At 41.8% G+C, this 144,179-nt stretch overlaps 4 protein-coding genes, 1 long non-coding RNA gene and 1 other non-coding gene across 9 annotated transcripts in view; 3 read left to right on the top strand and 3 right to left on the bottom strand.

Annotated features, from left to right (window-relative positions):
* The window catches only part of LOC125885033 (uncharacterized), a 3,509-nt gene extending 354 nt beyond the window's left edge, over positions 1 to 3,155 (top strand). Inside the window, exons 2-3 of the long non-coding RNA XR_007448784.1 lie at positions 270 to 384; positions 3,096 to 3,155. This is a non-coding gene — a long non-coding RNA (uncharacterized LOC125885033). The remainder of the gene's footprint in view (positions 1 to 269; positions 385 to 3,095) is intronic.
* A 24,148-nt stretch (positions 3,156 to 27,303) lies between these two features.
* On the top strand, positions 27,304 to 31,432 carry wbp4 (WW domain binding protein 4). Its single transcript, XM_049570346.1, has 10 exons — positions 27,304 to 27,417; positions 27,592 to 27,664; positions 27,752 to 27,814; positions 28,287 to 28,413; positions 28,516 to 28,704; positions 28,808 to 28,872; positions 28,968 to 29,043; positions 29,140 to 29,354; positions 29,445 to 29,680; positions 29,792 to 31,432. Coding segments are annotated over exons 1-10 (1,248 nt in total). The 5' UTR covers positions 27,304 to 27,415; the 3' UTR covers positions 29,994 to 31,432.
* Positions 31,433 to 31,897: 465 nt separating this feature from the next.
* Positions 31,898 to 38,280, bottom strand: mtrf1 (mitochondrial translational release factor 1). Of its 2 annotated transcripts, none has more exons than XM_049570341.1 (9): positions 37,767 to 38,278; positions 36,524 to 36,621; positions 36,359 to 36,440; positions 35,609 to 35,716; positions 34,997 to 35,169; positions 34,703 to 34,820; positions 34,468 to 34,604; positions 32,888 to 32,986; positions 31,898 to 32,773 (listed from the first exon to the last, which is right to left on the bottom strand). In XM_049570341.1, exons 1-9 carry the CDS (start codon positions 38,149 to 38,151, stop codon positions 32,636 to 32,638), a joined length of 1,338 nt encoding a protein of 445 aa, XP_049426298.1. In that variant the 5' UTR covers positions 38,152 to 38,278; the 3' UTR covers positions 31,898 to 32,635. The 2 variants fall into 2 exon arrangements, with proteins under 2 accessions (XP_049426298.1, XP_049426299.1); XM_049570342.1 differs by having other exon boundaries at positions 32,664 to 32,773; positions 32,880 to 32,986; positions 37,767 to 38,280.
* A 1,691-nt stretch (positions 38,281 to 39,971) lies between these two features.
* On the top strand, positions 39,972 to 92,233 carry LOC125885007 (coiled-coil domain-containing protein 122). 2 transcript variants are annotated; one of them, XM_049570365.1, is made up of 6 exons: positions 39,972 to 40,120; positions 40,975 to 41,090; positions 43,832 to 44,230; positions 44,313 to 44,429; positions 45,842 to 45,915; positions 91,699 to 92,233. In XM_049570365.1, exons 1-6 carry the CDS (start codon positions 40,093 to 40,095, stop codon positions 91,928 to 91,930), a joined length of 966 nt encoding a protein of 321 aa, XP_049426322.1. In that variant the 5' UTR covers positions 39,972 to 40,092; the 3' UTR covers positions 91,931 to 92,233. The 2 variants fall into 2 exon arrangements, with proteins under 2 accessions (XP_049426322.1, XP_049426323.1); XM_049570366.1 differs by lacking the exon at positions 91,699 to 92,233 and adding an exon at positions 48,211 to 48,750.
* On the bottom strand, positions 80,855 to 121,440 carry zgc:65895 (uncharacterized protein LOC393546 homolog). Of its 2 annotated transcripts, none has more exons than XM_049570310.1 (3): positions 118,612 to 121,440; positions 85,811 to 85,862; positions 80,855 to 82,648 (listed from the first exon to the last, which is right to left on the bottom strand). In XM_049570310.1, the coding sequence occupies exons 1-3, from the start codon at positions 120,675 to 120,677 to the stop codon at positions 82,379 to 82,381; spliced, it is 2,388 nt and encodes a 795-aa protein (XP_049426267.1). In that variant the 5' UTR covers positions 120,678 to 121,440; the 3' UTR covers positions 80,855 to 82,378. The 2 variants fall into 2 exon arrangements, with proteins under 2 accessions (XP_049426267.1, XP_049426269.1); XM_049570312.1 differs by lacking the exon at positions 118,612 to 121,440 and adding an exon at positions 86,192 to 86,519.
* Positions 121,441 to 129,710: 8,270 nt separating this feature from the next.
* trnag-ccc (transfer RNA glycine (anticodon CCC)) lies at positions 129,711 to 129,781 on the bottom strand. Its single transcript has one exon. It is a non-coding gene; the product is annotated as a tRNA-Gly (tRNA).
* Between the last annotated feature and the right edge of the window lie 14,398 nt (positions 129,782 to 144,179).

Here is a 144,179-nt window from a genome sequence, read left to right as displayed (position 1 = left end):
CCATTGATTTATACTAAAGATCATCAGTTACTAGTGTCTGAATTATCAATTTACAGTTAGATTTTATTTGATATATTTCAGATTTTTATAAAAGTAATTGAAGAGAGGGCTGGTTGCTTCAAGTTGTGTTAACTACCTCATGACAGGTATTGGTTAAAGTATTAATATTTAGGCAATTTTTATTTAAATATCAAGTAAATGTTTGACTGGCTTACAGTGCAAAAACAGTGCATCACAGATGACATATTTCATTTTGTGTGTTGGTGCAGATAGCAAGGGCAGTGATGGAAGCCTTCCCTGCGTTACCAGGTATGTCCTTTGGGACATCCAAATAGGAGATGGCTTGTGAGAGGACACTTGCACTTTCAATACTCAGTGGTTCAGGTTTGTTTTTTCCCCTATTCTTTATATTTTCACTATTCTTTAAGTAAAGGTAGTTGGTTGTTATGGAAATTATGAATGTGTATTGAAGTTATACAATCAAACACATCATAATTGCCTAAAGCATGTAAAATTGCCCCATTCAAAGCTCCCATACATATCTAAGACGAACCCATAACCACCACAGATCAATTTATATTTCAAGGCAAACACACAAATCAATCAGGCATAGGAGTCGATCTGGAGAGCAGGGGAACACTGAATTGAGCACAGGAGAAGTGGGTGTGGGAAGCAGGAGGAGAGACTGAGGCCATCTAGAATACAATAGAATAGATGTTTATTGTCATTGTTTCAAAAACAACGAAACATAGATAGCAGCTCTTATTTTGACAAATAAATATCAAATATAAACAAATATCAAATATATTGCAGAGATAAAACTCCGCAACAGTTAGCATATGGGCTCTGCTGTACTATACATGAGCAGCCGCTAATGGACGAGCAAAAGTACACAAAAAGAACACAATACAAATCAAATAATTTATGCCGATGCAATGTAATTGTCATAATAACCACCAAATCACACACAATGGATCCATCCTTAAAACTCATTCAACTTTTGTTGATGCCATGTCTGATCCATTCGGAGATCACAAGTTGTAATTTCTAGTATTTCTGGTATTTGACTGCACTGCTGCTGCCGGAAAACTGAAAAATGTATACATGTACAGTATGTGTTAATAAAATATTATTTTCTTGGCAGTGTTTGACATGGAGAACAACTGTGCAATGTGCTCCTTTTCAAAGCCCCCAGGATCTGGGCTTCCCACTACTGATGGCTGAGTGTTTCTCATTGTAGTTATAATTTGGTTTTATCATAATATTATAATGTAAGTAAATGGTATGGTATGACATCGATTGTATTAACTGTAGCATCACTGGGTCTATCAGCAACACCACATGCATATAACATGTGTATGAAATACTAATCATGAGCCAATTTATTACACCTGTACAATGTAATAGAAGTCCAACACAACATCTCTGTCATGATTTATAGTCTAAGGAAGCTCATCAAAGAAAGATTTACGCTTAATGTTTATTATCGAGCTCACAGTGGGTGGTGATGTTGTACTGGAGTGAATTATATTGAAGGTGTTCCTAATTTTCTGTCCCTCTCATGTATTCAAGTGGGGGGGGGGGGGACAAAATATTAGAAACACTTGTAATGCAGTCCTGTCCAGCAACACTGCAAACTACAACCTCAGTAAATAACATGTACTTTAATTAATAACTCTCTGACAGTGTCAATGAAAATATAACATTATCTAAAGGACAATACATGATTATGTAAAAGGTCTAAGTCACAGCACTAAATTGCTCCTCTAGTTTTTGGGAAGTGACACCGACACTTATATTTACAATCGGAACAGTCAGGATATGTGGCTTTAGTATAATCAACATACCAAAGCAGTCCATCATATGACATTCTGCTATTCTCAGCTGAAATAGGTTGTGCTTACTTTTTATGGCATGCCTTGAATCCAAGAAATGCATTGAAGCACCTCTCATAATGGAGAAGGTGTGGTGGCAGCGAGGTTATGGACCCAAAATGCAGACAGACCGAGGGAAAAGGTTTAACAGTTTTATTGTGCCAGAATGATGCAGAGAACAAAGGAGATCCGGAGTCCAGGTGCAGAGTGAGATAACCAGGTGAGAGTGCTGGGCTGTGGGCTGCTGTGAGGCACGGAGGGAGACACTGGAAAAAAAGAGGTAGGAGAACGACGGTTAAACACTCGAAGAACAAAAACACAATCAAACTTGCAAGATTACTCAAATCACTGGAGGAACAGAGGAACAGAGGAGCCGAGATACCACTGCATGCAGTCGCATGAGGCTAGAGCCGGTGGCAGTCTTAAAGCCCGTTGATTGCAGATGACTTTCAGGTGTGCACACTCAGCCTCAGTGCAGGGCGGGGAAGAGGAGAAGCCTCTGGAGACAGGTAAACACAGCAGCACACAACCCACACAGGAAATAGACTCCGGAAATGTTCAGAAAATAAAAGCCAAAAGTCCGTGCTCACCACAGAAGGGATCACTGAAAAAGATGCTTGTGTGTGTTTTCAGTTGTTGTCCTCCTCTGTGTCACACCAACATCCTGTGGCTCACTCTTAAAATATGGGAAGCAAGGATAAGCAGGTCACATGCACTGCATAACTTACCAATTAATAGTACCAAAAAGTAAAAACATTATAGTGACCATAGACTTCCAATGGCAGTGATAAAATGGACAGTTTGTCCCATAAACTTAAGTAATACTAAGAACTGTTTCTTAATTTGAAAAAAGGCCTGGTTTTTAAAATTAGACCTTATATAATTCGTTGCAATAATGAACTTAAATTGTAAAGCATAACACTGTTTCATAAAATATTGATAGTTCTAAAATGAGGGATCCTCACAGAAAGATCTACGTCAATGACAGAGGCTTAATATATTTTGATATACATCACCAGTCTTTGAGGCAGTATGCTAAAGACTATTTGCTACATGTAATAAAGTGGACATAATACACCACATAGAAATCTAAAGAGAAAATTACCATAAAGAATGATTACCTCGCCCATAACGAGAAATTATCCTCTGTTGTACATCTACTCCATTATTTCTGATAAAAAAGATCAATTACATTTTGTAATCACTTGTTTCATTTTACAGATACAGTGTGATAGCTGTGATAGATGGTTCCATGTGCAGTGCCTGGGGATGAGTAAGGACCAACTCCGAGACACCAGGGCAAGCAACTGGAATTGCCTTGTCTGCACATAGGACTTAAGATATTAAGCAGATTTGACTATATTTTTGTCTGTTGTGGTATGAGACCAATTTTAGTCAGACATAGTCTTAGAATGACAGTGTGTTTCATGTTGGAAGAAACTGTGTGATTTAAAATTTCAATAACTCGATAGATGTATATAATTAAAGGTGTTCATAGTGTTTAATTTAAAAAGACAAACTTTATAGTTTTGTATTTTTTTATTTATTTGTTTTAAAAATGTGAAAAAATGTAAATAGTATTTTGTATGTGAAATAGATCCTTCTAATTTAAGAGATGCTTGTATGTGTGTGTTTTTTGTAACATCAGAGCAACCTTAGGTAAGTTGAACATCAAAAGCCAGAAACAACAGTTGTTGTTGTTGACCCGAAAAGATGCAGAAAAATTGGTCCACGCTTTTTTTACCTCAAGGCTGGATTACTGTAACTCTCTATTATCAGGTAGCTCTAGTAAGTCCTTAAAAACTCTCCAGCTAATTCAGAATGCAGCAGCACGTGTACTAACAGGAACTAAGAAACGCAATCATATCTCTCCTGTTTTAGCTTCTCTGCACTGGCTCCCTGTAAAATCCAGAATTGAATTTAAAACCCTACTGTTAACTTATAAAGCTCTAAATGGTCAAGCTCCGTCATATCTTAGAGAGCTCACAGTGCCTTATTATCCCACCAGAACACTGCACTCTGAGAACGCAGGGTTACTCGTGGTCCCTAAAGTCTCCAAAAGTAGATCAGGAGCCAGAGCCTTTAGCTATCAGGCTCCTCTCCTGTGGAATCATCTTCCTGTTACGGTCCGGGAGGCAGACACCGTCTCCACATTTAAGACTAGACTTAAGACTTTCCTCTTTGATAAAGCCTATAGTTAGGCCGGCTCAGGCTTGTCCTGTACCAGCCCCTAGTTAGGCTGACTTAGGCCTAGTCTGCCGGAGGACCCCCCTATAATACACCGGGCCCCTTCTCTCCTTCTCTCTCTCTCTCTCTCTCTCTCTCTCTCTCTCGTATCCTATTACTGCATCTTGCTAACTCGGCCATTCTGGATGTCACTAACTGGGCTTCTTCTCCGGAGCCTTTGTGCTCCACTGTCTCTCAGATTAACTCATATCGCAGCGGTGCCTGGACAGCGTGACGTGTGTGGTTGTGCTGCTGCTGTGGTCCTGCCAGATGCCTCCTGCTGCTGCTGCCATCATTAGTCATTAGTCATACTTCTTCTGTTATTATACACATATGACTATTGTCACACATGTATACTGCCAGGTATTAATACATACTTTCAACATATTGTACCGCAGTAGCCAGAACTATAACTATAATATTATTACTTTCATTAATGTTGTTGTAAGCTACTGTCATTACCTGCATCTCTCTGTCTCATTGTGTCATGTGGATTACTGTTAATTTATTATGCTGATCTGTTCTGTACGACATCTATTGCACGTCTGTCCGTCCTGGAAGAGGGATCCCTCCTCAGTTGCTCTTCCTGAGGTTTCTACCGTTTTTTCCCCGTTAAAGGGTTTTTTGGGGAGTTTTTCCTGATCAGCTGTGAGGGTCATAAGGACAGAGGGATGTCGTATGCTGTAAAGCCCTGTGAGGCAAATTGTGATTTGTGATATTGGGCTTTATAAATAAAATTGAATTGAATTGAATTGTTTGAATTCTTTGGTACGCCACAGGTACCAGCTTGCTCTCAACTAGTCGACACTGACACTGTCTTTCCCTCATCCTGCTTGCCAGCTACACCAGCTTATCGCTTTCTTGCCACAAATCCAGCCCAATATGAAGGTGATAAACTACTACTTCAGCAGTATATGAATCATGGACTATTGATGGAAAATAAGTTTTTTATTCCACGTCAAAGTTGGGTGAAATATCCTTGATCTTGTGATCTGTTAAGGACTTTGACACAGGATTACTGAAAAACTACACAGTAAAAATACTTCATATTATGCATGCACGTAGTCTAGGGAGTACTTAGTTCAGCGGTATATGAATCATGGACTACTTATGGAAAATAAGTTTTGTATTCTACGTCAAAGTTCGGCAAAATATCCTTGAACTTGTCCTCTGCAGTCTGACCCACAGTGACTACCAGCAGCTCTTCAGAGCCGTTTCATTACGGTTACCGTAAGTGTTAGTAGATTCGTGCACTAGAAAAAAACTTGCGGCTGATTTGACCAAGCAAAAGCGAACCACGGCTGGCTTGACTGCAGTTTTCCACGGACGCTGTTGTAGCTGGTACAGTGAGCACCAGTTGGAGTAACTTTGTCGCCTCAGGAACAGTCTGTAGCAGATCCTTCTGGGCCAAAAAGCTGAGAAGCTGTCCAGGAGATCTACATTCATTCCTCACCGTTTGTGAGCTGTACAGTCCGATGAGATTAGCCTTTAGTCTAACAAAGTCAAAAAACTTTGCATATTTTGACAGGCTCTGCAGTTTGGTGTCATCAAAATGTTGTGACATCTCATTAAATTTTGTACAGTCGACCAACAGGAAAGCTAGCTTACCAAAATGATCAAACCTAGCTTTGATTTGAACACTGATGTTGTCCAGAATGTTATGGAACATTCGTTTTCTCTCATCTCTGACCGACTGATTTCTTCCACTATCGTTTAGGCCAAGTGTGCTGCATTTCTGCTCAAATCGCTCATACAGTGCGTTAAACTCCTGTCTCATGCGTTCAACAACGCCGATGGTGTTGTGGCTTCGCGCACAACAATATCCAATGTTCATGACTTTGTTTTGGAGCACGCTAAAAAGTGCATCGGTTTCACTGAAAATGCCCTCATATGCCATAATTAAAAAGCATGTTGATGCTTTTGACAGCCATCGATCATGTCCAGCGGCCATCATTTGAGTGCCATTATCCCAACTGTCAGGATTTTCAATCATGATACGGAATACAGCACGCAGATCAGGTTGGTACATGCTTGTTGTCTGCAGCAGCCGAGAATTTGAACTCCATCTTGTGAGCGCTGCTCTTGGTAAGCGCCATTTCACAACATCGTCCAGTAAGTGGGTGCGCTTTATGGATTTGCTAAAAAATGACCCTAGTCCCTCAAGTGTTTTAATAAACGTTGTACTCTCAGGCATACATTTTGCTGAATGCAACAGCACAAGGTTCAGTTTGTGTGCAGAACAGTGTGTAAACATGGCCTCGGGCACCTTCTCTTTAATTTTGGCCTGCACCCCATTAATCTCTGACGCCATCACAGCAGCTCCGTCATATGTTTGAGCTACTAGCTTTTCAACACAGCTGTAGTTACATACATACGTAGCTCCAGCAGGGGCTCGTCTATCATCACTCACGTCATCAGCTCCCAAAAACACCTCCTTCACTTCACTTTTAGCTACGTAGCGCAAAATAACAGAGATCTGTGCTTTGTTTGTGACATCCGCTGTCTCGTCTACCTCTACAGCAACAAATGGGGCAGCATTAATCTCCCTTTTAATATCATTTCTAATCACATCACTGACTGCTTTAATTAGATCGTTCTGTATTCTATTTGACAAGCCAGAAAACACAGTGGATGTCTCCAAATGTCTAGCTAACCTTTCATCTTTCTCAGCAAAAGCATGTAATAGTTCTACATAGTTGCCACGATTAGAAGAGCTTGCCCTGTCATCGTTACCACGACATGCCAACTCCTGTTTAGCTAAGAAGCAGGTTGCATTAATGAGGTCTTTCAAAATCTCCCGGTTTTCCTTCACCTTAGCGTTGTGGATGCTAATACCGAGTGTCCGCTGTTCGTTCAAAGCCAAATCGATCCTTGAGCTTCCAAAAGTTTTTAAAGCAATCTGGCTTTGAATGTGAGTGGTCGATCTCTCATGTTTGCTGAGGCTTCGTGGTAAATTTTTCATGTCACAATATCCCGTGTTCGTCCAGACATTGTCACAAGTTGAGAACAAAAGGTAGGGAAAGCAGTAAAGGCAGTTTTTCGGAGTACAGCCACACAGCCAGTCTTTTCAGGTGTACCACTCCGTTTGAAAAGAGCGAGTTATCTTCTGTCCCGTAGTTTGAAGCAAACCTTTTAGCTCCGGCGTTGGTCTTCCATTGTTAATCACTTCCCTTTTTGACTGAAAGTCCAGTTTTGAGAAATTTTTAGGCTTAGATATATAATCCTCTTCCATTTTGGCAGTCCGAAGGAGCAAAACACAAAAATACACGGCTCACAGCAGTGCACTTGACTCACCTGGCGCCTCTGCGTAGAAGGAAAGCAGCAACAAGCACCCTTTGGCTCACGTACGCCCCCTTCAGTGCGGCAGAGTACTCTCTAACTCACCCTGTGGTTTTTCACTGTGGTTTTATGTCCCATCAGCAAAACTAAATATGTCACTTACAAACATTAAACTTAAATGGTTAAAGACATTAGCCAGACTGTGGAAAATCAGGGTATATAAACGTATCTGCAAACATTACATTGGCGACATGCAGAGATACGGCAACAGGCACGCGCCAATTGCTGTATCAACCCAGTTTGTGATAAATTGTGCATTCAGAGGCTCGGCTCGGCTCGTTGCTACCGCACCTCGCGTTTCACCCCTGTATTTGAACAGGAAATATGCAAATTCAGCGATTTTGACTATAAAAATGTTCGAAATTAGTCATACATAAAGATCAGTGGACAAATATTAATATTCATTTTATGTTATCATTATTATTTTTTATACTTGTCATGATGACAGATGAGGCCCCTGACTGCACGTCCCTGCTGTGAGATGCAGCCAATCAGAGACTGAGCAAACAGAGGGCAATAAGTCAATCATGTCAAGTTGCACACAACTAGCAACCACAAGGACCTCCCACAACAAAAATGGTGGAAAATGATAGAATAATACAAAAGATACATAATAATTTAAAGACAATAATCACAAAAACCCTCTTAAGACCCTCTTAGATGGCAATAGCATTCAATAAGACTGAGAGACTGTATATATTTTACGACAGAAAAATGCATTCAATAGTGAAGGTCAATATATGTTTCTCTGTAGGAAAACAAACAACACAAAAAATATCCATACACAATGATAGAGAACACATCCATACACAATAAAAAATTAGTTATAGAAAAATATCATAGAAAATGCTATAGAGAAATTCTGTACATAAAAATCTGGAGAGGAGCACAGAAAATCCATCTAAGCCCTCAATACCTGACAACAGAAACATAATAATTAGTGGATTAAAACACAAATCCTTAATAATATGAGAATATCTTTCTATCACAAAAAACACCTCACAGCATCACATTCAGTGAGAATTCATCATTAAGTCCTTTGGGAGATCATGTATGTAAGGTAAAGATCCAGTAAGCTTCACGTCTCTTCAAAATAAGGTCATGGTCACCACCATGAGATGGTAACTTGTTCAATACCATAAAATCGCAGTGCAGAGGTGTCATGTTTGGCCTCATTAAAGTGTAAGGCAACAGGTGAATCCTGGTCATGTCTGCGAGTGGCACTCTTGTGTTCACTGATTGTTACTTTAAGTTTTCTAGTGGTTTTGCCCACATAACATAAACCACAGGGACATTTTAACAAATAGACAACATGAGCGGAGGCGCAGGTGATCACACTTGTTATAGGAAAACACCTGCCTGTGTGTGGATGACAAAAATGTGTAACTTTAGAAGTGTTACTGCACTGTGCACAATGACCGCAGCGGTAATTCCCACTGGGGAGAGGGCTCAAAAATGACTGGGTAGGCTGAGGAGATCTATCATGCATGAAATTTGTATGCACCAAACAATCTCTCAGATTATGATCCCGTTTGAAAACAAAAAGAGGGGGATCTTTAAAAAGAGGAGACAATTCTGGATCAGAGTTTATGGTGTGCCAATGTTTTTTGAAAACTGATTTAATCATGTATGAACTCAGGGAGTAAGTACATAATACTTTGGCCTTGACATGCTTCAGATAAGCCTACCTCTACGTGTCCCCTTGAAAGTCTGAAATGACTTTTGAAGTCTGCCACACTGTACAAGGGTACAACCTCCTCGACAAAATGTGGCACTTTGGGAACAAATCTAGGAGAAACATAATGCATATTATTCTAAACAGAGCTCAAAAGAACTCATTGGGCTTGCAGATAGCAGTTATTAAATGAATATCATTGCTGACCAAAGCAAACCATGTAGGCCTGTCTCCGCAATGGCACCGTTACATGATATAATAAAGATACAACCTTGTTTTCAACTTTGGACAATAAAGTTGCCAGATTATTTGAATTTTTATTAAGTGTTTTAATTTGCCTAAAAAGTAGGAGGATTTCTAAACCCATTAGCTGATAACTTGACAAAATGTGGTTCTCAACACGTGCCGACTATTAAAAAAAATGCAAAGCACTAGACTAAATGAACTGTAACTGTAAGTGGCCATAAACTCCGGTTTGTTTTAAATATTATGAAAGAACAAATCACCTTCTCTGTCCAAGTTGATCTTCGTGGGAAAGTACCTCTTCTGCTTCAGTCTCATCCGCTATGATGAACGCGTAAGCGATATCTTCAGCCATACTGAAAAGTATCCGATCGTTGCCTGAAGACTACAAGTAGCCTACAGATCTGTTCAACAGGATGTACGTATTTCTGTAACTTCCTGTATACACTCTCGAGGCTGCTGGAAACTGTCTGACTTGATTGCAGCCTTTTGTCACCGCCCCCTGCTGCGGCTGCCTGCTCTCGTCTACTTTCAAGGTGAGGCATCTCGAACGAACCTACTGTCTCTGGCTGTTGTGCAAAGGAGATGCTGTGCCCCTTGAGAGTGCACTCTGCAAACTGAAGACATTGTGCTATTGTATAAATGTAAACCATCTAAGGTTTTGTACAATTGTATAGTTTGACGGACATGGTCTCTGAATTGTCAGACAAACTAAAAGACATGCAATAACATTAAAAGTGTACAACTCATAGTGATGTTCAGAAAAATAAATAGTGGTATTTTAACAAAAAATGTATGTGCCGACCTTCAATGCAAACACTCCACATGATGTTGTGTCTTGTTGCTGAGGGTGAGGGAGAGTAGTGCAGCGCCATTTCCGGATATTGAGCCCCCTACGTTTCATGAAGGCTCTAAATAATAGATATGAAGTACTTCAGGTTATGTAAATGATTAAGAATAATTTTAAAAACTTGTGTAAATTTACTTTGTCATTACTTGACAACGCTTCATTTTTGTTGCACTTTCCCCAAGAGGGTCAAGGGACAGGCAGGTCTTCTCTGATGGTTCCATAACCTATTTGTCAATAAGGGAAAAAGCCTGCATGTTAATCTCAGGCACACTCATTAATCAAGGTCACATTCATGTGGTTTTTATCCTTTTTCTCTTTACGTTAGCAACATTTGCTAACACACTGAGGCATAGAAAGGCTAGAGTTACAAATTAAATGCCAAATAGACAATTTAGAATAACCATCACCATATTTAACTCACCACCAACATCCAGTGACCGCCTTGGTTTACAATCCCATTTGTGTATTTGTACGTCATTGGATCAAGCTAAAATAAACAAAAAGACACCACTAAGTGAATGACAGGGCTGTTTTAAATAATCTGTAACATTATAATCTTGAAAGAGCAACAAAAGCAACACCACAGAGAGTGAAAGGAGATATGGGAATACATTCACATGGAAAAGTGATCTGTAAGTTATGGAACATAGTCCAAGATTCAAAACCTACATACAGTCACACAAATTGTAAAGTCTTTGCCAGGTTTACAACAATACTGACATTTATTCATTCGATTTGTCCATGAGTTACAACTCACTGATAGGAAAAAATACTGAGTACACCTACTTTATGCAGTGTGTCTTTACCCTTCCATATGTCGGTAAGGGCAAAGGTGTTGATAACAATAGCCTTATCTTTGGATTGCTCATTGTGTTGTCTCACCAGCAGCTCCAAGTAAGCACTGATTATCTGCGATGACATGACGTACCAGAATATGACCAGGTTTTAGGATGCAATATCCACCACCCTGCACACAGTACTTACCCACCTGGAACAGAGAAAGACCTACGCCTGGATCCTCCACAATCATCCCTCAGAGACTGATGGAGAAACTTCTCCTTCTAGGCCTAAGCCACACCATCTGTCACTGGATTCTGGATTTCCTGACTGAGAGGCCCCAGTCAGTGCGTGTTGGGAGAAACACCTCCAGCTCCATCACACTGAGCACTGGGTCAGGATGTGTGCTCAGTCCTTTGCTGTTCACACTATTGACACACAACTGTGCGCCCAGGCACACAGACAATCTGATCGTGAAGTTTGCCAATGACACAACAGTTGTGGGTCTCATCAGTAAGAATGATGAAGCCAGGTACAGGGAGGAGGTTGAGCTGTTGGAATGCTGGTGCAACCACAACAACTTGGTGCTAAATGTGGACAAAACCAAGGAGATGATAATCGACTTCAGAAGGTCACGACCTGAGCACACATCTCTCTGCATCAGCAACCAGGCAGTAGAGGGTGGAAAACATCAAGTTCCTGGGAGACCAGATTACCAGCGAGCTTTCTTGGTCTGAAAACACCAGCTCACTGGCATAAAGAGACCAAAAGAGACTCTATTTTCTGAGGAAACTCAAACAGGCCTCACTCACCACCAACATCCTCACCTCATTTTACAGAGGTGCAGTAGAGAGCGTGCTGAACTATGGCATCTCCACATGGTTTTCAGGCTGCAGTGAGGCGGACAAAAAAGCCCAGCAGAGGGTGGTAAGATCTGCAGAGAGGGTGATTGGAGCCTAACTCCCCTCAGCACAGGAGATATTCTTGAAGCACTGCAGGAACAGGGCCCTCAACATTGTTAGAGACTCCTCCCACCCTCTAAACACCCTCTTCCAGCTGCTGCCCTCCCTGAAACGCGACTGCAGCATAAAGTGCTCCACCAGCAGGCTGCTGAACAGCTTCCTGCCCAGGCTGTCCGGCTGCTGAACTCCCCTGTGTCCTAATTGAACTGCTGAACTATGGCTGAACATGATTGCACACCAATTCACACTTAATATTACATATTTATTCTGTCTTATTTATTGATTGTGTATTTATTCAAATAGTTTTTTACCTCTACCCAGACATCACTGATTTTATTCAGATTTTATCCAGTTTTATCTCTACTCAGACCCTGCTGATTTGATCTAGTGTGTTGAAGTGAGTTGCTGTATGTATGTACTGTATGTATGATCCTGGAGAAACGCCCTTTTCTTTTCTGTACTCTGGTACAAGCAAAATGACAATAAAGATTGATTTGGTTTGATTTGATTGATTGGTTTTTGTAATTAAGATAAAACAACTGCCTTTGTGAAAATTCACATCTTATTTGATCAAGTATACAGAAGTATACAGTAAAACATTTCTTGTGCATTTAGATTCTTCCCACCTTTACTGTCCTGTAGGCTTCGTCATTTTCTTACTTCAAACTTACATTTATTAGTGGCAGCTGATGCAGACGAGGATGAGGAGGCAGAGGTCGCAGCAGTGGTGGAGACTGGCGCAGAGGTCGCAGCAGTGGTGGAGACCGGCGCAGAGGTCGCAGCAGTGGTGGAGACCGGCGCAGAGGTCGCAGCAGTAGTGGAGACCGGTGCAGAGGTCGCAGCAGTGGTGGGAATTGGCACAGAGGTCACAGCAGTGGTGGAGACTGGTGCAGAGGTCGCAGCAGTGGTGGGAATTAGCACAGAGGTTGCAACAGGGGTGGAGACCGGTGCAGAGGTTGCAGCAGTGGTGGGAATTAGCACAGAGGTTGCAACAGGGGTGGAGACCGGCGCAGAGGTCGCAGCAGTAGTAGAGACCGGCGCAGAGGTCGCAGCAGTGGTGGAGACCGGCGCAGAGGTCGCAGCAGTGGTGGAGACCGGCGCAGAGGTCGCAGCAGTAGTAGAGACCGGCGCAGAGGTCGCAGCAGTGGTGGGAATTGGCACAGAGGTCGCAGCAGTGGTGGGAATTGGCACAGAGGTCGCAGCAGGGGTGGAGACCGGTGCAGAGGTCGCAGCAGTGGTGGAGACTGGTGCAGAGGTCGCAGCAGTGGTGGAGACCGGTGCAGAGGTCGCAGCAGTGGTGGGAATTGGCACAGAGGTCGCAGCAGTGGTGGAGACCGGTGCAGAGGTCGCAGCAGTGGTGGGAATTGGCACAGAGGTCGCAGCAGGGGTGGAGACCGGTGCAGAGGTCGCAGCAGTGGTGGAGACTGGCGCAGAGGTCGCAGCAGTGGTGGAGACCGGTGCAGAGGTCGCAGCAGTGGTGGGAATTGGCACAGAGGTCGCAGCAGGGGTGGAGACCGGCGCAGAGGTCGCAGCAGTGGTGGAGACCGGCGCAGAGGTCGCAGCAGTGGTGGAGACCGGCGCAGAGGTCGCAGCAGTAGTGGAGACCGGTGCAGAGGTCGCAGCAGTGGTGGGAATTGGCACAGAGGTCACAGCAGTGGTGGAGACCGGCGCAGAGGTCGCAGCAGTGGTGGAGACTGGTGCAGAGGTCGCAGCAGTGGTGGAGACCGGCGCAGAGGTCGCAGCAGTGGTGGGAATTGGCACAGAGGTTGCAACAGGGGTGGAGACTGGTGCAGAGATCGCAGCAGTGGTGGGAATTGGCACAGAGGTTGCAACAGGGGTGGAGACCGGTGCAGAGGTTGCAGCAGTGGTGGGAATTAGCACAGAGGTTGCAACAGTGGTGGAGACCGGCGCAGAGGTCGCAGCAGTGGTGGAGACTGGTGCAGAGGTCGCAGCAGTGGTGGAGACTGGTGCAGAGGTCGCAGCAGTGGTGGGAATTGGCACAGAGGTCGCAGCAGGGGTGGAGACCGGTGCAGAGGTCGCAGCAGTGGTGGAGACCGGTGCAGAGGTCGCAGCAGTGGTGGGAATTGGCACAGAGGTCACAGCAGGGGTGGAGACCGGCGCAGAGGTCGCAGCAGTGGTGGAGACCGGCGCAGAGGTCGCAGCAGTGGTGGAGACCGGCGCAGAGGTCGCAGCAGTGGTGGAGACCGGCGCAGAGGTCGCAGCAGTAGTGGGAATTGGCACAGAGGTCGCAGCTGTGGTGGAGACCTGTGCAGAGGTCGCAGCAGTGGTGGAGACCGGCGCAGAGGTCGCAGCAGTAGTAGAGACCGGTGCAGAGGTCGCAGCAGTGGTGGGAATTGGCACAGAGGTCACAGCAGTGGTGGAGACTGGTGCAGAGGTCGCAGCAGTGGTGGAGACCGGCGCAGAGGTCGCAGCAGTGGTGGGAATTGGCACAGAGGTTGCAACAGGGGTGGAGACCGGTGCAGAGGTCGCAGCAGTGGTGGGAATTAGCACAGAGGTTGCAACAGGGGTGGAGACCGGCGCAGAGGTCGCAGCAGTAGTAGAGACCGGTGCAGAGGTCGCAGCAGTGGTGGAGACCGGTGCAGAGGTCGCAGCAGTAGTAGAGACCGGCGCAGAGGTCGCAGCAGTGGTGGGAATTAGCACAGAGGTTGCAACAGGGGTGGAGACCGGCACAGAGGTCGCAGCTGTGGTGGAGACCGGTGCAGAGGTCGCAGCAGTGGTGGAGACCGGCACAGAGGTTGCAGCTGATGCAGATGAGGATGTGGAGGCAGAAGTGGTAGACACTGGTGCAGAGGTGGCACCAGGGATGGACATGGATGCAGAGTTGGCTGCAGGGGTGGAATTTTTCACTGTGGTGTAAGCTGAGGAAACGGAGGAGTTGAGTATTTTGTGTGGGATTGGTGGCTTTTGCTCCACATGTTTTTTGAGGTGGTCACTGTTGATTTTGGGGAAAACACGTCCTTCCTCATTCTGCAGATCAGCACTCTTGTCCTGTCGTGATGTAATCGTGAAAGGCCCCAAGTAGTCAGGCTCTAGCTTTCCTCCTTTTCGCTGCTGGCTTCTCACATTAAGCCTCCACACTTTGTCACCCACTTTTAGATCGGAAGGGCTTAATTTGCTCTTCCTGTTCTTTTGGTTTCCCTTGGAAATGTTATCCCAAGCAGCCTGCAGAGCATCACTGAGTTGAAGGACATCATCGGTAGGGCTGTCATTCTCCACAATAGCTTCCAACCTTTTCAAACAAAAGAGTTTTATAAACATTACACCATACTACAAATTCTGAAACATCTATAAGTTAAAGCCACTGTAACAGCAGAAGATAGCATAAACTCCTCAGGGACCTGGGACGGGTGGCGGGCTTCCCTGCCAAACATCAGATAAAATGGAGAGAATTTGGTGGTTTCTCAGTTTCTCAGTACTCTGAAATGCGATAGGAAAAGGAATTGTAATTTTACAAGTGCTTAAAAATATTAACAAAACTATTGCAATGAGGGTGTCTGTACATGTATGTATTTCTTGAATGTCACTTTGTGATGACCGTCAAATGATTGTTAACAAAATACTCACAGATTAATATGAGGAGATGTGTCAATAGATAGAAAAACATTGAATGCAAGTCCTATACAAAAAATACACCAAATATGCAACTGCATTTTACTCACCTCTGTATGGTGCCGTTCATTTTTTCAACCAGACCATTTGTCTGGGGATGATAAGGGGCACACAGACTTCTCTTTATCCCAAGGATTTTGCAGGTGTTGGTGTTAATCTGTAACTGTGAAAGAGATAGTCAAGAAATTGAATACATTGAATTTTCATTTCAGTCTGCTTCACAAAATATAGCTTTTGGCTACATAATGAGTAATTTCATCGTACCGCATTCACAAATTCCTTCCCCTGGTCAGTGAGGATCTTTGGAGCCGCAAACTGGTAGAAGAAATTGAGGATGCAGTCAGCCACCTCTTCAGCCCTTTTGCTCTTTAGTGGATAGGCTTGTGGCCATTTGGTCAGATAGTCAATCATGACACAAATGTAGCTGTTTCTCTCTTTCATTTTTGTCAGTTTCCCTATCAAATCCATGCCTATGAGCGTGAAAGGGTGAGTAACCTAGAAGACAAATAGTTTTTACTTTACTATCGGCAGAAAAGAGTAAGAAGGAATTTAATTAGAGGTATGTCATGATTTTCACTGTCAGATATTACAGACAAGGCAGGTGTAGCAAAAATACTTTTACAGAAATTAATTAATACATAGATGAGGGAACATCTGCTGGGACAAGTAAGAAAGACATAGAGGTACAAGCAAGCAAGAGGGACAACACAGAGAAAAAACCAATACAGGCACAAGTTGAATAAATTCAATATATAATATGGATGTTTTACGATGATTGGAGTGTATGATTTCTCCTCCTTGATTTGAACAATGAGAGAGTTTCTTGTCTTTACAATTTGTGTAAACTGTGAGCACTATTAAAGGCAGATTATTATTATGTTATTATTATAGATTGAAAATGAAAGAACATGTACATTAGGCACAGAGACAACAGATGGAAATTAGCCTTGGCTATAATCTGGTGTGTTTACCTTCCTATACAAAGTACTGAAATGTTCATTAACATGCACTGTCCATCCCAAATAAATAAATACATTCAATTAAAATATTGACAGAATTGAAGTACATTTATTTAAGATACAATTAAGGGCTTCATGGGCCACCTTAGATACTTACCCATGTGTCAATATCTTCTGACATGCCAGGCCAGTAAAAGCGTTTGCTGATGGCATCACACGTTTTCTTTTGGCCACAGTGCGCTCCAGTGCTGCTTGCATGGAAATCTTTAAAGATTTCTGCAGCCTTCTCTGACCCACACACCACCTCAAAATAGTTTTCCATCTTTGGGGAAAAACAGGCTATATTAGTACAGATTATTAAATAAAAGCATCAGCAGAGAAACACAACAAAGACATGGCCTCTAACCAATGCGCAAACAGTGCAAACGCCTTTTAATGCACAACATGGGTCCAAAAAGATCTGCATTCATTTCATGCATGGTGGAGTGTTTCTTTGCTATAACTTTTGAAATCTATGTATTTCATCACTTAATATTCCAAATATTAATTAAATGTCTTGTTTTTTGATTACCACAAACCATTATTTTCATTATTCATGTCTTACTTTATGAACAAAAATAGTTTTTGTCTTACTACATCAAGTTTACACATATTGCACACGTTTATAGCCTACACAAGGTTTCTTTTTCTTCCAAAAAGAAAGGTAAACTGAAAACAAGGATTTGTTATGATTAAAAACAAGTTAATTGAGGAATTCCTGAAATACCGAATGATGAAATTAATTTATTCCAAAGGGGTTATGAAACTGCTATTTCATGTTGTCTGCAAAAGAGAAAGACCTGCTAGGTCACAAAAGGTCACACACATTTACTGCTTTTCATTTTAGCCCATCATTATTTTTTTCTGGAAATATTTGTGTTTTTAATAGTATTTACAAATTTACTTGATTGTCTGGTTGTCTTGGCTAGGCCTACTAACAATAAGACTGATGGTCTAATATTGCCAAAGCAATGACTAGGCTAATGGAGGAGAAGTGAAGTGCACTATGCGTGCGTCTTAATGCATGTCTTAACGTAGTTTTACCTTGCACATCAAAAGTGTTGGCCTTTCAACGAAAATTTGTTTTGTCATTTCTGGAATATCCACCTGGATATGTCGCATTTGTTTTATAATCAAGAATCTCGCTGTAAATGCGTGGGTCCATGATGAATAACTTCGGATCAATGGTGTATTGATTACGACCAGTTGGCCTATGACCCGCTATGACCACATGACCTCAAAACTTTCTGAGTGCATTTCCTTATCCTCATCTCTTCCTATCAGTACTGGACAGCTGTTTTTATCTATTGTTTTAAAATTATTTTCTAGGTGATCGACAAATGATGGGCAACAGTTTAAGTAAAATAAATATGAAAAATAGAAAAAAAGAGAAAACAATTGGATGAGTATTGAAATATGAAACTTTATTTATACTACAACAACAACAACAATAATAATTACAGTGGCAAGGGAAAACACCTACCCTCATCTCATAATTGTGTATTCAGAGAGAAGTTGTAGCTATGACAGATGGACAGACGTGACTACTAGACTATGAAAACAACAGGTTTTGACACCTGTGCTGATGGTATAACAGAAAGGTGGACAGAATGCACGGATGGTTGCTCTCAAAGAATGTTAGACCTGCTTTAAAATATAATTATACATATTCCATAGCCTAAATACTGTGGGGAGACCTTCACCTACAGAGCCTAAACAGACCAACACTGCCCCCTAGCAAACCTAATAAGTATTGATGCGCGCTCCCGAAGGTGGCAGTCAATTTTCGGCACAACACCTGCCACAGCCAGTCAGTGTCACAGCAGGCAGCAACAGTGTACATGGAGCGACAGCGGCCCCAGCACTCTCTAACCCCGGGCCCTATCTAACTACAGGAGGCAGCAGATCTCCCCTCCTAATGCCGGAACAGCTAACCCCACTTGCTACCTGTCTTCACCGCCGGCAGTTCTAAATCGCTGCTCCTGACAGAGTGCTCCAACACGAACTGCAGCATGTCAGTGTCTTTTGTTTTCTCCTCTTCTCTCGTGCTCACCAATCAGTCACACCTGAACCAGTTTGAGTCATTAGGGAGTCCCGGCTGCTGACATCACTAGCCAGTGCGTCCACAGCTCATTCTCACCACAATGCAAATTTAAAATAACTGCTATAAGCAGCTATTTAATAAAAACTGCAAACAAAGCAGCTATTCTAAGAAACCCCTGCAATAAAATCAGCTATTTTAAGAGAAACCCTGCTATAAAAGCAGCTATTTTAACTACTTATGTTTGAACTATGTGCTCTAAAAAAGAAAAGATGGTCCGTACTTGGACTATACAGAATGCCTTGCAGTCAGTCCCCTCTTTGTTAGCACGAAATGATACGTGTCCCCTGTTAGATGGTACAGAGTGACGTTCACATTCCTGCATCCTGGATGTATGCTTGAGGTCAACAAAAGACATTATAACTGTCAGTAGATATGTGGCAAAGTTTGACAGAAAAGAAGAGACTTAATGTTTGGACATGTTTTTCTCTTTTGTAAATGTTCCCTGGTCTGTCTCTGCAGAGGAAAGTACATTTGTCAGAGAGCCTTTAGTTGGTCTTCCACTATTTGCAAATAGAAAGCAGAGAAATGTACAAAGAAATTTTCAGTCCTCAGAAAAATACTTGTAATAATTCTTTCATGCATATTTTCCTGATGGCTGCAATCTATCACATAAGTTAAACTGATGGAACATATCTGATGTCTGTCTAATTGTGCAGCATTACAACAGTGAAATAGAGTTTGCATTAAATGTAAAGGACACTACAAATGTTGCATTCATTTCTCAATGACTAAAGATGAAACAAACAGCCCACTTAATAGGTCCTTTAAACCTTTAAAAATCTTTTTTTTTTTTTTTTACTGGTTCTGGGATAGAATTCAACAAACAATCACTAGAATGCCAGTTTGTTGAGGAATACTTTCTGACAACAATTAAGGGAGCTCCAGATCAATAGATTTTCTTTTCTACTATTTTTTTCTATTCTTTGTGAATTAATGTAATTTACTGCCTCAGCATAAAAAAAACAGCAACCCAAACAAACAACACACTTATTCTTTTCTCCTGTCTCACTTCTCTTTTTTCCTTCAGGGCGTGACTCAGAGCATGAGTTTTTATTTTTTTCATCCCAAATATACAGCTCATCTGGGGTGTTTTTAGCCACAAGTGTGGAGTAAGCCACTGTAATTACAATGTACGTTAATCTGGGTAAACGATGCATCAGAACTCATCAGACATGATGAGCTTTAAGCTATTGTTGTGGAGTGGGCAGTCATTTTGAGTCGTGTTGAGCCAAGGTGACTCTGTCTTTGCACATGATAATCACCTGTAGCCTCTCTCAGAAGCAGCACAACAAGAAGCACACCTATAACGAGGGCTTCATGTGTAGAATTTTGTTTTGACCTTTGTGCTGTAAAAGAGAAAAGATGGTCCTCACTTGGATTGTACGGAATGATTTGCAGTAAGTCCCCTCTTTGTTAGCATAAAACGACACATGTCCCCTGTTAGATGGATTTTTCTGACATTTGGTCAGAAAAAGACATACTTGTTTGCAGCTGTGTGTCAGTGTTTGATCTTTTCAGTTTTGTGAAAGAGCATATATGCCAATAACATGAACATCTCATATCCATTAATCTGTGCGTCCTATATTTGGTAAATCTAAAATGTGATGTTGTTAAACTTGCCTTTTAAAAAATTACGCGTTTCTTTTCTTATATATTTGAATGTGAGTTATGTAATTCTCAGTCTCAGCATAAAAAAACAGCAACCCCAACAAACAATAATATACTTATTATTTTCTTGGTGTAAAACTAGATAAAAATACTAGATTTTACGGAGACGAGCTGGCGGAGAGTCACAGACGCCACGCAAGTGAACTCATAGGTCGCTAAATAAGTCATGTGATAGTGATCATAAGGCTATGTTTGCTCCAAGTATGTTGAAGTTATTCGCCTGAGGCTCATGGCCCACCGTGCCTGATGTTCTTGTAAGCTCCACACACTTAAGCCTTCAAATAAGAAAACATTTCCAAACATTTTAACTTTTCACTGTGGAGGTGGAAAATGAAATGAAACATGAACTAAATAAATTCATATTAAACACTTTGCTACAAAAATACTTAACTATAAGCTTATAATCTTTATTTTTCCTGTAAAGTTTAAAAACTGTAACATGAAAAGGGTGCTATTCCACCGGGTTTCTATTTCAATTTGTAATTTGTGTTTGGGCCTGCCCATTGAGTCTTGCATATGGCTTAAACGCTCTATTGCTGTGGTGCTGCTACGTTAGTATGTCATGATCTTTCTTGATTTTGCCCGTATGTTGGAAAGGATGGGGACCTGGTCAAATGACTTTCACACTATTAAATTCAGAGAGTGGGCAACACAGATGCTGTGCCTGAACTGCAGTGCCCTTGCACAGGCTATCATGTTTGATGCAACATCTGTGACCAAGCACCTCACCTTACCCCTGATCCCCCACTCTTCCATTATGTTATTCTCCACCACAGCCAAGCTGTCAGCTGTGTGGCTGTGGGGAAATGTTCCACACCTAGCAAAATCGTGTTTAGGGTGTCTTCCTCTGAGATGAAGTGGCATGCTACGCAAAGGTATGCCTCCATGTTCATAGACGTCCACATGTCTGCTGTCAGACTCACAGCTGCAGCCTTCTGAATCTCTCCCTTTGCCTTCTCCTTTGCGGTTTTATACTTACCCTCCACCATAGCATATATATAATATATTACTATAATACTAAATTACTTTAATGGTAACACCAACACTAGCATCATAGATTTTTAACACAAACCTGTCTCGTTGGGAGGGTGTAAGCTGGATCAAGGACATGGATGAGGTTCCTGAATCCCTCATCTTCCACCACTGTGAAAGGTTGTGAATCTTTCACTATCATATTGACCAGAGCTTCATCCACATCATGTTTCCTGCTACCTACACAGAAGCAACATTATGTCAGCATAGTAAAGGCTGTTGTGTTTCAGCCACAATGAGGGGTAGTGCGTTTAAAGAGGGGTATATATACAGTACAGTGTCCAAAAGTTTGGACACACCTTCTCATTCAATGCGTTTTCTTTATTTTCATGACTATTTACATTGTAGATTCTCACTGAAGGCATCAAAACTATGAATGAACACATGTGGAGTTATGTACTTAACAAAAAAAGGTGAAATAACTGAAAACATGTTTTATATTCTAGTTTCTTCAAAATAGCCACCCTTTGCTCTGATTACTGCTTTGCACACTCTTGGCATTCTCTCCATGAGCTTCAAGAGGTAGTCACCTGAAATGGTTTTCCAACAGTCTTGAAGGAGTTCCCAGAGGTGTTTAGCACTTGTTGGCCCCTTTGCCTTCACTCTGCGGTCCAGCTCACCCCAAACCATCTCGATTGGGTTCAGGTCCGGTGACTGTGGAGGCCAGGTCATCTGCCGCAGCACTCCATCACTCTCCTTCTTGGTCAAATAGCCCTTACACAGCCTGGAGGTGTGTTTGGGGTCATTGTCCTGTTGAAAAATAAATGATCGTCCAACTAAACACAAACCGGATGGGATGGCATGTCGCTGCAGGATGCTGTGGTAGCCATGCTGGTTCAGTGTGCCTTCAATTTTGAATAAATCCCCAACAGTGTCACCAGCAAAACACCCCCACACCATCACACCTCCTCCTCCATGCTTCACAGTGGGAACCAGGCATGTGGAATCCATCCGTTCACCTTTTCTGCGTCTCACAAAGACACGGCGGTTGGAACAAAAGATCTCAAATTTGGACTCATCAGACCAAAGCACAGATTTCCACTGGTCTAATGTCCATTCCTTGTGTTTCTTGGCCCAAACAAATCTCTTCTGCTTGTTGCCTCTCCTTAGCAGTGGTTTCCTAGCAGCTATTTGACCATGAAGGCCTGATTCGCGCAGTCTCCTCTTAACAGTTGTTCTAGAGATGGGTCTGCTGCTAGAACTCTGTGTGGCATTCATCTGGTCTCTGATCTGAGCTGCTGTTAACTTGCGATTTCTGAGGCTGGTGACTCGGATGAACTTATCCTCAGAAGCAGAGGTGACTCTTGGTCTTCCTTTCCTGGGTCGGTCCTCATGTGTGCCAGTTTCGTTGTAGCGCTTGATGGTTTTTGCGACTCCACTTGGGGACACATTTAAAGTTTTGCAATTTTCCGGACTGACTGACCTTCATTTCTTAAAGTAATGATGGCCACTCGTTTTTCTTTAGTTAGATGATTGGTTCTTGCCATAATATGAATTTTAACAGTTGTCCAATAGGGCTGTCGGCTGTGTATTAACCTGACTTCTGCACAACACAACTGATGGTCCCAACCCCATTGATAAAGCAAGAAATTCCACTAATTAACCCTGATAAGGCACACCTGTGAAGTGGAAACCATTTCAGGTGACTACCTCTTGAAGCTCATGGAGAGAATGCCAAGAGTGTGCAAAGCAGTAATCAGAGCAAAGGGTGGCTATTTTGAAGAAACTAGAATATAAAACATGTTTTCAGTTATTTCACCTTTTTTTGTTAAGTACATAACTCCACATGTGTTCATTCATAGTTTTGATGCCTTCAGTGAGAATCTACAATGTAAATAGTCATGAAAATAAAGAAAACGCATTGAATGAGAAGGTGTGTCCAAACTTTTGGCCTGTACTGTATGTGTATATGTGGCAACTGTCTCCAGAGGAGGAGAGATTTTTAAAAAAAAAAAAAAAAAAAAAAATGTTAAGGTGATGAGCATAAAATAAATTGGCACCAAATTCGTGACTCAGCCACAACATCCAACAGGAAACAGAAACCCTGCAAAAGTTCAAGACTGCCATTTTTGACTTTTCTTGTTTCTGTTTTATGGTGCTGTCTAATGGGAAGACATATTCAGATTACAGCTGTGCGCCATCACCTCCTCCATAATTAGCAGGCAAACACTCAAATAAAGACTTAATAACTGGATGCAATTTTTCCCAAGTCAAACCACAGATTGATTCAACTATTTAGCCCCTGGGCCCTTTCATCAAGTCAAATAAGAATGTATTTGTCATACACACAATCAGTACAGCTTGCAGGGAAATTCTCTTTCTACTAGCTATTCAGAAAGAGACAGAGAAATTATAAAAGAATAAAAAAACATGGAATAAAACAGGATCAGTATCAGGATAAACTTTATTGTCCCCTGTGGGAAATTTGTTGCAGACAGTATTGCTACATACAGCTGCGAACACAGTTAAAACACCAACAGATAATTCACACAGTAATACAACAGAGGACGGCCTACATTCACAGTGTTTTGTTATAGGGCTACACAGTATTGCACTTTTCCCAGGGTATTGCACCTATTTACTGCGGAGCAGCAAGTACCTTAGCACCCAAAAGAGGTCAACAAGGTAAGTGCTAAAGTGCAAAGAAGATAAAACAAAAAAGATCCTGACAGCAAATAAATAGCATCCTTAAGACAATTAGTTTAAAAATAGACAATATAATAGATAAATAAAAGCAGAGTAACCCGATTAAAAACTAAATAAAATCAAGATAAGAACAAATAAAATAAAAAGATACTAACCAAACTGCATTGCCTAAAATCACCAGTGATCTCCTCCTGGCAGCTGATTCTGGTCTATTATCCATCCTCATTCTGCTTGATCTGAGTGCGGCCTTTGACACCATCTCACACACCATCCATCGTCCTGGACAGACTTCATGCTATTGGCATCACACATACACCCCTTGACTGGTTTAAATCTTACCTCTCTGGCTGCACTCAGTTCATTCAGCTGAAATCATTTACCTTGCACCCCCTCCCAGTCTCCACAGGTGTGTCCCAGGGCTCTGTCCTGGGGCCCCTGCTATTCATCATCTACTTAATCCCCCTTGGTCACATTTTCCATAAAAAACACATTAATTTCCATTGCTACGCGGATGACACCCAGCTCTACATCTCCTCCAAACCTGATTCCACCCTCCCTCCCTCCCTCATTCCTTACTGACTGCCTTCATGAAATAAAGTCCTGGTTCATGTGCAATTTCCTCAAATTAAAAAGTGATAAAACAGAAATGTTACTAATCGGCACTAAATCCACTCTAGCCAAAGCCCACAGTTTCACCATAGCAATCAACAATTCTTCCATCCTCCCCTCCCCTCAGGTAGAGAGTCTGGGTGTCATCCTCGACAGCACGCTTTCCTTCTCATCCCACATTAGCACCATAACCTGGTCAGCCTACTTTCATCTCCACAACATCAACCGCCTGCGCCCCTCCCTCACACCTCACACCGCTGCCATACTGGTTCACAGTCTCTATGTTTTACTCTGTAAGGCGACCTTGAGTGTCATGAAAGGCGCCCAGAAATAAAATGTATTATCATTATTGTTATCATTATTATTATTATTATTAACCAGATAAAACCAAGGGATAAAGGCACAGGAGAATTTTTAAGGCCAATTTAAATTTTAATTTAATTTGTTTGAAGAGTGATGGATGCTGGGAGGAAGGAGAGCTTATAACGATTTTTTTATGTTTACTAGCTCTGTAACGTCTCCCGGAAGGTAATAACTCATATTCAGAGTAAAGGATATGACCTGATTTACAGTGACTCTCTCAAAAACAGTCTGAAGAGATGAGTAGTTTATGTATATATGCAACCGGTGGACTCTAGTGTTGTCTGCGTTGTGTTTATTTGAAGAGGTCCAGATCGTTGCCTGTTCAACCTCGTCACGCCTGGTGCCAGTGTCTATCACCCCCCCACCTATCACCTCGCCACCAGCTCCTCCCCTGATAATCCACTCTTTCCAGGTCAGGAGGGAACTGGACAGACGAAAGCAGGGGAATACAGGGGCACAGTTGTGGACTTTTTGGACTGGTGTAACCAAAACCACCTAATGCTGAACATCTCAAAGACCAAAGAAATGCTCATTGACTTTAGGAGGAATAGGCCCAAACCAGTCCCCGTCTCCATACAGGGAACAGAGGTGAAGCTTGTGTCTAACTACAAGTATTTAGGAGTACAGCCAGATAACAAACTGGACTGGTCCAGCCCCATGGAGGCAGCATATAAAAAGGGTCAAAGCAGGCTGTATTTCCTTAGAAGGCTTCAGTCTTTTAATATCTGGTGGTGGTGTGCTGGGGGGTGGGTGCTCGTGCATCAGACAGGAACAGACTCCATAAACTGATTAAAAAGACAAGCACCACCATCGGCACTACTCAGGACTGGGTTGAGCAGGTGGCTGAAGTGAGGATGCTGAGAAGAATGAACGCTGTAAGGAACAATGACATGCACCCACTGCATGCCCTGGAGGTGTTTCGGCAGAGATGTAAGACTGAACGGTATCGAAGGTCTTTCCTGCCAGCTTCCATCAAGCTCTTTAATGTGCAATAATGTGTTTAATGTGTAATTAGTGTGCAATAACTTCTCGATCCCTCTATGTGCAATAACTCCAGCACTCTATCAGTACATTTTTTTTAATTATTTGTTTTTATTTATACTTTTAGAAGTAATTAGTTTTTTTAGGCATCGTCTTTTTTAGCTTGATTTTATATTATACTAAACCTGTTATGTAGATAGATCTGTGTTTTTATTCTTCTGTGTGCAATGAATGAGTGAATGTATGATGCTGCTGTAATATTGCAATTTTCTCTATCTATCTATCTATCTATCTATCTATCTATCTATCTATCTTGGATACCTTTAGAGGCAATCTCTGTTTATTCCTGACAGCAAGAGGTAAAAACAAAATCCTCCGTCAAACACAAACATACAAACTCGAGCCCCCCTCCCACAGAGCACAAAGGTACAAATTAGGGGCCTAGGAATATGTTGGTATAATGTACAATGAGTTTAGGTGATGATGCATACATGATGCAATCTTATAAAAAAAGTTCCTAAAAATATAATCAATCAATCAATCAATCAATCAATCAATTTTATTTATAAAGCCCAATATCACAAATCACAATTTGCCTCACAGGGCTTTACAGCATACGACATCCCTCTGTCCTTAAGACCCTCACAGCTGATCAGGAAAAACTCCCCCAAAAAACCCCTTTAACGGGGAAAAACAACGGTAGAAACCTCAGGAAGAGCAACTGAGGAGGGATCCCTCTTCCAGGACGGACAGACGTGCAATAGATGTCGTACAGAACAGATCAACATGATAAATTAACAGTAATCCATATGACACAGGGAGAGAGAGAGAGAGAGAGAGGGAGAGAGAGAGAGAGAGCGAGAGAGAGATATGCAGGTAATGACAGTATCTTACAACAACATTAATGGAAGTAATAATATTATAGTTATAGTTCTGGTTACTGCGGTACAATATGTTGAAAGTATGTATTAATACCTGGCAGTATACATGTGAGTACATGTGTACATATAAGGAAACGCATCTCTGAACATTCACAGTTAAGCTCTTGTTTACACCTGAATGTCAAACTGTATGTATGCCTGTATTTGCCACCAGTCATGCCTGTATTCTTCCACTAGGGGGCGATAAATATGATCAAAACAAGCCGGGGGAGCTTTTGCTTGACGTCCGGAGGAACTTAGCCAAATTTAAACGTTTATTTTTATGTATGAATCCATTTTATAATTTTCTAACATATATATTATATTTCATAATATTTTAATATATAATTTACTGTGGTTTTAACATCTTATATCAGCTTGAGGGCTCATCTCGACGTCGTCTGGCGATGACGTCATCACAAAGGGACGCTGTTGTCATTCTTGAAATGTGGGAAGCTGTTGTCTTCGTATTTGGTTCGTTTTGAGTTCTTTCGTCGTGTTTTACCCACTAAGACGTAATGTAAGTAATGAGATACACTCAGCGGTTTGTTTTGTATGTTGAGTGATTGTTATTATTATCATTTAGAGTTAAATTCTTTTAAACACCGGGCAGGATGTCAGCCAGTTAGCCGCGTTAGCTGCCCAGGCTACAGGTTATGTTTTGCTAGCTGATGATGGTTTTGTGCATTTTCAGGGCGGACTACTGGAAGTCACAACCAAGGAAATTCTGTCAGTACTGCAAATGCTGGATTGCGGACAATAAGCCTGTGAGTAGGCCGAAAGATGCAGTTAATCTTGCTGAGGACAGCTTTCACATATGCTAATGATTTTCTCATGTTTGTTTTCCTCTGCAGAGCATTGAGTTCCATGAAAGAGGGAAGAATCACAAAGAAAATGTGGCTGCAAAAATCTCTGAGGTATTACATTTTATGATACATTTCATTTTGTGTTTAAGATCGAACAGAATAAAGGAGCAAATGCTTCCTGCTTCTACTGTAGTACATGTAGGATCTTCACAAAGGGAATGCTTTACCTTTTAGTGTCAAATTAAAATGACTTAAGTCAAAAATTCAATGTTAAGTCATGTGAGGCAAATTTCATACTCTGTACGAACCCTGCCTATGTTATTCTTGGTCTTCCTGCTGATTCACTAACACACAGATGCACATATATTTGCACGGCAATAAAACACAGATTACACATAATCTATAAGTATCAGCGAGGGCGCTCAAGGACACACACACAGCCAAGAAAAACTTGCCCATCTTGGCACCGCTCTCAGGACTGGCAGAAGAGATAAGGTCCACATATAACATTCTGACTCTGAAGCTCTCTTCTTATTGGCTGCTGGTTGCTGCCGCTCACCTCATTTTATCTTTCTTTCTGCAGATTAAAAAGAAGAGCATCGACAAGGCGAAGCAGGAGGAACGCACATCTAAAGAGTTTGCAGCAATGGAGGAGGCAGCGCTGAAGGCATATCAGGAAGATCTGAAAAGGATGGAAAGGGAAGAAGCAGGTAATTTTTTTGTATATTTTACTGAACTAATATGCAGCATGTGGGCTACACAAGAGGAGCTTTTGCTCTTTGATATATTAAAGTTCTGTGTTTTTGTTTAAGGGTTACCAGTCCAAACCACAACAGCAAAGCCACAACCACAGCCACAACCACAGCCACAACCACAGGCCAAAAAACAGCAAAAGAAAGAGAAAGCAAGCAAGAAGCCCAGAGACCAAACAGAAGCACAGGTTTGGGTTGAAGGACAAACAGATGATGGACACATATACTACTACAACACAGTAACTGGAGGTGGGGAGAACCTAAAAACACAAACATGTTTTTAGACTTTATGGTCAGACCGACTCTTCTCAATGTGGTTTGGTGTTATGTTGTCTTTGTGTTTTAACTACAGAATCTACATGGGAAAAACCAGAGGGTTTCCAAGGACAATGCTCAGCACAGCCTGGACAGATGGAGGTTAACATTTTTTTAGTTTCTGTGCATTTTTAAGTACAGATTTTGTTTCAAATTCTGTGGGTTGCTGATGACATGCATTTATATGTTGTCTTCAGAGCTCTTCAGGCTGTCCTTGGATGGAAGCCGTCAGTCCTGATGGTTATACATATTACTACAACTCTGAGACTGGAGGTGAAATTTTTTATGCATCTAAAATTAGTTTTCATATCACTGTTATTCCCGGATTCACTGTCTTATTCTTAATGGATTATCTGTCTCACCTCAAAGAGACCACCTGGGAGAAGCCAGCAGACTTTCCTTCGAATGAAGCGTCTGGATCTGGGTCCAACAGAGAGGAGGAGAGTCAGGAGGAGCCCTCAACCCCTCAGGCGGAGCCACTGTCAGGAGGAGAGGAGGGCTCCAGTGAAGCCCCGGCACCTCAGGAGGCTGAAGTCCCCGAACAAGCCAGCCAGCAGCCCAAAGTCCCAAAGATCAGCTTCAGGGTGAGAGGAGTCCTGGCAGTGAATAAGAATAAGTACATTTTGGCTTGTCAAATTGCAGACCTCACATCCTAATCCTCATTATGTTTTCAGAAAAGGAAAGCAGAAGCTGAGTCGTCAGAAAAGGAGGAGGAAGACAAAGTGAGTGATGATGCTCTCGAAGAGGAGGCTGACGAGGTGAAAAAAGAGGAAGATGTCCAAAGTACAACAGTTGAACCTGAAGAGAAGAAAGAGGAAGAGGCAGCACCAGTGACAACACAAGCCAAAAGGCCCAAAACTGCAAATCCATATGGGGTGTGGGAAGCAATCCAGGAAGAGGAGGATCCATAGTAAGTGTTGTTTAAATGGTTGATGAGGATACTGATAGACCATGAAGTGACCCATAGATTGATATGCAGCCAACACGTCCTGATAAAGCTTCCTTTTTATTTCCTCTCCAGTGCCAAGGTTGACTTACAGCTACCCCAAGTGGAGGGAAGCACCGCCAGCGCACCAACCGACCTGCCGCCAGAGCCAAAACCAAAGTTCAAGGAACGCATCATCACATCCCTTGGAGAGGAAGGCGGGCCTGCTTCGTTCAGGAAAAACAAGACACAGAACGGCAAATCCAGAAGCCTGCGACAGAGAGACAACGACGACTGACCCAGTCACATCAAAACTACACGCAGCAGAGAACTCTTTCTATGAACTTTTTTGACATTTCGATGCGCCATTTTGATTTTTGAAGCATATTAAATGTATTAGGAGTGTGTTATTCTCTTTACATAACATGCACAAATATCTTTTTTACAGTGAAATTTTTTAGGGCAAATTGGCCTGAGAAACTTGAAGACAAGGTAAAAAAAAAAATACTGTTTATTTAAAAATGTCACAATCCATGTTCTTCTGTTTGTTCTATGATCTGTCATAATTAAAGGGTAACTTTTTTATTTTTCTACCTGGATCCTATTTTCCTATGTTTTGTGTCTAAGTGACAAATGGAGACAATTTTGGAAATTGGTCCAGTATTAATGAGAGTGCTGCAGCTGGCAGCAGCTTAACAGGCTACAATGGAACCTCTTGAGGCTTTTGTAAATTACAATGTACGTCCACTAAAAGTGTTTGTTTTTGCCACTGACAGGCTCAGATTGTTATTATGAGTGTCAATTTTATGGAGAGGATCCCTACAGAGATAGAAATTTTTTAGACCTCTCTGCAAAAGTGTTTAAAACCAGAAATAGCACTTAAAATCTATTACAACACCCACCAGACTCCATTGAACCATTTGAAACCAGACCAAATTGGCTTTATTTCTTTTAAGAACATGGAAAGAAAACAGTGAGCAATGAAAGGAGAAATTACCCAAGAAAACTAGCAAGAAATTAGTCAAAAGAAAATTAAAAACAAGAAAATCAGTAAAATAAAAAGAGAGGAAATTACCGAAAAACAGTGCTTAAAAAGTATTACAATACTGTAACATAATTTTGAATAGTTATAATAATAATTCTAGCTTTTTCCTTTTTTCTCTAGTTTTTAGAAATATTTTTTTTTCTTTTTTGCAATTTGTAGGACATTTACTACCAAGTTGTTCATTGCCCTTTTTCCATGTTTTTGAAAAATTTGCTCCAGTGGTTAAAAAAATCTTGCGAAAGGCGTCTGAAAGCAGCACAAGAAAAGTGATGTCGTTCCAGGATTTGAAGGATTTAATAAACTAATTTTAGCGTGTCTCTAGCCAGCATGTTTTTATATCTTCCTGGGTGAATTAGGGGTTTATTTCAAGCTAATTAGAGTTTCTGATTATTGGAACAGTTAAAAGACGAACCCAGATTGTTTTGTGAGTTTGATTTTCTTTCTGTCAGCTTTGAATGAAGTAAGTTTTCCAATAATAAAATTAGTGTTTATTCAAATAGTCTGCTGGGTGTGGAGGTAGCGATTTCAGGGCTGTTTCTGGTTAAACAAAACAACCTCACTCTTTAACAAAAGGTCTATCTCTGTAGGGATCCTTTCCATAATGTCAGACACTTACAATAACAATCTGAGCCTGTCAGTGGCAAAAGCAAACACTTTTAGTGACGTAAATCGACAGCACACATCCCCTGAGTAGTTACATTGCAGCCTGTTTCGCTGTTCGCTTAGTACTGGACCAATTTCAAAACTTGTTGTCAACATCAGTCACTTGGACTCAAAAACATGGGAAATGGTATCCAGGTTGAACAATACTAAACCAACCATTTAAGGTGTGCGACACTTTGATAGTCTTCAAGATCTGATGTAAACATTACTGTCATTGCATCCTGTTGCCTGTTAAGAGCAGATTTACCTACAGAGCAATTCAAAAAATGTGTTTATCTTCCATAGTTGTATTTTTTTAACCATTGTAAGTAATGAAAAGCCGGTAAGGCGTCCTTGTGGAAACATCATTGCAATATTTGACCGTGACACTTTCATAAAGCAGTACGGATAGGCTTGATTAAAGATGGAACAATGTGATCTCAGTGACTTATGACTGAAAATGTGAGCTTGTGTGAAAATTCAACTGACTTGAGGTAAACAGTGAATTATAATAAGATGTCAAACAGGTACAGAAAAAAACTGGAGGCTGCAGGTCAGCTGGCAAACACACGCAGGGTGTGACGTGGTTTTGCTGGGAGTGTGTGTATAAAGCTGATAGGTGGTTTCACCGCACCCTGATTGGCAAAGAACCATTCAGGATATTTGCGGATAATAAACACGACTGATGTGTGTTTACATTCAATGTAAGAAGTCAGTTTTTTCCCAGGGTGTAGTAGAAGTTCCAGCCTCATGCTCATTAAGAAAAACGTTAGATTAGAATTTGGACAACCAAATCTCACTTGTTGCACATATGCCATAAGTATATTGAGAAAAATTGACATTTAAATATCTTTGGCTTCAGCAATATGCAATTATATGTATATTATATCAACATTTTTCAGTAAATTTGTGCAGCTTTTACTTTACAATAGTGTGTAATAGCTCAATTTTTTAAAAAATGCAATGAGTTTATCCTGAAACAGTTTCAAGTGTTGCTTATTTATACTATTTACTACTCATTTATAAGGCTGTTGCATTTAGGGAATTGCCATGACACAAAATACATAATTTAATATTTTATTACAAAAATAAAAACCTCTTAAATATGAGTGAGTTTTCAATCTGACTGCTGCACAAGCATACATTCATACTGAAATAATATATATCTGAGCCCTGGTTTGCAGTCACAGAGCTGCAATGAGTGTTGGAGAAATGCATCCACTGAATCACTTGGCAGGAAGCTGTGGTGGGTGTCAGTCTGCAGACTGTCCAGACTCCGGTGGTTTCAGACTACAGCTGCTCTCCACCAGCTCCAGGAGAGCCTCCCTCTCTGCGTGTTCAAGTACGTCCGAGATCAGATCCTGGAGAGCCTCCCCTCCTCTCATGAACTCCTACACATGGAGCACAACACATGAGACATTGATTTTCACTCATCACTCAAGAAAATAAAAGGCAATAACAGAGACGACACACTGAAAAAGAGACACGCTGGCGTACTATTTGACCTTTATGTCTCTAGTAGTATATCCAGTCCTGTGGTCTGTGACGCGATCCTGGCTGAAGTTGTAGGTACGAATCCTCTCTGACTGAGAACGTGTGCCCACCTGTGGTTAGGGACACGGGAGTGAACAGGAAGGAATGATGTGGTTAAAAGGACAAACGTTTGTTGATATAATCTGTGTATCATTTGTTCTTTTCATAATAAATAGGAAGGCCAAAATCAGAAAATTATAAAACAATCCGTTAATACATTATTCATTTATGAACCATACACACAAAAATAAAAATAGCGGCTTGCCCTTTTTAATTCTTTCGATTTTATGCTCTCGAAATCCTGAAGATATGATTTTCAGTATCAAAAATACAGACGCTCCTCTTTTTTATTAAACTGATACAGCGATGCTGTATTTAGGCAACGCAGCGCACAGCACGCAACACTAGAGGTCAGTCTCTACACACAGCTGAGCTGAGAGAGGCGGCAACCTCGAGTGGTGGTAATAATGTAACAGGACTAGTAAATAAGAAAAATGCCTCTGCCAGTGTTTGGGAGTATTACCACATAAACGTTATGTTGAGATGACTTCTTCCAACTACAAAAGCAGGATATTAGCTCCATGATTTTATTCAACACATCTCTGTTGTACTGGTATCTGCTAAAGCAACAAGTGTCATCTGTTCCTCCAGCAGGAAGGGTGCTTATTGCCTGTCTGTTGATTATTCTAGGGGTTATGTTCAATGGTCTTCACTGCAGGAAGGTCAGTCTAGTACCTGAACTCTTTTTCTATGAAGCCACAGACGAGCAGAATGTGTCTCATTAGTCGTGTTTCCATTAGAGTTTTGCGCAAAATAAATGCAATATTTCTGAAGTTTCGACAAAGTACAACTGCGACTCGCAGGTGTTTCCATTAAAAGGTGTTTTGCATATGAGCTGTAATTCTCGTAAAATCTCGTCCCGCAAAGACTCCACTTTGTTAGCAGAAGTAACATGGACAAATCTCTTGCGAGCTGGAACAATCATCTCGGTTGCTGCTGCTGCTGTTGCAGTAGTCTACAACCGAAGACGAAGAGAGTGAGTGGTATTGCAAAGGCAAAGTCCTTATGTGTGGCAGCGACCACGGACAGAGGATTTCTGGGAGAGGATCGTGAACGAGGAATTCACCAATGTCATGTCCGGTGATGTATATTTGTGAAAAAAGAGTTTCCATTACACGTCTGAAAAACCACCTCATGAGAGTGTAAAAACTTTTTCTCAATATTTGAGAGTTTTTTTTTCTGAAATGTAGGTGTTTCCATTACCAGATTTTTATTGCGATATTTAGGTTTTGCGCATTTCTGGGGTTAATGGAAACGCTCTTACAGTCTTGCTAGAATAAGCAGGAATGTCCCTGAAACAGATGCTGTCTGGATGGCAGCATATGTTGCTCCAAAATCTGTTTGTACCTTTCAGCATTCATGGAGCTAGAAACCTAAAAACCAGTGAGAGTTGTCAGTGGTACACAGAAAAAAATGAACTGTTAATAGTTCAGCTAAATTCAATTTCCAAAATGTAATGAAATATAAAACAGAGGTCATGCTGCTCACTCACCTGCTGCTTCCTTGCTGTGTGCCTCTGCTCAGTCTCTCTACCCATCATGCTCTGGTAGAGCCGGGCCCTCAGCACACGCATGGCGGTGTCTCTGTTCTGCAGCTGAGAGCGAGTCTGCTGACACTCGGCTGTTATACCTGTTGGGAGGGTGAGATAAGACATTAGGACAGACAAAGATAAAAGCAGAACTGTCTTGACTCTGCAGCAGCTTCAGAACCGTTATGGCATGTTTTACCTGTGGGAAGATGAACAATGCGCACTGCGCTGTCTGTTGTGTTGACACTTTGGCCCCCAGGACCTCGAGACCTGAATGTGTCGATGCGGAGGTCCTTTGGATCGATGCTGACTTCAAACTGTCAACACAAAACACAGGACAGACACAGTGACTTACATTTTAATCACGCTAATAACACGGCTCCCACACATTTTTTACCAATGAAAACATTTCCATAATATTTTACCCCATTTCCATGATTGAATGTAAGTAGTTAAAAAAGGTAGCATTGACTGCTGTAGAGTGAACGTGTACCTCCACTGGCTGAGGCAGGATGATGACAGTCATAGTTCCCGTGTGGATACGCTGCATCCTGGAGGAGAGGCCCACCTCAGGGATCCTTTGCACCCGGTGTGTTCCTCCATCATGCTTCAGATGTCTGTACACATTCTCCCCGGCTATTCTCACTGCTGCATGATGCAGACCACCTGAGAGGAAGAAGCAGTCCATTCATGCAGTTGTTCCCAAACCTCTTCTGTCATGTCCATCTTTGACATCCTGGCTTTTCAGGCACAGGTGAAACTAATATGGCTCTGTTTCAGGTTTTCAAGTATTGCAATGCAATGCAGCAATTAATATATTCAGTTTCTGCCACTGTATGTGCAGGTTTGTCACAATAAATATCACAGTTCTTATTTTATTTCACTGTTGTTTCCTTTCTTTTTATTTTGCATTTAACCTTTTTTCTTGTTACTAAATATGCTAATCATTATTATAAGTATACATTTATGTCTTTCTTCCTTTGCAATTTCTGTCAGTGTAGCTTTTGTCTAGTAGGACACCAGTATATTATGTGACCTGTCTCACATTTTGGTAAACTAATTTTTCCAGGACAAATTACACAACACAGACAAAACAGTAACTTACCATACTCAGCAGGTGTGTAGTTCAAAACCTCAAAGTCCCAATTCTTGTAATACGCAAAACCCTGGTACATGTCAAACATTTCTCTGGTGAACTGCTGACAGATGTCACCTGAAACAACACAACAGCATAGTAAGACATCATACTGTGTGCTGCTATCTGACATGTACTGGTTAAATGAGGCTGTAAAGCAGGGTTGTGTTTTTTGAGATGAAGTGAAAAAACCTGGGGGTTAGTGTGGCTGCTTCTCACATTACACGGGCTACTTAAAAAACACATACCTTTTCTGACAATACACAGTGAGTGGGGTAAACTCTTTATACCTCTTTATAGAAGAAATACAAATGGGACATTGAGACAAGACAATAGCTACATAGCTAATAACAATTTGATTTCTCAGAGCTCATGTTGGAGAAATTGTGGGGCATGTACTCTTAATCACACCCACATATTTTGGCAAAGTTATACCCCAAAGTCTGAATGTGAGGGATAAGAAACACCTCTTACATATATGACTAACAGCAGCCTTAAGTGTATAACCATCAGATGGCTGAAACCAGACCTTCCCACATACAATACATGGGACCTCTACCAAACGATGGAGCCCTGTCATGGCTTTTTTAATACAGTGAGGTTTATCATCTAGTATCAGCTGGCCCCCAGGGTGGACTTTGGACATGCCTGCTGTAAAGGCTGCAAAGCTGTCTTATATTACCCACATGGTGAAGAGAACTTTTTTGAATCCTTTCATACCTCCTGTTGTTCGTCCTGAAACAACCTCCAGCAGAATGTTACTGGAGTCCAGAGGGTCGGCAGGCACAAGGGCTTTGATCAGCTGAGGAGAGAGAAGATTTACATGAACACAGAATAATCTGTAACACATGTTTACACATATTTGATCATGGCTTTGTGTCTTACATCTTTTCTTAAGGCCAAAATCTCAGAGGAGATCTGAGCTTCCTCTTCTTTTAACAGCTGGGTCAATTGTTCATCTTCATCTTTGGTACCGGCTGAACCTGCAGTCAGGAGGGAAGCAGATCAGGATATTTACATTGTTTGGTGTCTTAATGTTAACTGCAATTTCAGAGCAACAGAGCAGCAACTAATGATAACATCATTGTCCATTAATCTGTTGATTGTTTTCTTCATTAATGGATTAGTTGTTTGGTTTATAACATGTCAGAAAATGGTGAAAAATGTTGATCAGTGTTTCCCGAAGCCTGAGATGACGTCCTAAAATGTCTTGTTTTGTTCACAACACAAAGATAATGCATTTACTGTCACAGAGAAGACCAAGTATTGATTAGATAACTATTAAAATTACAAATACAAATTCAACCTCAGGTAGCCCGTTGAATGATAAAAATCAATTCCTTTTTCATTCCACAAATAAAATGACTTAAGTGAGATAAACAGAGTAAAGACTTATTAGATAATACGACACTGACATTGTTTTCCTTCGTAATACACTCACTCAACCACTTTATTAGGTACACCTTGCCAGTACACAGTTGGACCGCTTTTGGCCTTTAGAACTGCCTTAATTCTTGGTGGCACAGATTCACCAAGGTGCTGGAAACGTTCCTCAGAGATTTTAGTCCATATTGTCATGATAGCGTCACACAGTTGCTGCACATCCATGATGTGAATCTCCCGTTCCAGCACATCCCAAAGGTGCTCTGTTGGACTGAGATCTGGTGACTGTGGAGGCCACTGGAGTACAGTGAGCTCATCGTCATGTTCAAGAAACCAGTTTGAGATGATGTGAGCTTTGTCACATCCTCTGTAAACCAGTCTGTAAGCAGTTGAACAGGTGTACCTAATAAAGTGGCTGGTGTGTAAATCACAAAAGTCAGCATATCAACACATTTAAAATCACAATAAGATTGTATCGTAACTTGAGCATTATGATAATATCGTATCATGGAGCCTCAGGTAACACCCAGAGTGCTTAGTGATACAGTTAGAATAATGCAATACCTTCATTCATGTAAAAGACATTCTCTAATAAGACTTTTAATTTATAATTTCAGACTCTGACTTCTCCTAGGGAACCTGAGAAACACATTTCTACTCTTTGTGGCACTGAAAAGTGATTATTACATGTCATGAAAACATACCACTTTAGATAATTGTTAGTGACAGAAATAAATAAACTCACTATGCAGGAGTGAACGGACTTCCTCCAGGTCTTTCATGGCTTGTTCAGCCCTCTCAAACACATTTGCCAGGGGCAGCAGCTCTGTCTGTTTCTTCATCAGCACTTTCCTGTCTGACTCGCTGAGGTAAGCATGCTGTAACTTCTTGCTGAGGTCTCTGTACTCCTCCATTAACTGCTCAACATACCTCTGAACTGACTCAGTCTGGTACAGGTCCCCAAAACCCCTGTGACAGAGGCGTCTGGGTGCTGCCGTACCCCAGCAGTGTTGCACCTGTGTGATGTTAGCATGTCCTGTTCGTGTCCCCCATGCTGCTCCTCTTCCTCTGCTGCTGTAAAGCACGCGGCTACACAGAGAGCACAGTCGCAACCAGCGGCTGGCGAGCATTGGGCTACATTTAGGGAGCAATGAGTGCAGTAAAACTGTTAACACGCGTGTTGCTCAAGTGCTTACAACTGCTGTCATTGCCACTGTGCTAGCCGGAAGTGAGACCGGATGTAGTTTGAGTCGACGAGAAGTAGAGGACTCTGGGAATTGTAGTTCCATTCTATTGACCGTTAGACCCATAACTGTTGTTGTATTATAAAAAACAAAAATCTTTCTATCGATCGGTAAATAAAGTTGAAATTAACGTTGATGTTAATTGTATGTCACAGGCTTTAACTATTTTTGCCAGTTAACAGTAAGGGACTGTATTTTTTCATGAAATTACAACAATAAAGTCATAAATCTACGAGAATGAAGTCATAATGTTATATATACATGTTTTTGTATATATACATAAATAACATTTTTTATATTAATGATATTAATATCATATGAAGGTTTAGACAATGCCACAAGCAAACAGCACAGGGGTGAGAGTAATTTTAAGTTGTTGTTTTTTTTGTTTTGTTTTGTTTTTTTGTTTTTTTTTTGCACAAAACAAAACAAAAGAAATACAACAACAAAAGGGAAAAAAAAAAACAAGTTCCAGAAGGATTAAAAAATTCTCACCTCAGTAAACATAATAAGCAAATACAAGTCATATCATCAAAAAAAGTAAACAAGCAAGCAAACAAAGGGTCAATAAGCAAAAACAAAATAAAGTAAATAAAGACAAACAGTTGATTTATTCAGCAAAATGCAAATCCTCCTTAAAAATTGCATTATTATGCAAGTTTGTGTGCTCTTCAGCAGAATATGGGTGCATGACAGCCAGCTGTCATTGGTCCAAACACACGAAAACAACAAACTTTCTTAAGCTTTCACATCACATGCACATACACACATTACAGCACGCACGAAGCTGGCATTGGCAACACGTGCATATAATGATCACTTTCCCAAATAAACTGTACACAGCTCTGGGAGATCAGTAACTTGTTACAGCGGACGTCATTAGATTTCTTGTGTTATTGTTTATTCTAAAGTTAAAAGTTGACTATGAAATCCCAGAGTTAAAAAAAATCCTTGTTTTTTCACTACTGTCATGTATGCAGGACGCAGGTTTTTATGTTTTTACAGGATCTGGTTAGTGTAAAACATTTATTTTTGGAGACATTTTAAATGAGACGTGTCAAATAAAGCCCCTGTTGTGTTACATGTGTTCAGTGACCATCTGAAATTTGAAAATACAATGATATTTTCTGTTTTCACCCTTTCTGGCTGTGATAAATACTGTGATTTTGGCGATTTTTAACGATAACATGCTTTCAAACTCACCAGCAGAATTGAGGGATCAGAGAATAATTAAAATAATTACAAAACACAACCAGTTAAAGTTGTATGTGAAAATACAAAACACAAGTCCCTCACCGGTGCTTAAAAATATTTGGCATGCCTCCCACCTCCTCTCTCCTGACAAGTAATGAACAGTCCCTGACCTCGACACTGGACAGCAGGGAGCAGCAGGGAGCGAGCAGCAGCGAGCAGCAGGGAGCAGCAGCAGGGAGCAGCAGGGAGCAGCAGCAGGGAGCAGCAGGGAGCAGCAGCGAGCGAGCAGCAGCGAGCAGCAGGGAGCAGCAGCAGCGAGCAGCAGGGAGCAGCAGCAGGGAGCGAGCAGCAGCGAGCAGCAGGGAGCGAGCAGCAGCGAGCAGCAGCGAGCGAGCAGGGAGCGAGCAGGGAGCGAGCAGCAGGGAGCGAGCAGGGAGCAGCAGGGAGCAGCAGGGAGCGAGCAGCAGGGAGCAGCAGGGAGCGAGCAGCAGGGAGCAGCAGGGAGCAGCAGCGAGCAGCAGGGAGCGAGCAGCAGGGAGCAGCAGGGAGCGAGCAGCAGGGAGCAGCAGCGAGCAGCAGGGAGCAGCAGGGAGCAGGTCCAACCATAACCTCAGGTAGCTAATTGATGACAAAATGGCGACCGCTGGAGTGGATGAAGACGGTAAGATATAAACTAATTATTGTCAAACATGCTAATTGACAAAATAAATTAATAGAATTACAAGAGTGTTTAATTAACTTGAGCCCAATAAAGGCTATTTAACCATGAAAACTATAATGCTAACGTTAACTTTAACTTCGTTGGCCAGTTACTAGCTAACATTAGCATAATTGTAGCTCACTTTAGAGCCTTTTTCAAGCATAGACTGTATTAAATTAGTAACTTGTGTTATGTTATACAGTGGTGGAATGTCACTAAATACATTTACTCAAGTATTGTAGTTAAGCTAAGTTACCTTATAATTTTGAGGTACTGAGTATTTCCATTTTCTGCTATGTTATAACGTTACTTCTACTCCCCTACATCTCAGAGGGAATTACTGTACTTTAGTTACTCGTTACTTTGCATAGTCAATGTATTAATACAAAATATAAATGAGCAAATAAACTTTGATGTGTTACTACAGATTAAACTACCCAGGAGTAAAAATGTAAAATGTAACATACATTATTCTGAAATGGGCCATTACTGCTACTTTTACTTAAGTAGAATATCCGAGTGCTTCATCAACCACTGATATTATATTAGACAATCTATGTTTTGAGTTTTTGAAATCGCCATTAACTTGCATGTGCTAATTTAATTGTAGCTATAGCCCCATTAACTATGGGTTAGCTACATGTTTAAAGCACCAGCATTTAGTGTGTTCAGGGCGTCCAAAATTAAAAGATGACATTTGGAAAAACTGCCAGCAAAACCTAGGCTGACTACCTGGCAGCTAGTTTGTGTTGACTAGGTTAACAGTCAGCTCGTTAAACAGAAACTTTAATACGCTTTTATTAACTGTCCCTCAGGAACATCGGAGAATTCTGAGTTTCCCTTAACCAAGGCAGTGGAGGATGTCAGCCAACACGGCTGTACCCTGACTGAGGCCCTGAAGGAGAAAGAGCAGATACTCAGTAAGCTGCAGGTATGTCTTTATCCCGAATAGAGCTCTGTTCACTAAAGGCTCAAGCTAACACTGCTTTTATAATTTAAATTATTCTCTCTGTTTTGCAATTTAGACACATTCTGACATTATAAATAAGTGTTTACATTGTCTAACAGTAGAGGGTGTACCAGTTAGGTATAAGTCATGGTGCTACAGTGGGGATGGTGCCCCTAAGAGGTACATGATAAATGGGAATTCAGTTCTACAAAGATTATGATTAAATTATATTTAACATATAGCCATTATTTGTGATGGCACTGTGTTCACAGGCCCTCATTTTTAGAATGAATACATATAAAAAATGCAGAAGTGGTTAGAAAAAAGAAAGAAAGAGACAAAACTGTGCAGAGTTTACAGTGCCAAAAGTGCATGTGGTTCATTTGGTTATATTTGCTACTAATGTTTAGTTTTTGCTAATAAAAATAGTTTATTTTAAGGAACATGCATGAAAATTCACTTCACTAATAAACTAGTCATAAATATGTGCACTGAAGTTACAGGAAGGTTGTTTTTTTTATTGTAAATGTGTGAATCAGACATGCATAATAGACTGCTTATCTCTCAATAGCTCAGTTATTTTATTACTGCTTTAACAAATTCAATGTATCTATACTAACCAAAAATTCAAATGCAGCCCTGTCATTTTTGCTACCATTTTCCACAGGTTTAAGTTAAATATCTCAGACTTTTTTATGCACTGAATAGACTTATTTCTCTCAAATTTTGGTCACAAATTTGTCAAAATCCATGTTGGTAAGCACTTCTTCTTTTCCAAGATATTTCATCCCCGTGACATGTGTGGCATATCAAGTTTGATTACACAGTACAATGCTACAGATGTTGCAAGTCTTAAGCAGTGTTTCCCACAGGACAGGAATCTATTCGTGGTGGTGTGGTCCTGGGGGGGGGGTTATTTAAAAATATTTTTCAATACTCATCTGTGTGAAGAAGTGAATATCCAACGTCAGAGTTAATTACTAACGAGCAGAACCACACGGCCGGGCTCCACCGGCTGCAAACCTACGTCACGTCAGCGTAGCGTCACGGCGTATTCATTTGGGCTCCACTGACTGCGTACGGAAGCGACACGTAGAGAAGCCAGCGGGGTTGTTTACTGTTTGCCGAGCCGAGAGGCTGCATGTAGGCTGCATGAAATGTTAAAGCATTTTCCACCTAAGTTATTACATATATTTGAGTAATCTACAAGTTTACTGTGCTGTTTGTCATCTACTCGCTTTCAAATGTCCGCCACGGACATTTACACAATGTCACGGATAAACATGGGTAAATGCATGAAAAAAATCATCACATATCACCTCTGATAATGGTTTATTCATTTAAAAACACATTGTGCTCGTTTAGCACACTATTTCATGTAGTTTTTATCTGCTGGAGGGTCGCGTAGGGGAGCAAAGCGCGACAAAAATAGAAGAGCCGCGTAAAATAGAGAGTTGTCGCGCGACAGACGGGGGTTGTCGCACCGCTCCCGTTGCCAGTGGAGCCGCTGTAATTGATTAACAGGGTGGCGAGCTGCTACGGGACTCACGCTGCAGTTAACACTACTAACAGCGTGAGTTAATGTGTCTGCACATGTTGAGCTTCCAGCTATGTTAATACAGACACAGGCTAATAAAACAGCTAATATAACATGATGAGTTAGAGTTGTTCGGACCACTTTTGGACTTGTTTGCCCACATATTTGTACCGAGAGGTCTTTGGATCCGTTCTGCTACTACGTCTACTTCTACTTCTTCTGGTGGACCAGGTGCGTTAAGTGCATTTTTACGATGCATACCGCCACCTATTGCACCGGAATTGTAACGACAAGCTACATTCACAGACACTGGGTCCCATTATAATGTGTTTATGAGCGAGGTCGAACAGGTAGCGCCAAAAGCAGAAAAATCTATATGTGGCGGAAATAATTTATTTGTGGCGCACCGCCACAGATAAATGAATGTATGGGAAACACTGCTTAAGAGATCGTGCCTTTGGCATGCTGACTGCAGGAATGTCCGCCAGAGCTTTTGCCCCAACTGAATGTTCACACAAGCCATCTCTGATGTCGTTTCCATAAATTTGGCAGTACATCTCCGGCCTCACAACTGCAGACCACATGTAGCCACACCAACACAGGACCTCCACATCCAGTGTCTTCACCTGCTGGTCTGAGACCAGCCACCCAGAAGAATATCTGCACAAACCGTCAGAAACCGTCTCAGAGATGCTCATCTGCACACTTATCATCCTCACTAGGTCTTGACCTGACAGCAGATCGTCATCATGACCGACCTGTGCAATCATGAGGCCGGTTGGATGTTCTGCCAATTCATGGAAAAGACATCAGAGATGGCTTATGATAATGAAATGAACATTCAGTTCACAGGCAACAGCACTGGTGGACATTCCTGCAGTCAGCATGCCAATGACACGCTCCCTCAAAATGTGTGACACCTGTGTAGTAATGACTCTGTTTACTCAGCCTCTTAATATGCCACACCTGTCAGGAGGATGGATCATCTTGGAAGAGGAGCTCACTAACACGGATTTATGAAATTTGAGAACAAAATTTGAGAGAAATATATATATGGAGTGGATAAAAAAATCCTTAACTTAAACCTGTGAAAAATGGGAGCAAAAAGCAAAGTGTTTCAAAGTGTTCAGATTCTTGCAGAGTAGACACTGATTTGGATGTTTTTGTAATATGCCTCCTTTTCCAGGCAGTTCTTTTAGACTTTGAGAAGAAAGGTGAGATGGCAGAGCAAGAGCTGAGATCTATACATAGGGAATTCCTGATGCTGGAGGCCGAAATGGCGTACCTGGAGCAGCGGACAAAAGTCCTGCACGATCGCTGTGCATCTATCTGTAAGGACAACACAGATCTCCAGATCAGTATAAGCGAGGAGGAGAAGAACGCTCGCATGGCACTGGAGAGGTTCAACATTTACCGAGACAAGATGGAGAGACACAGAGCAGCTGTCTCACACGTGCTGAGTCAGACAGAGGCCCACAAAGAGCTGGAGGAGAAGAGAGCGCTGGTCAAGATGCTGAAAAATAAGAAAGAGGAGCTGAAGAAAGATTTGGAGAATCCAGATGGAAACGCAGTGCAGATGGTGAAGGTGGGGAAAAATGAACTGGATGATAAACTTTACATATCATGTTAATTGTTTATCTGACGCCCTTTCCTATTCTATTCTGCAGAGTGAGATTGATGCTCTGAAGAGGGAGATTTCTATGATGAGGGAGAAGTCAGCCAAGAAGAGAGAGCATCTGCAAATAGCATTTGAGAATCAAGCCCAGTTAAAGAAATCCATAGAGGTATGGCAAAGAGAAATAGGGAATTTATTGACTATGGTTACGGCTAACGATTATTTTTTAATCACTGATTAATTTACAGATTAATTTCCTTGATTGATTTTACACACACCTTTAGGTGTGTAACCTTGTGTCATTGGGTGTTTCGGGTCTGTCAGCATGACACCTCAGTCCAGGTGACCCAGCCAGGGTTGATCAGACCCCGGCCTGTGTCTAGGTAGCTAGTGCGGTCCATGGATCGCTCCTTTTGATCCACAACCATCTTGATGCCCTCCCAGCAGCATCAGTGATGTTCCTTATGGCTCTCTTGCTGTGCAGTCTTCTGATCCCCAGCAACTTGAGGGCCCTGTAGAGCGACTAGCCGGCAAATTCTTGGCAGCCAACCTCGATGGGGTAGCATCAGGTCTGCTATCCATTGCCTTGGCATTCACCTGAAACCTCCTCAGATTTAGCCTTTCTCCTCTCAAACACCTCTCCAGGGCACAGTCACTTCCAGCAGGACCACCTGCCTTGATGATTCTCACACGAGCGTGGTCACAGCAATGGTGTCTGAGAATTTGAGCTGTCTCCCCAGGTCGACCTTCAGTGGCCAGTCCCGGGCTGTTGCCAGAAGTCCCCCCTGATGGGTTTAAGCACTGTTCGGCTTCTCTCCAACTTTAACAAAAGCAATAGAATGCTTCGCTGGTTGTTGCTGTCTGCTGAGAGAGATAACCCTCATCACCTGGTTGTGGCATCACTGAAAACATCCCTCTCCTGGGGCTTTTAGTTAATTAACCTGTGTAGTCTATAAAATGTCAGCAAATGGTGAAAATGACCAACTGTCAACAGAGCATGTTTACTATCACAGAAGAATACAAAAAAATATGAAATATTCACATTTGAAAAGCTGCAATTAGTGAATTCTAGCCATTGTTGCTGAGAAAACTACATTAACAAATAAGAATTGTTGCAGATGGGACGTCGGTGGCTTGGTGGTAGAGCAGGCGTCCCATATACAAGGCTGTTGCCGCAGCGGTCTGGGTTCGAATCCAGCCTGTGGCCCTTTGCTGCATGTCACTCCCTCTCTCTCTCTCCCCCTTTCACACTTGTCTGTCCTATCGATTAAAGGCTTAAAAATGCCCAAAGAATATCTTAAAAAAAAAAAAAAAGAATTGTTGCAGATTCATTTTCTGACAACTGACTGTAATGCAGCTCTCATTTATATATACTGAAACTACAGATGAAGGTACAGCAATCATTTCATACAAATGTATAAATTCCCTTTTGCCAATAATTTGCTAACTGTTACACATCTGATTTTGAAATATAAACCCATGAATAAAGATTCTACAACTTCAGCCTACGTTCATAATATGAGCTCCAGTATCCCCAGTTAAAACTCAAACTGAATTTTGTTTGTGTTTCCTCTCCCTCAGATCCAGAACAGGCGCTATGAAGCCATCATCAAGCACCTCCTGCTCCAGCTGAGCAGAGCCAAGGCTGCCCACAGGTACAAATGAATTCAAATACAACACCAGTGATTTTCACATATATTCAGGATTCTGACAGTTAGGACATTTTTAGGAAAGTAAAATTTAAAAAATTGTTCTCCAGGCCTGGAAATGATTTGAATATTTTGGAAGAGTTATGAGTACACATTATTTTGGCTATTGTTTTAAAACAAAAAAAAAGGACATCCCAAAACATGTCTAAAGTTGTGCAGAATGCTTTCGTTGTTTTACTAATTTAAAAATAAGTGCTGCGCTGTGTAACAGTTAAAACGTCATCACAGGGTGTCTACAGATTCTTAAAAAGTCTTAGATTGTCTTAAATTCAGATTAGATGGGTCTTAAATAATTTCAGTCACATTACTGCAAAATTTTTCCAGCCTGACAGACCTGATGACTGTTTACAGTCTTTGGACAGACCTCTGAATATTGCAATAATAAATAGCATTCATTATAGCAAGGAGATTTTGTTTTCTTTTTACATGAAACATGTAATGTAATGTAACATAATGGCAACTTTATTTTCTGTAGCTGTCGACATATCGTTGCTGTCTGCGTGACAACGTTTAGTTTGACTGCTAAAAGCTGAAATTGTTTTTTTTATGTTTGAATAGAGGTTAAAATCTGACATGTTTAAAAAAAAAAAAAAAAAACGGCAAGTGGAATAAGAAATAAGTCCCTGAAAAAAGTTTTGAAATTTTGTTCATGAAAATGTGTGAGAACCCTGAAAACAGGAAAATACAAAAAAGCTGTTATGTAACCAAGACTTTCACACTGAGATTTGAGGCACCTAAGATATGTGAATATTCACGATCAGTGAAGTGATTTGCTAAATGATCCTGTTGACAGTTACTACAAAGGGAAGGCTAACATGGTAAGTAATATCCAGACAGTGTGTTGGATCATCAATCTACTTGGACAGGGGAAGACTGAAGGGCATGATGCCAATCAGCCTTAATTTATTAGGGTATCATGTACTCATGCACTAATACTACATGTTCAGGGCAAGGTCGCAAAACTATTGTCAGACATGTCTATTAAAAAACATTTGTTTAACATGAAATAAATGCATACAGGCATGTCAAAAAACTCAATAAAGAGGTCAGCATTTCAGTTAGTGTTTTGCACAGATGTTAACTCCACATTTCGGGAGATCAAACCAGAGGTCAAGTAAAAAGTAGAGACAGCAAAATTATGTTTATTGAAGCCAGATAACTAGGAACACATTTTGTTGTTTTTAGTACATTTAATATGGCTTACCTCTCTGTTGTGCCTTTTCAAACGTTGTAATTCAACAGGAGGCTACTTGGAGATATTATTTTTATTTATTTAACCCACATTAACCAGTCCCGTTGAGACTGATGATCTCCTTTACCAGGGAGACCTGGCCAAGCCAGCAGCACACATGTTACAGCCAAACAGCAACCACACAATAAAAAAAGAGAATATATACAGTAACATGTAGAAATATTAGAGCACCGACACACACACAAGAACAAACCGATACATTCATTCTCGTACTTATGAGAGCTTTAAAATCAGGCAGAGAGACCAATTCACATAGCTTCAACTTTTTTTAAAGGTTATTCCAAGTGAGAGAAACAGAGTACATAGAAGTTTTTTTCCCAGCTCAGTCCATGCCTTAGACACATTTAACAAAACTAAGTCTTGAGATCTCAGACTACAGCTACAGTCAGATCACTGTTTAATCAAAGTACAAATGTACGGAGGGAGTTTACCCAGTAAGGATTTATAAATGAACAAATACCATCGACTGAGCCTACGAAAGGTCAAAGATGGCCAACCAGCTCTGGAATAAAGTGCACAGTAATGAGTGAGGGCTTTACAATTTGTAACAAATCTCAGTGCACTATGATTACCGTATCCAACATATGCAAACAATGTGCAGATGCATTCATGTACAACAAATCACCATAATCCAGAACAGGTAAAAACGTAGCAGCAACCAGTCTTTTCCTGGCCTCAAAGGAGAGACAGGACTTGTTCCTTAAATAAAGCCCTAACTTCAGCCTCAGCTTTTTAAGGAGATTTTCAACCTGAGGTTTAAAAGAAAGGGAGTCATAAAGCCAAATACAGAGATATTTGAAACAAGTGATATCCTCCAACTTCTTGCCCTGAGCAGTAATAACATCACGAGTGTTCAAAGGCTCCTTCCTAGTATTTGAGAGATGCATAACCTTAGTTATATTAGCATTTAAAACCAGCTAACTTAAGAGTTAAATTGCTCCTGACGTTGCACGTATTAAACACTGCCAAACTGTGTCTGCTTCACTCAGGCAAATTTCCGAAGATGTCTACACAATGGAGAGAGAGCTAGCTGAGCTCAAAGAGCAGCTGCAGTCATTTAAGGACTCATCGGTCAGCGGTCAATAAACTGCAGTGTCAGGCTTGTCTTAACTGGACAAACATTGTTTATGATACAGGATTGTTTTGTTATCAGATTGAATGTGAGCCTGTAGTTATTATAGGTCTGTTTGTTTGAGAAAGAAGTGTTGTTGTTACCACAGTTGAACAGCTGGGGGCAGCAGTCAACTAAATGTTTAACTTGATCTGTTTCACTTCATCACAAAGCCCTCACCTAGATGGTCATACAGTAGTTTGATATTAACATAACAGTTATTGTAGACTTTTTTCCTTTAAATGCATGAGTTCTGTCTGAGAGAAAACAGCAGAAGTATTAAAATATTTGGCTGTCATCGCATTCTTTGACTTCCTTTAAGAACAGGACAGCGCACACTTTCCTGCAGCTGTTCGGGGGAATAAAATGGGGGCAACATCAGCAGTGCGTGGGATGGGATTTTAGGTCAGGTGGTGACAGTTAATCGGTTTGTCCAGTCAGTGTCCACAACAGTGGCCCATGCAGAACAGAAGCCAAGTGTCTACTCTAACTGTCGATGTGATGGTGTTGTTTTGGTACACGCTGTTCCAGCTTTCGCTTCAGTGGCCCGCTTGATGATGTGTGAGGTGACAGTCCCACTGCCGGCTAACAAGGGCGTGACTGTGCCCCTTCAGCCATAACTCAAAACTAATTAAACAATGAAACTGCCTTTTCAGAAAGTTGTTCATGTTGAATCAAGAATAAGGTTACGTTGCGTGGGTACTTTTGTGCAGATTTTTCTTATCCATCATCTGCAGAGATGATGTGTGTGTAAATAACCAAATAACCAATTTCAAGACAAATGCATTCAACTTTTTGACATTTAAAAATAATATTCCATGAAGTATTTATGGAAAACTTACAGGTATCGAGCAAAAAACTGTGCAGTAACCTATTAGTACCTACAGCTTTAATGTACAGTCACTGAGTGTGGTTTAATGTGTGGGAGGTAAAGGACAACATGTGATGAATTACCCAAAAGTTAGGAGTGTTTTCATTACCCACTCAACCACAAATTGTAGTTTAGTGGGCCATTTCCTCAGAGGTGCGCTTGGGGAGTCTCTCCAGCCAGTCTGGCTGCCTGCTTTACCGCAGTACTGCTCTGTCTATATGACCTTATTAGCATGTTCTCAGCCTGACAGCCCTCTGCTCTGTCCTGCTGGCGTAGCTCAGCCCCCGGCCCCCTCCACTCAAACTGTCAAAACACACACAATATTGCACACATAAAGTCACGGAGCACATGTGCAGCATACTGCCCTTAACATCCTTTTCAAATGCACAGTCAAGTAGGGATGTAAGATAAAATCGATACACTTGAATATTACGATATTATGTTTTGTGTTATTGTATCGATTCTAAAAAACACCATTGATTTTTAATTAACAGTTTACACTTAAGTGTGTTCAGCCATTTGACTCACCCCTCAACAACAAATTGCTAGCGTGTTAAAGGGGCTGTGATAAATACAAATGCAGATCTCGCTGTTGCAATTGCATAAGAAAGTGAACTTTTTTTACTCAGATTTTACACATTTAATAGTGTATTGTACGATGTACTCTTTGTACTATGACAGTTTTTCTAAAATAAGATTTAAAACAAATTGCAATACATCTCCTTGCTCACCACCAAACCTCTCAGAAGTCTATGAGCACAGCAGAAAAACTCCTGCTGATTTGTAATGTTTCAACAATGCTGCGGTTAAGGCATGGTTAGGTTTAGGCACAAAACCACACTGGTTAGGAAAAGATTGTGTTTTGGCTAAAATACCTGGCTTTGGGGCACAATCCTTGCAGGAAAAGCAGTGATGTTGTCGGCAAGAATGGTGCTTTTTGTGGCACTATCCCTGCTGATGGGTCACAACAAAACACCCACAATTGGAGCCAAAAAAGCAGATGGAAAAAGACTGACAGGTCGCTACAAAACACCCATGTTTGGAGCCTAAACTGACTGATAGGAAGACACTGAGAAGTCCCTAAAAACATCCACGTTTGAAACCTAAAAAGCCGGTAGGGAGACACTGAGGGGTTCCAAAAAACACCCCTGACTGGAGCTATAAAAGCCTGTAGAAAAAAACAATGACAGGGCACTACAAAACATCCACTACTGGAGCCTAAAAAGCAGGTGGAAAAAAAACAAGCAGTTGCTACAAAACACCTACGTTTGGAGCCTAAAAAGGCGACAGAATCCGAGGACCACTAAAAACACCAACGACTGGAGCTTTTGAAGCTGATAGAAGAACACTCATGAGGTGCTACAAAACATCCACATTTGGAGCCTAAAAAGCAGATGCAAGACGAGCGACAGGACGCTACAAAACACCTACATTGAGGCCTAAAAAGCAGATGGAAACACAGCAGTGACTTGCCAAAACACAACCTGTTTTGTGTTTTGTCGGTCTTGAACAGTGGTCTGCTATAGTCTACAGCTTAGCAGGTTGACACACAATCCACCACCCCCTTAGCCTCCTGAAGACAGAAATTAGCTCATACTACGTCACTAAAGAACGTTGAAATGATGCGCATGAAACATGCAAATATAACTCATTCATGGTTTGTAGGAATGTGTATTTCTTATTTCGTATTACAGTTTATTTGACCATGACCTCTGTACTGTGATACATATCGTATAGAACAAACACAGTCCAAACAGTGTGATCTAAAAATACATGATATTCCTTTTTAACTTCAATTCTGTCTCGTCACTTTATTCTTGTCACATAAAAAATATTTTTATTCTCATAGCAAAAAGCTGTTAAAATTAAACTCTTATTTATTCTGACCACAGTAATACAAGTTATATATTGTCAAACGCACTGTGTTGAACCATAAAACGAGGTTTCCACTCAGAGCAGCAGTTCCTCGCATTGAATTCCTGCGTAACAAACTCTTGAAATAAATGCCATTCATATCATCCCCGTCTAAGATAATCAAGCCGAACTAATTAGGGAATGAATTTAACACCAGCCCTCAACCACATGCTGGTTTTATTTATTTGGCTGTGACACATTTGTCTACTTCACTTTGGCATCAGCCGTCAATTCAAAATACACTTGGCTGCTGAACATAGAGAACACAGAGGGGGAGTTTAGGGATTTACAAACAAAATAAACTGATGAACTTGAGTTTGTTTTTTTCCTGTGAAAGACATAACAGCATCAACTTTAATGAGGTTTACAACTTCAAGAGAACAAAAACTGTGGCCTGTGGATCTGGAGTCACACTACAATCACAGTTCATTGTTAGTAATTGTAGTTTATTCTTTCAAAACTTGCCTGCCTTCCTACGCAAACATCCCTTTCACCTTGTGTTCACCTTTTGATAGACGAGCATGCCAATAAAACATGCTTGGCAAGCTCTCACCTCGACTGAGAAGCTCTCTGCAGGATGGCTGAGCTCATTTATTTCTCTGTGCAACATTGTTATCTTGAGTGGATGCAGTGCAGCGTTTATTCATTGTGCCTAACCCACAATATCAGGTCCAGAAAGAAAGTGTTCGAAGGTGAGGAGAGAGTATATTTTGATTACATTAGCTCAGAACAGTTAAACTATACTGAAAACAAAGAGCTTTGTCTTCTGTCCCAAACTCAACAAATAAAATCTACTATCACAGTACAGATCTGTTATAGTTATCCATCCAGAAGAACTTATACAAAATGTTGCTATTTTACAAAAAAGTGTCGCACTTAGCAATAAAACATGAAAGGAACATCTCTCCCTACCTCACCAAAATCACAGAGAGGGGCCTGTCTTACTCCAGGAGCAAAGCCATGTACAACAACTATCACTGCTAGTTTTAGAACGACGCAGTTGTCATTTTCACAGCCAGCACCATTACTCCCAGCAGAAAACCACTTGCTTCTCCATTCTCCTGAAATTCACTAAGTAAACAGCAGTACATCAGATGCACCTGATGCAATTCTCTCCCCCCTTTCATACATCTATATAAATGATTACATAACTTTCAGTGTCACGCTCTAAATCATTACCTTTGTTATAGACGCAGAATGACAACCTGTCATTTCATATTCCGGTCTCTGCTGGATTTTGTTTGGCACAGTCGCAGCTCTGCATACCTCCCGTTTGCTTTGTGCATGATTGACTGTGTAAAAACTGGCACATTTATGGTTGCTTGCACCTCATATGGCTTGCTGCCCGCGAGTGTTGCGTGGAGGCAGCTGACCTGGTGTGTATGAGAAATCGTTATGTGCATACCTTGAGTGTTGGGTTGTGTGTAATAAATTCCTGAACTCTTACAGGTTTAGTTGTGTTTACTGCAGAGTTTGGCGGAGCAGCCAACATAGCGGTCGAGGTGTAAAGACATAGCTGATGCACTGTGGGAGTATGTTTATTTTACTGGCTGTGTGGGTGTGTGAATTATCTAAACTGCATGCATTTGGTCTCCAAAATGTATGTATGCTTTCATGTGCACCTATCTGTTGGCACTTTAGTGATTTTATCTCACCTGCACAGTCCGTGTGTAAGTGTTTGTATATGCACAGGTGCAAACTGGGGCATTATCTCTTGACTGCTGTGACAGCCACTTACATAGCAAGTCAGCATAAAGATAATCCTCCTCTAATGACAGTCTTCTTTAAGTGCTGTCACTCATCTGCATTAGACTGATCACATTCCTTACAGATGTGTACCTGTCACTGTAGCTCCACTGCCTGACATTTAACTTCAAACAAGCTAGGTGTCTGCTCTCTCACAGCAAAGTAGATCTGGGGACTATTACAAGAAGCAGGTTATTTAAACTCAGCGTCCTGAGATAAACACTGATCTTTTTACATGCAGATTACTTTGTGATTCACACAACGTATCTGTTTTTTCCTATTCATCCAATCGGATGATTTGAGAGGCGGGCCTTCTGTGGTGGTCACGATAACAAGTTGGAGAAGCCAGTGGTAGCAGTTGCTGGATACCCAGAGCTTTTCGGCCCGACAATAGACAGCAGGTTGTCAAACTGCCCCCGAGTCATCCTGAAATATGCCTGGAAGCAGCCAACATGGAGGCAAAGCTCCTGGACCAACTGGTGGTACTCCCCCGTGATCCACCATCATTTTTAGGGTCTCATGTACCCACACAGATCTCTGTTTCCTAAACTATTTGCTGGCAGCCTCTCACCCTCAACCTGAGCTACAGCAAGTACCCTCTGCCTCAACATTTTAGGAACTAGAAACTAATTACTGTAGTAACTGTACACAAACTTCAAAATACCACATTAAGACCCCAAGACCTTAAGGAACATGATATAAAAATCCATGCTGCAATTTGATATCAAAGAATTTTGGCATGTGGAGATTTCTGTAAAAATTACATTTTCACTTCTGTTCTGGAAACTGCTGAGAAACTGCCTTATGGAAATATACCTGTGGAAGTCATACATCCTCTGAACGCTTGAGGTCTCTTGTTTGTGTCTTTTAAGATTTATATGGCCACAAAAGGACATGGTCTCACTATGATGAAATGGCTACTATGGGGGCTGTAATCACCACACGTGAATAACATTGGGCTCACTGAATCCACACGAGTCTCAGCTTTGTATTTTTACCTAATTTATGCATTTCCAAGACTGTTTAGGGAGTGCATAAATATTCAAATACAGTTGGCAAGAATAATACATTTTTACTGCATGCACATTTTTTACAAAAAGCTGTATGGGACTTGCATAAGGTTGGCATGTCTGTAAAGGGGAGACTCTTAGGTACCCACAGAACCCATTTTCATTCAGATATCTTGATATGAGGGTTCAAGGGACCCCTGTGAAAATGACAATGACTGTTTTTCCTTCCCCAACATGTAGCCTAACTTCAGAGAGTTATTTAGCCCCCTTCCTGACAAGCTATCATGACATGGCTGGCAATGGTTGTTTTGTAGTTTTATATGATGCCAGTAAAAACTCAGCCCTCTGAAAGACAGTATTGTCAGCTGAGGACGTCAGTGCCTAGTTGAGTGAAAGACGTTAATCTCAGAATTTTTTTTCTTTGAATATTACCCACCTCCCCCAGCACGGTTTTTTTTTTTTTTATGGCCCCAATACAGCGTCATAAAAATGAACCTAAGAAATCTAATCTGCTGTTACAAGAGACAAACTAAAGCTTGAAAAATTATGTAAATGATGAATGGGTTGCTGATTAATTTTCAGTTTAACCACTAATCATTTTCCAGCCCTTATCAAACCAGACACTCACTGATTTCAGTCATTCACAACTGACTCCCACCCAGCAGGTGGTGAGTGGCGGGCGGCACTTTATCTTAACTGCCTCTCTACGTGTGTGTGTTTGTCCACAATCAGCTGGGCGGTTGTGTGCACAAACACAATGAGTAAAGTTTTCCTCTGTGACATCAGCAGCTGAGTCACACCTGAGAATAGGTGGGATGAGCTTCCCGGGAACAACAAAAACGATAGGATTACGCCCCAACTGTTTGTCCACCTTCCTCTCTTGATCTCAGAAAGATGAACTCACTCTCAGGCTGAACAAGCCCCAGAGAAACCTACACTACAATGCTACCGGTAATTGTTTTCCTGCGGCTTTAAGAAGCTTAGAGCTTCATCGACCCCCTCAGGCAACAGCACAGTCAACTTGAGTATGGCTTTACCTCCAGAGACCTGAGAGAGTTTATTTACCGTCTTGTGTTTGTGCAAGTAATGACTGTCTCTGTAAAGTTATCCAGACAACTCTATGCTGTCTCACGCAGCTGACTAATCCTGACTCATGAAACAGGTCCCTCGTCTGTGTTTGTGCAGGGAAAATGTGTGTGTGGTTTGTGTGTGGATAACCAAATGAAGAAGAGGTGAGGAGGGGATATCCCTCAGGAGGCAGAGCTGAGCACGCAGGGGAAACCACTGCGACTCTGCCGGACTCTAATTGCTCCCATTGGTTCTTCTTAGACTAAACAACACCAGCCTACGAGTTTACCAGCAAAACCTGCTGACTTCGTGACCAACTTTGGACATCCTGCCTTATTTTCACGTTGCTTTAATCTCCTCTGATATACACTAATAATTGTCAGCATTAGTCAGCGCTGATGACTAAAATTTTCTCCCAATTTTTTCAACTTGAAACAAGCCCACTGGGTGGGGCACAAGGGCATTTGTTTTCCAGCGGTTAATAGCTGTGCCCTTTTAACTGTAATAAGGTGTGGTTGGGCATCTGAGGAATTTTGGCACGAAATGGTCTGCAGTGTCAGTGTGACTTTGCGTTGGTAATGTAAGAGGAGAGAACTTAAGAGCGTGTTGTGTCTAAAAGGTCTCGCTCTACTCCAGGAAATAGTCCAGGCTAATAATAGATTTCATAAACGAAACCTTTAACACACACACACACACACACACACACGTAACGGAGCCCCACCCTGCTATGTACCTGAGCAACGCAAACAAAAACACTCATACACACACCTTAATGTCCTGGTTTTCATGACAGATCACAGGACTTTTTAAAAATGCATGTACAGACACATTCAGCACATCTCTGTCCTAAAGCCAGCTTACGTCATGTAAAACGTGGGTGGCGTGTTTGCTTATAGACACATGACCACTTGGCTGCACATTTATTTAGACTCAAATGAATCATGACTCCACTTGCACACACAACTATATATATGTGTGTATTATACAGTATACTGTATATGATAGATGTACATCTGGAGGCGTGCGGAGTCTGCTTCACACCCACCCACCCAGCAGTGAGTCACTCTTGTAACTGCTGCTCAGCGTTTTGCCATTTTAATCCTCCAGCACTAATCCTGGTGATGGAGGAATATTCACATCTTTTACTGAAGTAACAGAAGCAATACCACGATTTGAAAAATACTCTGTTACAGGTAAAAATACCGCGTCAAAACACAACATCTAAGTGTTATCTTCAAAATGTACTATACAAGTAAAAGCACTCACTCTGGTATGGAAGCAAGATGGGGTCTTGTTAGCGTTACATTATTATAAATTATACTACTAGAGTATTATTACTGATGCATTATTATGGAAGCAGATTGTTAATGATGTAACTGGCTGCAGTATGGCTGATTTATTCATTGTATATATTGTTGGGTGGTTCAATGTAGAGCTGAAACCATAAGTTGATTAATCGATTAGTTAATCGGTAGAAGATGAATCAACTATCATGTAAGTACTTTTTTAAGCAAAATTCACAGCTTTTAATATTATTGTATATATAACAGTTGACCCTTCGCTAAGTCCCACCCCCGGAGGCAGACTGGCCAATCATAACGTAGCATTGGGCCGGCTCAGACCAGGATCTGACAACAACACAGCTGTGCTCCATTGACTCAAATGCAATGGTTTCAGATTTACTTCGCTTTCAGGCTGGTGTTGTGGATTTGGAGCTAAATGTTGTGCCTGGGGCACGTCGTGTATTAATGATACTCGTTACCTGGAGAGGTTGGAAAAAGATATACATTTCTTCCCTGTTCCCAAACCAACATCAGACCCTGAAAAGTGTAGGGTTAGCTAGCTAGCTACTGAAGATATAGCCTACTGAATGTATACACATGCTGCTTTTGCTTCGTAATGATTATAACAGTGAAACAAAGGCCGACCCTGCTGTACAGGAACCAGTGAAGGGAAGCAGGGAAACTTTGCTGATATTCAACCAGCTGTGTGTCATCACAGTGTGTGCAGATGAACGTTGTTTGATTTCCCCTGGAGATCCCTGCCCGTCTGGTGATGAAGATCACTGAAGAAACACCGTTCATCTGCACACACTGTGATGCCACACAGCTGGTTCAGTATCAGTAAAGTTTCCCTTTGTATTCATTGTCTTGTGTGGCGATCAGCAGTGATGTGGTGGTTCACTTTTACACTGTGATCTGTAGCCTATAGTTCGGCTTTAGCTTCTAACTATCTTTGTCTTTTTAACCTGTTGTTGCTGCTGAGTCAGTTTGACATCCTGGATATATCCTTCAAACACACACTGTAGACCCCTCTGTCTGCTTCTCTCTGGAATCACTCTTTCATTTTTCCAAAAATATGATAATATTTCTTCAGGGAGTGCAGTTAGTTACAGCGTGGGCTCCATGCTTACTGTGACAGCTTGTTGGACCATCACAAAGGGGCGGGGCTTAGCGAAAGGTCAGTTAGGGATGAACAAGTACACCATTATCTGTATTTGTATCTGCTCATCCAACTAAATTATATGTGTCATTGTGTCCTTGGGTGTGGCTTTAACTTGAAGTTGGTGGGACAGAACCAGAAGTTATTTTAAACCTGATATTGATATGGTTTGATCAGAAGTTGTTACATTTATTAGAAAACTATTTTTTGAACAATCTTAGGATTAAGGTTCAGATCATTTTTGATGACAAGAGTCAGATTGAACACAGCTACCCAGAGGAGGATTTCCTTCATCAGGGGTACTCATGTTGACACATTTCACTTGGACGATACTTGTACTCGTAAAAAGTACATTACCTGTACAGGCTACTCGTTTCATTTGAGGACTTGCCTCAACCCTAACTGATAGCAATAATAATCTTTGAATTTTAGGCTGTTGGTTGGACAAAACAAGATATTTAAAGTCGTCACCTTGAACTCTGCACAGTTATAATTATATTTCTGTTTTTTTTCTTACTTTTTATAGACCAAACCATAAATCTATTAATTGACTAAATAATTAGTATTCCCAGCCCCATAACAATGCATTGTATTTTATGTGCTAAATATAGATTCATCATCTTCATTTGCAAATGAACCAGCTGAAAAATAGATGTAGTGTAGTAAAAATTACAATATTTTCCTGAAAGGTAATACAGACCATAATTCAGTATAAAGTTTAAATGCCCAAGTAAACTTCAAGGAACTCAGAAACATTTGTGCTTTTGTAAATATACCCAGTTACTTGTGGTGCTTGTGCATGTTCAGCACACTGCAGCAGGAGTGTAAAAGGAGACTCCTGACTCTGTGCATTAGATATGTTTTACACCTGTCCTCCATACAGCGAAGTGAACATCTCTGTCTCTTTGATTATTGTGTCAAATAGAAAGGAAACTGCTAATGTGGAGCATACTCCACAGCACTGGTTATTATGCAGCTAATCTCTCTTGTTTGTGATCCGAATACATGGTGATCCAGATTAAAAACAGCTTATCCACAGTGCGCTCTCAAAACTGCCCTTAATTTGAGGACATGCATTAACATTAGCCCACTGTATGTATCTTGATCCGAGGTCGTAGAGGCAATGTCAGCGAGCCCTTATCATTTCATCGTAACACACCTTTGGCACACTACTTATAAATAGCATGGTAAATAAACATTGCAATCTAGGACACTTGGTGCTTTACATGCCAGATGCAGGCAGGACATTAAAAAGCTGCCTCCTTTGAAACTGCGGCACAAAAGATGAGACGGCTGTTCCTCCGCAGCTAGAAAGTAGGGCAGTTAGTGGGAGCAGCAGGGAGTCCCGGGTCATGCATTACGTCATAAGAACAAGCGTGCGTGCCAGCAAGAGGAGGGGGCTTGTTTCCTCTCTGTATCCTAATTGCAGACAGAACAGCGAGACAGTAAATTATGAATGAAACTGAGAAGGAAGCATTGGTGGGAAGGAAGCAAAACTCAAGTGTCTCTCCCCCAAGCGCATTTTTTTCCCTCTCACATACAGAGATGGAAAAGCTGTGCACTGTCCTGTACATACTGTTCCCTATTTATTCCCGCTCACACAGGGACACAGAAACCACAGCTGCGGTTTTATCACTCTGCAGTGAATTTTTTTTCACAGGGCATTGAACATCGCCAATGAAAAGCATGAACAACTTCCTCCCCTTTACCCGCCCCGCTCTGTTCCAAAAATGTTCCTGTGAACAAAAAAAAGCTGAGGATGGTTGGAACGAGAAGGAAGCTCCAGCAGAATGAACCTTGTTATTCTTTGGTATCCAGATGTGACACACCTGCCAGCCTCAGCTTTATTGTGTTTAGTGCTGATTAGCAAATGTTAGCATGTTTTCATTATAAGCATTATAGCTGCTAAACATCAGCATGTTAGTGTTTAGCTTAAAGCACTGCTGTGCATAAGTACAGCTTTACAGAGCTGCTAGCATGGCTGTAGACTTACGCTTCAGACTACTGGTGACAAAGCAACAGCGTGGCCGGCTACATTATCACTGAGTCGCCCTCGCAGTGTTGCTAAAGCTCTCCTTGGAATAGTTGCTACTTGCAACAAAGAACTTCGACTCATTGTCAGAAGTTTGTATTTGGTCAATAAAACATCTATGCTTTTTATCAATCTCTGAGCCCCATTTTAGCGTCACATTTTACCACCAAATTATGTGTGCAGAGCAATAGACAATACAAGACGATATTGAACCAGCTGTGTGGCATCGCAGTGTGTGCAAATGAACGGTGTTTGGCTTCGCCCCCATGCCCCTGCCAGTAGTACCTCCACTGCCGGACAGGCAGGGATCTCTGGGGAAAGTCAAACAACATTCATCTGCACACAATGTGATGCCACACAGCTGGTTGAATATCAGTAAAGTTTCCCTAGTTCCTTTCACTGGTTCCTGTTATAATCATTACAAAGCAAAAACAGCATGTGTATACATTCAGTAGGCTATATCTTCAGTAGCTAGCTAGCTAACCCTACACTTTTCAGGGTTTGATTTTGGTTTGGGAACAGGGAAGAAACGTCTATCTTTTTCCAACCTCTCCAGGTAACAAGTATCATTAAAGGGCCAGTGTGTAATATTTGGCATGGTTTATTGTCAATCTGAATCTTAATCTGAATATTCTGCCCATTAATATGTTTATAAGTGTATAATCGCTATAAAATAAAATTCGTTTGGTTTTCGTAGCCTTATAATTATGCTTTTATATATATACATATAGCAAGGGCCTTGCTTTAGAGAGGTCGCCATCTTGCACCGCCATGTATGTAAGGCAGCCCGAGCGGACAATCCAGCCAGCCAGAGAACGCGTTTCACGTGTATAAATAAACCAACGAAGACAGCGGAAGGAAGGAAGAAGGAGGAGGAAACAGCAGAGAGTGTTAGTAGTTCGTCGACAGAGAGTAGTGAAACGTTTTTTTAGTTATAAAGTTTGCGAATGGACCACACTTACCACGCAACAGGAGAGAATGAACCCGAACCGTCATCTGCGAGGAAAAGAAGACGCAACTTCACTCCTTGTGATGCACTCTCTGCGGCACTTTTCCTCCTGATGATATATCTCCCCAACGATGGTAGCAGTAGCACCGAATCCCATTCTGTGCATTCAGCCTCTCTTCTCGCCCGCTCAGCATCCAACACATGAAGTTCCTCATCTGTATGCTCCGGCTCAAACAGGTATGGCTCTGGGTCTGTGTCTGCTACAAGAAACTCTCGCGTTCAAAGTCGTCCATTGCAGCTACTATAGTCCGGAGATATTGCTAGGCTAAATAAACAGCTGAGCTCTGTTTACTGGCTACGCTGTCAGTCAGTGTGCGGGCTGGAGATTGAGCAGAGAGGGGAGGGGTCCCCACTCATTATGGTAAACAAGTATGTGTGTATGAAGTGTGTGTGTTACGCTAGAAGAAGTCAGAGTTTGGGACGGAGTCTTTTACCCCCTGGAGTGTTACCGGAGTTTCTGGAGTGCTCAAATAAACGGGCCTTTTTCCCGAACGCTCCTCTGGTCTCCTGCTCGTGAGGGATTCATTACAATATCGTAACATGGTTTAGATTTCTAAATAAACATTCACCTCGTCGCTAGATAGACCTACTCCTGAAAAACTCGTGTCTGCGCAAGGCTTTTTGTCCCTACGAGGCCACCGTCATTTACCCGACGGTAGGGGTGAGCGAGTGAGCCCTGCAATCTAGAATTTGACCGCTGATGTCACTGTTTTCAACCCATTTTACACACTGGCCCTTTAAGATACGACGTGCCCCATGCACAACATTTAGCTCCAAATCCACAAAACCAGCCTGAAAGTGAAGGAAGTCTCAAATTACTGCATTAGAGTCAGAGGAGCACAGCTGTGTTGTTGTTGGACCCTGGTCTGAGCTACTTTATGAGTGGCTGGTCTGCGTCTGGGGGCGGAACTTAGTGAATGGTCAGTTGTTCACACAGTTACTGGAGGATTCCACTGGAGGGCACAGCAGAGAACTCAGAACGTGGCTTTGTATAATGTAAACAAACAGGTAACATGAGCAACTGCAGGTAAAACAGGTTACTATATTGTTAATTCTAATATCACTGCAAAAAAAGCTGCAGGGGCGCCAATGTAAATGGCATGTAAGGCCCCTCAACCCGGTGGCCACGGGGTATGCGTAAGGGCATGATTTGATTAACAGCTGGGTCCTGTGTAGTGACAAGCGGCTACCACAGAGACATCGTTGGTTAGACAGTGTAACCATGCCGTAACCCCAGATTCAGGGAGTGTAGGTGTTGCCCTAGCTGTTGTTATTTCAGTCAGTTTCAGTTCATGACAGTAAATTCTAACATTTGTAATACATTGTTTGGTTGCCTAAAAAGTCTTGTTCAGGGTTTGGTTGTACTGAAAGGCCCCTCTAAGGAGTTGTATGTTCAGTTTTTTCGGTTTATTTCAACCTGTCTCCTATCGTCCTAAATTTGTTTCAAGTCACTAGTGACATAAAAATAATAGTTAGCATGTTAGCCGTTAGCGTAGATACAGCCGGGGTGCATAGTACCGTCAGACCTGTTAAAACATAAGTGAACGGGCAACCTTCAAGTGCAAAGTTAGTCCACTAAGCAAGCTTTTTTTTCCACAAAGACCGCCTCATATCGTTAGGATAAATGTCAGAGAACATATAGAAAACGACATGTAAACGTGTTGTCTTACCTTACTGGTGTGCTGCCATGTTTGTTTACCATTTAGCTCTGCTTTCCAAAGCACGGCCGAAATATCGCGAGAACAAGCAGCGATCTCATACCGTGCCTGAAATCAAATTTAGGATGATAGGAGACAGGTTGAAATAAACCGAAATTTCCCTTTAACATTATCACAATTAACCATAGACTATAAAAAGGCACCATGCTAACCAAGTTAGCGGCTAGCATTTGAATTAGCCCCACCCTCTCATCCAAACAGGCTATCATAATTTCTTATCACCTCTGACCCCAAAAATCCAAGATGGCAATGGCCAAAATACCAAACTCAAGTCCACAAACCAATGGGTGACGTTATGGTGGCTACATCCTTTATTTTTATACAGTGTATTGTCTATAATATCCTCCGTGAATATCCTAAAAAGTGATGTTTTCTCTGTCTGTATTTTGACATCAAGAGGCTCCCCCGCACCTTCTTTTTCAAACACCAGAAACGTCAGTTAAATATAGGACATTTACAACATCCCTCTGGCTACAGGCTGCAAAAATAATGACAAAGAAGCAGCCACTCTTTACAGCTGTACTTCTCCTATGGCTCTTTAAAAAGGGTTCCAGACTGAGATAAACACATCATGCAAACAAACCCAGCAGCCTTTTTCAACTCCTGCTTGTGAAGAGGCTGCTTGTTTACCACTCGGTACTGTACACCAGGTGTGTGTGGGTGTTTAGACACCAATATTTGCCTTTTTCCTGCTGGTGTTTTTTTTTTTAAAGAGAGCGTCCGTGGTCTGAGCGGCTGCAGGCCTCAGAAACCATTTGGTTTGCATGAAGAGGCCAAACTAAAGTAGAAATATTAAAGCTCATTTCGGCTCTCAATTTTGTCATTATTTCATAATCCTGAGGTGTTTCATACCAGCATGTCAGTCACTTGACGCCTACAGGGAGCCCTCGGAAAATAATCCCTCAAAACATGTCACATTACAAGCTCCACTGTCACGTCTTTCTCTTCTTATTCCAGGCGTCTTTGTGAGCCATGACAGCAGCTAATGTCACGTTAGCTTTGTCACTTTGTCACTGTGAAAATGACAAATCACACACACTTACAAAACAGACAATACAGAGCAGGTTAAACCTGAAAAGGCAGCATTTTTCCTTCTTGGAAGCACTAGACATCTCCAGTATTTTACACATTGTGCCCACGCTCGGCTGTATCGTGACTGCAGCTGAAACACTGACCCCTCCTCTGCTTTTGTTTGCTCTCAAAGCTTCCACTGTGGTAGTGTGCGTGTGTGTGTGTTTCTTTGTGTAAAGTCTGAGTTGGTGTGAGTTGTACTAAGCTTCAATTCCCACATTTCTTAAGTTACAAATACAGTATTGGATGAAGGAGAGAAATTAGATCTTGTTAGGGAACATTTTTAGGAGAGAGGAGATATGAATTAGTCTGGATTAGTGTTTTTTTAAGACTTTAAATCGATTGTGCCAAGTGAAAGCACAATGTGTTAATGATGAGAAACTGTTTGACCACTGATGTACTGTAATTAAGGACGCATTATCTCAAGGTGTTAGAGTTCTGGAGGTATAATTAAGTATAATTTAGTGCTAATAGATCTAAATATTCAATCTATTTTTAAAGAAATGAGTACTTGGGTAAATTAAAACCATGCCGCTTTGGAGTTTTGTGATATTTACACAGAGCTACAGTAGGTTTGATGTTAAGCATTTGCTGTCATTACAACTTAATCATTATTTAAAGTACGGCTTACATTTAGTGTTTTGTGCAGTTTTTTCTCAAATAGTACCTTAAAGCTAATATCACAGTCTTGGTAGCAATAGCATCCAAAGTCTCAGCCTGTAAATACACTTTTCCTTTAAAGAAAATATCCATTTAAACTTGAGGAAATGTTCACTGAACGCTGTCTCTAATATAATTTGTACTAACTTTTCTGACTCACAAACACGTCATGTTTGTAAAAAATACACTTTATTTTTAAGTACAGTGAATTTCCGGCACACAGCTTTTATTTTTAAGTGCCGTTTCCTGCTATAAAGTGAATGAATAACGGACAGCTACTTGACAGAGACAGCAAACTAGATGGACGACATGGCCAAATGCAAGTACGACACTGAATATATTAAACTGTGTGGACCTTGAACTAATGACTAAGGAGAAATCTGGACCCCGTGGCAGGACCAGTTGGGAACCACTGCTCTAGGTCACTCACAGATATAGAGAAACATAGTTCTGTTTTATTTAACCTTTCCTGTCTCCGTTTCAAACTAAAAGCACTCTAACAACGCTTCAGTGAACAGAGTCCCTTCATTTATTAACCCAAGGCCTTTTATTGTCTGTCAGCTGGTTGCTACCTTTTTATAAAGCTCTGACTTCACCTGAGCGCAGTGGTGTATATGCACAGAAACTTCCCAAGCCCAGAAAATAAGAGTAAAAATAAGAAAATACAGACACAGGTCACAGCTTCTGCAGAGAAATACAGCGCCACACACTGAGAGTGGGTCAAGTGATGATTGAGAGGGATTACGTCTGTATAGGGCTAACAGCAGCAACCCATACAGTCTTTGGTGCAGTGAAGCCGTGTGCAGTGTGTTTGATGGAACTGGCAGTCCAGTGTGCTGTGATGCCACTGAAATGGTCAAAGTATGGCTATATTACACATCTGTAGCGTCTGTTGGGATTTTAAAAAACGGAATGCTTCCATTCACATGATGGGCACCAAATGAAGTACTGTATGGGTTCTGGTATCGTTATGTTTTAAGCAGTATTCAGCCCTACTTCTGTATTAGTATTTTTAGGAAAATCCGGCACAGTATACCTTTGAGGAATTCACATCTTTCACCCGCATATTTTGATCTTACAGCTCTAGTTTTGAATGCCAATGCCAACTGGCAGCTTATAACGAATATTTCAAAACTTATCTTAACTCTGACTTATGAAAAAAAATTGGGTGAACAATATGTCCAGAGGGCAAAACATTATGTTCTGTTATATAATAAGAAACAACTGCATTTTCCCTCCCAAAGTGGAGGCATAAGTTTGGTCATGAAGAACAGATTCATCAGTATTTAACAACTCAGCATACACTACATTACCATATATTCATATCCCATTTGACTGCAGGTCACTCATATTTAATGCTGCTCTGCACCTGTCATGAGGACACAGTGTACTGTACGGCCACATGGATGGAACCACTAAAAACAATGCAGTGAATGGAAACATCTGTCTTTCTGTGCCTATCTGCATATGAGCTGGGTGGATATACATGCTGATGCATGTGTACGTGCAAGTCAGCTGTATACTCTATGTACAGACTGTACTAGAACACCCTGTACTTCTCAAAGCCAAAAACCCCTCAGCTAAAGAGAGGAGGGGCAGGGGTGGTGGCGGATTGAATAGAGTGACGGTTAATAGATGAAATGACACAAGTACCCACCCTGCTGCAATTAGTTACGTTTCATGGTAGCTGTAGTTTTTAGAAGCTCACAAATGAATCTCTTCTCTTCTCTTGTTAAAATCATGAAAGGTGACCATTTCTAATAGCAAGTGCTGTAGTGGAGAAAAGATTTAAAATATAGACAGTAAACTCTGGGAACACATCTAACCCAATGGTGCCCAAATACTATATTTAGTATGATAAGGACAAATTCCACAACATGTTCTGCTTGGTCTCAAGTCTTGAAATCTGGTGTGGACATACTTGAGGAACATTTTAGATCACATGAATGATCACAATTTTACCTATACAGTCAGGATTGTTTTTTTAAATGAGGACACATTTTTATTAAATATTTTTACGGTTCATAGATATCAAATACTTGATTGTGCTTCTTGTAGCTTCAGAGATACACCAATTTTCTTATCATATTATATTTAGGTAGCGGTTGAATAGTGAAAGAAATCACATTGTATGTCTTTGAATACTTTCCCTTGACATGAGGTCAGGGGAAGTAATTCATGTTACTGACGTTGGTTTGACGTGGTGAAACTACAATGTTGTTTCACGCAGGCTATATCAGAATCACAATCAGACATACTTTTGATCTCCCGGAGGATATTTTGAATCATAAACACTGGCAAATAAACAAAATTGAAAATTACTTCATTACCAAGGTTGGAATTCCATAAACAAAAACAAGAAAGGCTTTCAGTCTGAAAAGTGGGTCACTGTCAGCCCATTGTCCACTGATACTTAGCCACATGAATCCCAATCCACCCTTCGCTAAGTCCTGCCCCTGGACGCAGACTGGCCAATCATAATGTAGCATCAGGAAGGCTCATACCAGGGTCTGACAACATTGAGTCTAATACAGTCGTTTCAGATTTCCTTCATTTTCAGGCTGGTTTTGTGGATGTGGAGCTAAATGTTGTGCCTGGGGCACGTTGTGTATTAATGATACTCGTTACCTGGAGAGGTTGGAAAAAGATATACGTTTCTCCCCTGTTCCAAAACCAAAATCAGACCCTGAAAAGTGTAGGGTTAGCTAGCTAGCTACTGAAGATATAGCCTACTGAATGTATACACATGCTGCTTTTGCTTTGTAATGATTATAACAGTGAAAAAATACCGACCCTGCTGTACAGGAACCAGTGAAGGGAAGCAGGGAAACTTTGCTGATATTCAACCAGCTGTGTGTCATCACAGTGTGTGCAGATGAAAGTTGTTTGATTTCCCCTGGAGATGAAGATCACTGAAGAAACACTGTTCATCTGCACACACTGTGATGCCACACAGCTGGTTCAATATCAGCAAAGTTTCCCTTTATATTCATTGTCTTCTGTGGTGATCAGCAGTGATGTGGTGGTTCACTTTTACACTGTGATCTGTAGCCTATAGTTCGGCTTTAGCTTCTATCTATCTTTGTCTTTTTAACCTGTTGTTGCTGCTGAGTCAGTTTGACATCCTGGATATATCCTTCAAACACAGACTGTAGACCCCTCTGTCTGCTGCTCTCTGGAATCACTCTTTCATTTTTCCAAAAATATGATAATATTTCTTCAGGGAGTGCAGTTAGTTACAGCGTGGGCTCCATGCTTACTGTGACAGCTTGTCGGACCATCACAAAGGGGCGGGGCTTAGCGAAAGGTCAGTTAGTACACTTGTATGAAAATAATTGTTAAATTTATGATGAGATAGGCATGTTGTTTGTTTTTGTGAATGGTGGAATGGTATAATGCTGTAAAGGTCAAGTGTTTAGGGGCCCTTTTTGGCAGAAATCGTTTTTTTTTGCTACCTCAGAATGAGCTGTTTATATCTACATAGGGAGCGGATCCCCTCCCACAGAGTCTGCCATATTGTTTTAGTAGCCCAGAATGGACAAACCAAACACAGGCTCTTAATGGGGCCATTTGCGTTTTCATGTTGTTGTGTTTTTTGTCATCCATCATAGTTCTCGTACAACCTTGATGCACAGGAGAAGATTCAGTTGGTTGCAATCTGCGACCTCCATGCTAGATGCCACTAAATCCTGCACACCCGTCCTTTTAATTTTGCTGCCGCAAGAAGTTGTGGAACAACATTACCTCATTTCCTTCGGTCCAGTGTATCCTATGCTGAAGGACATAAGAAAGGAAGCAATAAAGCACCTTTCCTTAGCATGTAGAGATTTTGATCAACTCTAATCATGGCTGCTTCTTAGACACTTTCAGCTCATTCACTCAGGAAGGAACCTTTCTCGACAAAAATGACTTTTCAGCCGCAGCCTTAGGGTGCTTCTCAATATGTTAACTTGCGACCCCTCCAGTGACCTGGAAATCGTTCCCCCTTCGCCATCATGAAAGATCTTCCAATCTCTTAAATGCACCTTCAGAAGACAGGGAGCAAATTAGCTTCTGGATGAGCTGAGGTGTTAACTCTTGTTCACATCTCTGTCCTGCATCCTCACTGGGAGGAGCAAAGGCACGAGCAAGAGGCGCATTTGAGGGAAGCGAGGACACACGTTAGCATATAACATAATGGACTACAGTTTTTTCCCAAATATAACGAAGTAAAAAGTCATCTCATGTGCCCAAAGACTAAATATAGTATGATGAGAAAATACTTAAGCCGAACAGATTGCCTGATTGTCTTCAGATTTGTGCAGAGGCACTCACTATATATAGCAAAACTTATACATCACTTTTCATCTGCATAACTTGATCACTTAAATTTTCTGTCTGTCTCACAAACTGTTTGCAGTTCATACACTGATGACAGTAAATTAGTGTCAGCTGATGGAGGCTGTATAAACAGTTTCAAATGAACGCTCCTTGGTTGTACACAGCATGCAGGGGAGGATTAAAAGCCTAATATTGATTACATTTTCTGGCATATGATTGCATATGCATTGACATCTTCAAAACTGCCCATTCAGAGTAATTGCATCATCTAATGTGCCAGATGCTACCGTGACAAAGTTGATGGGCGCTGTGTCTCAACAGAAGTAATTTGCTTTTAATGTCCCCCTCAGATAGCATGTCTCTCTCTACACTGTGCTCCTCTCTTTTTCTTGCCTCTGCCTGCATTTTCTTCCTGCTGATGTTGCTCCACGTGTCGCTGGCTGCTGCCTGGAGCTGGACTGAAAACGTGAGGGAGGACTACAGATTTAAGGAGGGGAGAATTTAAAGGAACACGTTGAATTTTGGGAGGTAGATCGTCTTATCTCAACGGTTAACTTAGAGCTCAGACACCAGACTGTTTCATGTGTGACAGTAAATAACTGATAAAAGTCTGAGTCTGGTTTAAGATTAAAGTGCATGTGTGAGACAGACGGTGCCTTAAAGAGACTGGACTGTGTGCACAAGAGGAGGCAGTTTGGATGACTGACAGATGATTTATGAATTCATTTTTGGGAAATATTTCACACAGTAGCTCAGACTTTAGAAGTTTTGACTTTTCTCACTATTTCATTGATTTATTTATTTTTTTGTTCACATGACACTGAACTGCATTTTAAAACAATCCATAATCCTTCACCATATTTGAAGTGACGTCCATTTTTGTTGCAACAATGCCAGGGCTACTGTGTAATGACTCTGTGTCAAAAGTAGATATGGAGGAAGCAAAAATGAAGATGAAGATGCCATTTGCAGGCCAGTGTTGATAGTAGGGCTGCCCCCCGACTAAGAATTTTCCTAGTCGACCAACAGTCGTCATTTAGGGCCATTAGTCGACCAGTCGCCCGCATGTTTACAATAATAATTTAATTATTAAATTACATACTTTGGGCGGGGCAACACAATGGTTTGAGTTGAAGGTGTGAGAAAGAATAGTATCAGTAACACTGTTAACAGAGAAATACAAAACCATACTAATGAACCTTCATTAATGTGAGGGTCATAAGGACAGAGGGATGTCGTATGCTGTAAAGCCCTGTGAGGCAAACTGTGATTTGTGATATTGGACTTTATAAATAAAATTGATTGATTGATTGATTGTAATATAGGCCTATATTTTATCTCCAAGTGCACGTCACACACTGACGCTGTGGGCTAATGGGCATGTAGCTACTTCCATGTTTCAGATGATACGTCATGTTTGTAGTCGACCAATGAAGATGAGTTTACATATCACCTTGGGTTCGTCCTTCACCTTCTCAAAATGATCCCACACTTTGGATTTCCTGCCCGACATGTTATTAACTAGCCTGTGGAATAACCGCAGGTACCAGCCCTGGAGATTAGGGGCCATACACATGCCACGTGGGACTACCTGGGAAACAAGAGGTCTGGCGTTGGGTGCAACTGTGCCAGTTTTCAAGAGTGTGGCGGCAGTTTGCGTCTGAGGTTGCTAAGCAACCTTAACAAGGATTATATAGCCTATTTACCTGAAATCCTGAGTGCAGAGCTGATCTTCCAGGCGCTGTTTATAAGTGTGTAGGCCTGTCATCCGAGGGACAGATGTAAAGCTCTGGGTAGCCCTGCACTACCATAAAAAACTTTTCTGTGTTTATCAGACTGAGTATTTACAGAAAAGGGAAAGATATCAGTCGACTGTGTTTGGTTTGTAACCTGACTCCTGTCTGACTGCTGAGCGTGGCCTCTTTCTGTGTCTGTCCTTTCAAATTAAATGCCCACATGGTCCAATCATATAGGTTTTGGTTTATTTTGACAAGGCGCAGCTCCTAACAGAGTTTCACACTTGCTTTTTCTGTTGTTTTTTTTTTGTTTTTGTTTTTTCTGCGACCAATGAAATCTTGCCTGCTGAGGACCTCACTGGTCAACAAACGTTTGGTTGATTAACTGGGGGCAGCCCTAGTTAACAGCATAGAAATGGATAATGATGCTGATTGTAGTGGTTGGGTTGTCTGCCCACAAAAAAGCAGAAACTGCGTGCCTTCCTGCTGCCACCTTTTAAAAAAGAAAATGGAAGTGGAAATGAGAGTGAGGTGAGAAGTGATGGACAGTGCGTGGAAGAAAGAGAAGGCGGCTGATTTCTCTTCCTGTCTCAAAAATAGGAAGCAAGCAGGAAACACTGCAGTGATAGAAGCTGACCTCAGACTGTGCGTGTTTAGATTTGCGTGTTGAACACCATGTACCAGACGTCAACTGAATGAGGGTTCAAGGACGTGGAGGATATAGACTTTCAGAGGCACTGAAAAAGAATACACTTCAGAGAGTCTTCGCATATCTGTGTCTGACTGACCCAGATCAGCTCCAGTGAAATTGCTGTTTATGGTGCAGGAGAGCAAATTACTCCCCAAATGGCTCTGCTGCAAGAAAAAGAAGCTTTGTTGTGTCTGTGGAAGCATCCAGGATGATCTCAGAACAAATATGCTTTCAGGGAAAGTCAGAGTTTGTTTAACTTTGCTGTGTCCAATTATCTGCACACTGAGCACACCCACTGTCCGCCCCTGCAAACAAAAAGTAGGATTTGTGAGCTTCTCTTGCAGATGTGTCAGAACAGACAGGCAGATGTCGGCCAGATGATGCCTTCGAGTGCTTATAGACACAAAGCTTCCAGTATCTGAGCTGATCCTGGGTCAGGATTGCACGGCTTTTTACCAGATCTGTGCTGCTACTTTGCTGAGAGGCCGCAGGCTTTGTCCACCATTTGGTGCACACCTGCTCAAACACACTCGCTGTGAGGAATTTGCATGAAAAGGATTTCTAGTACACACAGCATTAATAATGTAAACACACAACAGTGGATTGATTTGACCCAAAAGATCACCAACGTAGGTCTTCCTCTAATCAGGTCACGTTCAAGCTATTTTTGAGATTGCTGCAGTTTTAGGTCACAGTTCTGTGTCGCACCAGGTCGAGACTTCTGTTTCCTCCTGTCTGAGCTGTGAGTGCTGAGTGCATATGACCATGTGGAGGCAGAGGAAGGATGTATTTAATGCTCACGCTGGCACTGTGACAGTCGCTCTTACCCTCTGATTGTTGCTGATCAGCACATTGTCTGCAGAGAACAAACTGTCTCCACTTCACTTCATCAAACAGGGTGGAAATCAATTACTATTGATGCCACAGTGTGAAGCAATTATCTGCCCCGCCTACGCCTGTAAAGCTTTCTGCACACACGTGGTTTACAATGATAACAATGGCAGATTTACTCCAAATTCTATGTAATTTTTGAGACAATGGGTCTTTGATTACAGACGACAAAAGCAGCTACTCATTTCTAGCTGGCAACTGTCAATTTTGCTGTCGCTAGCAGATTTTATCAGCTGTAGTTAGCCAGCTAATTAAGCTAACGTTTAACGCAAGCTTTGAAGCAAATTGCCAACCTGTAACTGCAACTTCCAGGTCCGTCAGGTGATGTCATGGGGCCCAAAAAGATTTTTTCCATAGACTACATTGTGAAAGAGACTTCTGCAAATCAGTGCACGATTGAATCATTTTATCCCAATTCAAGTCAGCGGAGTGCTAAACTGGAAGTTAGCTGCTCGTCCAGCAGAAGACTCAGATGCACTTGAGTCATAGGCCCGTTGATACGTACAATCCAGATGGTTTTATATGTGGAAATCAAATATTTTGGCTTCATGCGCCACTGAGCAACTTTCATAGGGACAATCGGGGCCCTGCCTCCAACACTGTATCCAGGTCTCTTTATACTTTATGCACTTTATGATGATGATTTTATACATAATTTTTATAATTATGATTTTTGTCACGTTATTTTATTAATGTATTATTATTTTATTAAGTAGGATCAGATTGTAATTTATTTCTGTTTTGCTGTGAGCTTACATACAGGCTCATCCCTGTCTTCTCAGGGCCTTAAGTCTCTTGATATCTGCACTATCTTTACACTTCAAATTGCAAAAGAACGAAGGGATACGGACGTTTCAAATGCAGTTTGATTTGTACAAACCTGTTGAGCCACTGTGGAGATACCTATGTCTAAAGTCAAGAAAACCGTCTTGCCTGACACACTCATCAGTCTAACTCATCGGACGTAGACTGTGGTTGTGAACCTGCCACTGAGCAGCTATATAGGTTCGGCATTTTTTCCCCTTTCTGTTATCTGTGTGTTACTGTTTTCAAAATCCCCTTTGCTACAGCTTCCAATCTCACAATCTATGCTCTAAAAATGGCACATTTTGACGAAGGCTTCTGTGAATTGTTTTGAAGATAAAACAACTAACAAAGCAAATTGTGAGCATTCCTCAAAAAAAAAAAAAAAGTCAGAGTTGATTTGCCACATTTTTTACTCTTGCTGTGTCATGTGCCAGTGACATTGACTTTATCAATGCGCTGATGCTTTTTTTCACATGAGCTCCTCTAATATCATCCTGATAATGCTCTGCAGGAGCCACATACAGACCTGTGGTTTCACCAGGTCCTGTGAGTTACTCCAGATCTAAAGTCTAGTCAGGCTTCACCTCTATGGCACCAATTATTAAATTATATTTGTCTTTTCTGTCAGTAAAACAGTCGACCTACATCTGTTACATTTTTTTGTGGTGGTTTCTTTTCAGAAAATAACCAGTTGTCATGACAGTGCTCGCCTCCCCACTTGAAAATGTTAAACCAAAACTAGCTCCCCTCCAACATACAACCCTTTAAAAGTCTCTTTAATGTTTCATATTAAGATTAAGATAAGGACTGTGTGGCTCATAAACTTAAAAGTCCTTCAAGCGTCCTTCTCATAAACTGGAGCAGTCGGTGCCATAAACAGCCTGATTAAGAGGAAAGCTCTTTAAGAGAACATTACGCTGTCGGGCCTGTTGTTGTCTCTCCTGCTGTGTCAGTTAAACAATGGTGTGATGACTGTCTGGCTGCACAGACACACAAATTCACTGTATGTCAGCCAAAACAAACACACCAGGTTACTGAGAGTCAGTGCATGTTTACTGCCGCCTGTCTAGTTTCTCCTCATCAGTTTAACTGGATATATTCTTCTTGGTCTTAAAATATGAAATACGTCCAGGCTGACAGATTCCCCCAAATTCAAGATCAAAAACAGGGATAAATTTCTCTCCTCTGATATTTAATGATCTGAACTCTGGTCCGCTTCCTTATTGATTTGCATGCTTGTCTTCCAAATACTGAACACACACCAGGAATGACTGCTATTTCACATTGACACCACCAGACAAACAATGACACAGGCGTTCTTAAAAACCAGTCGAACCAGATTTACATGATAAAGAAAGACCTCAGACAGCTGAGAGGAGAAAAATCATTACCACTGCAGCACACAGACGTGAAATCACCTGCTGTGTGTCTACAAAACAACCAGATCACGACAAATGCTCAGAGATTTTAGGATGAAAACTTTTCCTGTTTTGACAACTCTCATGGAGAGAGAGGGAAGGTGCTGAGGGGAGGAAAAGTGGAGGATAAGAGGGCCGTAATCCCCCATAATCCCCCTCTCTCCCCACGGGGCGCCAGCGACAAGCCTCGCTCTCTTTGCGCTTCCGTCTGTGGTTTGTTTTGAAATTTCAGAGGGCTCTCGCTCAGCGGCGGCAGCAGCAGGGGCACGTGCCTCAGAGATATGTGACTTTGGGTGGAGGACAAATGAGGACAGGGAGGGACATAACTAAAGACCTGCTGCACACCGACCCCGGTTTGGTTTGGTGAACACGCTGCGTTAGTGATTATCGACATTTTCACAGTCACGCTAGTCCTGTTTTCATGGGTATTTTCTTTGTTTGATTTGATGAATAATTCATTTTCTCTGCACAAACAGAGGCAGGGGAGCAGAGGAGGGTCGACATGAGCCAGATATTTTCCTACATTATCTGCAGTATGTGTTTATTCTAGTATAATCTAAAATATTCAGCACCAGAGGATCAAATGGCAGCTTAGTGTTGGCACTAAATGTATGCTAGTAGTATTTAGCTTGTGATTCTTATCATATGATACATCTAGGCTGAAATTATTGAGGTCTTGATAGGTATATGATGCAGGAACTGTGATTACTGTTGGTAAAAATATTGCCAGGAAAAGTGGAAGCAAATCCGCAAGCAGTCAAAAACTGGTTCCAAATAATCCGATCGATCAGAAACATAGATGTCAAACTTCTGCTTCTACACTGCTGGAGACTTGCAACAAGGAGTTACAGCGGAGAGGAAGAAACAGTCCAAAGCATGGGTTCATATTTATGAAGAAAGACAAAAGTAGTGCTGCTTTTAATGTCTGTAAAAAAATTTCAACTAAGACAGAAAACATGAGCTTAAATTCCAGGGGCGCCATGTATTTGACACTCTCTGCATGAGTGCCACTGCTTCCTAACCGAGCAGCACGTTCGTGGTAAATATCCCATCTAATTATAACATTAGCACAAGGCTGTAGCCTTGGAGTCAACACTGGGGGGGAACCTAAATTTGAAATCTCATTTCATGTTATATTATATCATTAATCATAGGCAAATACAGCTATGCAGTATACTATACGACTCTGCAGTAACTGAAAGCTACGAGGTCACTGTCTGCATGAATTACACTTCGCTCAGACTTCATGTGGGCTACCTGACAAATAGGACAAAATAAAGACATTAACATTCGTTGAATATGCCTGTGTGCACCATCGTTGGTAGCTGGGTGAATGTGTGGCTATTAATACTACTACTGCTGTTAAAACAGACGACATGAAAACAACGTTAAAAAGAGCTGATTAAAACAGTTAAGTATGTAAAAACTGAGGAAGTTAAAGACAGTCTAAATGAACTTAAAACTCCAATAAAAGTATGTTGTAATTAGGGACATTAAAGAGATCACTGACCCGATTCCCTCGGGCAGACTGTTCAGAGCCTCGGGGCCCTGATGGCAAGCGCTCTGTCCCCTTTAGTTTTCAGCCGGGCCTCTGGAACAGACAAAAGACCTCTGCCGAGGACCTCAAAGTATGTCCTGGTGTGTATGGTACTAAGAAGTCAGAGATATAGCTGGGAACATGCTGACTTATTAATATCTATTTAGCTTGGCTCATTATTAGCTGGTAACTAGCTTCTAGCGGGCCGCACCACTTTGCAGAAGGAAGGACAGTGAGGCGTTCGGGTGCTGTTCACTAAGAATGGCTTTATTGCAGTCTTCACCACAAAACAATAAACACGGCCTTCTCATGAGGTCTAACACAAACCATGAGCTTATCTAGACACTTAATGCCACTGCTATCATCACTACTTGCTGCATGCGTCGTCACCATGACACCCTGAGAGAGCTGCTTCCCTCCTTACACACACAATGAAGCGCACATCACACCCTCACAGGTTAGCCAAAAGGCCACGTGCCGGTAACAGTATCTTGAAGCAAAACAATTTTTCTGTCCTTCAATGCTTTATGGTCAATATTTGTGCGGATATTGTAGCTAATGAATGAAAGATGTGTAAAAAATATTTTTCAGACTCAATATTTTGCACCGGTGTTTTATAACAGACTGATGATGAATGATAGGAGGAAATCCACTGCCTAAAGGGGAATGTGACCAGATACAAGAGGTTAGGTCTGTCTCGATCTGTTGATCTGCGTTCTCAAAGAGCAATTGACATTGTGAATGTCTGAGTAACTGAAGTGAAATCATGTGAAAAGTAATGCCACAGCATACCTGGCAAAACCAAGGGTCAGAGAGTCTGAGTGTCTGTCATTTAGTGAGTCTTATTTCACTAGTCTTATAATACTTTCATCATTGTGAGTGATTGTGGTTTTTTGCTTTTTGTCAGAGATGCAGTGACCGTGTTTGTACTGATTGCATCAAGTTCATGTCAACTTCCTGAGTATTTGTGAAAGGAAATGCAGGAAATCCCTCAGTGAAGTGGCTTGAGTGAGAATGGATATACCAGATCCCTTACATCATGGAGCGTAGTGGAGCTGGTGATGAGCAGGAATGTGTGAGGGTTTCTCCTGATAGCATCACATGGTTCATCAAATGACTCACCCTTCATCTGTTCTGTGTGTTCAGACGTGTGGCAGCAGCTGACTTGAGCTGAAGGTTTGCGCTGACTGAGTGCACGTGAGTGTCTGTGTGTGTGTTTGTGTGTGTGAGACAGAAAACTCCACACGCGATCTATAACCACAGACCGCTGAATCAATCGATTAAGTGTGTGTGTTATCACAGGGTTCTTTCAGTGAAACAGGACATCAGATTCATGTCAGAGACATACCACTGTCTGACCCCACAGTCTGATAAAAGGGAGACATGATCACACACAGCACAGACTCATCTACAGCTCGGGGGCAGTGCCATTTTTGCACTTTTTTTAAACACGTTTTCCTCAAAGTCAGCGGAAAACATCATTAGGTCAAGGAAGAGTTTGAAAAAGAAAAATCTTTATGACTCCTACCAGCCTGGATGAAGACACCCACATCACAGAATTGTTTAATAGTAATGGTGCTGACGGCTGTTTCCCACAGTCAGAGAAACCACTGAAAAATAGCACCAGAAACTTAGAGATATTCAGTCAACTTGTCACAGGAAAGGGGCTGGTTTTTTTTCACCGAGACATCGTTGTGTTTTGTGCCACGATAGTGCCACATTAGTGCCATGAAAAGTGACTGTTTTTACTGAGACATCACTGCGTTTCCTGCCGGGATAGCGCCACAGTAGGTGGTTGTTTTCAACAGAGACAGTGCTGTTTCCTGCATTAGTGCTACGAAAAGCAGCTGTTTCTTACAGAGTGGTCGCTGCATTTCCCCCCTGGATAGTGCCACGATAAGCAATTGTTTTTAACATAGACATCAGTCCATTTTCCTGCCATAATAATGCCAGGAAAAGCAGAGACATCGCAGCGTCTCCCGCCTGGATAGTGCCACGATAAGCGATTGTTTTTAACATAGACGTCACTGAGTTTCCAGCCAGGCTAGCGCCACAAAAAGCTGTTGCTTTTAACCATGCAATGGTGTGTTTCCTGCTGGGATAGTGCCAGGAAACACACTTGTTTTTAACCAAGACATTGCTGCCTTTCCTGTTGTGGTAGTGCCATGAGCACTATTTTTAAGCGAGACATCACGCTGTTTCCTGCCAGGGTAGTGCCACGGAAAGTGCTGTGTTTTCTGCCAGGATAGCGAAACGAAAATCCAGATATATCGCTGCTTACCAACCAGGATAGTGCCAGAAAAAGTGCTGGTTTTTTTACAGAGACATTGCTGGGTTTTGTGCAGGCGAAGTGCCACGAAAAGAAATTGTTTTTAACAGGGACATCATTGCATTTCCTGCCAGGACAGTGCCACAAGCAAGACATGACTGCATTTCCTGCATTAGTGGCATGAATAGCTGCTGTTTTATTACCAAGAGATTGCTGCAATTCCTGCTGGCGTAATGTCACGATAAGTGGTTGTTTTTAACATGAACATGACTGCATTTCCGGTCGGGGTAGCGCCACGAAAAGCAGTTGTTTTTTAAACCAAGACATTGCTGTTTCCTGTCGGGGTAGCACCATGAGTGTCTGATTTCTGAGAGTGTAAGGTAATATATGATCAGATGCAACAAAATGTGGATTGATCCTCAGTACATTTGGGATTTCACAGCGATGAGAGTGCTGTTGACATGTTTTCTTTCTCTGTGTGTACAAACATGTATTTCTGATGCGTGGACACTGGACAGGCTAATCCCCTTGTACAGTAGTGTCCTGGTGGGCCTCCTGTCAGTCTGGATGCTGTGGCTTTAACAGCAGGCCACCTGCTTTCTCAGCAATAAGGAGCAGCACAGAGGGAGGTCTGGTTCAGGGGGTGTAAAGAGGATTTTTAGGGTTGATTTTGGGGCAGAATGGTCTTTGCATGTCTGGAAACAGTAGGCCAGGAGTAGAGGTTGCATGTGCATACTTGCCAATAAAAGCTCTTACTAACATATGCCACCAGGCCCAAGGACTTCATTGATGGATCAGAGCCTGGATAAATAATGGCGGTCCATACTTGTGCCTCCAAACATCAGCCGCAGTAAAAATAGACGAGGTTAATCCGCGTGTGATCCCGCGGCCTCAGAGAACATCCTGTCCCCGCAGCGGCATGCTTGAAGAAAACACCTTTTGTCAATGAAACAGGATTTGCGAAAGTGCCATCTGGACAGGAGCTCTGTCTCCACGCAGCGTCTGATCCACCGAGCCAGCCAGCCACTCCGAGGTCAGGACGTGGGATCAGATTGACCTGAGGACGGAGAGGAAGGAGGGTGGAGGACAGAGCACGGCCCTCTCAACAGACATTAGATCAAGGAGCTCAGTTAATTAGATTTCATGCCAGGATATCCAAACTGAAGCTCTTTATTGTCCCTGGGTTACATTTTTTAAAAAACACATGCGTAAAAAACGCATAAAAAACACAAAGATTTTAAATGGAATTGATTAAAATCAAGTTCACTGGTTTGTTTTCAGTAAAACAAGTGGAAAAGACCTGGTTTTGACTGCCTGAACTGAGAGGAAATTGAGCTTCTCTGCAGCCGAGCAGGAGGGAAAGTGTAGCCTAGAAAACGTTGCTAAAAATATCCCACTGAGCTGCTGTATCTCGAGGTTACAATTTGGCCTTGAAAATCAAAGTATTTTCTTGCTGTAAATGTTCATGTATGTGCCTGGTTTCTGCTGACTTGAATCAGTGTGGTTCATTTCGCTCTGCAGCTTTGCTGTTTTACACTTGGATGTGAAGACATGAATCACAACAATGTGAACTACTGAATCTTTGCACAGAGTCACAGCAACTGTTAGGGTGAATCATTGCACTCGAGGCGACAGCTTCAAATGGTGTTTGATCCATGTAATAGTCCAAAAATCCAAAGATAATCAAAATACTATCATGACCGACAAAGAAGGCATTAAAGTCTCAAAATTTAAGCAGCATAAACTTATCAAGTGTTTGGCTTTCTGCTTCACAATTACAGAAATGATTAGCCTGTTAGTCTGTTGAAATAGCTGCCAGTCCATGTGCAGTGTGCAGTTGCTTCTGCTGCATTACCACATACTAAGTGGAGTATAAAGGGTTATAATGTTCAGTTTCTGTTGCGACTGTCACACTATGTGCTCATTTTATTGACCTTTATTCAGTATTTAGCCCGCTCTCATTTACATAAACCTTAATGAAGGTGGATTTTATTGCACAGCTGTTGTATTCAACTGTATCGATCTTATCATACTAAATAAACTGGCACCTGACTGTATGTTAATATATTATGGTCTGGGTTATACAGGACAGCGAAGCAAAGGTGTCATTTCAATATTATACTGGAGGATGGAGGGAGACATGTCCCCTGTGTCCCCCCCAGAATCTACGGCTCTGCAGTAAGTATGGTTTCAGTGAGATGTATCAGCAGTGTGGCTTTGCTATAGAGTCTGCATGACTATATGTAGCATGTACTGAAACACCTGTACATGTTGGGAGGAGATGAGAAATATGACTTATAATAATCCAATCTTAAATTTTACATTAATACTACAGAGACATCACAGCAGAGCTATAAATCTATAGGAGATTAAAGGCTGACTGTATGTACGCATGTGTGGTTGGTAATAAAGTAATATTTTAATAGCAGTCTAATAGCACTGTATTTTTTCTGTCCCTATAAAATACTTTTGTAACCTCTGGTTCTGAATGCTACATTAAATACATGTATTGACATTAGTGTCCTCATTTAAATATAATAGGGATTAGCTTTCTAGCTGTCACGTGTTCATTTTATTGCCTGTTTTTTATTTATTATTTTAAACAAGAGGCACCTACATGTGTAATCAAACACAAACAGGGTCTGTAATGTATATATAAAGTTAAACACTACAATTTAAGGCGTTTTTTCGCTCATTTACGGCCAAAAATCATCGTTATAAATCTGTCTTTAGCTCTCCCTCTCATGACGTCGTCCTATATGTCCGCGCGCTCCCGTCCGCGCGTCCTCCACACCAGCGTGCAGGTCCACGTGCGGTGGGCGGAGCCACCGTCAGATGCACGTGAGGGGGCTCGGTCGTATAGAACCAATGAGACGTCCACATGTGACATAAATATTTACATAGGGGACGCTTCTGCGCATGCGGGATAAAGTCTAGCGAGGCAGTAGGTTGTTGTGTGTTGTAAGTGAGATGTGTGGGTGAACTGGGAGGCTGTGGGGGTTACTGATCAGCTGGGAAATGTGGAGGAGAGAGGAAACAAGCTATTTGATCTCTATGTGGTGGAATTAAAAAGTTTATTTGTGGTTAAACTAGATTTTTGCCCAATTTTATGACTTAAATTCAGAGTTTTAAAGTTTCCAAAAGGAGAAAATGTTTAAATTTATTATATTTTTATGACTAAAATTAAACTTTCACCTACATATTTCTTCAAAAGGCACCAGTCATCTTCTAGTAAACCTGCTACAGTTCAGACTCATCTCTAAAACCCCAAATCATGACATTATTAAACAGGAAAAACCGAAACAGTCCAGATTTCACTTTTTCGTTTTCATTTTTTATTTGAGGTGCAACTGTCTAGTGCAATTGTAACGTCACATTAGTGATGGGCTGAGGAACATGCACAAAACATCGACATACTTCTGCTAGGCATTTTCCTTTCTTTTTGTTTTTTCTAAATTCAAATCTCGCCAAGTGTCTCATCATGATTCGTGTTCAGCGCTTCAGTTGCACAGCGAGCAACTCCAAACACTTGGCTTGTACAAAAGACAAAAAGAAAAATGAAAAACACAAACAAAACAAAAAAAAAACAACAAAAACAATATCACACGTCCCCAAGAAAACTGGTCAAACAGTCCAGATAATTTGAGCGAGCGAGTTAAGCGGCGGCAGAGGAGAGTTCACGTACAGTACGAGGCCGTGTGTCACTGCAGGAGAGACAGCATCTTAGTGTCGAGGTAAATGATCCTCTTGTGTTCCCACCCTGAGTAATGACATCACAGGTAGTTCAAAACCTGGTAAACCATAGATATATATATCTATACATATATTTACACATTGAATAAAACAACTAAAAAAGCTTATATATGTATCTATGGTTAGAAACCAGGCACTTGGCAGAATTTAACTGGAATTTTTTTTTTTTTTTTACAAAGTTCACTACCTAGAAACAGTCATGTCCTACTTATTTGCCTTCCCATCGGTCATTTTTACAGATCACTATAGTAACATCAACAAAAACAGACAAACACAAACCTTTCCCTATAAAAACCTTGATTCCCTGCATAAATGTTTAACGCTCCATCCACAAACGGGCAAGAGTGAAGGGTGGGGACGGCGATGTGAAAAAGAACAAAGAGCTCTCAAAGTGAACGATGAGGCGCACATAATATATATTTCAAAATTCTTTATAAGCCCCGTCTCAAACCCAGAACATCACAACGACATCATCGGCTCCCATTCCAGATGGGTCGTACGAATCTTTAAGAGTTCGTCCACCGCTTCGTCTGAAAAAAAGTGCAGCACTAAAAAAGTTAAAAATAAAACAGTCAAAAAAACGTAAAGTGTGCTGATGGAGAGTGCTGGGCTGAGGTGGGGGCAGGGTGACGATGGCACACGTTCCACAGGTCACACAGCGAGGGATTCAACAGCACTGACAAGAGCATGCGGCGTACTCCCCATGATTGGCCGGGTCTCGTGTTTTAGCGCCTTCCTCTGAACAATGGCGGCAGCTCAGTTCCTGTCAGCTCCCCTCGTTATCACCATGATGACGATTGTCTGAAGCACGTAATAAAAGCGGACACACACACACGCGCACACACACACACCGGTGCAACTCCAAAGTCTTTCAGTTAAATTAAATGTGCAACAAAAGAAAGTTTGTCCTCCGGTTTAAGTTGACGTGTGCGCTCCTCGAGACGGTGGCATAGTCGGTCTTGATGCTAGAGTCAGTTCACAGTATGGCAAGACTCCTTCCTCCTTCCTCCTCCTCCTCTTCTTCTTCCTCCCATCTCCCCTGTGTCTCATCCTCAGGGGGCTCTCCAGTGTGCAGCTTCTGTGTTACGCAGACATACCGGAGCTCTGTGTGGAGGGGAGGGCTTGTATGGTTCCGGCAGAGACCGGCACCGGAGGCTGGGCGGCGCCAGTCGGGGAGCCGCCGGTCTGGACCTGCGCCTGGAACTGAGCCATCTGCTCGGGGCTGGCCAGGTTCTTGAGCAGGTTGTTCTCCTGCTCCAGCTGAGTGTTGCGCTCGATCAGCTCTTTGATCTGCTCCTTCAGCACCTCCACCTCCTCGCGCACGGCGTACATCAGGTGGCTCTTGACCAGGTCCTGAGGACAGAGGGAGAGAAGGATGGACATGGTTAGATACAAACCACAGTCCTGTTTGAGACCATGAACACAACAAAACGCCACATACGTCTTTTTATTTTTCAAGTTAAATCACATGAGAACTAAAATATTAATCAGCAAATCATTTTATAGCGGACACGTTTCATGGTTTAACTTGTGTTTTCATGCTGCCTTACTGCCTCTCGTGGGACAATAAAGATCTGAAGTGAAGCTTAAGTGCCCAATGTTTGCTGGTTCCTGCTTCTCACAGTAGAGCTGCACAAATAATCTCATTATTATCGAAGTCACAACATGGCCAAGTGCCATATTCAAATAACAGCACGTACCATTATAAATGAAGCACTGCGGTGCTAACGGGACGTGCCAGCCTATAAATCATACTCCAGACGTAAGGGAACGTGCTTGTTTGGTACAGACACCAGTGAAGTTGGAATGAAAAAGTTGCCTTTCCCACAAAAATTGTGGCTCATGTTGCAATATCTGTCAGAATAATCACATTTTTTTTCTTGTCTCAGTTTTTGGGCAGCCCTACTCTAATTTATATCACTGTAAATCTAATATTTTGGTGTTTTGGACTGTTGGTCAGACAAGGCAAGATATGTGAGGGCGTCACCCCGCGCTCTGCAGGATTTTTACAGGCTTTTTTTTTTTTTTTTTTTTAACTTTTTTTTTATACATTTTGAAGGCTAAATCAATTCTTATCAATTAAATAATCAGTAGTCAATTAGCTGACCATGATGTGAATTTTGACTGGCTTTTTTTTTTTTTTTTTTTTTGGTTGACATTTTGAGGCTTAATCAAATTCTTGTCAAGTAATGGACCGAGATGTCAATTAACTGAAAATAAATACAGCACATATACATATTTTGAGAGTTGGTTAATTAATCACAGTAAACATAATGTGGTTCCAGTTTCTCAAATGTTAAGATTTACTGCTTTTCTCTCATTTATATCATTATAAAAATTATATCTTGGGAGTTTTGTTGGTCAGACAAGACAAGACAAGACAAGACAAGACAAGGTATCTTGACTGAAGCATAAAGAATAGGGTCAGTTGTTATGGCTGGAGTCATTACAGCTGCTGGAACAATACTCCGGTTATCACAAGTCAACGAAACCCCCAGAAATAAAAAAATGGGTCAGCTCTATGACAAAACCTGCCTCATACGAACCCATGCTGACGAGGATGACTAACCGTGCTCAAGGACCAATCTGGGGGGATTTTTGGAATTATTTTGCACTGTCTGGGGACCTGGAAGTGTGATTAGATTGCTGTTTGGCGGACTGGGACTGGTGTTGTACGCTCTCTTGTACGGACATCTATCATCCTGTGTGTAATGTATTTTTATTTTGTTTGTCAAGACTGAATGTCTCATTTGATGTGTAGAACTGTCATGTCCCAACCTAAGTAAATCAATAAAAATATGAATTAAACATAGAAAATAACAGAGAATAAAGTCAATTAATTGACCGACATGTCAAATGAACGGCACCTATTTTGATTATGGATTAGTCATTATAAGCATAACGTGGTTCCAGATTCTCAAATCTAAGAATTTGCTCCAATTCACAGTATTTTGGGCTGTTTGGACAAAACAAGCCATTTGGGGAGGCTAAATCAAATTCCTATCAATTAACGTCGGGTCAATAATGGACCAAGATGCTGATTTTGATAATTGATTAATCGTATTAATGTAATGTGGTTCCAGATTTCTCCCTTTATTATCATTATAACATTAATATTTAGGGGGGTTTGGACTGTTGGTCAGACAAGACAAGCAATTTGAAGGCTCTGGGGAATTTCGTTGGGCATTTTTTTTATAACATTTTGAAGGCTAAATCAAATTCTTTTCAACTAATCACTAGTCAATTAACTGACCAACATGTCAAATGAATGGCAGCTATTTTGATTATGGATTAATCGTTACAAACATGACGTGCTTTCAGATTCTCAAATGTAAGAATTGGCTGATTTTCTGTGTTTAATCTAATCGCAGCCTTTTGGCGAAAAATGTGAGAAGTCTTTGGTAAAGTGAAACTTTCTAGACTAGACAGGGACCAATACATGAGTAATAATCACCAGATTAGATCAATAAATATAAATAGCTGCAGCCCAATCACTCACTCCATGATTCATGCACACTTCTTGCCTTCTTAAACCATCTATGGTCTAGTCTATTTTTATGAAATGTACTTTGGCTGGTCCACATTGTTTTTGACTCTAAATATAAATCTAGTGACCACGAGAGACTTCCTCCTGGCAAAAAAATTAACTGCAGGAAAAATGACTCAGAAACACGACTGACTCAAAACCATGCTGGCAGGGACGAGCGCACAAAGCTGATTCTGCACCATATATCAGATCACAGTCCTGCATAGCACGTGCACTGATGACAGGTGGAAACATGCAGGAAAAGGTGTGTTTTCAGAGGAGAAGCAGCTGTGCTGGTGCCTGAGCTGTGTGCTGTGTGCTGTGCCAGCCTGCTGAGGGAGGATTTAATAATCTGAGCATCCCCTCCTCTGTGGCCCCGCCCCTCCTCCTCCTCCTCCTCCTCCTCCTCCTCCTGGTACGCAGAGAGGGAACAAAATGTTCCTGCACCGGGGTGGGAGGAGCCAATCACCGGCAGAGTTATTTATACTGAGCCGCGGGGAGGCTGCTGCTTGCCTAGCAACACGGGACAGAGAGGGGGGGGAGAGGGCTGGGGAGGGACTGTGGATGTATATGCATGAGAAGGAGACGGGATAGCGTGTGAACCTCAACCTGCCCCACATGGAGCTGGGAGCCAGGGGTCATCAGTCTGAGTCGTGACAGAGCGGAAACTCCTGCTGCCTTGAATCCATCATAAAGTGGCAGGTGCATGTGTGCAGAAATGTGCCTCATTTCTAACAAAATTCCTCTCTAGAAATGCACCATTCATTCATTCATTCATTCATTCATTCCTTAAGATGACCTCATGATAAAGACACAATAATAACCTACAAATATGATTTACTAGGAAAGCAAAAGATGCCAAAATAAAAGCATAAAGGAGGGCTACAGCTGCGTGAGTCCACGTCGGTGCCTGCCTTACATAACACTGCCCTGACATGCATGTAAAGCAACACACAGGCCTATTTACACACTGGATAACAGATGCTTACCATCGCTTGTTCAATCTTGTTGTCAATGGCCACCACACTTGCGCCGGAAGAGCTGCAAAGACAGAAAGACAAACAGGTTAATATAGCTATATAAGCAAAACAGCAGAATATGTGGTGATGAGCTGAGTGCTGCAGGGTGGCTTTGATGTCTCCATCCAGAGACGTGACTGCGGGCTTTATGGTGCCACATCACAAATAAAGACACCCCGAGGTGTCTCGTTATGAAGCTGTCAGGACGTAGAATAAAAGGAATGTCTGCGGCAGAGCAAATGGAGGTCGCGCACAGCTTTGACTCTGATGGCGGAGGATCAATGAGCCGCACATGAGCGCAGATTAGACAGTGAGACATCGCAGTGCGCAGAGAGCTGGGTGACACATTACCTATTGTCAAGCCTGACTGATGCACTCTCCTTCCCGAGCACAGAGGACAGAAACGATATCGAGAAATTCCTCAGTTGACAAACGCCAAGATCCATCGCCACTGTGTAACATTGGGAATTCATGCTATCCCGCCCATTGAAACCCTCAGCGAAGAGTCTTCGGCTGCGCTAACCGGAAGCCCAGCGGTAGAAAAGTAGAAAAATAGCGCATTATTGAGCGCACAATCTGTCTGCTCTCCGGGCGGCAGCAGAGCTCGCAGCCGGGACAGCGCACACAAAGACTGAGCGGCGGGCTGCAGCTCCGCGCACCGCGGCTCTCTGTCTGGATAATACATGCAGGGGAACGGCGCCAGCTGCAACGTGATTGGCTTAGGAGGGCGCTCATTAGCATAATATATGCGAGGGGTTGGCTCTGATTGGAGGAGCGGTTGCTCATGGGAATCATTTATGTAGCATCTCTCTACCTGCTGCACCGTCCTCTATAAAAGCCCGCATCCAACCGCGCCATCACACACGGACTGCCTCATCACCATATGATCACCACGTATACACAACAGCGGACATTTTACTTCAAAGGATCCTCTGTTTAACACAAATACGCGGCCGTATTGTTTCCTGCTTCCTGCAGGTGATGGGGAAACTTTGCCTGACACAATGTCTCCACCTACCGGTCATGCATTAAAGGGGTCACACACACACACACACACAACAAGGTGACACTCACACACACACTTCATTGTAACATGAGTGATCAGTTGACCCTGTGTTCAGGCTGACCTGGGCACAGTCCAGCTGTGACTGTGATTAAACATTTACGCTGATGGTGAGGTGTCAATACAAGAGTCAGATATCAGCAGAAACAGTAGAAGCCCCTTTGTCCTCTTTAGATGAGTTTGACTGACTGAAATGGGATCACACTGTTCTTTACAATAAACCAGGACTGCCCCTCTGTCCTCTATCAGGCTCTATCACAAGCTGTGATATGTGTGTGTGAATGTGTCTGAGATGTGTGACAGAGCTGATGAAATCAGCAGGAAATTAACAGCCAACAATTCTGATAATAAATGACTTGTCAAAGTCGTTTATCAAACTGCAAATATTTGCTGGTTTGAGCCACTCGAATTTCAGCTTTTCTCTGTTTATATTGTTATATATGTAGTATCTCTGGCGTTTGGGACAGTTGGACAGACAAAATATTATATTTAAAGACACTACGTTGGAGTCAGGGCTACTGTTATGGCCAACCTTTACTAGTTTCCGACCTTCTATAATATAATCTGAACGATTAATCAATTGATCAAAAAATAATAATTGAAAGATGAATAGATGATAAAAAATAGTTACAGCCTCATCCCTCAGTTTGTCCACTTGAGCAAAGAACAAACTATATCATCTTGTATCTACACATCCTCAGGTTTGGAGACAATCACAGTTAAAATTTTTAATTCTTTATCAATTAATCTGCTGTTAATATCGCCAACAATTTTGATAATTGATTAATTGTTTCAGTAGATTGTAAAGAAAATGTCAAAAAATGTACTGGTTCCAGCTTCGAAAATGTGAAAAGTGGCTGCCCTTCTTTGTCTTTTATGACAGTAAATGAAGAGTGTTTGGGGTAAAAAGAGAACAACTGGCCAGCTCACTCAGTGTCTAAGTCCACAGTACAGGCAGGCAGTCTAAAATGCATCCATGGCACTCTGACTGGAGTTAAAAACGTGTTGGTTTATCCATGTATTTATAAAGGACATCAAAATAAGAGTATGTATCATCATGATAAGATGATAAGAGTATGTATGTATAATATGATGTTTATTCCATCACAGAAGAGACTTGATGATCACTAAAATGAAGTGGGGAAAAAGTTGAAATATCAGTATCAGTTATCAGCCAAATGTGTTGTCAAAAAATAAATAAATAAAAAAGGCAAAGAATCCAATACTGTGCATCCCTAAATTAAAGATAGCACTTTGAGTTGTGGGAAATTGTGTGAGCATTTTTCTGGACATTTAGTAGACTTCTAAAATTATTTTCATTATCAGTTAGTCAATGAAATGTCAAAAATTGTGGGGGAAAAAAACGACAATCCAAAACCCAAAAGACTCTTCGTCTACTGTCATTACGCCGAAGAAAAGCAGCAAATTCTCATCAGCAGATTGGACAATAATGAAAATAATCATTAGCTGCAGCCGTACAATAATTAGACAAGCCCTTGTTTTATGTGACCAACAGTATAAAGAAGATATTCAAGCTTACAATGATATAAAATGGCACACATTAAAAAGTTTCCCTGAGAAATGACTTAAGTGATTAACTCATTATCAAAACCTAAAGACTAGTTTTTGTCAACCTATCTTTTTTGCACAAAATTGATCAAAATTGCCTGAAAATATGTTTAGTAGAGCTGAAACGATCAGTTACTCTATCAGTTTTTAAAGCTAAAATGACAAAACTTAATTAGTCCCAGAATCTAAAACATAAATATTTGGTATATTGGTATAATATTTGGACATCTTATTTTTTGATAATATTAAACTGAATATCTTTTTGGACTGTTGGTCGGACACACGTGATCTGAAAACTCCGGGAACTTGTGGTGGAAATTTCTCAAAAGACCTTTCAAAAAATAATCAGGAATATAATCTGCAGATTAATTAATAATAAAAGTAGTAGTTGCAGCCCTAATTTTAAGATCTGTCGTACCTTTGATTAGTCTAAAAACCTGTTGTGACATACATTAATGAAGCATGTACAACTAACTACACACAGGGCAGATTTTTAATCTTTTATTAGTTACTCAGAGGGTATGACTGACACTAGCAGCTCATCTTTCTAAATGTTTAACTTTATCTTAACCTATAAATCACTTATTACCCTGCTGTGTGTGGGTGCTCTGATGCCGTCATCATGGAAACAGTTCAGATATACAGCCCACAAAGAAAAGGAAATACATTTATTGTAAACAGTCTGGTCAAGACTGAAACTAAAACAAGTCTTTCCGCTACAATCAGGGTGTGGTTTTGTTTCTCCTGACACATTTTAATTTCATCAGTATACCTGCCGCTCATTCACACCTTCCACTGACGTTGACAGGACACGTCAGAGCTGCAGCAGTAAAGCGTTAAGTGTCAGGATCTCTGACCCGCACGTCAGGAGCTGCTTTCAGACACCTTTAAGCACCTTAGCTGTGCTTATATCTGTCTCTGGCTAGAACATTCACTGAGTCAGGAAGTGGAAGTGTGTCAACATGGGAGATCAGAAACATGTCAGAGCAGACAAAACCCTCAACCTGCTCATATCTTTGTTCTTTAGGGCCTAACGGTTAAGGGAACTTTGGCGGGATGAGTGATTTTACAGAACTGGAACATAACGTTTGTACTGAGTTCTCCTTTTTTATCTTCCACAGGGAGCAGTGTCACATGAAGGCACCGCTGTACAGACCCTTTTCATATATGCTTATGCAAAGAGAAAAATATGACACACTGAAGAGAAACTGGGTGTTGGATGCAGACCAGAAGTAGTTTGTCACCTGTAGGAAAATGTGTTTTTGCAGATTTGATGTTGGACAGGATATTGGTTTATTGGGCTTGGGAGACTGAAGTCTGTTCGTGGCGTGATAACTGATCAAAGGGAAGCAGATATGGGCTGACTGGAGCGATTGAGGAACTGGAATATGGCACTTATTATCTCTGGCAGTTGAGATTGGAGTGAAAAATGAAAATGAAAGCAGGCAAGATAAAGTTTTGGTCTGGATCTGTGCAGGGCCACGTTACAGAGAACGCACATCAGCCCGCCTCTAACAACATGCATGTGCAGAAGCAAGAACATTGTGTCCTTGAACACACTGATAGCCCTTCGGGGGCTGCTGAGCGGCCGTATGCACGCACAGAGGTGATGTTCCTTTCTGCAGGTAGAGACACTCACATGTTCCTGGATAAATGCGTCGATAACTTGAATATTTCTCCCTCAGCAACACACAGAAAACAATCAGCTGGACGCCACCACAACGATCAGACAGATACATCGACACAAAGCCCCTCGTTTAATCCCTGACCCCCCACCATGCCGCGGCCGCCCCTGACAACATGACAACACCACAGCCATCGTTACCTCTTCAGATGCTTCTCCAGCTCCCAGAAGAGCAGCTTCAGGGCCATGGCGTCCCTGCCCTGCACTCCTCCTGCCCCGGCCAGCCCCTTCTCTCTCATTGAGGCTAAAACACACACTCCAAGCAAACCAGAGGGCCCCCGCGCCCACCCTACCGAAAACACCCCAAAACAAACACCAACACCACTCCTCCGTCCTCCTGACCTGCGCCCTTTTGGCCCCGACCCCCTGCTCCCCTCAGCTGTGGGAGATTCACATAGGGGGAGCCTGACCAACAATGGAGGACGGGGAAGGGAGTGTGTGTGGGTACAAGGGGAGTCCTACTGATCGCCCCCTTACTAAGCCTGAATCACGTATGGACTCTCAGACGATTGGGTGCACAGTGCGGGGAAATAGCTGGGTGGGGTGTGATGTCACTGAGTCATGTCACCTCCCCTTCTGTTGTTATATAAACTGTCAGTGGAGATTAGGGCGATCCGTCCAATGGGATGAGCTACTTTCGACCACACACCCTGCTAGCACGCTAACAGCCGCCTGCAAGCCACTCCCTTCCCTTCCTTCGTTTGTTTCCTGCAACATCCTCTGTGTGATGGAGGTGGGCGCAGGAGTGGTACCCGACTCTAGACCTTCTGGTATCAGAGAGGGCGCGTTCGTCCTTAAACGCCCTGATGTAACAAACCTCCTGCGTCCCTCACACTTTGCTCCTCCTCAAGTCATCTCACCAAGAATGTATACGTTGTACCAGGCATGCCTTCAGCCGTCTTGTCACTCCGCATCAGTGGATGCACACTGGACACACACACATACTCACAGTATGAGTCTCCACTGGAGCATGCCTCACGTGTACCTCCATGTTGGGTATAAAAAGTGCTCCCACGCAGGCACGCATTACAGCCTGAACAAAGACGATCAAACAAGATGGCAAGCTAGACGGTAGATCAGGGCACAAAAAAATTAAAACATCAAAACTGTATAAAAAAAAAAAAAAAGCAGCGTTAAGTAAATGCTGAGTACAAGTGTGGAGAACAAAAGGAGGAGGCGACCCTGACTGAAGATGGAGCGCTGCTGTGGGGAGCACAAAATGGCGGCGAGGGGCACGGAGTGAGTTTGTTGGTGGGATTGAGCTCAATGCATGCAGTGAAATTATTAACCTCATTAGGTGGAGGTCACATATTCTTTTCTTCCCTTCACTGTATGTGACACTAATCCAAGGAACAGTTGAGGGCCAGAAACAAGAGCACTGAGTTTTTTTTAGAAGAAGACGATGTAGGGAAGTCACAGAAACTAATAATGTGTCTCTGAAAATCTTACTTCGTGACTTGAGGCACTCAAAAATATCTTAAGGTTGTCATCTGAAGACAAAGCTCCTCAGTTACTGTTTATCTGTACATTGTGTACTTGCAGGTCTGGGGTCAGTCTACGCATGCCTGCTCAGAACAAAAGGCTCGAAACTTGTCTGAGGGGAGCGCTCGCTGATGTTGACTCTCAGCCAATCACTGAAGGCCCAACAGACCCAGCTCAGCCAATGGCTAGAAATGCTGACGTCATGACATCGCAGATGGGATGCTTTCATTCATTATGTATCCACGTCCACGTCCACCCAAAGCTTGTGTATGTGGCATGTGCAAAGCGCTGACCCATATATTACCAAACCACTGTGGGAAAGCTTTGCGTACACATGTGGAAGATTTAAATAAGTATATGTGATAAACACCACATTAAAATCTCCCTTGTTGGCCAGGCTACTGTGTTGATGCTCCACCAAGCTATAAGACCTTATCAGTTAGGTAATGAGCTCTTGATCTTGCCAAACTGTGGATTAAACAATTACCAGGCAGAGCTCTCCTGTAAGCCTTTAACACAACACTGGTCCACACCACCTTCACCAATCACAAAATGCTTTCTACACAAGATAACCACGGCCGTGTTTATCAGAACTCACCGGCTACAAGACTGTGAGCAGAGAAGTAAAGGGTGGTGGTGCACATCTTCACCACACCCTGTACAGCTTACATAAGGGCGGATGTGTAGCCACAGTGTGGCAGCAGACGATGTGGAGGAATAAAAAAAGAACAGCTGGTGCTTGCATTGCCCACATAGTTAAAAATACAACGTTTCACTGCAAAATAAGGAGTGAAATCCAAATCCTGCAAGTTCTAGGCTCTTATTTTGAAGAATGCTGTTTTTAAAAAATACTTTTTTAAGCTTAAGAATAAAACTTGAGGCAAAGTATTTGTAATATTCAAGATAGAAGTCATAAATAAATAAAAAAAAACTGGGGCAGCAAACTGAGGAGGCTTACATGTGAATTCAGACATATCTTAAAGGATGAGTGTGTAGGATTTTGCAGATTGCAACCAGCTGAAAGTTCTCCCACGTGCCAAGTCTGAACTCTCAGTTAGGATTCCTTCAGTGTTCACTGTTCAGGAGGTTTTCAGCGGGAGCAACCATGAGAACATGGATGTCCCTTTAACCCGAGTCCTCCTTGATGTTGAATGGTCTGCAGTCAGTTGCAACCCATTTAGCAAGCGCCATCTCCCATTTAGTTTCATCCACACGTCTGCGGCAATTCATTCACTCCAAAAAGGTGCTTTGCCGGCTTCAGCGATGCAGTTGCCCGCTGACATCATGCTGATTAGCTGCACCTGTGTGCTTAGCTTACAGGTGGTAAACCAAACTCAGACCTGTCTAACAACTGCAGCAGCAAAACTATATTTGATCGCACTGATCATTCCCAATTTAACATACTGTCAATCAAGTTGGACACGAGCAAAAGATACGACACTGACGCCCATTCTCTCCGTTTACAAGCAGGCTCTCGAAGTGAAAACCCAATACGCACCATCACTGCAAAATTCTTGATAAATATGACATCCTCAGTTGGGGACATTTAATGAAACACACTGACATCATCCACAAGGTCTGCACTGAGAGCAGACTGTGTCTCCCATGCAGGTCCAGCCTCTTCAGCCAATCTTGTTGCTTTGCATGGCTTCTATTCTATCTTGAGAATGTCTGTTTGCTGCAGATAATGCTGTCTTCATGTCTTTATGCTGCCTTTCTCTTGTGAAATTTATCTATTTATTTGTTTCAACACATCTTGCCAAAGGACTGTAGCTGAATATTAGCCAGCTGGCTAACACTGGCACATGTACAGAGATGTTGATTGATGTGCGTTGTCCTTATATATACATTCATGAAATAAATAAAATGAAATGAAGTATACTTGAGTGATGTTTTCATTCCATTTGATAAGGTGCATCACTTTTGACTTCTCAGCTGAGCCGTCTGGGAATGAGCCATTCAGAAGCTCAAGGGTGTCGTTATTTTCAGCTAGACTATTCAGCATTGAAGGGACAAGATAGCAGCCAACGATTAAAAAAAAAATGATGTGTTTCGTTCGGACCTGAATCGCATCACATTTCACACATTTTTCTCTGATAACTTAAAAGCCAGACGTTAGGAGGTTTTTACCAAGAGCCGAATTATCCACAGAGGTCTGTCTCTCTCCAAAACGAACAGATGCAGTGATTTAAACTGCTAAGCACAAGCAAAACTCGGTTTTACAATAAATTAAAAAAAAAAAATCGCTAAAGTGGCTGATGCAAAAACCTGAATGGCCCTGTCTAGAGCCAGTGTTTGGTTTGTCCATTCTGGGCTACTGTAGAAGCATGGTGGTGCTATCTCCATAAAGGAGGACCCACTCCCTTAGTAGATACAAACAGCTCATTCTAAGGTAACAAAAACATGATGACTCTGATTGTCAGGTGATAATTCACTAAAGAAAACATACTTACTACATTATATTCCATTTTTGACAATATGTCCCCTAAATCCTACACACTGGACATTATCTAAACCCACACAACCATCAAGAAGAGTAAAGGATAGCAGAGGAGAGATTATCTTGAAGCTCCAGTGGCTAGATGTTCCAGAAAAGTGGAAAATCAATAGAGCTTGCAGAAACCTAAATGCCTCGCTGTACATACACTACAAGGCTTCTCCCTCTTTCACCACAGCCCTCCCTTTATCCACGTCCTCTCACACAAAAGCATCCAGCTGAGTGTAAGTAACGTTTCCGCCTCACTTTATTGTGCAGTTTGAGTGAAAGCAGAGCCAGGCCATCTCTCAGGCTGCACTGTGTGGTCCTGAAAAGGATCCAGCTCGGCCACAACTGTAAGTTAGATGAAAATGTGAAAGAGTTTGATGACAGAGGACGTCACAAAGCAATTAGGGAATTGACTGGAAACACACCAGGAGAACATGAAAGTAATCTCCGCAGAAACCACCAATAATACTGGGTTCCTTTTTTTAATGTTCCCTGCTTCTCTCCTTGCATCCCTCTTTTTTCACCGGTTTGTTTGCCGCTCTGTGATTCGCCCGCCTCCTTCCGCATCACTTGTCCTCAAGCAGTTGGGAGACATGAGCTTGCGTGTGTGTCCCGTTTGTGTGTGAGGCTATGTTTGCAAACTGGCGGGATCCGGTTTCGGAGGCTTTGAGCACTGGCATTTTACACAGAGGAGAACCAAGGCCGACAGCAAGATCAACCTCACTGCGCACACACACACACACACACACACACTGCACTTGAACAAAGGGAGTGTGTTTATAGCTTTCAAATTTAGAATTAAAACAAAAACAAACAGGACAAGAAATGAACAAGATTTACTAAAAAGAAAAGTGACAATTCCATAATCATATTTGGACCTGCAGCCCACAAGCAGGTTTCCGTTTATAAGGTATAATTCATGAGTGAGCGAAGCGTACGAAGGTAGCAATCACAAACAGCCTCCACTTGTTTGCAGCAAGGGATAATCCCCCTTGATCTTTGCCCAAACAGACACACAGACAAAACAAAGAGCAGGAACGCCCCAAAACTCAACCAGCTCTCATGGCATCACAGAGCTCCAGGGCAGCGGCTCTCTGGAGCGTAAGTGAATCGGTCTCTGCCATGCACGCAATGCCTTACATAACCAGCCTCTGTGCCATATGGGCCACGAAAGAGAGACGGTGGAAGAAAGGAGGCTGAGCTCCAACATCGCTACTGGTTTAGGGATGCTGCAGACATGCCGCGTTCTTCTGATGGACGAGGCATTGACTTCCCACATTCTCATTTGTCAGCCACACTATGAAGGGTAGACACATTTGTAGCAGAGGTAAAAATAACAGAGGGAGTTTCTGTCTTCTACGTACAGCAAGAAATGTGTGATATATGATTTTTTTCTCCTTTTCGCATTTTGAAAATACAGTTGTAATGTCAAGAACAAAGTCGACTCCTCTGGTCCATCAAACTGTGTTTTATGATACAACATACCATCTCTGTATTGCATGCAGGTGTAACCATTAATACCCTTGCATCCGTCCACTGCTTGCTATTTTAGTTTGCATGAATGCAGCAACCTTTTTCAATTTTGTGTGGTTTCTCCTGAACAGATCTAATTTTTGACACAAACCTTTCTTGTCCTAATACTTAAGACTACACTGTGTCTATACTAAAAGAGAAATACTTTTCTTGTTGGTAAAACTGATGTTGAACTACAGTTTCACCAATTCATCTCCACAAGGAATTTTGTAGAAGCAGCCAAATGCGTGAACTCTGGTAGTTTGACTTTTATCTTGAAATGTCAAGTTTATTCTCTACATTTCGATTTTATTCTTGACTTTAGATCTTCGTTCTCAAAATACCGACTTCATGACCAACATTTTGCCTTCATTCTCAACATCTCAACTTTATCCTTGAGACGTCAACTTTATTCTCAACATTTTGCATTTATTCTCTAAATGCAATAAACAGACATCTTCCTCCTTTATTTGTTATTTTGCCTGCCACCAATACTGAAAGTATGAATTTATTCTTGAAATGCAAATAAATAAATGAATAATAACAAAAAAAGTCCTTTGATTTATTATTTTTATGCCTGCCACCATTACTGAAAGTATGACTTTAGAATAAAATAAAATAAAAATAAATGATAACAATAATGATCCTTTGATCTATGCCTGGCACTTACACTGAAAGTTCAACTTTATTTTCGAAATCTTGACTTTATACTCAAAATGCATAATAATAATAGTAATACTAATAATAATAGTAATACTAATAATAATACTAATAATAATAATAATAATGATGATGTTTCTCTTTTTTCCCCTCATGCCTTGGCCTAATACCTGTTCACGCATGTATTAAGGCTGCAATCAACGATAGTTTTCATTTTCTTAATTAATCAATTATTTGTACAGTTTATATATGGTCCATAAATAGTGAAATTGCCCATCACAATTTCCCAAACCCTGAGTGAGGTAAGGCCATTTATGTCTGACCAGCAGTCAAAAATCAAAAGATATTGAGGTTTTTTGTTTTTTTTTAAAAATCACATAAAACAAACAAAAACGAATTTAAAAAAAAAAAACAATTTTGCAGCTAGAAAAGTGACTGAATCTATAAATTGATTCTTGAAATAGCTGAATGAAACAATTGACTGATCAGTTCAGCTCTGGCATGTGTATATCCACAAACACTCAGACACTGAGAAGCCAGCATGCTTGGGTTTTACTCTGGCACAAATACAGACAATTAAAGGATTACACAAAATTTGGCTAAAATCAAAACAGATATCTTCTCCTGCTTTAATTTCTGTACACACACACACACACACACACACACACACACACAAACTTCTGGCTCTGTGACAAATTTCACACACATTTTGGATCCAACAGCCCCCTACTCTTGCTCTAATCCATGTGTTAAAATAAACCTTATACAATCAAATATTACACAATCTCACGACACACTGACACCATGAAAACGTCACAGGAAGTTGTGCTGCCGACCCCCAGTCACATGGATATGCACGGTGTTTCTGTGTTAAGGTCTGATGCGAATGTAAACAGAGTTAGTGTGCTCACTGTCCCTGCATCAATAGTCAGGATCTTCTCAGCGGCGGTTTAGAAACTTTGCTCGAGGCTCTCTGCGGTCTGCAGGCTTCATGCAGTGGTCTGAATGTGTTTTCACAGGAGGAAGGGTCACGGCTCTGACACTAAACAATGAGGACTGGCTTTACGCAGAACTGCTTCTCTTTACCAGGAAATCTTCTCTTTACCAGGAAGTGTCATTTTCAGGGGGGATTAATGGTCCTTTTTGACAGGTACTAGAGAGAGTTTGACATTTCCCTCCAAATGCAAACAAAAACTGAAAATGTGAGTCTTCCCTGAGACATATTTGACAAATACTTTGGACTAATTACTGAGACTCAATAAATTTTTGCCGTGTGTCCATGAGCAAGACACATTCTCTGCCTGCTTTGTGATTGAAATCCCTCATTCATTTCCATCTAGGCTCCCAGTGCTGAGCATGGAGACATCATGCTCCATCAGACGCTTTCACAGTTTTTTCTAAATGCTCACACTAACAGCGATTATTAGGGCACTATCTCTGAAACCATTTACACTTGTAGCCAATGCATTTTCACAAATGTTTGTGTGTTTTTATTGTTTGACAAATGTTACTAGTGTATGTTCAGAATACACATGCATCCTTTTCACATTCAGATAACAGTGTGTATGCGCCTTTATGACATATGTGACAACTTTATTGCAAAGTGCTACGCCCTACACACACAAGACAAAAAAAAAGCCACAAGTGTTTTTCATTAACGCTATCAAAGGTTTGATAGTGCTTTGTGTCTTTGTTTAAATGATGGCTTGCATGTACTGTATTGACACAAAACAAAAGTGTTGCAAGAATTGTTTGCTCTTACAATAGATGTATAATGCTTTGCTGGTTTGGTGTAAAGATTTGTGGTTAGTGTGGAGAACAGTGGTTTCCAACTGGTGAGTGGTGGTCCAAAGGTGGGTGGCAGGTCCTTTCTAAATGGACCACATGTGACAGCTTTTATTTTCAAGAGCTGTTTCTTGCAATAGAGTGAGTGACTAATGGACAGCTACTTGACAGAGACAGCAAACTAGCTTGACCACATGTTCAAATACAAGTATGACAATGAATATATTACACACTGTGGACCTTGAACTAATGACTAAGCAGAAATCTGGACCCTTTGGCTGGACCACTTGGGTACAACTGGTGTGAAGTTTTGCAAAAATAGCCGACAGTTACAAAATGGCGCCAAAGCAATCAGAAATACACTGTCAAGTTTTTCCATTCAAAGTATTATTACCACCAGTGTTCATCCCTGTCTTCACTGCACACTATAGGACAACTTATGTTTTTTTAAAAACTTGGGCTGTCCCCAATACTACTTTTTGGGCTGTGGAGTCTGGCAGGATTTACACTTGTGCGGTAGGACTGTTTGATTAATTGAATTTTAATCTAGATTACGATTTGGGCTTTCAATGATTCTGAAAACAAAACAATCATCATAAAACAATTATGTGCTTCTTGTCAGCTTGCTCTCGTTGTCTTGTGTTGCAAATCCAACGCACCCGGAAGCCACGCATGCGCAATACTGCCCCCTCCCCTCCTCTCCTCTATTCACTCCACGAGCCAGTCAAGTAGGTGAAATCGAATAATGTGAGAGGCAGGTGATCGCCGAAGATTTCAAAAACAGTGTGTGGAAAATGGCAGAGGGAGAGCGAGAGAGATTGGTGTGTGTGTGTGTAAGTGTTTGCATCAGGGTTGACTCCGCCATGTGCGATACAGAGAGCAGAGGAGAACTGTAAACACATGACCATGTGGAGACAGAAATGACATGCCATCGTGTAAATAAATCATCAAGTGCGCCGCATAATCATTTGAATAATCGTGATTTCAGTTTTGACCAAAATAATCGTGATTACGATTTTTTCCATAATTGAGTAGTCCTATTGTGCAGCAGACCCTACGCTGTAGCCTATGCATGTGGCCCACGCCGTTGTGAGCATTTACACTTGAGCCGTGGTGTGTCTGTGTCACTCTGCGGTTACACCTCCAAAACACTAGTCGGCGGCTGGGTTTCTGTGAAGTGCTGTAAAGTTTTGTTGATTCAAAACACACATTAAACATGGCTCGAACGTGACCATTTCAAACACAAGTCCGCAAATCGCCGTCACGAGGACTGGCAGCATTCTCAGACAAAGCACTTGTCATATGCTGGACACATTTTCCCCACAAATACAACATGCTAATGTTTTTAGCACAAGCCTATGGCATTTAGCCTTGCAGCTAGCAGAGATTTCCTCTACTCGTATGAAGCCAGGGACAACACCAACGTTTAACAAAGGTAATGTTAAAAAATTTGCCTCCATTAAAGCTCACAAGGTTCACCAACAAAAAACCTGTCTTATAGGGCGTCAGTGGTTTAGTGGTAGAGCAGGCACCCCATATACAAGGCTGTTGCCACAGCAGCCCGGATTCGACTCCAGCCTGTGGCCCTTTGCTGCATGTCACTCCCTCTCTCTCTCTCTCCATTCACACTTGTCTGTCCTATCGATTAAAGGCAAACTGGCCCAAAAAATACCTTAAAAAAAAAAAAAACTGTCTTATACTAATCACGTTTTACAAACAAATGTAACATGCTAACGATATTAGCACAAGCCTATGGCATTTTACATTGTATAAATTAGCCTAGCGACGAGCGGAGATTCCCTCTGCTCATATGAAGCCAGGATAAATCCCTGAAGGATAAAATGCAATTTCTGTGGAGGCTTTATTGTCTTTACAATTTATTGTTTCTTATATGTGAAATAAAAGTAAATAAAAGCTTTGTTTCCACTGAGGGAAATGGTTTCAGCTTACAAAAATAGACAGGAGGTCTGCATCACTGCGACGTGTTGTCACATTTCCGGGGAGGTGCATGTCCGGCTACAGCTTAGGCTGTACGTTGAAGCAGAGCCTACGTGCGCCGATTCAATGCAGAAGTATAAATCCCGCATTAGCAGTAATCAACAGCGCATATTTGAAGCTTCGGCCGGTTGAACAAGGTCCTATCTGTGCACTTTTTGTGACACAATCACAGCTTGTGACAATTTCTGTTGTCATGGATATATTAATTACAGACCTACATAAATGCTCACTATAACAGGCTCTGAATCAAGACAACACCTGACAAAGCAGAAAAAACAAACAAAGAAAACCAACATCCAAATCCTGAAGCTGAAAACCAAATACCTACCCAACGAGCAAATATCTGTTAAATAGTTAAATATTTGGGTCCAGCCTGAGCAAAACTCTGCAGATAAGGGTTAACTTTAACTCTTTAACGAGAACCATGGCTTATTAAATCAAGCATCATTCTCTGGTTATTTCATTCACAGTAAATGTAAAAAACTGTCACTATCATATCATAAACAAATGATGTGGTACAATTTCTGCACTTGTAAAGCACAACAGTAAACTGTAATAATTGGGAATTTGAAGTGGAATTAACTAAGGATAGACCGATACATCAGCTGGCCGAGTTTTTTACTTGTATCGGCATCGACCGATACGCGCGTGGGTTCGCGGATTTATTTTTCCCTGGCATGATTTACAGACATGCATCCACGGGCAGCTCTGTGTTGCTGGAAGACCCTGCAGCGCACATGCAGCAAATCCTACTGTGTACAGTAGTTGTTGTTTTATTTATGCTTCAGCTTAAATATTTGTTTATTTTATAAAGACATTACTGGAAGATTTAAGAGCACTGAACTCTTTTTTATTTGAATGTATAATAATAATAATATTCTACCTGTTCTACCTCAACTTTCCATCTTGTTTTAGTATTTTTTACTGTTCAATAAATGTTTCTTATTTTAAACTTGAGACCTGTAATATTTGTTATCATTGTGTCATTTTTTTGATGTAAATTGAGGGAGCAAAAGCAGTATCGTCCCCAAATATCAGCTCAAGAAAATCGGCAGTCCATAATCAGTCATCGGCTAAGGGTGATGGAAAAAAATCGGTATCGGCATCAGCCCTAAAAAATCCATATCGGTCTATCCCTAGAATTAACACTTCCTACCCAAGCATTTTGTTAATCATAAAAAATTACACTGAGAGTAAATTAAATTCTTCAAGTGGCAGGTAACACTTCCTCAGGAGTTTCCAGTACATTCTCCTCTTAATAGTAAGCTCAGCTGGATACTTGAGTCTTTTGGTAGCAAAGATTCAGTTAAAGTCCAAAGTTAAATATCATATTTCTCTCCTGTTAAGTTTACTGGCTCTTCATCTGTGAGAAAACCTAGAGGTTAAAACTATGTGAGAGGGAAATGACAACAGCACAGTTGTCTCTCTATAAGAACAATCCTGGCGCATCCAGTTTAAACCAGTCATGTTGCCTCTCCTCCCCCCATTCTCATGTTTTTCCCTCAGTGGTAATGCCTCAAGGCGAAAAAACAGCATTAAAACTAAAACTATCCTGGAAAAATACCTACCATTTCACACACACGCACACACACACACACTAACCCATCCTGACGAGGGAGCTCATAAACACGATGTGTTTGCTGAGAACAGCAGGCAGGCAGACATGCACGGACACATATTACAGCCTCTCTTCAAGAACCTGCAGCTCTGTGTGACGGCACAAGGCCAGCAAACGTGACACTCGTCTATTTGGCTCTGCACCCCAACCCTCCACACACACACACACACACACACACACACACACACACACACACACACACACACACACACACACACGCTGCCTAAAACTGAACCTGTCAGAGCTGGGTGATGTTCTGATCTGGCTGCATTAAGATCTTCACACATGCACTTTCAGAAATGGCAGCAAAGCCTGAAAACATCACTGTCGCCATGTCATCTCAACAAGGACTCAAACATGCAAAAACAAGCACACGTGATGCATGCAAAAGTAACAGTCAGACTACTGACACGCAAACAAACTATTTTCATCATGGATTCATCTCCTGGGGATTTCCTCAATTAATAGATCGACTGTTTGTTCTACAAACCAAAAATGCCTGCCAGTATTTTCTTCAGTACAAGATGACATTTTCAGATTGCATGTTTTGCTCTGAAGCTGAAAATTTCCAGTTTACAATCACATAATTGGCAAATCCTCACAACAGAGGGCAAGGAACAAAGGCTACATTTGGTATTTTTGGGTGTAGAGAAAATAACTGACACCAGATCAATTATCAAATTAGTTGCCAATACAGTTGAACCCATTTTGATAATCATCTTTAAATAATCGTTTTCGTAATTCCTTTGTCAAAAAAGACAAACATTTGCTTGTTTCAAGCTTCTTTGTTTTCTGCTTTTCTTTGTCATACACAATAGTAAAGCTATTAGCTTTGGATATTTGGACTGTTAGTCAGATCAAACACCATCTGAAGACGTCCCCTCAGGCTCTGGGAAATTACACAAGGCATGTTTCTATATTTTCTGACACTTTATCAGGGTTCCTACACCTCAAGGCAAGTTAGATTTTTTCCTTTTAAGACATTTTAAATGCCACACTGAATGAAATTTAAGACCAATATGACAATAAACATAATTGAAGAAAACCAAAGATCTGGCATCAGGGGGCTAAGGGGCATTTTTTGGATCCAGTGAGAAAGATGATCTTCCTCAAACGTTGAAAAACACTTTCTAGAGTGGAATACATATAAACAATGAAGATATTGTTTTATCATAAAAATATTTATTTGGTGTACCAACAGAACTGAGAACTATGAGGCATTTATTGGAAAGTTTTCTTGAGTTTGAAAAACTGTTTGCATAAAAGATGACGAGCCTTGCATACATTGCCTTGAACCGGTTTGAGCCAGACCACAAAATGTTACATTAATAGACAGTTAATACCCTTTAAGACTTTTTAAGGATCAGCAGGAATCGAGAAAATAATGGGCACATTAATCGATGATGAAAATAATCATTAGTTGCAGCTCTAGTTGCCGAATTCATTTTTTGTTGGTGTAGTAAGTGACTGATAAATTATTTGTTTCAACGCTACAATGATGAGTTTTATAAGCAACAAAAAGAAAAACAGAAAATCTATCTCATAATGCAAGTACAAGTTAATTTCGTTATGATGAGAACCAGAGAGCCACTGACCAAATGTATCTACATAATAGCATAAGAAACAAAAGCATCATGTGATCTGATAAATGCTACAACTGCCTAAAAAGGATTTTACCAACCAACTTTCGATGGCAAAGTTTAACTTTATACAGAGGTTTTACAGGACAAATCAGGGCGTCTGTAGGTATCAGATGCTTAAATGTAATGCTTGTAGAGACATTTTTAAGATATGTAATGTTATGTAAGTAATGAAGCAAATTTAAGACTGATATTTGGCCACAAACTCTTCTTCTTTTTTGAGCATTTCAGGTCAGTATATAGTATATATGTGGTCGCATGCAGAAGTAGGTTTTATATAGGAATATGATCATTAGAGTGAGTTAGGTTGATGTACATCTTGCCAACAGATGAGTGACAAGTATGAAGTAAAAAGACAACTGTAGATTCAGTGGTAGGTTTAAAGATTTGTAACATCGGATATGTGGACTTTCATGCAGAAGAGCTTGACTCACTTTGACAATTAAATGAATCGATGGATAAATAAAAATAGATGAAATGTTTGTAATGATTAAGACCTCATACATTTACATTCAAAACTACTGAATGACTTTTAAGGCCTGATATTTATTGAACTGGAGACATTTTTAAGACTTTTTCAGGACCTGTAGACACGCTGTGACAAATAATAGAGCCTTCAGAACAAGCTTTATTTCCTAATACTCAAACACATTCAGATAGGCTGATATGAACATCTACATGTCAATCAGTCCATCCCTAAAAATACACACACCTACTGTGTTATCAGATCTTACACACCTATTTCTGATAGTACGCACAGAAGATCCCAAACCACCCATGTCTTTGTGATTCATGCATTGCGTGCAAGAAGGACCTTGGCTGCGAGGCACATTTTAGGTCAGTGATTCTCAAAGCACGTCAGGGTTATATAAACAACTGCTGGCCAGGCTGGGAGGATTCATGAGCCACAACTGCCACCTTGTGGGGAAACAACAGTACAACAACTTGAGACAGAGGAATGACAGTCAAGTTAATGACTCTACTGAAGCATGATTTCATGTCACAACTCATTAACAGACAAATTACTGAACTACCTTCAGGTGTGATTTATTGCTCTTGACGTTGAGGAGATGCCGCCCAAGAAAAAGGAAGCAACACTAAAGTGAGTGTTTCACAAAGCTGCCGTCTGACTTCACACCTCAAGATCCACCAAACAGGAATAACGGCACAATAACACAGAAACTATGAATGCAAATAATGTGAACTGGCAGGCAAAACCTTGACACTGGACTTTCATACACTGCATGCATGCTGTGCCAAATGCAAGCAGTCCGTTTGCTCAAAGACAGTGCAATAAAAGCAGAGAGTTTCCATATGAGCACATCTGCTTCTTGCTTCTGTTAAGCTACCTGGGGTTTACAGTGATGCGTCCCTGTGTCTACTGTCAGATTAAAAAAAAAAAAAACCCAGCAGATGTGCCTGCAGAGGAGCGTCACGGTCAGGATATTACAGACTTTAACCAGCTTTTGAAAACAAAACAATACGAAAGCCATGACAAATTTAAGAATAAATCATGCAGCAAAGTTTCAGTCATAAGCTGGTACATTCAACTTTATGTGAAACGCCCTACACTCTTACCCTTAAATTTACCCAAATTTAATTAATAATAATAATAATAATAATAATAATGATGTAATTCCCATTTGCCCACCAGATCCCATATTTCCTTAAAAGTATCTTTGGAAACTTCTCCTAATCTACAAGTTTTGTAGATTTGTTTGGCCAAAACGACACAAGTTTGTTTAAGAAGTTTCCGTTATCAAAAAAAAAAATACTGCAATAGGACATTATATTGATAGAAGGTCTCATCTTTTTCTGCAGAAGTGGAAGGAAAACTTACGTATAATATGGACTTAATGAATACAAATTGGATATATGTCTGAACTGTGGACAGTGGATATGAATCGGATCTATGCACACAATAATTTCTTCTTATTTTCTGTGTCCCAGGCATGTATGGGCGTGTACCCCCGCAGCACTCAGGTGAGGTCGGGGCTTTACTTAAAGGAAGTGACCTGGTGCCAGCCCATAAGCATCAGGCATGGACACAGCACCCAAAACAAACGCAAATATAACGAGGCAACACACCAAATGACAGTGAATCTGGGGTTGGCTCTTACTTTCATTTTCGCTGGCGTGTATTATTACAAACAGTAACCGACAATCCTGCATATTATACCTTTAAAGAGTTGCACATACGCCTGCAAAATAATACTGACCACACCACTATACCTTGACTATAAAGTCTAGCATTTTGATTCTTGGATTTAAATAAATCATGAGCAAAAAGATGTAAAGTGAATTCTACTACGGGTCCTTTCTTACAGTCCATGAGGATTAAGTTTCACATTTAGGCTGATGTGTCTCAGTTTATCACTGACTTGAGTATAAACAATGTAGCAGGACACCTAACACTCATATCTTGGGGTGTGTTCAGGGGACTTTAGGATTTCTAAAAATCAACCTTGACGAGAAAATGTGCGGTCTGCCACGGAAGTTCTGACCCATGCATACGCACAAAAACTGTTGACATGAGAAACTGCGACCCCCATGGCAGAAAGATGAAAAGGAAGAAGTGAATTGTTATCACAGATATCAATTCATAGACAGATATGTCCTCTCACGTTTTATATATGAAGAGCATACTTGCAACAACGGATAAACATGAATAAACGAACAAACATGTCTTTGACTGGTAGTCCCTGGTGTGCACACATAAAAAAAACACCAGTTAGGAGACTAAATACAAGCAAATATCTCTGTTTTAAAATAACTCCTCTGGTATATTCTATAATCATTAGATAATCTGATGAACTTTAGTCTGTGAGTGTCACTGTTATCCTCTGTGAGCCAAGATATTGTGTTTTATAATGTGTTTGTTTTATGGCTTTTAATTCTCTTTATCGCTGTGTGTTAAATGTGTTGCATGTCACTGTAACGTGCTGTGTCACTGTTAGAAATGGGTGGGTATAAAAACAGCAATCACAGTGCATAAAGACGCATGATGGCTTATTTGGCACCATTAGAGGATGTGGTGGATGAGAGACTCCGGAGGGAGCGGATATTCAGGGACCAGCAAGACCTAATGGCCAAAGATGATGAGTGGCTTATGAGCTGGTTCTGACTGCCACGTGCAGTGCTGCTGGATCTGTGCACTGCGTCAGGCCGGACGTTACAAATGAAGCACCCACAGGAACCAAGCTGTGCCGGTGCTGTGCTGCATAATGTGGCACACCTGAAAAACGTGCCACTACCGCTTGATTCCCTGACCCTGACCTCTATCCCCACACATTTGAGCCAAATGCTGCTGCTGCAGGCCAGCGTCTGGATGTGATGCATCGTTTATGAAAACACGACGTATTTTAAGAAATCATTTGAGTCAAGACACCTTAGTATCGGACCACTTCTTCTTCTTGACTTCTGACACAGGCTGAGGTTGCAGCATTTACAGCATCTGCCAGCTGCCACTCCGCTGCATTTTTAGCCTTAGTAATGCCCATACTGAGTCCACCAAACAACACTGTCTTTCTGTTATCAACCTCCCCAACAAAAACTCCAACTTCACATTGTGTCAAGTTTCGTTTTTTACCTTTTAATGTTACGTTTATCACGCTCTCCTTCGTGCTGTTTCTTGTTAATGAATATTAATGCAGGGCATTTCACTGGCCATTTATAGGCATGTATGGGTAGGGCGAGACGCTCATTCGCCTGCACCACATTTCAAGTTGATTGTGATTCATAAAGGGAGACAGGCGTGGGACATGCATGCTCACTGTGTTATCAATCAGGATATCTTTGTGTGTAAGCACTTTCTGTGCTTTGTTAATACGTCACCTTTCCTGCGCAGTTTTATAAGTGAGGTCCCAGGAGTGCAATGGTTTAATGTTGGCCATGACTCACTGCTCAGTTCTGTTTATACCATAAACAGAGTCAAAACAGTGCATTGGGTTACATTTATAATCTTAACGCAGAATAAAAAACGTCAAGAGTTCCTCCTGGAAACCCTGGGGTTCCTCAAACTGCAAGACTTAAAGAAGCTAGTGTTAATTTGAAACCATACATCATAACACAAGCTCTTATTCTGACACTTAACTCGAGCCGTCGGGGACTCCCTGTGCCTCGTAAAAGCTCAGTTTTGAACCACGAGCCAATTGAAAAACAGGCGTGTCAATATTAACAAAACACAAATCATGAGTCAAAGCCGGTATAACTGCAGCTCGTGACAAGCAGCTTATTATCACTAAAACACATGAAAGACCAACAGAGAGTGAAGCGCCACATAAAAACAGAACCGCTCTCAGACACGTACTGACACTAAACACACCGCCAGAGAGCGTTTAAAGGGGCCAAATGTTTAAATGAGCCCTAATGTGTGACGAGTTTTCAACTAGTTTCAACCAGCTTTGTATCATAATAATGTCATCCAGTAGATTTTCGCTGGCTGTTTCTCTACAACTGTTGTGCATTTTCACGTGCCTGCCACCACAGACACAAAGAGTACAGAAGCAGATCAAACTCAAACCAAGCTTAGATGAAACGGTAAAACTAGGCGGTGCTGATGAAACCAAGATTCTGTTACTGTATTGCCTATATCGTGCCTCATATGTTTTCAGAAACCTATTTTAGCTTACTGTTTTACTGTAAATTGAGATGTTATCAGCTGGTGCCATATTGTTTCCTGTAGAAAAACATCCAAGCTCTCACTACGTCACCCACCAGCTGCAGCTTTCACTGGTAGGTTTTCTATCTCTTGAGCAAACGCGAATGCCATGACCCTTTTTCTCTGGTCATGTAGCACCAGTGTCAATAGTCTTTGCTTCTTCCAACTGCACAGACAGCCCCATTTTAGGAAAAGATCGTCTTTCTGGCAGTGAAATACTTCTTTAATTGCTTAAATTCATGACAAAGAAGAAGCCTGCTTACAGAGAAATGACCGAGCTTGAGAAAAATATCATTAAGGGTTCCTAGAAATAACTCAGAAACACAACTCCCATGTTCTTCTTTTTACTTGAAGGTGTTTTTACACTTAGTCCTTTTCAGCCCTAAATGGACTCAGAGTGGTGACTAAGCATATTTTGTCCATATGTGATAGGGATGGGAATCAAGAACCGGTTCCAACTGGTTCAATTCATCGACATCATTAGCCTTTATGCTTAACGATTCCCTTATGGATTCTTTTCATTACGCCAAATCTTTACGTCGATGACGCACGTCACGCTCGTCAGTCAGCAGTACGTTCAACAACAAAGAAGATGTAATGGTGGAGAGACAGAAGCGGTCGAAAGCTTGGCTTCACTTCACCAAAAAAGACTCATGACATTCACTCATGACGTGCAATTTATGCAGCACCGTAATTTAGGGATGTAACGATACCAGAAACTCACGATACGATATATATCACGATATTTATACAAGGGGGAAAAAGAGAAGATTTATTGTTAAAAATAGCTATTTTATTCAAAAATAGTGCATGTACACTGTACAGCATGTTATTTTTAACTTGGAAGCGTATCATAAACAAATCAACACACAGTTGAACATGTGCTTTCATTTCCCCCCATTACTGCTAGGCAGGCAGACATTAAACAGCCATAACAAAGTCATGTCAGTTAAAACTATAGTGACAGAATATGAAAATGGAAACATTCAGTATTTTTGAACCTACTCTGAACAAAAGTAGTGTAGTACTATTACTAGAAAGTCATCTGAATGACATCAAATTATGAGGATAGAGTATTCATCAAATATACAGAACTTAGAACAATCAGACCCTGCAACAACAACACAATTAACAAATTAGAAATAATGTAAACTCAATAACACACAAACCCTCACTCATAGATACACAGAGAGAGAGAGAGACAGAGAGAGAGAGACAGAGAGAGAGAGAGAGAGAGAGAGACACACACAAACACACACACACACACACACACACACACACACACACACACACACACACAGAGTCATAGAAAACTCAAAAACACACATTCACTCAGTTTGTTCATGCCAGGTTGACAATCTTGACATCTAGGAGACCCTAACACTTTCTCAGAACAGGAGATGAGGAGAGGAAAGCTCTGCTCCTGCACTTTCATGTGATATGCGTGGCATTTCTGTGCGACCCTGCATTCGCGAGTAATCCATCCAAAAGTAATGTGTGTGCAGAGCTGTATGAAATCTTTGTTATACATTATTTTAGTGAAACTTTATCTTTTTTTTTCGCTGCGAAAACATTGGGCAAGTGCTTGGTCTTGTCGGAAAGCCACGATTTTGGACGCGGAGAAAATCCACAGAGAAGAACAATCAATCTCCTTACTTTTATTCGCTGTTTCCTCCAGTCACGCACGGGTCAGAGTCGGAGGCTGAGAGGCTGAGCTGCACGAGTCTGCTCTCACCTGCGCCACCAATGCTACAGTGATTTGTTTTCCATTACAGGGCTCTACTGTGCAAGCATTTTAACGTTACTCGCATTTGCGACTAAAAATAGTTTTGTGCGAGAAAAATAAATCATTCAGCACGCTGTGCGAGTACAGATTTCAGCAGCAGAAACGAAAGGCGAATCCTGCCGGTTGTGGGTTGAATGGGGGTCACAGACACAGACACGGACAGGAATATGTATTCCTGTCAAATAAACAAACCTCACCGCACTTCAGGGACTGTTCTTTACTTATGAAGGGACTGTTCTTTGCTTATGAAGGGACTGTTCTTTGCTTATGAAGGGACTGTTCTTTGCTTATGAAGGGACTGTTCTTTGCTTATGAAGGGACTGTTCTTTACTTATGAAGGGACTGTTCTTTACTTATGAAGGGACTGTTCTTTGCTTATGAAGGGACTGTTCTTTACTTGTCAGAGGAGGAGGGTGGCTGGTTGATTTTTATTTTATGTATTTATTTTATTTCAATCCCCCCTATGTTAATCACTTATTGATGCTGTTTTTGAAGTATGAATAAGTCAATAAGTAATTTATTCCATTGAAATATCATTGATGTATTATAGAAAAGTGATTTATCTTTTTATAAATGACAAAAGGCACGTCTGCCTCATTTTTGCTGTGGTATCATGATACTACTCAGAACCATGATACTTTCACTGGTATCGTACCGTGGGTCCCAATTTTGGTACAGTGACAACACTAACAGATTCTGTAGCGTTATTTGAAGTAGATGAAAACAAATGTTGTACAAATATTCTTTCATTTGTTCCATTTTAGATGATAGCAGTGGACCAATTTTATATTTTGTTTACTTACTTACTTACTTACTTAGCACTTATCTCTTGTTTAGAATAGAAACTCAATAAAATTTATGTTGTTGACACCAAAAGCCTGTAAGGTCTACTTATTCTGCACAGAAAATTCACAGGAGGAATCGATAAAGAATCGGATTGATAAGCAGAGTCGATAATGGCATTGATATCAATAAAAACCTATCAATTCCCTGGGGCGTCAGTGGCTTAGTGGTAGAGCAGGCGCCCCGTGTACAAGGCTGTTGCCGTAGCGGCCCGGGTTCGACTCCAGCCTGTGGCCCTTTGCTGCATGTCACTCCCCCTCTCTCTCCCCCTTCACACTCATCTGTCCTATCAATTAAAGGCTTAAAAATGCCCAGAAAAATATCTTTAAAAAAAAATCCTATCAATTCCCATCCCTAATATGTGAACACTCCAAGATAACGCAGACCCCCTCTGAAGCAAACCGAACTCAGGCAGCCTCTCTTTCGGTTTGCTTCAAGTCCACCTTGTGAACACAAAGCCCTCCAGGTTCGCTTTGCTCTTCGCCATTGTATTTATCTCTCTAGATCACATGCTATTGCTACGTGACGCTTCAAAAATCAGGCGAAACTACGTTAACCTGTAATGCTTGCAAGGACACAGGACGAGGAGCAGTTTAGTCCAATGAAGATACTGCACATCTCCATACGTGTGATCAATTTTATGTTATGTAGAATACATCAGACGCAAACAGCCTTTAGCACAGAAACACTAAGGTTTTCCTCCAATTTTAAGTTCATCTGAAAGCGAGGGGCTTCATAACCGCACCACAGTGCCATGTCAAAGTAAGTAAAAACAAAGCTATGTCAATATATATTTTATATAGGCTGTAGTGTGAACAGAAAGAGACCTGAGTGCTCTTTCAAATGAACTGACAATGTGAACACAAAAAGTACTGAGTCCCTTTTCTGTTGGTCCACGTTTTGGTGCACATTAAGAGGACTGAATTTGTTAACAAAGGACTACATGTGAAAACACCCTTCGTGTATGCTACAACGACCAGCCCTTATCTTTAAGCAGGAAATGAAAGAAAAAGAAGCTCCTATCTGTGACTTACCATCTACTGTTGCTGGGAAGTCATGACATGATTGTCAGTGCTCACATACACAGCCTGCATCCCCAGAACAACATGCAGCTCAGTGTCACAATATCAAAAATATCCTGTCTCTATTAGAACAAGGCTCTTTTGACAACCTCATGTGCTTTGCCAGGCTAAAAAAAAAACCCACCTTGACTCTCTTACATCCACCTTTGGCACATCTGTTGACTGTTTAAAAGCCGGTCTTGACTGATTGATGATTATAATTTTGTATTCAGGCTGGCGGTGCCTCTTGAACGCTGCTGCACACATGTTTACTTCATTAAAATAGCAGTAAAACGCATAAAGAAATTCAAAGTCAAAAAGAATGCTGCTAATATAAAACTGTGGAGAAACTCTGCGTGAATAGTTTATGAGCAAATAATCAATAAAGATTGCACCTCTAAGTTTTATGGCTCCAACGGATGAGGTCATACAGATAAATTGGACCAGTAAAACGCTCTGAATGTTGTACGACACTTCATATATCTTTGACATTTAGTTGGCTGTGAAATGTACATTAGCACTGCATGGTGTTTTTCAACAAACAAGCACATGATTCACAAGTATTTACACACTCAACACCTGGGAAAAGGAAATACTTAGATTCTTGTGGTAAAATGTGTTGACTGACGAATAGAAAATTATTTATGGCACTGTAAATTATCCCAAAATAATGCCTTAAGCAAGTGTGTTCAATATACTAAAAGGTATTATTGTGGTTTAGGTTCACTGCCAAAACATGCTGTACTAGAAGAAAGACGGACTGTGCTCACATAAGCACTGGCTTGTGATATTATTACTCTTATTTCTGCATCAAAACAACTTGTAGAGTCACACTGAGGGGTGAAACAGCTCTACAGCTAATATAACTCAGTTTAAAGTCCATGTGCATGCATTTCTTAGTGCTGTTTGCAAGGCTACAAACTGTGGTATAATATAAATAAATGTTTTCTCTGCAGCCCGTATCAAAGTCTCTACACATGTTGGTGCAAACAGATAAAGTTGCGTGGACATCACACATAGACAACAGGTGTATAACATACTGGAAGTCTGTATACAAAAGTCACGAGTGTTTTCCTTCAACTGTGAAGCGAAGCTGGCAGCCACCCAAAAGTCAAATTATACCGGCGCAGACCTGCAGGCTGAAATTTCACCCGGGGAGGCACGAGGGCCCGATGAAAGCCTTGATTAATATCACAGTCCTCGCGGCACTTTCACTGACACTGAGCTCAATGACAGATATAGAAACAGACAGCAAAGCAGGTGAAAGGACACAAGCAGAGTCCTGCACAACACAGACACGCCCTCACATCCCTGTTTTACAACATGACACAGCTCATGCACACAGCTGAGCTGCATGAGGCGTTATCAGAGCCATGACAGCTGCAACGTGATGCTTTTAAAGAGCCGAACTGGACACTGACACGACTGAAATTAAGAATGGCTGCAGCTTATTTGTGCTGTGTGTACTACAATCATCCTGGACAAATATTTCTTGTTGTTTAACTAACATACAGACGGTCAAAACAAGGGATTTATCACAAACATTTTGAGCCTAGTCACTGTCTTCTTACTGGAGTTGCACTGACTAAGTCTGTCATTAGGGTTACCCAAATTAGAGCAACAGTTTCCATAACTGATAAGTCATTTCCGAAGCAAACATCAAAACACTTCCCTGGTATAAGTTTATCAAATTCCTTAGGTTTTCTGCTTTTATCAGTTTTAAATCTGAAGGTTTGTGGGTTTGGGGCAGCAGGTCGGACAAAACAAACTATCTGAAGACATTTTTCAACAAAATGATCAATTGAAAAAGTAATTAGCACATTTATCAACAATAGAAATGAAAGTTGCAGCACTAATTCAAATATTGTACTGTAAAGAAAGCACTTTTAGGGCTGAGCCAAATGCTTCAAAGCTTCCATTGTTGCCATTGTATTTGACAGCCAAATCAGTATTCGAATGCATTACCCCAAAAATCCCAAATAGCCCATAAATTAAAAAAATAAAAATCCAACAAACATCATGTATCAACATAAATTATTGTAAATTATTTGTTATTCTGGTTTAGTCACCAGCAGTCGAGCACTACTTTAACTGGGATAGTTTGATCACGCATGGCAGGTTTACAGATACGCTAGCAAGATGTCAAAAAAGTGTCTGGAATAGTTTCAAAATTTGTGAAAATAATCCCCAAAAAGTTGAGTGTTGTTGTTCAATACAAATATTCAACAACTCATGCTCATTTAAAAAAAAAAAAGAAAAAAAAAAAAAGCTCAACTTACGTCGGGCTCACACTACATGACATTTCTGTCTGTTCCAATGGACACTATGTCACATTACGTCATAAAATCATACCGTGACTTGGCCGACAGACATGACAGACTACATGATGGTCCACACCAATCATCCCTGGTCGTCTTTCACTGCATGCGTGATGTCATCTGGTTATTCTTGTCCTATTCTAATTATTATTACTATTTTTTTAGTCACTGTGTCTTTTCATGTGCCAGCTGAAATTTTACTGTAGTGATGTTTGCTAACCTGATGCTAATAGCAGTACTCACCAGGTTTCCTTTTTCACTCTGTTGTGGTAACATCCTTAGAGGAAATATCAAAAGCCTGAGTGTTGCTGCTGTACAGTTGTCTACAGCAGCAGATCGCTCTGTGTTTCTATTGGTCAAAGTGGCAGCTGTGACGGGAGCAGTCGTAAGCAAGTAAAAGAAAATCAAACATGCGAGACTTTCTGTTGAGGCATCATGAGGAGTCTCAGACGCTGCGTTGGTTGTCGTCAACTATGGCACGCTACACGAGATGAAATGATGGATGTTCACGTACGACACTTGTCATTCACGATACGAGCCGACACTGTACGATGCTGCGTCAAGCTATAATTGGGTTGATATCATGTAGTGTGAGCCCAGCATTAAAGCAATCTCAGTCAACTTAGGGGTCTCCAACTGATAATTCGAATCTTAGACTTTCAAGGGGCAGCCCTACATGTCACAAAACTGCAACTAGTTTGGCAAATCTGCTTAGCAACAGCTTGGTTATCTTATATTCCTTTTTGTAGCTATTAGCCTACAGCTAATGTTACATGCTAACAAAGTGGCTAACTGTGACATTATTCTAGGTACACTAACTGAAAACTGATGTTTCCAAAGTCTGATTCATGTCCCCATTGCTCATCTCCTCCATCACCCTGTCGAAGCTTCAACACCCAAAACCTGATATTTGGGACAGCCCTAAACAAAAGGATCCAAAGTATGTGTTAATTTGTCGGTCTCATGTACATTTATGCCTCTGCTTGTTTAAATGGTAGAAAGACAGGACAGAAGTCCTGAAACTGTTACCACCGATACAGGTGTTGTTCTTGGACACTGTGAGATCATAACTAAAGGTGCTGACTGTTCAACATTTCATACACACTGTTGCTCACTCTCATTAGTAAATACGGGTGTGAACACCTCAAGGTAATGGGAAAAACCTGTAAACTTCACTATGGCACAGCATGCTCATAGCTTGGAGGAAACACTACATGTACAGTACAGGCCAAAAGTTTGGACACACCTTCTCATTCAATGCGTTTTCTTTATTTTCATGACTATTTACATTGTAGATTCTCACTGAAGGCATCAAAACTATGAATGAACACATGTGGAGTTATGTACTTAACAAAAAAAGGTGAAATAACTGAAAACATGTTTTATATTCTAGTTTCTTCAAAATAGCCACCCTTTGCTCTGATTACTGCTTTGCACACTCTTGGCATTCTCTCCATGAGCTTCAAGAGGTAGTCACCTGAAATGGTTTCCACTTCACAGGTGTGCCTTATCAGGGTTAATTAGTGGAATTTCTTGCTTTATCAATGGGGTTGGGACCATCAGTTGTGCTGTGCAGAAGTCAGGTTAATACACAGCCGACAGCCCTATTGGACAACTGTTAAAATTCATATTATGGCAAGAACCAATCAGCTAACTAAAGAAAAACCAGTGGCCATCATTACTTTAAGAAATGAAGGTCAGTCAGTCCGGAAAATTGCAAAAACTTTAAATGTGTCCCCAAGTGGAGTCGCAAAAACCATCAAGCGCTACAACGAAACTGGCACACATGAGGACCGACCCAGGAAAGGAAGACCAAGAGTCACCTCTGCTTCTGAGGATAAGTTCATCCGAGTCACCAGCCTCAGAAATCGCAAGTTAACAGCAGCTCAGATCAGAGACCAGATGAATGCCATCTCTAGAACAACTGTTAAGAGGAGACTGCGCGAATCAGGCCTTCATGGTCAAATAGCTGCTAGGAAACCACTGCTAAGGAGAGGCAACAAGCAGAAGAGGTTTGTTTGGGCCAAGAAACACAAGGAATGGACATTAGACCAGTGGAAATCTGTGCTTTGGTCTGATGAGTCCAAATTTGAGATCTTTGGTTCCAACCGCCGTGTCTTTGTGAGACGCAGAAAAGGTGAACGGATGGATTCCACATGCCTGGTTCCCACTGTGAAGCATGGAGGAGGAGGTGTGATGGTGTGGGGGTGTTTTGCTGGTGACACTGTTGGGGATTTATTCAAAATTGAAGGCACACTGAACCAGCATGGCTACCACAGCATCCTGCAGCGACATGCCATCCCATCCGGTTTGTGTTTAGTTGGACGATCATTTATTTTTCAACAGGACAATGACCCCAAACACACCTCCAGGCTGTGTAAGGGCTATTTGACCAAGAAGGAGAGTGATGGAGTGCTGCGGCAGATGACCTGGCCTCCACAGTCACCGGACCTGAACCCAATCGAGATGGTTTGGGGTGAGCTGGACCGCAGAGTGAAGGCAAAGGGGCCAATAAGTGCTAAACACCTCTGGGAACTCCTTCAAGACTGTTGGAAAACCATTTCAGGTGACTACCTCTTGAAGCTCATGGAGAGAATGCCAAGAGTGTGCAAAGCAGTAATCAGAGCAAAGGGTGGCTATTTTGAAGAAACTAGAATATAAAACATGTTTTCAGTTATTTCACCTTTTTTTGTTAAGTACATAACTCCACATGTGTTCATTCATAGTTTTGATGCCTTCAGTGAGAATCTACAATGTAAATAGTCATGAAAATCAAGAAAACGCATTGAATGAGAAGGTGTGTCCAAACTTTTGGCCTGTACTGTATGCAGGGAAAGGAGAGGGATATACTGGAACAGACTTGTGTCTAAAAGAAGGCAGAGGAGAAAAGTTTGGACAGACGTGATGAAAAACTGCAAAAGGAGAGGAGACAGAGAGAAAGAAAAGAGGGGGAAACAAAGGGAGATAAACATGAGAGACAGAAAGAAAGCAGAGACAGAGAGACAGAGTCACATCGCAGCATGACATGACCGTGACTATAAAGAAAGCAGACACACTCACACTTGCACTGTCTGCAGGACAGTGGCCGATTCATGACAAGAAGACGAGCCGACAAATGGACGCACAGACGGAAGCACACTTACAGAAACCATGCACAAGACACACACAGTCATGATGGGGTGCCACGAAGTGCTGACAAAAGCCTCCACACAGAATACAGCCCTGCTCTGTCTACTGTTGAATGTGACTACGTCAACAGTAAGGCAGCAGTTGTTGCACCCTCCGTCTCTCCGTTCCTCGATTTCAGACACAACTCGAACAGCTGAAAATACATAAACACTTCAACCCACCAGTGACCCACTGCGCTGGTTATTGAATTAGAAGCATGTTTACTGGTTAGCTCAGCAACTGTTGTTTTAATCATGCAACTACTAAGAAGTCTGTCTCCATTTCAGTTACAGCATGTATCAGTACAACATTTGGGGGAACTTTTTATTTGCAACGGCTAAATAAAAGCCACAATGCCCAAGAATATATTCTTGTATTTCCCTCATGGGTTGCTGGGTGAGGCTGGCTGTACTCAAACTCCCTCCATACCCTGGAGGCATTATTGTTGCACTCACAACATGAAACTCCTGCTAAACCAGAACACAGGACAGTGGTAACACTAGACTGCTGCCACAACAGAGCTCCATTTCTCTGCTGCGAGACTTAGCCAGATTTATGCCACACAACTCCAGATCAGGCCCTCTACCGTCTCTGAAGCACACACTCTGCAAGACTGCATCTTCAAATGGGGCACGGGAGGTTTTTTCCCCAGGGCATCAACTGTATTTAGACCAGCCATGTGTTTCCAGAAACTACCTGCAACTGCAGTAACCACTTTTGAGCTGAAAAACTCTCAGCCACATAGGACTGAGTAACTGTACACATAAATAAACCGTTGCACAGCTCCCTTGGGGTGCTACAAATCAACAGCTCCAGTGTCTAATAACAGACTAAACCTGAGGGGAGATGGGGGAAAAAGGGAGACGAAAATACTGAACGAGAAAGGAGGGATAGCATGAGGCAGCGCAACAGGGAAAATGTAGCATTACTGACACAAACGGTCCTGAGCTAATGGAGGTGGATGTGTGATGGTTGGGGGTCGATGGGGGCAGAACATGTGCTGAGTCACTAGCTCCCTCAGTGACTCAGCAGCTCTACGGCCTCTACTCCAGCCACTGATATTTTTACAATAACATGCCCAGTGAGCTGTTTTACACCCACTGTGTTTTGGAGGCTGACAGAGCGGCCTCAGGGGACAGGGGAGCAAGCTAATGTAAAATTAGGCTTGTAGATGTGAATGAAACTCAGCAAAACCAGACAGAAAAGCAGTTGCAGGATGATGTTACCAGCATAACAGAGCTCTTACATTGTGAAAACACCATAATCAGACCTTGCAAATTATGTTTTGCTTTCTATACTGCTACAAAGGTTAAGTATTTCTGATGAAATGTTACTATGAAATGCCTTAATTACAATTTTAACTTAAAAACCTTCATTGACAAAACATCAGAATCACATCAGAATAAACAGTTTTGGCAGCACAGGCCATCAATCCTCACCTGTCCTCCTCTCCTTCAGTGTGCTGAGTCCTGAGGCCTGCAGCGGCAGCCATAAAGGCGCTGGCTTCAGCCGACATCCCCATGTGGGCCAGCGTTCCAGCAGCCCCGCCGGCCTCTGCAGCCCCCTCTCCACCTGCTGCCACCCCGAGCCTGGGCAGACCCAGCAGGCTTTGGTGCTGGAGCAGAAGCTTCTGTGCGTCCTCCAGCTGGGATGTTCTTATGGAGCTCCCTCCTCCAGGGACCTGGGTGAGGGTCGCACCCAAGGTGAGGAGAGGCTGGAGGTCAGCTCGTAGTGCAGTCAATGGCATGTAGGGGGTCCCATGGGTGGGTGCTACTGGGCCTGCTGCAGCAGCGGGGGGCTGGACTTGTGGCTGTGAGAGAGGTTGGGGTTGAGCTGGGAGAGTCGGTTGCTGTCCTGTAAAAGTTGCTGTGGCAGGTGGGGCCACCTGACCTTGAAGGGGCAGCTGCTGAGTTATGCTGACCGGTGGCTGTGCCGTGACCCCTGGAACAGGTGTTATGGAGATTCCTGTTGTAACATGTGGCAGCGGAGGCTGAACCTGGGTCTGAAAGGGAGCAGTGGGCTGTATAAAGTCTGGCTGTCGGACACTTCCCGGGGCTATGACCCCTGCATGGAACTGAGGTGCAGGGTAACCTGCCTGAGTCTGGTGGGGATCCATAGTGTAGGGCAGCTGCTGGGGTATTACAGGGGGAGGCTGACTTACAGCGGCCTGTGGTGTGGCTGTAGGGAGAGTGACAGGAGCCACTGGTTTCTGCAAGTGTGCCCCAGCAACAACATCCTGGGGTGCAACATACGTCAGAGGAGCGGTTTGGGCCAGTCCCTGGGGTGGGCTCTGCATGGCTTGTGGACTGGTGAAGTCCTGGCTCGGCAGCTGATAGGGCTGAAGCGTGTGAGGTGGCTGTACAGCAGGTATGCTCTGGCTAATCCCAGCGGTACCTGCCTCAGTCTCTGCAGCCACCTCTGCACCTTTTGGTGCTTCAGATGTAGTTGAATGAGGAACCTCCTTTTCATAGTACTCTGTACATGTCCATCTTCCTTTGCGGAATGGCTCAGAGTTAGTGTCTAGTTTGACCACCCTAAAACGAGAGCCAGTAGCTGTCTGAGTTTGGGTGTGCTGAGTTTGAGTGTTGGAGGCAGCAGCGGACGGACCTGCTCCTCCTCCAACAGAAGCTACTTGCCCACTCACACTAGCGTTATCAAACCCTGCAGGCCCAGAGGGAGGGACTGCAGCAGCAGTGACAGCAGACATATTTGAAACGTTCACACTGCCCTGTAGATGTGGATCAGTGGCTGTCCCACCAACAATAAGGGCTAATGGTTGGGTTGTCCCTCCTGCAGCTTTACTGGTATCCAACATTGGTGGCCTCTGTGACTGGCTCGGCCCGGCTTTGGAAGCAGGGCTGGAGCTAGCCAAGGGAGCAATAGGTAGAGATGGCAATGGGGGTTCACCTCCTCCCAAGCTTTCAGAGTGATGATGGTGGGGCTGGTTGTGTTGCTGAGGATAATAATGAGGATGCATGGTCCCATTTACCATAGAGGTGTGCTGCTGAGACCCCTGAGGGATGGAATGAGGGTGAAGAGGCTCGTTGGGTGACACAATTCCAGGTGTGTCGACCCCATGGAGACTGTTGAGCGTCTCATCAGAGGAGCTTCTCTCCGGCACACCTGTATCGGTGGCCCTGGACACGGAGACATCCAGCATATCGGAGGAGGAGAGGTCCTCTGTGTGCGACTCATCCATGTCATCATAGCTCTCAGTGTCATCTGCTAAACTGTTATTGCCGCTCACATTGATCTGAGCTGAGGTGACACTGGTTATCTGGAAGCCACTCTTCTTCTTCACCTGAGCGCCAGCAGACTGGGACTGGGGCTGGTGGTGGAGTGCGGGAGAGCTTGATCCAGCCTGGGTTGGGTTGTCGTCGCCCGTGTTGACTCCACTGCCGCCGGCTGCGGAGGAGGCAGACGCACCGCTGCTGCCCCTCCTGTAGTGGAAACCTTTCCTGCTCCCGGTCCCAGGCGGGTCTCCAGAAAACTCTTGGTGGTGCATCTCTGCCGTCAGTGAGTTACTAAGGGCCAAGAAGTGGACGGCTGCTGGCGCTACCTACTAGCTAAAACAGATGCTAGCTAGCTGGGTCAGCTGCAGTACCGCGATACTAACGAGCCATAAGTGAGAAATCAGATGATTTATGTCCTTTAAAAATCCAGCTAAACGTTCAGGGCTGTAGTCACGTTCAAACTCAGCTTATGAACGACCTCCTTCTTCTTTCCACAAGTATGTATCCAACTCCAGTAAGATAAAAACACTGTATTAAACGAAGCAAACAAAATAAGCAAAGAATGCGAAATTGAGCTAGCCGCTGGTTAGCTTAAAGCTGCACTGGCGATTAGCTACGCTCTCCTAGAACTTGGCGTACCCTATCTATTTACTACTTACGATTATTTTGCAGATATTAGTGTCACAATCAAGCACACAGAAATAAACCCAGCCCTTGATAGTTCACTCAGGCGGTCTTCAAAGTGAATGCGAAAGCTTCTTAGCTGACCGGTGTAACGTTATGTCGCAGGAAATCAGTCGTCGCATCAATTCCTCTCAGACGTCGAGTCTCCTTTTACCCGACACAAAATAATCCTGATGAGGAATAAACTCCGTCTGTGGTTATCAGACAACAGCGTCCGAATAGTAACCGTCTTTGTAGTGGTAAAAAGTGTCCGTCAAGTCCATGTCGGTGTCTTACCGAGTCCGTGTTTGCTGTATCATTGCCGGTGAACAGCAGCAGCTAACGGCCGGGCTGTCAGTCTCACAGGAGGGAGGAGGAATGCAAACACTGCGACTGCGCATGCGCATCTCAGCCCATTTTCCTCTCCAGGCTTATGCAACGTTCAGGCACAGCTCTTAAATCGGAATGTACACAATCCATGCATTCAAACATGGCCGGTCGACATTTTTTTTCTTATAACGATCGATTTATTCAAGTATCGATCAATTTCTATTATTCTGGCAATTTCAGTATCAGTTAATTGAGCTTTTTCCAAAGTATTTATCACTTGAACCAAATGTCCATGTTCAGAGATGCCGTTTTACAATATTAACTAAGCCAATGAAGGCAGCACTAGACCAGGCTGTATTTTTTTTCAGACCCCACTGTTCATTGACATTGATAAATATTAAGTTTTTCATTATTTTGACAATTTCATTATTAAAAAAACTATCAGAAAAAGCGTTTAACAAAGTATTTAACCCCTTGTGAAAAATTGGGCCAAGTCATGTCCTACCAAAACTAGAATTACCGCCTCATGGTTGTATGCCTCCACACACCAGCTGAACTTACAGTTCACATCCATGACTGTGAAAACATGGATGCTTCACGCACAGCTTCCCTCTGCTAGCACAGAAGAGCTATACAATCAGTACAGTTTCAAGGAGGACACCCATGATTAGTGTCAATTTAGTACCTAACCAAATGTCTCCCCTTCTGTTCCTGAGATATTTGACTAAAGGCCAGGAAAGTGTTTTTGTGGAACATTACGATGTGACAGTGAAACTGACCATTGTATATAAAATATCATAGCTTCATCATAATATCCTGTCAGACATCAGCGCGTATTTTTGTTGTAATTGGTAGGGGTGTCGATCACCAGTTTCATCATGATACAATATTATATCGATTCTTTGGGCAATGACACGATATTTGCAGATAGCACTGATGATACTGGATCGTTGATCAAATAATTGATAAACTGATCAGGATCAATGGATTGTTCCACCCCTAATAATTAGCATTTGAATTCTTGAGTTTTGGCCAAAAACATGTTTTGAAAGGTCACAGTGACCTTGACCTTTGACCTTTAACCAGCAAATTCTAATCAGTTCATTGTTTAGTCCAAGTGGACGTTTGTGCCAAATTTGAAAAAAGTCCCTAAAGGCATTCACGAGATATCGTGTTCATGAGAATGGAGGGGATGTATGGACAGACAGATGGACAATAATGCCTCCATGTTGGCAATAGCGGGGGCTGGAGGCATAAAACGCCTTAAAACTATAACTTATTAATACACTAATTCCATTTTTGGTGTGAAATATTATTTTTGAAGTTTTTATTTACATGAAATAAATATGATTTGTAAAATATTTTTGATCAGCTTTCTTTTTTTAACTTCTGAACTTTCCCTATGCCATGAAACACCCTTGTCTCAGACAAGAATTCACAACTTCAAACAACTAGAAAATATGTTTAAATCCCTCAAAATCCAAAACTAACATTATGAGCTGATGACATCAGTGCAAAAACGTGCCATTTTAATCATCTTTGTTTTTAAATATATTTTTTTATAAAAATGTCCCCAGATTTTTGTCAACACCATCAGATTTCTACAAAAATATAATTAAACCAGGTATAAAAGGAGTTAGCCATATCCACAGGCAGGAATGCAGCTCAAATACATACTGGTAAGCTTTCTATCTTTTGATACATTTATTAAATAATATTGCTATCAGGTGTATCTCAGCCATAATAGGTAAACTCCATTACTCTTCTAAATCAATACTAAACTCTAAACTCTTAGCAACTTTACTCACTACCACTGCTGTGAAACTGATAAATATACAAGTTTGTGTCAATTCTGTAAGACATCAATTCCGTCAGATCATTTCCATCATATATACTATTGAAAAAAAAACACTGAGAGGTTGGCCCATTACAAGGTTTAATAGTCAAGACTTTGATCTTTTAAAATTTTTTTTTTTTTTGTACGAATGGGCTATTTATCACCTAGAGTAAATGTCCATGTTCAGAGTGTCCGTTTTACAATATTTGCTTGGCCACTGAAGGCAGCACCAGACCAGGTTGTGTTTATTTATTTTCCTGGACCCCACTGTTTGCTAAGTGCTACCATAAGCAAGCCCTAAACCAAACACTGCTCTTTGAGGCTGAGGAAGTTTTTTCCTTATTTATTTGCTAGTTACTGGTTAATACATAACAAATGAAACCATTATCTAATATTTACCACAATAGACTGGTTTTCCCCACAGCAAATACAATACACCACCTTTAGGAAAAGTTTCAGCTTGTTTCCTGTATTCAAATAACCCTTTGATGGACAGGATACAAAGCCAATCATTGCTGACATGTCATGCAAAACAAGTCCTGACACAGAGATAAAGTAGAATCATGTCTTCATATAGGACACGCTTGTGTTGCCTGTTTGGTAGAAGTCAGAAGTTATATAAATCCTCCTATATGTGCCAATCCCAAACCACTCACATTCTGATGTAGCTGTCGGTTTTGTGCCTGCCCTCTCATGTTAAACATATGTCAGCCGGACCGCAGCTGTGACTGATGGGTTGCCATAATAAAACTGGAAAAAATAGTAAAGTAGTTGAGGCACGCCTGTCAGAGCACTTCCAACATGTCAGCATCACGGCTATTCATGAACACATGACATTCACCTGTAGGGGAGGGTGAGCTGTGGGAAAGTTCCACTCTGAAGTCTGATTCCAGAAGTTGCATAATGGTGAAACCACAGAAAGTAAACAGAGAGACGTAAGCCATGCTTTTTGTAAACATTCAACCTGAACGCCAGGACTGTCCCTGGACAGCCTCAGCTTCAGCTGATAGGGAGTTTAGACAGTGTTTAGTTAACAGGAGTTATGTCAGCCTCTACTTAAATTTGACATTTATTATAAAATATAAAACACTCATTGTCACAGGACATTTTCCTCTGAGCAAACAATTTGTATTCCTAAAGAAATGTCATCTTGATTAATTTCCTGCATTTGTGTGTGAAAAATGTTTGAGAATCTTTTTCTTTATCTTTTTATTAGGGATAGACGGATAACAACAATATAGAATTATAAGTGTAATAAATACACTCAGTAGTTAGCACGTAATTTTAAATCAAAATGTAAGAATCTATTAGTTTCCACTGTAATGTCCTGTGTCCTGTGTCCTGTGTCGGTCTCTAGCAGGGATGACATTTTACCTGTTGCAAATCTCTGAAGCCACAAACTGTCTGTGCTGTAAGAAAAATAAAACAGCTATTCTTCTGCATTTTTACACAGACTGTCGTTACGACAAGCGATTACTTTTGCATTGTCACACTGTCATTTGATACTCTGTTACTATCAAAGTATCGATTACAGCCTCTTTAAGTAAGATTTTGTTATTTAATTACTTGTCAGTTGCATTAAAAATTCAGTTTTTATTTCTCTCAATAATGTATAAAAGATTTCACTGCTCAGAAAGCAATTCTTTATAGTTAAACTAGGCCTACTAACTGGAAATAACCAGTCAAAATAATATTAGTTAACATCATAATTTGTACCTGCATCATGTCATATGCGTCCTTGACATTTCAGATACAGTGTTGCATTATTATTCAGATGTCCAGGTGGGATCTGGGTGTGTTTCCATATCCTGCGGTGACTCAATTGTACACCCGCCCACAGTGTTTTTCTGTCTTCAGGCCACAGCGTCAAAGACTGAAGGAATGCCTGGTCCTTTGACAGCACTTTATTAGCTTTGTGCATGTGGACGGCTGTAACACAGGAGAAAATTCTTTAAACGTTTGCTGGGTGAAACTTATGACTGCAGACTCATGTGATCATCTGGTTCATGTCTCAATTGTCACATTTACATTTTCTGAGTCTCACCCACCTGTAGGCTTAGCTCTGGAGAGTTCGCTGTATACTTATAAGACTGACGTGCTGCCTTCTGCACCAACAAGACTCAGCACATGCAAAACTGATGGGCCTTCTGCTGCTATGGGCGTTTTTGCCGAGAGTAATATCGAGTTCCGGTTTTGCTGGTCTGGCCCAGTGTACGAGCTTTAACTGGTTTGATTTAATTCAAACTGACTGAACCAGCATCTGTCATCATGACACATTCTGACAATGTAAAAAGCAGCCTACATCAGCAACCATTTTATATACAAATATACAAAACACTGAGCGTGCAACACATCAGCAACTGATTTAGAAGAGAGTAACTGACTGATAAAGTAGAATTACTTTACTTTTCACTCTGTTGTTCATATTTCAGCTTCTATGGCTCCTGGACCCAGGCCTGCCGCGTGAAGGACTCTGCAACCACTGACATGTCCTCGTTAGTATAGTGGTGAGTATCCCCTCCCCGTCACTGGTGCTGACAGAGAGGGCTGGGCTGGCTAGGTTGCATCTGCCTCAGAAAGAAATTGGGTTATGAACGCAGAAATGTCCTTCTGTGCAAGTGATCTGTGTTTTTCCCAGTCAAGTGGAACAGGGCGACAACCAGGCTGCCCAGTGTCTCTGTTTGCCACATGAAGTCCTGGATATTTTGGATGTCCAGTTACCCTGACAGAAGCACCAGTTGGCCTTTCCAACAATGTCCTCAGTGGTCCTCCAAGATGCCCAGTGCAGGTGCCCCCCTGGTTTTGGGTCCAGCATTTTGAAGGCTGCGTAACAATCCCTGATCAGAAATATAAAGCAATGTACAAAACAAATTCAACTTCTAAAACACACTATGACCATATGAATACAGATATTTTCAGAACAGATTGAGGTTATGAATTCTGAGACAAAAATGATTTACTGACATACCTAGCCATCCACTGGTAGCTGACTGGCACCTTCCCAGGATGATGACCCCCATTCAACATGTGCAACAGAAGACCAAACACAGCAGTACAAAGATGCAGGGACCCCTGGTGGAATGGAGGGGAATACCAGCAGATCTCAGTCATTTCCAAAATTCAAACTATGTAGTCTATAGAAGACGAGAGAGATGCACTACACAAAATTCAAGCGCAGAGCAATTGCTCCATTGGGCAAAAAGAAATTCATCACATCAACCTGCAGTTTGGAAAGCAGGAGTAGCAAAGAGTAGAGAAAAGCAAGCAGGTTGTGGTCTTCGTAGACCACCAAAGGAGCACTACCAGAGCAAACATGGTCTTCAAAATGTTGCCAACATTTGATCTTGGAGACAGTGAGGTATATAGATATAGAGACAGGGATAGGGATAGAGATAGAGAGATATAAATAAATAGCATTATATATTATTACTAGTACCAAAATTCCAAATGTCCAGCCAAGTCAAATGCAGTGAGACAAGCACATTAACCTTCCACAATGCCTAGCCCATTCATATTTCAGCTACTGAAGCACACTGAACTGGAATTGCACATAATCGCTCAACAAAAGTAGCACCCAGAAGGTCCCTTCAACCAAATTTCAACCAAGTCATCCCAAGACGCACACAACAAAGGAGACCAAAGCTACAACAAAACTCACCCAACCAAGACATGAGCGAGCACTTTCTACCAGAGCTGCTAGACATAAGCTGCAACACTCAACATTGCCTTATGTATCATGTTGCAGGGTTTTGTTTTGTTTTCTTTGCCACTTTGCTGCAGAAAATGGGGGCGAAAATATTGTTTCTGTTTCATTCACAAGGTTGTTCTTGCTGTTTGTGAGCTACTGAAAGTGATTCCTGGTACACCCCTCTGGACGGACACGACGGAAGACACTGGAGTTTGTGACACATCACACACCAAACCAGAAGCGATAACCATGAGATTTCCCCCTGCCTTTCAGAGCCGAAGGCAGCATGTAGACAGACCTGTGGGAAAAGGGACTGTGGGAAAATAATGAAAAGCAACCATGTCCAGCGCAGAAATGTATGCACCAGGAATACCGTCTATTTTGGCTGTGATGTGGGCCTCGTCAGTGTAGTGGTAGTTAGTACCGTCATGTGTTCATTGGTGGTTCAGTGGTAGAATTCTTGCCTGCTATGCGGGAAACCCAAGTCTGATTCCTGGCCAATGCATCATGCATTTATTGCTGTCTGGAATCAGCACTTGCACGACAATGTGGTCAGGTCTCTGTCCACACTGAATAGGTTAAATATGCTCTTCTGTAATGTCATGTAACCAAACCACTGTACCTATCAGCTTAGCACTCGTGATCATACTGAGGACGGAACAGCTTAAAAGATGTGAGTACTTGCTGTCCTCCTCTTTTGCACATTATAGGCATAATCATAGATGTTTCTGGGGCGGCCTTTTTGGCCATAAACTATTAGCTATCTCTGACCATGGGTTCCCTCAAAGAATAGGCTGAACAGGGAAATTAAGCTGGGGCAAACATTTAGGGCTCCAGTTTCCCAGCGTGGCGCAGGGTGGCGAACCCCGCGCAGAGCTAGTTTGGTAGTTTGGCAGACCGAGGTGCGCTGAGATGGGTGTGGCGGCGGACAGTGCGCACACGTCACCAAAACCTCACAGGCAGGTTTCCAGAATGTCAGGCACATTAACGATGCAATAAATACCCAAAAAAACACTATTCAATGCAACTATCTGCAATCAGCACTTAAATGTATCTCTATATCGACTGTCCCGTCACATCTGATGTCAGATCAAAGGGGATTGGCACCGTTTGGCAGGTTTGGCACGTGTAATGGAAACCCAACCTGATTGGATTAACACAGCTGCACACTAGTGAGTTCACATCCCTCTCAGCCAACCACAAACAGCCACAGCATCAGATAGGGAGTATATATTCAGCATCTGTCATCTTAGAAAAGTCAAAAGAAAAGAAACAGAGTGAGACTGCGAGGGAGAAAGAGAGAGAGCGCGCACGCACGAGAGAAACGCAACATTGATCTACAGTTGTGGTGACCTCCTCCCAGGCTACCTTTGCATCATCAGCCCGTGGAGGTCTGCTCGCAGCTCCGTATATTCAGACACTGCGAGCTTAGACTTCCCGGACCAAAACATGAGTTTCCTCCTGGGAGAAGTTTGGCCGTCTGACGCTGCTGCTCTCTTCTTCATTATTTGCGTGGCGCATTTAAGGGCGAGGAGAGGGGCTCATTTGATTGGTGTGATGTGTGTAAAACCCACTCCACGCCTTCTCTCCTCCCTCTTTCCGACTTGTGCAGGTAGGAGGGACGGAGGTGGGATAGAGGAGTAGCTGCGCCAGCGCGCACGGTGTGCCAAACTTACAAAATCCACCTGGCCACACCCAGTTGGCGAAGCGCAGGTGCGCTGCGCCCCGCCTCGCCCGGTCTGCAAAACTAGAGCCCTTAGACTCATGAAAGGCTTCCTTAAACACTTAACTTTGGAAGGCATCCTGCTAGCTGTCCTCAACCACAAAAAAAGCTATCTGTAAAACCATCATGCATGAGCTCAGGCGAACTGGGAAGTCTCCAAATGATGTGGCCGACCAAGTCATGGAAATGCTTCCCCTAAAGTATGAGCATGTGCACTTGGCCTATCTACACAGTTTGGACAATGTAAGGGATGGGGAGCCTGGGCTGTATGGACAGCAAACCATCAGTGGCTTCATTTGAGGTCATAACGATGTTGCTCCATTTGGAGGATATGCTGACAAAGATGGGTGGTGTGGTGTGTCTTTGTCTTCATTCTACCTCACAGACTGTCTCCCCCATGAGTTCCAACAACAAGAGGCAGACATCAACCTCCTCTTCCAGGGTACCTTTCGGCCAAGTCCTCAAATCAGACCACACAAGGAAGGTCGCCAGGAAGGTGACTCTGACATCAATCAACATCAGGCACTATGTCATCATATGCCATGATGAATGAGAACTGGATGATCCTCTCTTGGGTGATGGTCCAATCTGAAAGTGAGGCATCACTGAAGCCACTGTACAATGGCCTCACATGGAGATCCACTACTGCTGGAACTCAGAAAGCCAGCTACCAGTGGATGGACAGGTACACAAGTTTACAACGTGCATTTACAGCGTGTTCCCTCAGGTGAGAATCTGCACCGTTCATAGACTGACATTCACCACAGAGTTGACGCTTGTCAAAGGATCGGTGAAAGGTGCTTTTTTTTTTTTTAGCTGATTTCCAGCCCAAATACCCAACAAAAACTAGTCCAGGCCAGGTTAGGTCGGTAGCATAAATGACCATGGCCGCATAGCCAGGTTAAAAGAGGGCCGCCTTCGTGGGAGGGCAAAGCTGTGGCTTCAGACTCGGCACACCTCGCTAAGCAGCCAATCCTGCTTAGTGGTAAACCCCTCAGGTATTAACTGCCAGAAGATGAAGAAGCCGTGCAAGGGCTGATTCCTAACCGTGGGGGAAAGCTCATTGCATTGGCCGGGAATCGGACCCGGGTCTCCCGCGTGGGAAGCGAGAATTCTACCACTGAACCACCAATGCGCACGCGACACCCTTCCTTATTACTGCTGCGCCACAGGCGCCATCCACGAGACCTTATGCGTTGGCAGCGGCATGTAAAATGCCATAGGCTTGTGCTAAAAGCATTAGCATGTCGTATTTGTGGGGAAAATGTGCCCAGCGTATGACAAGTGCTTTGTCTGTGAATTAGCAACCCAGCATCTACCTCTGCACGGACCCCGAGCGAGCGGCTTCCTGGGATCTGCACCTTTGGAACAAGGACACAACAAAGACTGCTAACAAAGCACCACGCCACAAAGCAACTCTTTCTTCCATCCAGTCAAGGATTGGTAATATAACAACTGGGCATAGCTTTATCACAGATGTATGGGCTAAGCAAGACTGCTTAACTTGTTGTATGGGATTTAATGCGGTTTACTGAGCTGTTGCTGTGATTGTTTGCAGCCTACGCCATGGCCTGACATGCACCTCCCCAAGAAATGTGACTTTGCGCGTGACACGGGCCTCCTGCCTATTTTCGTAAGCTGAACCCATTTCCCCTATGGATACAAAGCTTTTATTTACTTTTATTCCACAGATAACAAACAATACATTGTGAAGACAATAAAACCTCCACAGAAATAGCAGTTCACAGCCTTGTGTGCGATTTATGCTTCGGGGATTTACACTTCGGGATTTAGCCTGGCTTCCCATGAGCAGAGGGAATCTCCGCTCGTCGCTAGGCTAATCTATACAATGTAAAATGCCATAGGCTTGTGCTAGTAACGCTAGCATGTTACATTTGTTTGCAAAACGTGATTAGTATAAGACAGTTGTTTTGTCGGTGAACCTTGCGAGGGTCAAGGGAGCAGAATTAGGGTTTTTGGGGTCTATGTTGGGTCTTTTTACATTGCTGTACTTATAAAGTGGGTGTAAAATCCAACATATCGTTTACCTTTGAATTTTTCAATGATTGTGTATTGCGTCCAATATTCCATCTTCTCTGTTGACCCAACCTGTAAAGAACCAACTTCTCTGTGTGCAAATGACCACCAGATGGCACTATTATTCAGGTTCGTAGTAAATATTCAGGCTAAAAGCAGCAGGACATCTGGAAAAATGGGTGAATGTGTGAATGAGCAAGTTATAATATTATCATCAGGGCAGATCTGACTATAATTATATATTTTTTTCATGAAATGAATGTGTTGCTTCGATTTATTCTTATGGTATGTGTGACTGTTTCAGCTGTAGTAGTATAAAATGGATTTTCCAGCACCTAGATGATATTTGTAGTAGTAAATATTTGCAGTACAGAGCTCTGGTTTTAAGGCTCAGGTTAGATTTTTCTAAAGATTGGTGAATGTTTTATATCTGAGGATCCTCACAACTTTCAAGACAATATGAGATTTATGTTGTCCTCATTCTCATAATAATCTCATCTGTCCAAACATGAGTTTAACTATCTACTAAATATCATGTGATATTTATATATTGAAAGTCATGTTGGGTGGAGATAAAACTGTAATAATTAGCTATTATATCATGTTATTGTAGCAATGTAATACAATAATTAGCTTTTTGTTTTCTTTAACATTCCTACTCTATTCATTTTAAACGTTATTGCTACATATATATGTAGTACAATATATATACATATTCATTCTGAAAGTTATAAAATATTTTGTGTTTCAGATAAAGATGGAGAAGTTTTAGTGGTGTAATGTCATCACATTGGAGTGAAGATGATTTTACAGAATGATGGTGATGATGGTTTATTTTTCAGGTGAGGATGGAGACCAGGTGGGTACTCCATCAACATAGCTAAGAATATCCAGACTAAGGTGTAATCTTGAAGTTTGACTAAACGCCAACTCCCAGTCTAGCTCCGACCCATTCCATCAAGTGAAATCAGCTGGCTCCAACTGACACTAATTCAAGCCTCACCTGTTGAGCCTCAACTCATAGCCTACTGAAAATAAGAAGCCCACACTAGTCGAGTGCCGAAAATGTTGCAAAATGTCAAAAAGCAAAGGAAAAGGAATATTGCTGACAGGCTAGATGTGTAATGACAAAGAAAATTCAGCATGTCAGCATAATATCATGTTCTATAAATCCCACATCAAAGGGACAAAATATATGTCAATAAAAACACCTATTAAATCTAACGGTTCAAGTCTGCCTAATGAAATTCACCACATGTGTAAATTAATAGTAGTGACAGACTGTTTATCACATGTATCTGCTGATTCCTATGTAAAGTTCAGATGATGCATTTAATCAAACTATTTTATGTGAATCATGGCATTTATCACATAATTGATTGTAGATCATGACATTTCTGAAATGATCAGTTTATAGTAATCACATGACATTTATCTATTGATTGTAGAAAATTCCATTTAGCAAATCCATCAGTTCAGTGGAGATGAGGAAAACTGTTAAGTGAATGCAGCTGATAGTGAATCAATGATCTATTTCTCATCATTTGGGAGTCAAAATGTCAAAATAAGGAAAATCCCCTTAAATGTATGGCATGTGCTATAGGATGAGGAACAGACAAACCACAATGGTGTGTGTCCCATTTTAATGTGGTTGCTTTGTGTCATGGTTAATTCATAAATATAAAAGATAACCATATGTTAATGTGATCAGACTGACTGCACAGTGGTCAGAGACTGGCTGCGGTGTGTGACCTTTATAATGTGTGGTTCAGCAAACTGCATAGATACACTATGCTCTGCCTGCTGACCCGGTACCTCTCCACAGACAGGAGTCTGTCTGTATCAATGGGTCGGTCCTGTCCTGGAAGACCCTTGGGGCTGGTGGTGGTTGGAAGGCCCCCTGGACAATGTGGGCCTCCTCATCGACTGGAACCTCGATGAAGGGGCATGCCATTTATTTCCTAATTTCCTTTCCTAGGGTGTGTCTTCTCTCTGTTGTCAGTTGACCTTGATTGGCTGTGAATTTATTAGCCAATTGGAAACAGAGTGGTGTGGGGATGGAGGGCAATCACATACTCGTGTGTTTGGTGTACATATACAATCTTTATTTAATGCCTCAGTTTCATTTTATTATAGTTTTGTTTTTATTAGTTTGATTTCGGCTTTACTGTTGTAGGTGCTTTTTTATTATCTTATTTTTATTACATTTTAATTTGTTTTTTAATAGTTAATGTTTTTTTGATTCATTATGTTACATATTTTATGATCTACATATTATTTTATCATTACATGGCAGGTGTGAGTGTGTAAAGCTCTGGCAGAACTGCCTTTTAGTGTGTTCTTGTCTAGTGAACATTTTTTGATCATAGATGGAGCTAATCCTCCTTAATCCTGCTACAGACCAGGACTGAATACCTCCCTGGTCTTGTGGAATCACTCTCCATGCATGTTATTATCTGGTTTCTGCAGAGCTTAACGAGCTTAACGAGCTTAACATTTGAATCAGGTGTGCTGGAAGACATGCAGGGTTGAGAAATAGCTCACATGCCTGTGGACTTCAGAGAACAGGTGTTTGTTATTTGCCTTAATCAAGCTGACATAAAAGCCCAACCTGAAGATCCCACTTTATTCAGAGAGCATTCCACTGAAAGAGGATTCACTAAAACAACTTGACCAAGAAAAAGCAACAGGAAAAAAAAAACCTCAACCTAAAGAAGACAGCTCAAAAGAAACAAATTACAAAAGGTATGTGAAACTACTTTTCTTTGGTTTCATGATCAATCTTCAACAAATTAAAGTAAAAATAAGTTAATAAATCACACACTTAACAAATCTATTTTCTTCTTGGCAGAATGAAAAGTGACCACCAAAACCAGATATCTGGATACGTTCATCATTTCTCAGACATGACTACAAGTGCTGGTGGGACCAAGTACTTCACAGGCAGTTTCCAACAACAGACAAAGGTGACCCGGTTTGTCTGCTTTAATATTATTGTATGTAGAAGTATATTAAACAGTCTGTTTAGTAAACTGAAATACAGTTTGATAGTTTATATACATGTACCATATTGCCTCAAGAGTTATTAAATACAATGAATCTCATTTCAAAATCTCAAAGCACTGCAGTGACACAATCACCACATTGCATATATTTGGTGCTGTTCTGAGTTGGCTGTAAAACTTTTGTAAAAACAAAATCCACAAAGTTCTTTAATTGTACATTTTTGAGATTTTGGGAGGAGAGACACAGGCTCAAGTTGTCTGACTGGGTCATGAATTTGTTGGCGCTTGTGGCCTTAGTAGTGATGTCAGGGAGTGTAGCAACAGCGCTGGGAGCAGGCAGTTCTGAGTTGGCTGTAGAAGGAATAGCTGAGTCATCACTGGAGGTGCAATTTCAACGTTTGTGATTTGACCTTTTTCAGTGGTTATGGTGATGTTATCCAGTTTCAGAAGCTGAACTTGAAGTTCTGTGGTTTGAGTAGATATTTCTTTCACAATATCTTTTAAAAGATATGATGGCAAATGGAACTTCTTTTCCATTTGTGCAACTTGTAGTGTCAGGATCACTTTTACCTTTGGCTTGAGAGAAGACATTTTGACATGATCCCCACATTGCATACATTTGATGCTCAAACTGTCTGGATTGAAGTCAGGAAATGGTGTTCTGCAGCTTTTGCAGGTGAACTTCCTCGTAACATTGACTCTTGCAATTTGGCCTGTTTCTCCTCATTGGTTGGCGTGATTTTGTTTCTTTGTCCAGGGGGTGGAGATGTAATTTTCTTGTTTGGCTGCCGCAATGGCCCCTGCCTGCGTCTCCAGCGTTGCACTTGATGGGAGGGGTGACCCCGCACTGACGCTCCGGAGCTTTTCACAGCTGTGTATGAAAAACAAGAGAACTCTGATCACTGAGACAAGAGATTTGTGCACGCAGGTGAGGGTTGACATGATGTGCAGTTTCCATGAAACTGAAAGTTTGGCTGGCCTTTGCAAATGTATACACTCTGCTTCCACAGGCGTTCTAGGTCACTGCTGGGGTTCGCAACAGGAGCTCCTGTGTTTCCCAGGAAAAAACGGCCCTCGTCATCTGTGTCTCCCGATTGCTTCTTCAGGCAGAGTGGGTGGACACAGGTGAAGTAGCACTTTAGCCACTGTGGGTAAAGACTGGAAGGTTAACAACAGTTAAGCACTCCTTGACACATTTTGTGTTAATGGTCGTACAGTGACGTTACAGTGTGCCAACCCACCTCTTCCCTCAAGATGCAGCCCGACTGCTCCTCGAGCTGAATGAACACACCGCCCTGGACCGGCTTCCTGTCAGTCCACTTGCTCACCTGTGAGAGGGAAGCATTAAATCTGCTACATTAGTGGCAGCTGACCTTTCGTTCTATGGGAGAGTTGTAAGGTGCTCTACAAAAGCAGCTGCGATACTTAGCATAAAGTGGGTGACAGCCTTTCTGCTACTGCTGTGCTTGACCATCAAGATGGCCATACAGTAGTAGCGGACGTGGGTGAGGTCGCTGTCCCTTATTCTCTCACCCTGGTACAGCTTGCCGCAGGCCTCTGTCTTTAATGACAGAGAGCAGCTCCTGGTAGTCCCAGGTCCGGCCAACCGCGCTCCACCTCTTCTGGGACTTCTTTGCCCTCCTCAGCTCCTGCTCCCTCTCCTCCTGGGTGCTGTCCTGCATGCATTTGTTTGAGGTGGCCGGACAGCATCTCAAAAGGCTTCAGGCACAAAAGGCAATGGATAACACGCCTGTCCGGACGCTGATCCTCCCTTACACACATGAAGAGAAAAAGGGAAGTGAGTGGGAGCATGATATTGCTAGACAGTGTTGCATATACGATATTGGTGGGACCTGATACATATAATATAAATAAATGCAGATATGTATACATATACACATATACAGAATATCTGTATTACACAGGTGCATTCGACAAGTGCCCAAACCTGCCTCTTGCTGAAAATGTCTCATGTCAAATATCTCATTTAGGCTAACTGCTGTGACTGTTGTTACAGCTGTGTGTGTGTTCCTTGCTGCTGTCCCTTTCCCCTCCTTTTGTAGATCTGCCCAGGTGTGCTGCATTACCTAACGAGGTGCAGCACACCTGGCATGGAGGAGGTGCTTAAGAGCTCCTGTGGCAGCAGCAGAGGAGAGAGGCTGGCCCAATTCCAATCCGGCCCCTAAAGACTCAAGCCCTGAACCCCCTCTCTACAAAATGTTGTTGACATTGGCGGCTCTGGGCGTGATCATTATCGGTTATTGTCAGCATATATTCCACACACAAAGAAGATGGATGGATGGATGAATATAACCACTGGTATTCCTCTGACTTCATGTGTGTTTATGTACCATCTTAAATCCTTGTTAATGTAATGTTTCATTGTTTATCTATCTGTTTTTTCGCTCTCCTTCCATAATGTTAATGTTTGCATATCTGCCAACCGTGTTACTTCCGGTGTTCCGAGGACTATGAACTGTGGGTAATTTCCTTACCGTAAGTCCACATCGATGCTGACCTACGGTAAGGGGGCATAAAGGGCTCACTCACTGATTCACTGACTTGACGATTTGACAATGGGCCAGCCCTCACACACTCACGCACTTCACATGAACGCGCCTCTAAGTCAGTGAGTCTGTAAGGGATCAGATTGGAATTGGACCGCTCTGGTGTGGGGACTGCTGGTCCTGCTGCCTCTCACTGAGGGATTTTTGTTGTCTTGTTTGCCTGTTTTAACTCTAATGAATCCCATGGATTTGAATGTTTTAAAGGTGTTCATGTGGTTATTGCTGGGTCAGTGTTTGGAGTTTTGTTAGCTCCCATACGCCTAAGGGTGGGGCATAACAAATGGGGGCTCGTCCGGGAGTCGAACATCCATGAGGTAATGTAAATGTTTTTGTGTGTATTTCGTGGCCTTTTTTGTGTAGAGGTAATCTCTTTTGTTGAATCATTTGTGGTTGTTGCTCTGTGTTGAGTTGAAACTTTAGTTTTGAGCACCCTGACTAGGTAGTCACCGGGCAGGTAAGATCTTGCCACTTTGTTATTTTGCCTTTTTTATTTTTGGTGGTAATCCTGAGTGGGGGCACGCTTCAGTATATTACAGCTGGCTATTTCTATGGTCTTCTGCGATGCACTGAGTTGAGCGTTTAAAGCCGCCTCGAGCTCGGCAGGCCACTGAAGACTAGCTAGGTGAGGTAGCTGTCTTGGTAGGTACATCAGGGTTGGGGTGCCTCAACAACTTGTTTCCTAGTTTTGGCATTTTACAGAGCAACTTGGTTTTGAGATGACTAGTTTCTGTTTGGTCACGGTTTTGTGTAGCTGTGATAATACTTGTGCAGTACCTTGTGGTTTGTGACCATTCAGGTTGTGGTCACTGCACTCCACATTTGGTGGGTTACTTGTGGGTTGCTGCTTAGGTGTAAGTTGGCAACATTTGTGTAGTGGTTGACTACATTGTGACCCTTTTGTTCTGTGGTTGTTGCAGTCCACTTTTTGGTGTGGTCACTTGTGTGTTACTGCTTTTGGGTATTTCTTGTAGCAAATTCGTTGTGACCTTGTTTTGGGGATTGGGATGTAGTCACCCCACAGATCACTGGATCTTGGAGTGGTGGGTGTGGCTTCCCAATTCATCAGGTCCATTTGTGTTGCTGGCTTCCTGCATCCATAGTGTGTGTGGTTGGAGACCATATGGTGTCCATTTTGTGTTGTGGTAGTGGCAGTTCATTTTCGTTGGATCTTTGTGTTGCTGTCGGTATGGCAGCAACTTTGTAGCTGGTGTACTTGTATGATCCTTTTTGGTTTGTGGCTGTTGCACTCCACTGTTGTGTTGGTCACCTGTGTTACTGTTTTTGGTGTTGGTAATGCAGTAACTTTGTTTGGCTTAAGGTTTCTTTTCACATCGTAGTTGTAGCCATTTTGCACCTGGTGGGAGTGGCATCCTCTGATTTGGCTACTTGTGCAGCTGCTGCTAATTCTTGAACTCGGTGGCAGCAGCTTAGTTGGCCCTTTTTATGATTCGATCTTGTTAGATCCAAATTTGACCTAAGGTGACACCTTATCACCCTATCAGTCCTATTAATCTGTGTTTAGTTGTGTTATCTTAACATACAGCCTTGGTAAGTAGCACTCACTTCCTCTTACACTTTCAATGAATAAACAGCATTTGTCAATGAACTATGGGGTGTTTTAACTGTAATGTATTTGACTTAACTGCTGCACTTATGGTATTGGAAGACCATGCTGCAAATACCCCTGCACTTATCCCCACGAATCTCTTCAAGAGAAGTAGTAAGAACCGAGTTACCTGCCAGTATTGAGAGCAGAGTTCTCTATTGGAGACAGGAATCAAGACATGGTAAGTTCTCCCTGATGCTACTACACCTGAATTTACGTGTGTTATTCATTCATTGAGGTTTCCCCAATTTTTCCCTGTTAAAAGGGTTTCCAGGAGTTTTTCCTCAGTCCATGTGAGGGTCTAAGGGCAGAGGATGTTATGATGCTATGTAAAGACCTTTGGGACAAACTGTTTGTAAAAATGGGCTATACAAATAAAATTGCCTTGCCTTGCCATTTCCATACACCAATTTCTGCATGTTGTATAGTAACTGTGGATTGTGTCTATGCATATGCTGATGCTTTGGGTTGTTAATAGAATTGTTATATCTTGCTTTTAAACTCCTTCCTTGAGTGATTTTACTGTGATGCTCACCTACTGTTTGAGGTTGCATTGTCTGAGTTTGTTTTGTTTTTAAGGTTTTCTTTTTTTTATGGGTTTTTAGGGATTGGGTTATTCTGTCATATTGTGGTAGGCAAGGTAATAGGTAAAGGTAATATCGTTGTCTTAATTCTTGATCACTGTTGGATGCTGTTACCACTATTATATTATTATGCACTGACTAGCACTTTATCTTGATTGCTCCTTACTGCAGATTAGTTGACACTGCTTTTGTTTGTTTTTCGTTCTTTTTTTAGCCATTCTGTGCATTTCACTTGGACACTGTGCGCTTAACAGTGCCCTGAATTCTTATTATCTACTTCTCAAATTCCTTTTATCCTTTGTGCCCTGCTTGTGTTTCTTATTTTCCTCCAGGTGAGCCAGGGTTGTGACATAATGGGGGCTCGTCCGTTTTTGATCATTTTCCCCTAGATTTTTTTTGGTTCCTTGGTGTTCCTTTGTTGCTTGCTGGAGTGTGGTGGCTGTGTGCTTCTCTCCTTTCTGGTTTGGTTTTGGTTTGGCGAGTATGGTTGTCATCTGTAGGCCACACATTTCAGTGCTAGAGCTCCCTGGTTATGTAGGGTGAGTGTTCCAGCTGGACTTTGGTCCTTCCAATGGTTCACACTCTTGTTGTTTTTTTTCCTTTTTTGTTTTCGAGGGTATCCTGGGTAGGGGCACGCTCCAAGTTTCTGCAGTTGGCTGTGTCTTGGCTTTCTGTGGCGCTTTGGTTTTTGCGTTTAAAGCCGCCTCAAGCCTGGTAACCTCAGAAGATACTTAAGTTTTAGTCTGGTTAGGCAGGTGTCCAGGGTTGCTCCACTCTGCTCTGTGTTGCACTGGTTTTGTGGTTTGAACTTGACAGCCATGCTCCCTGTTTGTGTGTCTCGTTCTCTGCACTGCCAACCCTAGCTAGCACACCTACCTCTGTGATGTCCCGCCAGTTCAGCACTCCCACTCCCTCCCTCAGCCCATGTTCAGCCTGTGAAATAAAGCACCGCCTAATAAAACTTGAGACTGTGACACACCTGCAGGAAAATCTTTCCTCACACCTGCTCTGGCTAGCCCCTCGCAATCAACTTCACTGTTGGCTTCCACGGAAGAAAGGAAAACACTCTGTAGGGACCCCAGAGCTGAAACAAACGCTGATTGGTGAGTAAGAATGTCTCTCTCCCTGCCTCCCCAAATAGGTACATGTTTTCAGTGGGACTTTGTCTGAAATATTTGCTCTGTATGTGGATAATGATGGATTTCTTTAAATTAAAAAGCGTGATTGTCACATGTGCTCTATATCCACACCTACATTAATGTTGTTGTTTTGTACAGGTAAGATCCTCCTCGGATTCCAGAAAGCCTCCCTGGGTTCCAAGTTCAGGCTTAAGGATAGGGAAAATGCTCGTACCAAGAGGGGCCATGCTGAGCAGCAGGCGAGGATGAGATCTTGGGCCTCTGGTACTTGTACAACCCTGAGAAGTTGCAGGCGTGAGTACTCCTACCGTAGCTCATAACACACGAGTATTTTATACATTACAGGGTCCACTCCTTAAAGTTAGTGGTCAGTGTCAAAGTGGGAGCGCATGGCTCTAGACCTGCTCTATTAAAGTATAGTGAGAAAACTGTTGCTGTGGTTTGGAACTGCACTTGGCCATTGCAACAGCTGAGGCTGGTGCATGGCGTGTACATGGTGTTGAAACTGTCCTGTTCTTTCTCCAGGTGGCCTGAGATTTTGCAGGCAGCAGGTTACTGCGTAACCTCCGTCAAAACTATTCTGCTAAACGTGAGGGCTTTTCTCCGACACATGGACATGTTCCATAAGGATGAAAGCCAGCTGACTTCAAGTGAAATCGAGGAGCTGTTGAACCTCATCAAATCTCTCCGGCTGCACATAGTCAAGGAGGTGGCAGCCCATCATGAAAAAGTTATGCCTCAGTGAAGGAACTTCCTTTCAAACCTCTTTTTTTAAACTGGATGATAATTTCCACCAAACGTTTGTCTGAGGCTGCTGCAGAGGAGATGGCTTGGGGGGAATTTGGAGCCGCTTCACCACCAGAGGGACAGGAACACCATCAGGCAGATCGACCGGACACAGAGGAGGAGGAGGTGGGGGAAAAGACAGCTCAAAAAGAGACTTTTCCTATAGAGTGATGAAGAAGAGACAGAGCATGCAGAGGGGAAGGAGAAGACAAAGTGTGAGGGGCGAGCGCACAAGGGGCAGATGCAGAAGAGCTGCACACCAAAGAGAAATGAAGAGGGGCAGCTGGGGCAGGTCCACCAAGAAGAGGACCAGGTCCACCAACCACAGGGTGAAGATCAGATCATGGGGGGCCAGCAGGAGGACAAAGGGAAGGAGGACAAGGATGAAGAAGGATGGATGGACTCGGATGACAGTGAGGTGGAACTTGACAAGCTGTTGCTTGAGCTCAAAAGCCAGGGCTCACAACTCTAGTATTTTCCATGCTGGAAAAGTGTTCAAATATTCAAATAGAGTTCCCATTCATACTGTTGTGTGTGTGTGTGTGTGTGTTGCTGTTGTTTTGTTGTTTTTACATTATATACATGAGAAAAGAATGACAAGAGGAGAAAAAAGAGCATTGTTTTTATTGAGCTTTTCACATTATAAACAGTATAAGGGAAATTAAGTCATTTGAGTTCATATTGCATGTTGTGTTATTTTACTTATTTTTTTGCAGTTCTTCTTTATCACCTTCTTGTGTCTTAATGTTCCAAATAGAGTAAAAAAATGTTTAAATAAAGTTGTTTTGGATTTAGATTTGGAGTTGAGTGATTTTCTTGGAAGCAGGATTATGTGCAGGGGTGGGCTTGGGAGACGTTACTCATAGAGGTGAGCAGAGTTGCATGGCACCTCTTTCTGACCAAGGACATCATTTATTCCAAGTTTGCTGAAACAGAGAAACAAAGAGGTCTTGGTGTCTTGATTTGGGTTTTAGGAAGGTTTTTGACTATTTTTATCAATTCTCAAGCGGGAAAAAAGTGTGAATTGATCAGTAAATATGCATAACAAATGGTACACACCTCAAAATTACTCCAACAAATGAGACATAATTAGGCATGTGGAGGTCCATCATATGGGCACGTTATAATGTTCTGAGTTACATTTTCAGTCAACTTTTTAATTTAATATTTATCACTGATATAAATATGACATGGAAAAACATTAGATTCCACAACTACCTACCTGCAGTTGATCTCACGTGTGTAATTGGAAAGGTGTTAGTATCAGGTGGAGATGATATTGCTAAGGCCCGTCGCATATGCGCAGCCTCGCTAGCGGGTTTCCACACTCCAGATCAGCAGCAGCAGCACACCACGACGTGGAAGTTTGGATTTGGAAGTGGAAGGTGAACGTGGATGCAGTGTATAGGGGGTCTGGTTAGATTTAGGCACAAGAAAGAAGACTTGGTCATGTTAAGGTAGCATAAGGGCTTGTTAGTCATAAAAGGTAAAGGTGAGTACAGTAGCATGGAACCTCTCTGTCTGACCAAGGACGACATTTATTCCAAGTTTGCTGAAGAAGTTGAGCCTATGTGTGTGTCTCTGGAAAACAGAGACAGAGTCAGCGGGGACTGCATTCAAACTGTGTGTTCATCAGATGACAGCAGAGACAGTGAGGGGCCTGACACACTCTTATTTCACATGCAAGTCCTTTTGATTTTCCTTTGACAAAGACATGCACTGCTCACATGTAACACAAACACAGCAAAGGAAGGCTTTTTTTGTAAATAAATGACTAGATAAATAAACGGACCCATAAGCAAATGAATAAAACGATAGGTTAATTGATTGATTAATAAAATGTAATTGTGTTAAGATTAGGGTCCACACAGTGATTGGGCTGTGTTGGTGTAGGGATACAGGCAAAACTAGCAGTAACAACAATGATTACTGTCACACTTACAAAGTGTCCAAAGTCTCCAATAAATGATTTTAAAGTTACAATGTGTTATTTACGTGGTTGTTTATTAGCAAATATCAACTACTGCTTTCATAAATATATATTTACTGAAGTGTAATGCAATTCACACACAAATGGAAGCTTTCTCATAGGCTTAGAATGATGTCTCTATAAATACGTAGGCAGAGAGCATGGATACCAAGAGGCGAAGCTCCGCTGAATTTTTGCCAACAGCCACTAGGGGCACTGCCGCCATTTTGGACTGTTGAGCTTGGACTGTTGCGCCCAGACAATGTGCAAGATGTCAAGGAGAGAGGAGGAAAAAAGTAAAAGAAAACAGTGTAGTGCAATTAACTGCAACAACTATCAGTGGAACGCCCCGCACCTGGCCTTCCACCCTTTCCCGATGGATCCTGACAGGTAAGAACTCCTGAGGTGTAAGTTTTAAAGTGTTTTAATATCAATTTAATATACTTTTGTTAAACCATGAAAAAGCGTAATTGTGGACTTATTATCATGAATCGCATCATATCGTGAGCTGAGTGAATTGTTACATCCCTAAACAGTCCTGATGGTGGCGCTACAGCAAGTGTCTAAAGTTCAAAACTGTGAAAATTAACAAATCAACCATACGTGCTACAACTTCATAACTTTGATCAAACTGTAGCCCCAATACTGAAGAAACTTTTGTACATTTAAACCTATTGTACTTATTGAAGTCCATCACTCTGTTTTTTTTTCAAAAACTGTAAAACTTCTTAAACCTATCTCCTCCCACAATTTTTGCTCAATTGACACCAAACTTGCTACAGAGCATCTTCAGACTGTCCTACACAAACTATGTTTCTCAGATTTTTGATTTATCAAAAATTGAGCCTACAGTGCATCAAAATGTTTGTTTGTACAAAAATGTTTGTAAACGGTACTGTAAACATATACATGCAAATTCTTGCTAAATAAATCTTCAATGTTCATGAAAAAAATGATAAAATTCTAGAGTCATGGTAGATGATGTGTGGCAAATTTTAGAATTTTATCTCAAAAACTGAATTTTTGACAGCATTTTGAATTTTGCTCTAATGTGAACAATTGGAGTCAATGTAAAAATGTCAAATTTAAACATCAGTTTTTCACTTATGGAGCAAATCAATCATTGTTACAAACAAATTACCAACATCTCCATGCTGTCTAGATGCAATATGTGTAGCTATTTTCAGATTTTTGTTTCGATAACTGAATTTTTTACAGTGGTTTGAAATCTGCTTTTCCATGCATGGACGGCTGCTAAACCTGCACGTCTGGCTTAGTCATTTGTGAAGCTAAACATGAATTGTCACTGACTAATTAGCTCAGTGAGATAGAAATTCATTCTTAGTCTCAGAAGTTGTGCGTTCAAGCCTCAGCTGATGCAAAAGGCAGATTGTGTTGCTAAATTCCTAAATGTCTTCCAGTTCTTCTGCTTGTTGCTCAGAATTGCCTAAAAATGCCCGGACCCGACCCATCGCTGCACAGCAGCTATAATTCATCTTGTTCTGAATTTTAATTTTTGTTTGTCAATATTTGAGTCTCTGATCACTTCAACCATTCACCAATGTGTGTTATGTCTGATGCAACTGCTGTCATTGTTTGCTGTAGGGTCTGTGTAATTTTACCAACACAAATCTTATCACATAGGCATCACACTAAATAGACCCACATTTTCAATGTTACATATGATAAGATGCTTTAAAAAGGGAAACACCTGCCTGAACCAGTTTATTGTGTAGATTAAGACCTCAGAGAGAGAGGGATCACTGAACTGCAGGGTGAATGCTTGCCCAGAAGCCGATGGACCAATGTTTGAGAGCAGTGTTTTTGATGATATCCACCT

The sequence above is a fragment of the Epinephelus fuscoguttatus genome, linkage group LG24 (genome assembly GCF_011397635.1).
Source record: "Epinephelus fuscoguttatus linkage group LG24, E.fuscoguttatus.final_Chr_v1".
NCBI classification, from domain to species: Eukaryota; Metazoa; Chordata; class Actinopteri; order Perciformes; family Serranidae; genus Epinephelus; species Epinephelus fuscoguttatus.
This window is presented reverse-complemented; position numbering and strand designations above follow the sequence as displayed.

Coding starts and splice junctions, on each gene's coding strand:
- wbp4 (XM_049570346.1), top strand. Junction 28,414..28,515: donor GATGGAAAGGGAAGAAGCAG/GTAATTTTTTTG, acceptor TTTTTGTTTAAG/GGTTACCAGTCCAAACCACA. Junction 28,705..28,807: donor CTACAACACAGTAACTGGAG/GTGGGGAGAACC, acceptor TTTTAACTACAG/AATCTACATGGGAAAAACCA.
- mtrf1 (XM_049570341.1), bottom strand. CDS start 38,151: ATGCTCGCCAGCCGCTGGTTGCGACTGTGCTCTCTGTGTAGCCGCGTG. Junction 35,717..36,358: donor TTCAGGACGAACAACAGGAG/GTATGAAAGGAT, acceptor GTGTTGTTTCAG/GTGACATCTGTCAGCAGTTC. Junction 34,605..34,702: donor CATTGTTCATCTTCCCACAG/GTAAAACATGCC, acceptor CCCTCCCAACAG/GTATAACAGCCGAGTGTCAG.
- LOC125885007 (XM_049570365.1), top strand. CDS start 40,093: ATGGCGACCGCTGGAGTGGATGAAGACG. Junction 44,231..44,312: donor ACGCAGTGCAGATGGTGAAG/GTGGGGAAAAAT, acceptor TCTATTCTGCAG/AGTGAGATTGATGCTCTGAA. Junction 44,430..45,841: donor AGTTAAAGAAATCCATAGAG/GTATGGCAAAGA, acceptor CCTCTCCCTCAG/ATCCAGAACAGGCGCTATGA.
- zgc:65895 (XM_049570310.1), bottom strand. CDS start 120,677: ATGCACCACCAAGAGTTTTCTGGAGACCCGCCTGGGACCGGGAGCAGG. Junction 85,863..118,611: donor ACTGAAGGAGAGGAGGACAG/GTGAGGATTGAT, acceptor CTGTCTTTGCAG/CTCTTCCGGCGCAAGTGTGG. Junction 82,649..85,810: donor ACAAGATTGAACAAGCGATG/GTAAGCATCTGT, acceptor CTCTGTCCTCAG/GACCTGGTCAAGAGCCACCT.